This window comes from Eumetopias jubatus, unplaced genomic scaffold (assembly GCF_037043125.1).
Source record: "Eumetopias jubatus isolate StellerSeaLion01/CBP00866 unplaced genomic scaffold, mEumJub1_p1.0 scaffold_1, whole genome shotgun sequence".
NCBI lineage: Eukaryota > Metazoa > Chordata > Mammalia > Carnivora > Otariidae > Eumetopias > Eumetopias jubatus.
Window position 1 is genome coordinate 47,462,129 of NW_028274807.1, and position 144,179 is coordinate 47,606,307.

The window sequence follows — 144,179 nt, forward strand, 5'->3', positions numbered from 1 at the left end:
TGTCCTTCAGCCTCTGTGGGAGGATAGAATCCTAACTTCAAAAATTGCCAGCTAGCAGACACAGCTGGCCTAATCACACACTGGCTAACCCTTTGTAATTTTTCACTGCTCTGACTCTAATGAGCCCCCACTCTCCCTACTCCCTCATTCTCCCTTTAAAACCTCTAATCACCTCTGCACCAATTGGAACGGAGCTCAGCTCTTTCCCGTACTGTCAGTAGTTTCTGAATAAAATCTGTTTTCACTGCTTTAACTAATGTCTGGCTGTATGAGAAATGCCATTCCAGTTTTTCTATCCTTCCCCTTCATTTTTAAAAGCACATATGCATCTATTCATAAACAGTATATTGTTTTGCCTATTTTTAACACCAAATATAAATGACACCGTACCTTACCTAAACTTCTGCAATCTGTTTTGTCCATTCAACATTATATTTTTCCGATTTATTCATATTGCTACATGCATCTCTACTTCATCGGTGTTGGTTTCAAGGCTTGGAAAAGCATTTCCCTAGGTCCATCCTCCTGAGCTTGTGCCCACCCGGAATGGTAAGGGGAGACAAGAGGCTGCTCCTTTTATGGTGGTGGTGTGGACCTAGTTTGGACGTGGAGGCCAAGGTGCCCACACTTGTGGAGTGAACTGGAAAGGAAGTACGGCGGGAAGAGAAGAAATGTGGCAGCTCTATTTGGGACTCCAGGAGTTCTAGATATCTGAATTTGGATTTGACCTTCCAGGTTATTAGGTTGGACCTATTTCCTTTATTTTTAGCGCTTGTTTTCAAACAACTTCTAAGTATTCAGGCAGAAAGTATGTGGCCTCCATTTGTACTTTTGACCGCGCCCCACAAATAGGGGTGGGCGTGACCTTTCTTACACCCAACCGAGTTGTTACAGCAGGAAATGACTAGTGTGGCTATCCTCCTACCTTCACCTTCCCTGTGGAATTCTCCCCCCTCCTACTCTCTCCACTAGTTAGGACTCCCAATTCTGATTTTGTTAAGAAGGACGCCAAGACGTAATGAAGAAGCCAAAGGGACGCTAAAAAGCGACGCTCACAAGGCCTTTCACCAGGTCACGCTCCCTCATCAAGGTCCGCCCACTCTCCCTACTCCCTCATTCCGTCCGGGTCCCCGGGGCATCCTGGGACATGTAGTCTTTGAAAGGGCACAACAGCTTTGACTAAGTCTCCTCCCCCAAGCTGCCTTTCGCCGTGGGGATGTCGTGACGTTGCGTTCCTCCCGTCTCTTGCCTCCTTCCTCTTTCTTTTCCTCTCCAGAAGCTCAGTCCCAGACTGCCGAGAATCTTTTACGACATTGGGTCTCCGAGTCGGTCCCGGCGCCGGGTCCACTTTTCGGCAAAGAGACGTGGACGTCAACAGCAATGGCGGAAGGAGAAGAGGTCCTGTTAGGGCCAACGTCAAGCATTGACGGCTGGTGAGTGAAAGCCCAGGGCTGATTCTTATTGCCCCTCTATTCTTCCTTCTCACCATCCTGCCCGTCCTGGAGGCACCGGCAGGCGCCAGCGTGGAACGGGAAGACCCGTCCTGGACAAAGTCCACTGCCCTGCCCCGCCCCCTCTGCCGGCTGGGTCTTTTCAGCCAATTCCGTCAAGCCAGAGGGGCTGAGGCCCGACTCCAAGGGAGAGGGGTGTCGCCCAGGTACTGGGCCTCAGTTCGGTCACCCTGTTTCGTTCACCGGTCCAAAACGTGCTGGAGAGGGTGGCTTCAGGGGTGGGTTTGGCCGGAATATGTGGCCCTGGGAGTTAGAGTATGTTGGTTCGGAAGGAAGTTGCGCCGATATAGATCTGAGGCTCTAGAATACCATTTGAAGACACTTGAAATTACCACCGCTACCTTTGCCTGAGAGGTTGAGAGATACACCCAGGGAGGATCCCTCCCACAGAGTTCAGATGTTTTTTATTCTAGTTTTTATTGTTTTGCATTTCAACAGTTTCCACTATTCGTCTCACACAAGTCGTCTTTTTTTCTTACGACCACTTGCCTCACAGCTCAGTCTTTACAGCTTTGGATGCTTTCTGGACATTGCTCTTGCTGCTCCCAAGCCTTTGCGTGCTTACCTGACTTATACTCAGGGTTGTGGGGAGGAGGGACCTCCAATAATTTTCGGTGGACTTTAGTCATCCAGTGTCGTTAATCTTTGGGAAAGGCTCCTACTTTTGAAATAGTTTATCTTTAAAATATATTTTTAGGGACGATATCATAAAAAAATATGAAACCCTTAGAGGCTTTTTGAATTTTTCTATTTAAGTATATTGACCACATGTATTAGATAGTTTTAGATTTGCTCTTTCATCACATGACGTGTATACAGCTCATGTAATAAAGCTGTTTGCCCAAAATTATACAGGACATTTTAGACATGGACTTTAATCCTTGAGAAAGAAATGGAAATCATTGAAAGGGTTAGATAATATAGTAACTGAGAAACTCAACTCTCAGTTAGCAGACATCCAGTATCACCTTAGTGCATGCATGTACTCTCCAAGGTGTAAGAGGAAAACTTAACCGGTGACCTACATGTAGTTTCTTTTCTCAGTTTGCTTATATTGGAGCTGTGACAGTTACACTCAGTAACAAGGTAAAATTGATCCAGCTCTTTGGGAATGTGAGTGAAAGTGTTATGGGATTTCGGGGGGGGGGCGCAGAAGCCACTTCATTTGCAGTTATTGGAGAAAGCTTCATGGAAGCAAAGGTGTTTGAATTAGGCCTTGAAGAATCAACAGGATTCAGACTAGTGTTGTCCAATAGAAGTATAATGTGGGCCACATATGTAATTTAAAATTTTCTTTTTAAGATTTATTATTATTATTTTTTTAATTTTTAAGTAATCTCTACACCCAACCTGGGGCTCAAACACACAACCTGAAATCAAAAGTCACATGTTATCTCAACTGAGCCAGCCAGGTGCCCCTATAATTTAAAATTTTCTAATAGCCACATTAGAAATTAAAACAAAAAACAAAAAGCAGTTGAAATTAATTATATCCAAAATATTATTTCAATCATTGTCAAAAGAAACCAATTAGATAATTTTACATCTTTTTTGGTAACAAGCCTTCAAAATTCAACATGTATTTTACCTTTACCCAACATCTCAATTGGATCTAGCCACATTTCAAATGTTAAATAGCCACACATGGCTAGTGGCTAACATTGGATAGTGCATTCAGATTAACAGATGGGAAAGGCCTCTGAATGGAGTACTAGTATGAGTATGGACATAGGCAAGAAAACTAATGATTATTTGGAGAGTGAGGACTAGAACTTCATGAAATTTGCTGTCTTGGAAGTGTGAATTTTTGTATCATAAACCTTCTCTGTTCAGCCTATTGGAGGCCATGAGAAATGTTTCTAGAGTTAAAGCATCTTTGAGAAGTTCTTAGGAGGATTGTGAATATGAGCCTGATTCACAGAGGCAAGGAACATGGAGCTAGTGACTTTCAATTTTTGTTGTTTATATTTTCATGAATGGAGGAACCCTGAGTCGTTCCGTGATTTCTGCTCTCCTTTCATTCTCATGTAATCTTCTTTTTCTCTGCTTACTCCACTCCGGGGTGTCCCCTAGGAGTGAGTTTGAGTACAATCAGAGAAGACATTTGGATTTGGAGCCATAGATTTGGTAAAGCCTCTGTTCTTAGACTAGTGAATGGATTGTTATGGAATGGGCAGGGTTTACTCTATCCAAAAAAAGTCACTTTTTTTTTTTTTTTTTTTTTTTTTTTGTAGAGAGAGTGTATGTGGTGGTGGTGGTGGTGGTGGAGGGGCAGAGGGAGAGGGAGAGAGAGAATCTTAAGCAGGCTCCATGCTGGGCTTGATCTTTCGACCCTGAGATAATGACCTGAGCTGAAATCAAGTGTCAGATGCTTAACCGACTGAGCTACCCAGGTGCCCCAAGTCACATTTTTATTGTAACTCTTTCTGAAATGTGTTATATATCTCATTGCCTAACTGGAACTTAGCTCAGTGACTTAGGGTCATTCAGTTTACAGATGTAAGTGTGTAAGAATAAAACTAGGTTCCTGTCCTCAAGGAATTTGTGGTCTAGTTAGAGGAGGCACATTTAAGAATATCAATTACTATTACACTTCAGTATTACAGTGAGACCTATCTAGGCAGAAAGGGTGGATTGTTGCTATGTTAAATGGCCGCATACAGCCATCTCTTTTTGAGATTGCTTTTTGTTAGTTTTTTTCTGTTTTCTTTCTTTGTTAGTGATATTTCCCAGTTTGTTTTCTTAATCTGTGAAACTGGGTAGCTGACCATGTTAAAATTGTGTATACATTTGTAAAAATGGCTAAGGATGGGGCCCAAAGATCTTAAAAGTACAAGATGACACTTGCGTATTTTCAGTTATGTTCCAGGCCAATGCTTCTCAAAATTTAAATGTGCATTAGAATTACCTGGGGGGCGCCTGGGTGGCTCAGATAGTTAAACATCTGCCTTCCGCTCAGGTCATGATCCCAGGGTCCTGGGATTGAGTCCCGCATCGGGCTCCCTGCTCCTTGGGAGCCTGCCTCTCCCTCATGAATAAATAAATAAAATCTTTTTTTTAAAAAAGCCTGGGGATCTTGTTAAAATGTAGATTCACTAGATTTGCTTGGGACCTGAGATTTCTGACTGACTAGCTTCTAGGTGATGGCAATTCTGCTGCTTCATGGACCATACTCTTTAGCAAGGTTCTAGATGATGTATAGCTCAAAATCAATTGGCCAGAGGAATTTATCTCTATATGTTACCTGCTATATTTTTTCCCCTAACACATTATGCTGTAATTTATCTGATTATATGATTTGTCATTGCTGTTTACATAGTGAACTCCTCAAGGGCAGTGGCTGATAGCAGGTGGCTAAGTAGATGTTTATTGTCTAAATGACTTTTGTAAAATCATGTGCAATAACATACCAACCTGTCATTTCATATACATTTTCTGACTCCATTGTTTTTGTGAACTGTGTAATCGTCTGCTTGTATGCTCACCTTTTCAGAAAATAGCTCTCTAACTTTCTGAAACTGCGGCCAGGTAAGCTCAGAAGGTGTGGACAAATCCTTTAAAAATGTTTATAGCGAGTTTGAAATTATTATTAAAAAAAATTTTTTTTTCTATTAAGTAAACTACTCCCAATATGGGTCTTGAGTTCATGACCCTGAGATGAAGAGTCTCATGTGCTACTGACTGAGCCAGCCAGGTGCCCGCGAGTTTGAAATTATTTAAATTTAAACAAGCTATTGGTTTGTAAAAGTCAAACAAATGTTAAATTTTTACAGTTCAGAGATTGATAATTACTCTTCTCGGTATTGAAGCAGTCCGCCTTGGATTTGGAACAAAAGTTTCTCATTTTCTGAGGCGTTCTTCCTGACATAAGGCCTAAACATGTAAAGTCATAATTTAAAAAATATATTTTATATACATATTAATTTTACAACTGTTGGTATCCTGAGTTTAGTTTAAAATTTTTGTACAATATTCACTTTAAAATCATGATTATATTTATTGCTAAACTTTTCATAAAATTGTAAAAGTAGCAGTTCATAAAGAAGCTTTTATTTTTCATTTGAAATGTGAATAGAATTGTTTGGGAATAATACGGTCTTTTTCAAAGTTCTGTGCACTTTGTAAATAGTGTTCTCAGTGCTTCCCATTTCATAAGCATTGAAATAGGAGAGATTTAAGGAGTAGGTGATTGCAATTTCAGACATGATATAATCAGTATATTTACATATAAGAAATATATTTAATATGAAAGAGAATGGAACTCGTTGTTTAAGAGGAATATTAGCAGCTTGTGGTTCTGGGCAGACTAGGTATTACCTTGAAGAAAAGGAAAAGGAAAATAAACCTTATTGTTTTGAATTAGGGGTTTTTAAGTGACAACTGTTTGATTTTGTAAACTATAAGCAGAATGCAGACAATGATTAGAAATTAAGAAGTCTTAAAAAAAGAAATTAAGATTTATTTTGTTTATACTGTTTACATTAATGTTTTTCTTATAATTCAGATTTTACTGTTTTTTTAAAGATTTTATTTATTTATTTGAAAGAGAGAGAAAGAGAGAGAGAGAGAGAGCATGAGAGGGGAGAGGGTCAGAGGGAGAAGCAGACTCCCCGCCGAGCAGGGAGCCCGATGTGGGACTCGATCCCGGGACTCCAGGATCATGACCTGAGCCAAACAGTTGCCCAACCAGCTGAGCCACCCATGTGCCCCTGTTTTTAAAGCTAATTCCTAAATAATAATTCAGTTCTAGGATTTTGCTCCTGTGGATGTTAGTAATTGGTTTTTGCGTGCCAAAAAAAGTATTCAGTTAATTTATTTTCCTTTATTTGTACTTAAGGTAAAGAGTACAGGGTGCATTCCCTATCTTAGAGACAAGTCAGGTAATTCTGGAGCACCCTGTTAAGTGTGCTGCAATACACAGCCAACTTATGAGTAGGTGTCTTCTGAACAGAATTGATAAACTCTTGTGTGGCAAATCATTTCTTCTGCTTATGCTACAATGTGGATTCTACTTGGTATAAACTAAAAACAGTGGTTTCCCTCATGTCTCAAAAAGCAAAACAGAGTTTAGCAAAGCATTCAGCAGACATTAACTAAATACTGGTTATATTCAAGCTTCTGTGTGGTGTTTTAGAAAAAATTTGAGACAGATTTAAAACCAGAAGCCAGAAGTTGCATTGTTCTGACTTGCTTGAATAGGATTATATAGCTTGAAAGGGGACAGTGCTTGAAGTAACTTATTTAGATATTGAGAATTATGAATGGAAAATCAGTCCCATGTTAGGCTTACAAGAACAAATTGTTTCTTGTGGAAATGCAAGAGCAGTAAGTTAAGAACCAATTTTAAAAAAAGCCTATTTCCTGAAATTTCATGTATATTTGTTTTTAAGAGTCTGTCTAACCTCTGACCTGAGCTGAAAAAATGATCAGCAATTAAATCATTAAATCATTTGTTTCAAGTTTCCTCTCTCTTTCTTGAGAGTTAAAGGAGTTTTTTCTTATCCTTAAGCTAACATAGCATTTCATAGTTGGGTGGGAATACTGTAGTGTGTGCTTTTCTTGCTTTAAAGCAGTGGTTACATAAAATTAGTTGCTATGGTGATATTTAATAATTTTAGCAGGATATAAGAAAAATACTATATGTTTGCATAGGGCTTTATCTCTTATGTAATGCTCATTTATACTATCTCATTTGGCTTTTACAACAATTCTATGAGAAGGGGAAGTTATGAATTATTGTAGTTTTCTGGTTAGAGATGAGAAGACAGGCTTAGGACTGTCAGATGACAAACCCAGTTAGTGGAAAATCTGGGACTTAAACTTCTGTCTCTTTCAGCCCTGTGTTCTTTCTAAAGTTGATTGCATATATTATGTATTTCACGTATACTTGAACTTGACACCCAGAGAGAACCCAATTAAAAATATGTTAGTCCTGGGGCACCTGGGTGGCTCAGTCAGTTAGGCGTCTGACTCTTGATATCAGCTCAGGTCTTCATCTCAGGGTTGTGAGTTCAAGCCCTGTGTTGGGCTCTATGCTGAGTGTGGTGCCTACTTAAAAAAGCTAAAAATAAATAAAAATTAAAATGTGCTAGTCTATGCTCAATCTTGTGTTTTTGAAAGTGTGTTTTGAAAGGCACAATATTCTAAGATATGCATTGTTGAACATATGTATCTGTGGCACCTATAAAGCTGTAAGGATATGCATAAGCTGTGTACCACATTGTCTGTCTTATATACACAAAAAGGGACAATTCATGATTGATATGGTGGGATATGATATAGAGCATTATATACTATAGCTTTGAAGCTCTTTAGTTTTCCTAATGTATTCTTATACCCTTGCCAAAAATAAATAGATTAGTTTTTGATCTTGAGATATTATGCTTATATATTCACATTTAGATAATATGTACATATCTGATGTTATATATTTAAATGTATTTGTATAATTATGTTAAATACATTATGTAAGTAATATAATTATATTACATGTACCTATATCATATAAAATAAAATTATTATATACAGTCTTTGAGAACATAGTGATATTTAATTAGAAAATAGAAGTAATTATACAGTTTAATAACTTTATCAGCTCAGTAATTTTTCTGTTGTTTTATTCAGGATATTGGAGAAACAAGAAACTTTTTTTTTTTCTTTTTAAAGATTTTATTTAATTATTTGAGAGAGAGAGGGAGCACACAAGGGGATGGTTAGGAGCAGAGGGAGAGGGAGAAGCAGATGGCCTCCCTCCCCTACTGAGCAGGAAGCCTGACACAGGGCTTGATCCCAGGACACTGGGATCAGTATCTGAGCTGAAGGCAGATGCTCAACCAACTGAGCCACCCAGGTGCCCCAAGAAACTTGGTTTTAAAATAGCTCTCTTGTGGTTACTTTCCCCTTTCAGGAGTTTCTAAACTTTGTTTTGAGTATAAAAGTGACCCATAGAAGAATGTATTTATCTCATATAGCTGTGCAGTTAAATACTAGCAATTCTTGAGCTTTATTTTGTAGATTCTATTTAGGTTTAACCACTGACACAAAGGTAAATGAGATTCTCTTTAATCAAATTATCATTGATGATTGCACTTGATCTTAGCCAAAAGGCCGAGAAGCGATATCATTGATGATTGCAATGCAAGTTAAAAAAAAAAATCTATTGTGTATTTCTTTGCCAAACTAATCTCCATTGGTAAAGTACCCTTGGAAAGACGTGCAGTGTTGTCACCTCATTTGTAGTAGTGTTCCTTTATTTTCTAAAATGATGGTTTCAAGGAAAGGAATATTGGTAGTGTTTCTTTTCTCATTACATTTTGGATAAATTTGACACTTATGATAGAAATAAGTAATGTGCTGTTTTATGTTGACTTGTGTTTTTATCCCATTCATTCTCCTGGGCAAAGGACATACTCTCTTTTCCAAATAAACTACTGCTTTGATGGGGTGGGGGAAACCTGGTGCATTTCTTTGTGCAGTGAAAGTGCTGGAAAGTCGGGGTGCCTGGGTGGCTCAGTTGTTGAGCGCCTGGCTCTTGATTTCAGCTCAGGTCATGATCTCAGGTTTCTGAGATGGAGCCCCACGTCCCTTGAGTTCTGGGCTCAGCAGTGAGTCTGTTTCTCCCCCGCCCCCGCATACACCTGCACTCTCTCTCTCTCTCTCTCTCTCTCTCTCTCTCAAAAATAAATAAATAAATATTTTAAAAAAAGGAGCGCTGGAAAGTCACCTCTTATGTATAGAAAAGAACAGTATATTAGGGATTTTTTATTTTGAGGAAGCGTGAAAGAGGAAAGGCTTTGGAGCACTCTCTAAAGTCAACTTCCCATTAGTAAAGAAAATATTCTTCCATTTTGCAAGCAAAGGCTTACAGCAAATGCATTGCAACATTATACATAGAGTAAAAGTTATGAGAAGCTGCTTAAGCTGTTTTTTTTTATTCTTTTGCTTAGGCAAAAATTCCTGAGTTTTTTCTTAGCAGAAGGGGCACACCGCATTGGTATCATTGGTGCAATTTGATCTACATGGATTATGGATCAAAAATAAGTCTGAAGATTTAAAGCATCTGTTCCATTTGTAGTTAATTTTAGTAGTTTACAGAGCAGCATTCTATGATCTCTGTCTCCTTTGCCTTTTGCACAGTGCTGAAATACTGTAGATACCATGTTTGGCTTGTCAAGCATAGAGGACTAGATTTACACCTTCTTGGCACAAGATCCTGCTTAAATATAAATTCTGGAGAGGGTTAGATTATTTGGGAAGGGAATCTACCAAAGCTGCTTTTGTGGATCTGATCCTGATACAAAATTTCACTAATTTTTTTCTAAACCCGGTGAATGGGATTTTTTTTTCTCTTGGCGTTCAAATATACAACTTATTAAAATGCTGTAATAAGTGTGTCTGCTTCTGACAAAAATCCAGATAACATCAAGATTTCATAATTACCATATTTTGTTCTCATAAACTGTAAGGTATCATGGTCATTTCTTAATATGTCTCATACTGTTTGCTGTTAGAAAGTTTTGATGGAGGCGCCTGGGTGGCTCAGTCATTAAGCGTCTGCCGTTGACTCAGGTCATGATCCCAGGGTCCTGGGATCGAGCCCCGCATCGGGCTCCCTGCTTGGCAGGGAGCCTCCTTCTCCCTCTCTCACTCCCCCTGCTTGTGTTCCCTCTCTCATTGTCTCTCTTTCTCTGTCAAATAAATTTAAAAAGTCTTAAAAAAAAAAAAGAAAGTTTTGATGGCTTGAAGGGCTTAGTTGGGTAAGTGTCTGATGCTTGATTTTGGCTTAGGTTGTGATCTCAGGTTTGTGAGATGGAACCCCACGTCAGGCTCCATGTTGGGTGTGGAGTCTGCTTGAGATTCTCGCCCTCCCTCTGTCTCCCCCACCCCACTCTCCAGCTTGCTCACTCTCTTGCTCTCAAAATAAATAAATATAATTAAAAAACTTTCTTAAAAAAAAGTTTTGATGGTTTGAGATTGGTATTTAAAAATAAGTTATGCATGGGTGCCTGGGTGGCTCAGTTGGTAGAGAATGAGACTCTTGATCTTGGGGTCATGAGTTCAAGCCCCGCATAGAGCTTACTTAAAAAATATATAAATAAATAAAATAAAAATGTTATACATTACGTATAATGGTCGTTGAACTTCATCCATATCTACTGTAGGAGTAAATGTGTAACAAAGTTGTTTTATTTTCATTTCTACCAAATACCACACAAAATATTCAGGAACTAATTAAGGAGTATTGGTGTGGTAGTAATTTGTAACCAGTTTGCTAACAATAGTAGCAAAATAAGTTCAGACAAAGCTTTTGATGCTGATGTGTAGGGACTTAGGCATTAAGAAATAACCGGAAATAAGGTGGCACAAAGTAAGTCATGGAACCACAACTTTACATGTGCAACTTGACACTGTTACACAATCTGGGGCTGGTGCTTAGAACTAGTTAGCTGGTCATTTTTGAGTTTTAAGTAATTGATCAGAGGCTTGTGCATGGATGTAATATATATGTAGGCAAGCTGGCCTGTTGTGGTTTAATCTGTGCTCATAGTGATATACATTCCAGACAAATCCAAACAGACTGCACTTCAGAAGGAGCTGTTCCCAACTTTTTTGAGTGGGTTTCAGATAATAGGACTTAAGATAAAACTTGGAACCGCCAGCTAGATCTCCAGTACCTCGCACAGTGGCTAGTAGGTAGTTGTGCTCAATATATATTTATTGAAAGTTTGAATAAAAGAGTACTTTTAGCAGGGAAACAAAATTCAGAGCAAGGGTTAGAGAGAGGTATAGGAAAGTAATGGAAACTTGAGTGTTTTAAGAAGAGAATCTAACTTTGCAGAGTATGTAAAGAGGACAAGGACTGAGATAGATGATTTTTTAAAATATTTTACTTATTTATTTATTTGAGCACCCTGAGATAGATGATTAATGACTTTTTGGAGCAGTTTCAGTAAAAGGATGGAGGGTTTGAGTGAATGAGGAGAGAGTAAGTAGAGATGAGTGGTGATTACTGTTTGCAAGGAGTTGAACTGGAAAAGGAGGGGGAGAGAGTACTTTGAAAGGGAGTAGGTCATGTAGGACCTATTTAAATAAGCAAATGTGAAAATATTTGAGGAAACAGTCATCATAGGCTATTTTGTTCTTTATATTTTTGAATGCTGTAAGTTCTGAGTCCATTCTGTCTCTTGGCTCTCTTTAATACTCCTGGCAGACTCAGAATTTTGAGTAATATCCTATACAGTAAAAATAACATGTTTAAGATGTTTACATAGCAGGGGTATTTTATTGGGCTTTTATTGATTTCCTTAATAGTGCAGCTTTTAAATTTTTATTTTTATCAAACAATAATATATCTTAGACCCCAATCACTTTAAGATACAAAATTAATTTTTAAAAATTGGAAAAAAATTGGTAATTGGTTTTTGTCTATAGTTTCTCTGTACTCTTTGAAGTTTAGGTGATTAACGTATATTCTAGGTCCCATGTGGTCTTTTTTTTTTTTTTTGTAGTGGATTAGATTTTTTTTTTTTATTTAAATTCAACTAGCCAACAATAGTACATCATTAGTTTCAGATCTAGTGTTCAGGGATTCATCAGTTGCGTATAACACCCAGGGCTCATCATATCACGTGCCTTCCTTAATGCCCATCACCCAATTACCCCATCCCCCGACCCACCACCACTCCAGCAACCCTCAGTTTGTTTCCTGTAGAGTCACTCATGGTTTTTCTCCCTCTCTGATTTCTTCCCATTCAGTTTTCCCTCCCCCTGTGATCCTCTGTACTGTTTCTTATATTCCACATATGAGTGAAACCATATGTTAATTGTCTTTCTCTGATTGACTTATTTCGCTCAGCAAAATACTCTCTGGTTCCATCCATGTCGATGTAAATGCTAAGTATCCATCCTTCCTGATGGCTGAGTAATATTCCATTGTGTATATATATATATATACATATATATGTGTGTGTGTGTGTATATATATATGTATATATATATATACATATATATATATACCACATCTTCTTTATCTGTTCATCTGTTGATGGACATCGCCGCTCTTTCTACAGTCTGGCTATTGTGGACATTGCTGCTGTGAACATTGGGGTGCAGGTGCCCCTTTGGATCACTACATTTGTATCTTTGGGGTAAATACCTAGTAGTGTAATTGCTGGGTCATAGGGTAGCTCTATTTTTAACTTCTTGAGGAACCTCCATACTGTTTTACAGAATGGCTGCACCAGCTTGCATTCCCACCAACAGTGTAGGAGGGTTCCTCTTTCTCCGCATCCTCGCCAACATCTGTCGTTTCTTTAGTGGTTAATTTTAGCCATTCTGACTGGTGTGAGGTGGTATCTCATTGTGGTTTTGATTTGTATTTCCTTGATGCCAAGTGATGTAGAGTATTTCTTTATGTGTCTGTGGGCCATTTGTAATGTCTTCTTTGGAGAAATGTCTGTTGGTGTCTTCTGCCTATTTCTTTCTTTTTTTTTTTAAGATTTTATTTATTTGACAGAGAGAGACACAGCGAGAGAGGGAACACAAGCAGGGGAAGTGGGAGAGGGAGAAGCAGGCTTCCTGTGGAGCAGGGAGCCTGATGCGGGGCTCCATCCCAGGACTCTGGGATCACAACCCGAGCCTAAGGCAGGCACTTAACGACTGAGCCACCCAGATGCCCCATCTTCTGCCTATTTCTTGAATGGATTCCTTGTTTTTGGGGTGTTGAGTTTGATAAGTTCTTTATAGATTTTGGATACTAGCCTTTTATCTGAAATACTATTTGCAAATATCTTCTCCCATTCTGTAGGTTGCCTTTTAGTTTTGTTGACTGTTTCCTTTGTTGTGCAAAGCTTTTTATCTTGATGAAGTCCCAATAGTTCATTTTTGCTTTTGTTTCCCTTGGCTTTGGAGACGTGTCTAGGAAGCAGTTGCTGTGGCCGAGGTGGAAGAGATTGCCGCCTGCGTTCTCCTCTAGGATTTTGATGGACTCCTGTCTCACATTTAGGTCTTTCAAAAAGGATTAGAATTTAAGAATTTGGTTTGATTTGGTTTACTCGGTAGACTGAAAGGCTTCATGAATTTAAAAAATTTTTTCCATTCGGAGGACATCCTGTCTAAAGTTAGAAATTTATCTCAATATGCTGAGGTGACAAGAGTGTTATTCTGAAGTTGAATAGACTATGAGAAATCATACAGACTAATAAGTTGCTAGGAATGATTACTAATTGCTTAATTCTAGGGCTGTTTCATTATTTTGTATGAATGCTTTCTATTTCTTTAAAAAACATATATTGAGTGCTAATTTTGCCTTTAAATATTTATTCTTAACTAAATGAAAAGTGACTTAGTGTTCCCACATATGTGTTTTCTCTTTTCCATGTTTTATTATTGTCTCGTTTGTCTCAGGATTTCTGTTATGTGTACCCATAAATGGTTCATGTGAACAACTTACTGTCTGACAACTACAGTGAAGGCTTCATTGCCTATGGAGTCTATCCAGAAAGAGAGTTGAAAAGGACAGATTCAGGCAAGCTGTAGGCATTAAGATGGAATGGAAAGAGGAGTGGGAGGGATACTCTGGTGGAACAGAAAATAATTCATATGCTGTATGAATACTTCTCACTTCTTGATTCATGGTACTGGTACTATCCAGTACTATCCCCATTTTATAGGTGAAGAATAAGTTTGTATTCTAGGTCATGCAGCTGTTAAGTGTATAGAGTCTGATGTCACATTTTCTGATTTTAAACTTTATAGTATTTTCTCTGTAATATGTTGCCTCAAAGCCTTTATATCCTCAGTTCCTTGGTGGTCTTGCTATTGAGCTGCCATGTCAATAGTGTAGGAGTTTGTTCCTTTTCCACAATGGTAGTTAAATGAACTGGTATTAGCTCGAGGAATTAAAGAGGCAAGGCAAGCTCTTACCCCTTAACCTAAGGTGTGGCTTGAACCCTTCATGTGATACACTCCTTCATTGAAATGGTAAATGAGAGTTTGACACAGTAGATTCATTTGAAAGCCCTAAATTAAACTATTCCTAAACCTTTTCTGATACAGTTACTTCTTTTATAACATTTTTATTGACATATAATTTATGTACCATAAAATTCACCCATTTGAAGTATGCATACAGTTCATTGGTTTCACTATATTCAAAGTGTCAGGCAGTCATCACCATGATTTAAGTTTAGACTTTTTATTACCCCCAAAAGAAACCCCCTACCCATTAGCAGTCACTCTCATTCCTTGTCACTCCAGACCCCTGACAACCACTGATTCTATCTCTGTACATTTGTCTGCTTTAGACATTTCATGTGGGTGGAATCATACAATATGTGGCCTTTGTGTCTGGTTTCTTTCACTTAGCATACTGTTTTCAGGGTTTATCAACGTGTTACATGTATCAATACTTTATTCCTTTTTATTGCTGAGTAATACTCCATTGTATGAATACGTCACATTTTATTTATTCATCAGGTGATGGACTTTTGGATTCCTTCTACTTTTTAGCTATTATAAATAATACCATCATAAGCGCTGATGTACAAGTTTTTTGTTGTCTTTTTTATGAGGTAAAATATATATAACATTAAGTTTTACCATTTTAACATGTATGATTTGGTGACATTAAGTACATTCACAGTTATGTCCAACCATCACTCACCACTATCCATTTCCAGAATTTTTCATCATCCCAAACAGATGCTTTATAACTAATAAATGATAACTTCCCATTCACCTTTTACCTGTAGCCCCTGGTAACTTCTATTTTCTATCTCTATCATACAGTATTTACTCATTTGTGGCTGGTTTATTTCACTTATCACTTGTCTTCAGAGTTCATCCATGTTGTACCATCTGTCAGAATTTCCTTCCTTTTTAAGGCTGATATTTCATTGTATGTATATACTGCATTTTGTTTACCCATTCATTGATGGATATTTGAGTTGTTTCCACTTTTTGGCTCTTGTGAATAATGCTGCTATGAATGTGGATGTAGAAATAACTGTTTGAGTCCTTGTTTTTAGTTCTTTTGGATATATACCCAGAAGTGGAATTGCTAGATTATATGGTAATTCTCTATAACTTTTAAGTAACTGCCAAACTTTTCCACAGTGGCTATACCATTTTACATTCCCACCAGCAGTGCACAAGGATTGTAATTTCTCCACATTCTTGTCCTTTTTTTGATACTGGCCATCTTAATGGGTATGAAATTTAGTGTGTCTTTTTGATATTAGCCATTCTTGTGAAAATGGTATCTCATTGTGGTTTTGATTTAAAATTCCCTAATGGCTAATGATGTTGAATGTCTTTTCATGACTTACTGGTCATTTGTATATCTTTTTTGAAGAAAGAAGAGTTGTCAGATGCCTTGGAAAGGTTAAATTAAGGTAAAGATTTGGATATTAGGCAGGAAGTGGGGAGCATAGGGAGAGTGGCCCTATGGAGTGGTAGGGGTGAAAGAGGGAGGAGAAATGACACCGGGGGAGTAGAAGAGGGAATTGAGGAGAAGATGAGGGAGAAATAGTGACTTACAATGTTGAGAATTCTTTCAGAAAGCTTGCTGTGAAAGGAACAACCAAGAGTTTGGTAACTAGATGGAAGGGAAATTTTGGAGGAGCTTTTGTGGTGGTGGTGATGTTGTTTCTAATGCCAATATTGAGCTTATTGGAAAAAGAGAAAGTGGGAGATAGGAGAGAGGGGATAATTGGTGGCACATGGCCTCAGAGGAGTTCAGGGGAAGAGAGGAGACCCAGGTGAAGTTACCAGTGTTAAGGCTAGGGCAAGGATACGTAGATGTCTGTGCAGAGAGGAAAGACAGAAATGATGTCTGGAGGTGATGGTTTGTTGCTTCTGTTTGTTTTTGGAGAGGGGCTGAGATCAAAGGGAAGAGAAGCCTGCTGGCCTATGTTTTTTCTTTCAAGTCAGATGAGGTAAAGTGACTGTGTAAGGTGTTCTGAAGAAAGTGGTGAATAGGAAATTTTCAGCCAGCATTGATGGCAAGCAGGTAGAGAAGATGGTGAATTTATGATAGCATCATAAAATTGTCTTACTTTATTTTCCCATAAAGTCTTTATTGAGCAGAGTATAGGAACAAAAGAAGGCAGAATTGGTTAAATTAACCAACCCAATGCTGAGAATTTGTAGCTTTCTGAATGAGGCAGGAGGACAAAGGAGTGACATTTAGGGCGTTAAGAATGTGCTTAAGGTCTTAGCCCATGGAGTTAAGACAGAGGACAAGAAGTGAAGCATCCTTCTTGTTACTTTCTTCTTGCAAATATTTGTTCATTTTAGACTACAATAATACCCCCTCCAAAAAAAAAAACAAAAAAACCACACATTAAAACTGTCCTGTAAGGGCACCTGGGTGGCTCAGTCATTAAGCGTCTGCCTTCGGCTCAGGTCATGACCCCGGGGTCCTGGAATAGGGCCCCGCCATCGGGCTCCCTGCACAGCGGGAAGCCTGCTCCTCCCTCTCCCACTCCCCCTGCTTATGTTCCCTTTCTCACTGTGTCTCTCTCTGTCAAATAAATAAAATCTTAAAAAAAAAAAAACTGTCCTGTAAGCACTCTACTTGAGTAAACATTTTTTAATAGCTTCCCAGCGTGTGTGGGAAAGAGTGGGTGGGGAGTGGGAATAGTACTATTTCTCTAACACATATATGCTGTATGTTAGTTTTAAAATTGCCCATTTTTTAAAACTTACTATATTTCATTAGTATGATAAACATTTTCTGTATCATTAATTGTCTTTCAGCATTTTAAATTGTTGCCTGGTATTCCATCTACTAATTTAAATCAGTTACTCATTTTAAGACAGCTACATTGTAGTTTTCATAGTCATAATAAGCACTACTTTGAACATGCTTTTAGCTGAATCATTTTACTCATTCTCAGTTGTTGCTGACTGAAAGGATATAAATGTTAAAAAGGAATCCATAAATACTTAAATTGTTCAAGCAGTCCATACAAATATAAGACGTAAATATACTCAAGCTTTACTGACTGATGCTATGTGCGAAGTAAATGTCCTTCTCATCTCATTTCTCTGAAGTAGCCACCTTTCACAATTTTGGGTTTTGTTCTAATGGATACTGACATACCTCTGACCCACATCCAGTCCCTGGCAACTACCATTTTCTTTCTGTCTCTGTGAATTTGACTATTCTAGGTACCTCAAGTAAGTATAGTTGTACAGTATTTGTCTTTTTGTGATTGGCTTATTTCACGTAGCATAATGTCCTCAAGATCCATTCATGTTGTAAATGTGTCAGTGCCTTTCCTTTCTAGGGCTGAATGATATTCCATTTTGTGTGTATATACCCCATTTCATTTATCCATTTATCCACTGAAGTATATTTGGGTTGCTTCCACCTTTAGCTATTGTGAATAATGCTGTTATTAACATGGGTGTACAAATATCTGTTCAATGTTCAAGTTCCTGCTTTCACTTCTTTTGGATATAGAATCAGAAGTAGAATTGCTGGATCATATGGTAATCCTGTATTTTAATTTTTTGAAGAATAGCCATACCGTTTTCCATTGTGGCTACACCATTTTACATTCTCACCAGCAGTGCACCGGGTTCCAATTTCTCCACATCCTCGCCAACACTTATTTTCTGTTTTGTTTTTTCTTTTAATAATAGCCATCCTAATAATAGGTGTGGTTTTAAAAGACTTGATTTTTAAATTCTTCCAGATCTTCTTAAGAAGAATAGTTAATAGGGTGCCTGGGTGGCTCAGTTGGTTAAGCGACTGCCTTGGGCTCAGGTCGTGATCCTGGAGTCCCTGGATCGAGTCCCGCATAGGGCTCCCTGCTCGGCGGGGAGTCTGCTTCTCCCTCTGACCCTCTTCCCTCTCATGCTCTTTATCTCTCATTCTCTCTCTCTCAAATAAATAAATAAAATCTTAAAAAAAAAAGAAGAATAGTTAATAAATAATATATATGCATCATATACTTAACCAGTTGAACTATTGATATTTATGTTTAAAATTGAGACAGTCATACAGCCAAAAAGTTAAAAACAACTCTAATGTCCATTAACTGATGAATAGATAAATAAAATGTAGTATAGGGGTGCCTGGGTGGCTCAGTCAGTTAAATGTCCAACTCTTTTTTTTTTTAAGATTTTATTTATTTATTTGAGAGACAGAGAGAATGAGAGAGAAAGCACATGAGATGGGGGGAGGGTCAGAGGGAGAAGCAGACTCCCTGCTGAGCAGGGAGCCCGATGCAGGACTCGATCCAGGGACTCCAGGATCATGACCTGAGCCGAAGGCAGTCGCTTAACCAACTGAGCCACCCAGGCGCCCTAAATGTCCAACTCTTGATTTTGGCTCAGGTCTTGATATCAGGGTCCTGAGATCAAGGCCCAAGCTAGGTGTGGAGCCTGTTTGGGATTCTCTCTCCCTCTCCTTCTGTCCTCCCCCTATGTGCGTGCTCAGGCTTGCGCGCGCTTGCGCTTTGTCTCTCTCTCTCTCAAAAAAATAATAAAATAAAATGTAATATATACATGCAGTGCAATATTGTTTAGGAGTAAAAATCATGTACTGATACATGCTACAACATAGATAGACTTTGAAAACATTATGCTGAGTGAAAGAAACCAGACACAAAGACCACATAAATAAGATTCCATATATAAGATGTCCAGAATTGGGGCACTGGCTCTCTCAATTGGGAGAGCATAGCATGCGACTCTTGATTTTGGGTTGTGAATTCGAGCCCCATGTTGGGTGTTGAGATTACTTAAAAATGAATAAACTTTAAAAAATAAAATAAAATGTCTAGAATAGGTAAATGTGTAGAGACAGAAAGTAAGTCAGTGGTTGTCAGAGGCTGGGAGCCGGGTGAGGAGGAGTGGAGAATGGTTGATGATAATGGATATGGAGTTTGAGTGCAGAAAGATGTATGTTAAAAAAAGAAGAGAGAGATGAACTAAATCTTGTTTTCATCTTGTGTTTGGAGTATATACAATTAAAGTTTCCATCAATTTTTTAAATTATAGGGAAAAGAAGTTTTTAGAACATGGTTGGGGAAAAACAATTTAGAAAATAGGGTAGGGGCACCTGGGTGGCTCAGTTAGTTAAGGGTCTGACTTCAGCTCAGGCCAAGATCTCAGGATCCTGGGATCAAGCCCTGCATCAGGCTCCCCATTAAACAGGAGCTTACTTCTCCCTCTTCCTCTGCCCCTCCCCCTGCTTGTGCTCTCTCTGTCTCTCTCACTAATAAATAAATGAAATCTTAAAAAAAGTGTAATATATAGTCCCCCCAACCCCCGTGGCAGATTTTCTATGACTTTTTAATTTTTAGGAACACAACATATACAGTCTAGTTGCTTTTAAAAACTATAATTTCAAATGGATTCATTTTATGGCTTATTCATAAAATAATTATGTACAGAATTTCAAATTGAATTTATTAATCCTAGAAGCATTTAGAAATCCATATTTAATTTGGTAGTGCTTGAAAATTCATGCCCCCCCCCCACCACCATGCCCTCTTAACTTGCATTGTGCAAATGCTTCCGTATGCTAGAAGTTACCATTTGGTTGAAGAAGAAGAATCTTACTTAGTTGCTAGCTTGAATAAGCATTAAATTAACTTAAAATGAATGTAGTTACGTTGTTTGCCTTGCTATAATTCTAAAACAACGTGGGTTACAATGCTTAGATTAGGTGATTTTGCCACAGAACATCAGGTGAGGGGATATTCTATTATGTTTTATTTAGGTTTTGAAAATATGTTATTGTTGGATCATCAGCAGTAATTTGTAGTATTATACTAATAAATATGGTTTCAGTGCCACGGAACTGGGAAGAGACGCATTTCTGTTACTATGCAACCCCAAAGCTTTGAATTTATTTTGCCATGAACCTTCTGAGCAAAGTAGACAATTATTTTTCAGACTTAACTAGGATAGATGGACAAGGCCTGTACTTTTCTATTTTAGGACCTGCCTGAGTGTGCAGTATATTTCTACCAACCTTTAGCTTGTGAGGTCAGTAAGAAGCTACCATCATCAAAGAAGATTTAAAAAATCACAAAACACCCAATCATACTCCATCAGACATGCATCTTGCTTTTGAATGTAGGTATTGCTTATTCAGAAGTAGAAGGAGTTGGTTTAGGGAAGGAAAATTCTATTTGAGAGCTAAGTGCCATAGAGTTCCTGTGTCTTGATAGAAACTTGAGCCTTACATGAATTATTTAACTTCACTATTTTCAACTCTTTTCCTACTTTTACAAGTGCATTTGTAATGTTGAAGGTCTGATAACTGAACTTTTGAATACCTTGTTCAGAAGTTAATGTTACTTTTAATTATTTAGTTTGTGAGAAATTCCTTTTAGTACTTAAGTTGGAGCATTTTCTGGTTTCTTGCTCATGGTTGTACTGCTGGAGACCACGTTTGTGGTTCCCTGGGGGCAGCATCAAAGAATCCAACAGCAGCTGTATCAACAGGGATGTGCTTGTACATTATTATGATTTAAAAAGTATGTTGAGGGTTGGGCATTTTGCCCCAAAATACTGACTTTTTTGTCTGGAATAGTAAGGGATTTGGCAAGGTTACTTCAAAAAGAAACCCAGGATATTTGCACTGAAAAATGGAAAAATTCTAGTTCATCATTTACTTGGTAGAAGAATTCCATCTTATGCAATGGTGTTTTCAGTTCATTTCCATACTTAATCATTAAAAATATGGCATTCATCAAAGATCACATTAAGTTTTGTTTCATGGTCACAAACAATCTTTCAAATTCTAACAGGTGCTCTCGTACATTTTGGCCAGAAGATAAAGATAAACCCCATTCTTTATCAATGTACAGGCCTGAACCATTTCTCAACAGAAGACTTGAAATCTCTTTCCCTCTCTTTCTCCTCCAACACTTTGGTGACCATATGGCAAAAGAACAAGATGTTTCTTGTGTGGTTACTAGTTATCTTCTTGTTCTTACGAATTTGTAGTAGCTTTGTTAAGAAATCTCTCAAATTTGATCACTACATTTGTGTTGAATATGATCCCAAGTGATTACATTTTCATTTAATTCCTTCCTCTTAAAAGGGCAACACTTTAGTAAATTTATACATTTAGGGGCGCCTGGGTGGCTCGGTCGGTTAAGCATCTGCCTTCGGCTCAGGTCATGATCCCGGGGTCCTGGGATGGAGCCCCATGTTAGGCTCCCTCCTCAGCAGGGAGCCTGCTTCTCCCTCTCCCGCTGCCTGTCGCTCCCCCTTGCTTGTGTTCCCTCTCTCTTCCAAATAAATAAAATCTTAAAAAAAATTTATACATTTAAACTGATATTTTTGGAATCCTGTCTTTAAGGGAGATTAACGTCTTATTGAGAGAATGTGGAATGGGAGTAAATTATTTTTCTCAAAACCACCTATATACACAAAAATGTGACAAAATCTTGGTTTCCTGATTGTAGTGGGAGACTGCCTTTTGGGCTGCTTTAAAGAATTTTTAGAAATTGGCTGAGTTGTGGATTTTTATTTGTATAGATTTTTTTTATGTATTGTATATTAAAATTATAAAGAGTGAAACTTCAGCTTTTGAGAATTCTGAGGGAATTAGTTATTTTAAGTGGTTATTTTGTGGCTAATCATAATATTTGTGAGAGTTTTTTTAAAATATATTCTTTTTACTATATACAAACAAAATTTATTTCGTGTTTAATTTTCTCTTTAAACATAGTAGACTGAGCATAACTGCTTGATGATTGTATTGTTTTGCTTTATAATACAGTGATGCCATTAGAGCTTTTTTGTTCCTCTAACATTAATTGGACACTGTAAGCCAGGCAGTGCTCTGGGCATGATATCTGTATAAGTTATATACTAAGTATTCCCATACTGCAGTGCTTTGAATTCTTGGCTGAATTTTATGATTTCTCCTCCTTGCCACCATTTAACGTAATATTAAGAACATAAATTCTGGAACCCAACTGTTAAGGTTTGAATCTTGGCTCTAGTACTTACTTGATAAGTGATCATAAGCTGTATAACTCCTCTTTGCCTCAACTTGTACGTATGTAAACTGGGGCCAGTGATGATTGTGGTTACTTCATAGGGTTGTGAGAATTAAAAAAACACAGGCACAGTGTTTGGAACAGTGCCTGGTACAAAGATAGTGCTATATAAAGTGTTAGTCATTACTATTACCATGAATAGTTGCTATTATTGTGACTTTTCAGTGCTGTCAGCTTGCTTGCCCTGTCTTCTCTTTTTAAATTTCTTTAATCTTAGAAAACATAACTAAGCTTATTAGAACTAAATGCAAAATAAGAGTCAATTGCATGAAACCTGAGATTCCCTTTCAAGCAAATAAAATGCCGTGTATGCCTTGGCATTACATTTTGGCTGCTGAGAACCTTCTTTTTGTAGACACAACCTTTGACAGGCCATGCTTATATAAATCAGTCTTGAATAAGAAAAAATAAGTAAAATTGATCTATTAAAGACCTGTTTTTTAGGGAAAAAGATCTTGAAGAAGCTCTGGAAGCCGGAGGTTGTGATCTTGAAACTTTGAGAAATATAATTCAAGGGAGACCACTGCCCGCTGATCTGAGGGCCAAAGTTTGGAAGGTAACTGGAAACTAAAACTTAATCACTTAAGAATAACATTTGAGGATTTTTGTGTTCAGTTGTTTAAGTTGCAGAAGACTTTATCATCTTATGAGCATGCTGCATCTAGAGAATTTATTGAACAGAGCAACTTACTGAAATGTGTGTTTCTGTCATGTTTGGTTATTTAATAATTTAGGTTTTAAAAGACTGTTTTTCTTTCGTAGTTATTAGAAATGATGTTTATGAAGATTGTTTAATGAAATGGGAAAATGCAGCCAATGAGTAAAATAAGATTTATAATCGCGGCTGGAATTACCTGAGCTATGTTAAAGACAAGGTGGGGAGGGGACGTAGGTCTCTCTGGGTATTGGAATTATAGGATGTTTTACTTTGCTTTATTTTCCTCTTCAGCTGTTCTCCAGTGCATGTGTATTATCATTTTTTTTAAATTTTAAATTAAGATTTGTTATGACTGCAAAAGGAATACTCATCTTTGTTAAAACATATAAGCATAGGATAAGATAAGAATCATCTGCTGTCTATCACTTAGGTAAAACACATAATTATGTCTTGGTATTTATCTTTTTATTTTTTCTTCTCTGCACATATATATGTTACAAATGGAATTATAACTGTATATAGAATTCTGAATGTTTTATTATAGAAATTTAAAACACAAAAGTAGAGACTTGTATAATGAACCTCCATGACCTATCACTTAGCTTTAACTGTTAACATTTGGAAAATCTTGTTTGATTAGCATCTCAATCTTGGGGCGCCTGGGTGGCTCAGTCATTAAAGCGTCTGCCTTCGGCTCAGGTCATGATTCCAGGTCCTGGGATCGAGCCCCTCAGCGGGAAGCCTGCTTCCGAACCCTCTCCCACCCCCACTGCTTGTATTCCCTCTCTCGCTGTGTTTCTCTCTGTCAAATAAATAAATAAAATCTTTCAAAAAAAAAAAAAAGATTAGCATCTCAATCTTTTCCTCCCCATTCTACCCACTGGATTATTTTAAAGTAAATCCTTGATAGCACACTAAAATACTTTACTATGAAAGTCTAAAAGATAAAGACTTTTAAAATAACCATAATACCATTAAACTGAAAAAAATAGTGAATCATTAATGTGTCCTCACATGTGTGAAGGGATAGGGGCTCCTTCTGGGGTCTCTTTTATAAGGATACTAATTCCATTATGAGGGCTCCACCCTCATGACCTAATCACCTCTCAAAGGCGTCATCTCTAAATAACATCATATTGGGGCTTAGGTTTCAGCAATGAGTTTTGTGGGGGGACACAAACATTCAGTCTATAACATTGGTGATGTTTGCTTGAAATAAATTTATATATGCTATTCAGTAGATTGATATGAAGTAGTAAAATTTAATATAGGAAGATTTAAAATAATTGTGTTCATTGTGATCTGACTTAAGAGATCAACATTTGGTGGAGCATAAGTACATTACTTTGTAATCTTAGAAGTATGCATTATTATTTCTAAATTCAGGACTTTCCATTATTACAGCGTTTTTTCCAAGAATGAGAAATGACATATGAAGCTAGTTGCTTTTATCTTTCTTCCAGATTGCTCTAAATGTTGCAGGAAAAGGCGATAGTTTGGCATCATGGGATGGTATTCTAGACTTGCCAGAACAGAATGCTATTCACAAAGATTGTCTTGAGTTTATTGGTAAGTTTAATCATTGTTTTCAAACAGTGAAAAATTCGAAAATAATATTTTGAGGTAAAGGAATTACCCTATTAGAATCATTTTGTTATATTTTGGGATATGTTGTGTTTGTGAAGGGCTGATAAATAGTTTTAGAACTTCTCTTTTGAAATTCTTATGAAGTAGTGTCTAATATTTTTAAGAAGGAGAGTCCAATTTTAGGGTCTTTTTTTTATTATATGTTCAGTTCTTCAGGTTACCTGTACAGTTTTAAAATTGTTTTTTGTGTAAAGATCTGTATGATTGTATATAGTCTCCACATTAAAGGGGTCTGTGTTCCAAAAGTTTATCTATACAACATAGGTAATGGTCTGTTATAAAAAAAACTACTGTAAGTCATGGGTGAAAGATTTCCAGTCACTCCACAAGGTCTTTTTCAAGATTAAATGAATTTAGTTTGTATTTTTAAATTCATCTACAGTCTTTGGTGTCTTTCTATTTCCCTTTCATCACATTTTAGTTAAGTTTTGATTAGATAAGCTTTTGTGTACTAACCACAACAGAAACATTATTGCTGGTGTGTGCAAAGGAAAGGGAATTTGGTAGTAGAGAATGAATCACCTTCCTTGACAAAGTTATAGTGGCAGCTGCCCATCATGGGGTAGATCATAATCTGTTGTTTAGAAAAAAACCTTTTTGCTTTCCAGGAATATGGGTTAAACCTATCTTTCCTACCTTTCTACTTCAGATTATCCATTCTTTGTTTAATGTATATATACATATATTAAATATACTTAACCTATATATATATATATGTGTATATATATAGGTCAAGTATTCTTGAGTTAGTAAATATCAAATAGCTAGTAAATATTGGATAAGTATAAGGAAACATGTGCTTTCATGTAGTTTTATTTTGTCCTTTTCATGCTCCAAATATACTAAGATAGTATCGTATGTTTGTAAACAAGTGTTATGTGCAATAATGGAGTTTCTAACAGGCCGCTGGCAACTTAATTTTGACACTTCTTTTCTAGAACAGCTTTCAGTGCCAGAAGAGAAGGCAACAGAATTACTTTTGGATATTGAATCTGTAATTACCTTTTACTGTAAATCACGTAACATTAAATACAGCACATCCCTTAGCTGGATACATCTACTGAAACCATTGGTGCATCTTCAGCTGCCACGCAGTGATTTGTACAACTGCTTTTATGCTATCATGAATAAGTACATTCCCAGGTAAAATACGATTTAGTTATTATAGTAAATGAGTAAAGGTCTAGTTTGCTTTGAGCTAAAGTTGTTAGATTTACTTTGGTGGTAAAGTAAGAGATTCAAATAATTTTTAGGGTTGTTTGAGTCTTAATGGTTATTTGACTTTATTTTTGTGGTTATAGACATTTTTTAAAGGATTCTTCAGTTAAGAATTTATGCTTATAGAGTTTATGCCAATTTTTTCATAGTATCCCTATTTTAATTTCTTTCCTTATAAAATAAAAATAACATTATAATGTCTACATGGAATGTAAAATTTTTAGAGTGCTTCCTTAAGTGAGGTGCTGGCATTACAGCTTGGAGGGTAATCTTGGATATGCAGGCATTGAACAGGTAATTAGAAGTGTGCTGAGTGTTAGGAAGATGAAATATAGAATGCTATGGGAATTATTTTATTTCGGTGGGAGGGGTAGAGGGAGAGGGAGAGAATCTTAAGCAGGTTCCATGCCCAGCATGAAGTCTGACACAGGGCTTAATCTCAACAACCCTGAGATCATGACATGAGCCTAAATCAAGAGTTGGACACTTAACTGACTGAGCCATCCAGGTGCCCCTAGAATGCTATGGGAATATTTAATGAGGGTGACCTAACTTGCCCTGGAGGTCAGAGATGGCTTTCTTGGGCAAGTGACACTTAGGCTGAGAATAGATAGGTAGATGTTTAGATAGTTGTAGTGGTGTGGGGGGGTGGTGCAGGGAGGCTGGGGAAGGGAGTACAGGGGCTGCACTCATGAGGCCAGAGAGAATTCTTGTACTTCCCAGTGCTGTGGATCAGGTAGTCAGGATTTCAGAACCAAAAGGAACTTTTGACATAACCTAGACCAGTGGTTTGGCCACACAGTGAACTGTGGATGTACACTGGAATCATTGAGGGAGCTCTGAAAAATCCTGCGGCCTCTTTGTGTACCTGATTATCAGATCTCTGAGCAGGGCACCCAGGCATCATTGTTTTTTCAGAGCTTCTTAACTGACTGCAATATGTAGCCAAAGTAGAGATCTACTATTCTGGAGCTTGGTAGTTAAATGACTACCATTTTTTACTGCTTTCTGTGATAACACATTATACTAAATGCAGGTGCTTTGTGTGTTTTCTCATTTAAACAACGGCCACTAAGGGGTAGTTATCTCTGATTTACAACTACAAAAACTGAGGCAAAGAGAGATTAAAGACCTACTCAGGATTACACTTCTGGTATATGTTTGAGTCAAGATTTGAACCTAAGTGTGGGTGGTCACCTGTGCTTTAACTAATACAGTTCTTCACCCTGGTTGCTTGTTAGAATCAACTGAAGAACTTTTTCTTTAATAGTTTAAGATATTATTTACATATAAAATGCATCCGTTTAGTTTGTACAGTTCATTGGTTTTTAGTATAGTCACAGAGTTGTGCCACCATAACCACAGTCATTTTTTAGAACATTTTCATCACTCCAGAAAGGAACCCTGTTCCCATTAGTAGTCAACTCTCCATTTTCCCCCAACACTCTTAGCCCCAGGCAGCCACTAATCTTTCTGTCTCTGTGGATTTGTTTGCATTGCATGCATGTACCACATTTTATTTACTCATTCCACAGTTAATGGACATTTGAATTATTTTCACTTTTTGGCTCTTATGAATATGCAGCCCCACAAAATGCTGCTAAAAGAACTCCATTGTCATATATCTTCTTATTACAGGTTCAATATAACTTGTGTAGAATCCCATCAAACACAGTGCCTTGCAGTAATAGTACACAGCTATTAAATAAATAGATGCTGTTTCAATGGCTGACTCCCTGAGAGGTCCTGCTAGGGACACAAACTAGGCAGCTGTTTCTACATTTTTATGTCCCTACATATCTTACTCTCTGGTTCTGTGTTTTGCCTTAGCAGTCAGTTGCCTTGCATTTATAGAATGGGGAGAGTATTCAGACAGAGGAGGAGGTAATCTTGCCAGTTTGAATCCTGTTCTGTCTCTGGGCATCTGAATTGACAACCTAGGGCTTTCTCTACAAAACGTCCCTATCATTTACAGTATCAAAAAATGGTAGATAGAGGTTCATTCCAAATCCTGTCATTCATCTCAGAACTTGGTTTTGTAGAAATTATTTTTCAGTATTCCTACCTAAATAGCATTTGCCAGCATTCTTTATCAGAGTGCTTTTATGTCAAAATTGTGACATTCATTTCATTAGCTTTTTCACATGAAGGGTTTTACTTTATTTCAGTTGCTTTACAATTTGTTTTTTTAGAGACTGTACCCATACCAAAATACCACTTGTCGAAATACCAAATTATATATAGTGAAGTGTATGTAGTATGGCATGGTAGTTTAATGCAGTTTCTGTGTAGAGGTCTTAACTGACTTCTGTGACCTTGGGTGAGCTACTTGCCCACAGCTAAGCCTCAGTTTTCTCATCTGTAAAATGAGGGAAAAAATAGTAACTATTTCATAGGGTTGCTTGTAAAGATAAAATTAGATAACTTTGTAGAGTGCCTGTTACAGTGTCGGGCACATGATATTTTCTCAATGAATACCTTTATTGAGGTGGCCTGTACTTTGAGCTGTTTATGTTTTTATTGATTCATTAGACACAAGGGAAGAAGAAAAGAAATAGTACACTTGTTCCATAAAGTGTTTTGTACCTCTTGGAATTCATTCTGAGCACTAGTACCCAGGCCACTTCAACAGCTTCTAAGGCTCTGGTACAGTATTTTGTTCACCTGTGGCCATTTCACACTTTTACCTTTGTTAAAGGACATCCCTACTTGAATATGTTAACTGTGGAGCTAACTGGAAGCCTTCCCAAGAGTTTCCTCTTATTTGGTAGGGAGGAAGGGCTGGACTTCTTTGGAACTCTATAGATATCCTTTTGGGATCCAGAATTTATCAAAATAACCTAAATGGTCCTGCTGTTTTCAGTGGTCCCTGCAGTCCTTTTGTTTGAGTGCTACCTGGGTTTACCTGGAGAGAATCTCCCTAGAGTTGGCTGTAGACCTACTGTTTCTACAAACTTTCTGTCAAGTCATGTATATTAGGTGTTCCAAACCTGATTGTATCAGATAGGCTTTGTTATGAATGCTGTGGCGTTCAGGTGTTTTGGGGGTGGGGGGAAGAAGTGGGTATTGCAGGAGGACTGGTTACTAATATGAGCATTTCTGACCCATTAATGCAAAAACCTTGCTTTTCTTTCTTTTAGGGATTGTTCTCTGAAGGGAAGACCATTTCATCTTTTCCGATTACTCATCCAGTATCACGAGCCTGAGCTCTGTTCTTTTCTTGATACGAAGAAAATTACTCCAGACTCCTATGCACTCAACTGGGTAATAAAGTGAAAGTAGGAACACTTAATGAAAAATAGCTTTCTATTAAACTATAGTTAGGTTTTTTCTTTTCCCAAGGAAGAAAAAGAAAAATACTGAATTATAGACCATTATTACTTAAACCAAAGGAGTAAAATTTTTGGCACTTCAAAAATTGGTTTTTTAGCTCTTGCCTGTGTTCGGATTATTTAAAATGAAGTTTAGCCTTTGGTTGTTTTACATATATCTCACATATATTACCTATGTATGTGCTATATATAATAATATTTGAGATAGCTGTATATAATATGTGCAAATATATGCATGTAATATATGTAAATATGTGATATGGATCAGTTCACTTTAGAACTGTGTGATTAAATTGTTGATGGTGTGTATAAAAATTGGTATCTAATCATAAGGTTGGTATCATAATCTTAAGGTTGTCAAAGGATCAGTATAAAAGAATATAAAGGACATCTCAGCTCTGTTATTCTATATTTATATTTTCAGTGGGAAATTTTATTATTCTAGGTCAGTGGTTTTCAGACCTTTTGGTGTCAGGACCTCTTATACTCAATATCTATTGAGGATCCATTATGTTGGTTAGAAATTAAGACTAAGAAAATATTCATTTAGAAGTAGTGGTAAATCTATTACATGTTAACATAAATGGCCTATTTTTCTAATGCAAAATAACTGTATTTTCCAAAAGAAAATTAGAATAGTGGCGTTTTATATTTTTGTGAATCTCAGTATTTGGCTAGATCACAGATAGGTAGATTCTCATATCTGTTTCTTTATTCAGTCTGCTTCTTTATTCAGTGTGATGATACTACAGTTCATGTAGCGTTCAGAAAAGTATTGTTCATTTGTGAGAAAATGAGTATGAAAAAGGCAATTAAAGTTTATATATCATTATGAAAATAGTTTTGACTTCATGGACTCCCCTGTAAATACTCTGGGGGACTTCTAGGGCTCCTTAGACTACACTTTGAGAACCTCTCTTCTAGATTAACTTGACGATTTTTCTAAACAGTGATTGGGTGCTGGAAGAATGTATATTCAGAAATTAAACATATTCCTTGATCGTGCCTTAACCTAACTTTTCTTCAGAAAGGATTCCTTTCTGCCACTTATTAACTATGTGGTTTAAGACACTTAGCCTCTGAGCCTCAATTTCTTTACCTGTAAAATGGGAATAATAATAATAATAGTACCTATCTTGGAGGGTGATGGGGTAAGTAAACAATCAAGAAATGGTACTTAGAGAATTCTAACTGGTTTCAACTCTGGCATATTAAATCTCAAACTGCAGCAGCTTACTCTTTAGTTCTAAGCCACAGTCTTGTTGCTTTGAGTTAAAATAATAAAATACCTATAAAATTATGGTTTCTCTGAGATACGTGTGTTGCCATTCAATGTACTTATTTGTGTTGAAGTGAAAACTATTTCTCTTAAGCATTCTGATATCTAACAGAGGTCTCTCCTGTCACTTCTGCCATTTCTGTTGCCAGGTCTCTGAATTAGTCCTCAGTGCTGGTAGCAGATTTTAACTAAGTACTAAAACAACTGTTCTGCCTTCAGTCAATGCCCCAGATAGTTTGTTCTTGCTACTAGTATCATGTCTATGGAATGGAGTCTTTTTTTTAATCATGAGATGAAACAGTTAAAACCAGTTCCTAAACCTTGAGGACCTGTAACTGTGAGCAATGCAGTGATAGCTGTAGTTTGGCTACGTGAGTTCAATGATGATCATATATTGTGATTCTGTTTGTACATATTTGGTATTTGTAATAGTCTTATTTGTAATAGTAATTTTTAAAATAACAGCATTATATATTTTAAAAACTTTGTGGTCAAGTGTAATGGCAGTTAGCTGGCTGTGGAATATCAGGTCATTTTTCTAGTGCAAACATCACCACTCACCATCTCTGTGAGCTTGGGAAGGTTATTTAATACCAGTCTATTTCCTCACCTATAAACTGGGAGAAAAATGTCAAATTTGAAGCCTTTTATGAGAATATTTAAAATAAGTGATAGCTAATAAAGGATATGTGACAGTAATTTAGTACTGAAATACGCACTAATGGGTATGTTCCCATTAGCCATTAAAAATGTTTTAAATTTAAACCTGTAGATGGAATTGTTTCTGTATCCTAATGAAAATTGAATACTTTAAAAATGTCACTGAGCTTATTTAATTTAAAACACAGGTTCTAGAGAAACTTAAACAACTCTTTTATTTGAAATAGAAAACCCCAGAGCTCCTGAAATATTGAGGGATATAAATTTGTCTCTTCTGTTTCAGATGATGAACAAGGAAGCTTTGGCAGCAGTTCACCATTATATTGTCATTAAAACTTTTCTCTATGTTCTTAAGTTACCATGTTTGAGCCTTGCAGTTACCTTATAAGTACCATAATAATTATGCTAGTTACCCTTATAGTGGTAGTTATGTTAGTTATTATGCTATGGCAGATAGGTCCTAGTTACTTTAGTTACTCTAGGTTAATTATCTCTCTCTTCCCAACAATTGTAGAAGAAGGGTAGCAGTATTCCTTCTTTTTTTTTTTTATAAGAAGTAGAAATGGAAGCTTTAGAGGTTACATGATGTGCCTTAAGTCACACAGATAATAAGTGGCTTCATTGTGCCTTGAATCCACATATTCTGCCTTTGCATTACATACAGTAAAATTAAGCTACACATTAAGTGTCAGGTGCAGATAATTTGATGTAATGTTACTTACACATATGATTTCATACTTTTCAAAGAACAGGTCATGTCCAGTGGTTTATGTCTCATTTCATTTCCTGATTACAGCTTGGAAGCCTTTTTGCATGTTACTGTTCCATTGAAGTCACTCAGGCAATATGGGATGGATATCTACAACAAGCAGATCCATTTTTTATTTATTTCTTAATGTTAATAATCCTTGTTAATGCAAAGTAAGTATCAAGTTGCTTAGATTTTTCTCCTTTCTATTCTCAGGATGCTTTGTTAATATTTAACTCAAATCCATTTGTTTCTCTTTTGCAGAGAAGTTATTTTAGCACAGGAGTCGGACAGCAAAGGAGAAGTTATCCGTAAGTATCACTTAACATAGAGAAAATATTTCAAGTCACTTTATTTTCTAAAACTCAGGTTCTTCATCTATAAATTTAAGAGATTAGTCTACAGAACTCTGAGGTTTCATTCAACTCATGCACACTGTACAGGTACAAATCTTTTTTTTGCAAATCTTAAAGACTATTTTCCTTCCATTTTGCATCCTTGTTCATTTCTTACATGTTTTTTCACTCTTTCAATTCCTTTTCATATACTGTTACTTTGGTTTCATTGTTCATATCAAATGCCCTCCTCTGCCCTCTTTCCTTCCTTCTTCCTTTTTCCTTAATTTACCTTTGCGTACTCAGATTTCATAATTATTTCCATTGTGGAAATGTGGTTCTTTTGGGTCTCCCCATTCTAGCACTCACAGAGATTAAGTTACTTCCTCTGTATATTGCCTGCCACCTTGTACTGTTTGTATTGTGGTGTTTTATCTTGCTACATTACAATGATTTTTACATTTCTCACACGAGACACAGTTCCTTAGGTCAGGAACTCCAGGGGCCCTGGCACTTAACATGTTTTTGTTAAATAAATGACAGTACTGCCATCAAAGCTAATGAGTTTGATTTGATTGCCTGAACCTATCTTACACTAACAGCAGAATTGCACTACCAGTTTCAGCTCTTTTGGGGAACTCTGCTTCTCCTCAAACAGTTTTAAAGACATCACTGTTAAGATTCCATTCATGTAGTTTTTATTATGTTGAAGATATTCTAGCTTTGATATGTAAATAATGTTCATGGTTGTATTCATCAATTTTTTAAATGTTCTCATATCTGTAATCCTTTTTCAGAGTTCTTGGAAAATACTCCATCCAGTTTGAATCTAGAAGATATAGAAGATCTTTTCTCTCTGGCTCAGTATTATTGCAGTAAAACACCAGCTTCTTTCAGGAAGGTAGAAGACAAGAAATTACCAGCTTCAGTATTTCACATTTTGTACATTGTTTTATGGTTTATGTTGTGTCTACTTAAGTTAAAATACTCTAGGTTGTCACTCTTTTCTTTCTTTTTATGTGTTGCAGTTTTATGTGATTTTTCACTGTAAATACTCTCCCTACTAGAGGAACAGAAAAATTTAAAAAGATAGTATACAGATATGCTAGGAATTACTTCATTTCTACTCTATTAGTTACTTCTGATCATGAGAAAATTGAGATACTTCTTAAGTTAGTGTTTCTTGACTTTAAAAATTTCAAAAATCTGATGGAGGTTGTATAATTATGCCTCCTTTATCTGGAGTTCTGCTTTGTGCAATTTTAGTAATGCAGAGCTGTCTCATGAACAAAAAAGGGTCCCTTAGCTGCATAGAGACTTAGAACCTTTCTCAAGTGCTTTCAAGTGAAAGGACACCAGATTAGAGACATGAGTGGTGTGAGTTCCTAGAAAGTAAAACTCCAAGAAGCAAAAGCTAATAGTAGAGGAGGCACAGAAGTACCATTTATAAAGTAAATGGGTTTTTCTGTGACCTCAAGTGCCTGTGAGAGCATTATAGTCTTTTATTTATTTATTTTTTTAGGCATTCTACCATAATGATTGCTAGTTGGTGGTCATGTCACTGAAACATCAAGATGAGGTTAAATTATGTTTAGTGTAATACGTTTCAGAAGTCAGACAAGAGAAACCTTTTAAAAACATTTCCCCTGAAACTAATTAATTAAAAAAGAGATTCGTTTCTAGGGACTAATTTCAGCTATTTTAATAATTGCCTTATGTAGACCACCTCAGTTCCTGACAATGTCAAACAAGTCAGATGATGGGGTTGTGGTTTAGGATTGCTGGATGAAAACGAAGTCTTTCAGTCTTTTAAGAGGAACAGCTTTTATTCGTCAGACATAGTAAATAATCTGCACTAGCAGTTGCTAATTAAATCAGGCTGTAGATCAGTGTATTACATAATTTTTTCCTTACTTTTGTTTTTATTATGTTAAAATATGAAAAGTAACCATTTTTAAAATTTAATATTTAACTACAGGTGATACAGAAAATAGCTGTGTAGAATGTTTTATTTTTTCGTAGTCTTTTATTTTGTGTGAACTGTGACAAGGACTTTGTATATAGCCTTTTTGTCGCCTTTGGCCTGCAGTATTTGAGATGACATAATATTAAGTTTTAAAAGTCACATGACTCAAGAGTGTTACATAATTATTTTTACCTTTCATCATGGTTTATTAAGAATGTTTTTTGAAAGAAAGATTAATTTTGTTTTTCTTCGTGATGTTTTAAAAATTTCTCTTCAAACAGGATAATCACCATCTATTTGGTAGTACTTTGTTGGGAATTAAGGATGATGATGCAGATCTGAGTCAGGCTCTTTGTCTGGCCATCTCGGTGTCAGAGATCCTTCAAGCAAATCAGCTTCAAGGGGTAAATAAAGAAAACCCACAGTTTGTCAGAGGAATGCCCCTTTTAAATGCGGGGAACCAACATTTCCTCCCTGTTTGTGAATTCCCACAAAATTAATTTACTACAACAATGTAGCTGTTGCTTTTTTGAATGATTAATGTGTTGCCAGCTTGTGTGTTATTTTAGTTGTCAATAATTATTCTTGACAATTATTTTTATAAATTGCCAAATCTTATTTCATTTTTTAACAAAGCAACTGAGTATTGTATAAAGTACTTAAAATGGTGAATTTAGCGTTTAATAGTTAAATTCTGGGTAATTATACAGCTAATTGAATTAGATGGTCTGATGCCAGAGAGCATATAACAAAGGAGAATTGAGGATATACCATAGTTTTCTGTCTACTGCTATCTTCATAAAAATCTAGTGAGCCAGTGTTTTCAGTATATGTTCTTTATTACTAGTAGTGGAACTGTTAACATGGGATGTGTATTTGGAAGGTGGGGTGTATTTCCAAGATGGAGGGAAGAAGTATGGGCATGGAAAGACAGGTGTTTTATAATATTTTTAAAACAAACATTTCACATATTTTTCTTATTAGAACTAGTTTTTTTTTTTTTAAGATTTTATTTATTTATTTGAGAGAGAGAGAGAAAGTGAGCATGAGCTGGTGAGGGACAGAGGGAGAAGCAGACTCCCTGGTGAGCAGTGAGCCCGACGTGGGGCCTGATCCCAGGACCCGGAGATCATGACCTGAGCCGAAGGCAGACGCTTAACTGACTGAGCCAGCCAGGTGCCCCTTATTAGAATTAGTATTAAAAAAGCAAATGAGGGCGCCTGGGTGGCTCAGATGGTTAGGCGTCTGCCTTCGGCTCAGGTCATGATCCCAGGGTCCTGGGATCGAGTCCCGCATCGGGCTCCCTGCTCCTTGGGAGCCTGTTTCTCCCTCTGCCTTTCTCTCTCTCTCTGTCTCTCATGAATAAATAAATAAAATCTTAAAAAAAAAAAAAAAAAAAAGCTGTAGCCCAGTTTAAAGATCCTCATGTGAATTTCTTCAGCTCAGACTGGCATTGCAGAACTTCCTCTCATCCCAAGATGTTTAGTTCTTATATGAATTGAATTGCTGGCAACTTGTGGACTTATTTGCAGAAATAGTAATTTTATCTAGATTTGTGTTTATAACTATGTAGTTTTAAAATATATTTTTAACATGATACACATTAAAATTTTAAATTCCAACATAGTTTTATAGCTCAAACTGACATTCTCCTGCTACATATTTTAAGACTTTCTAGTCAACAGTATATATAAAGTGTTTTAACTGTTGAAAATGAATATAGTTATTTAAGATCTTGAGGTTATTTTCTTGCATCTCTTCTAATTGGGTCCTCCTAATTCTGTGAGATCTGTTTTTTGTTGGTTTTTTTTGTTTTTGTTTTTAATCTGTTCCCTCTCGTTTGGCTAATTGTAACATTATATTGTGTGAAATGTGACCCTCATGGCAAATTCCAGTATCTCAGATGTTGTTTTCCTCTTAGGAAGGAGTTCGGTTCTTTGTGGTGGATTGCCGTCCTGCAGAACAGTATAATGCTGGGCATTTATCAACTGCTTTCCACTTAGATTCAGATCTGGTTAGTATAAATGCTAGTTTAAATTTTTTATAAAGTAAGAGAATAAATAGTTTTTTTTCTTTAGTTCATAAATAAATATACATGTACCAGATTGGTACATTTTCTTTCTGCTTAAGGAGGGGGTCTCTGCCCTTGTAACAAAAGTATTGTTTTCAGGTTTCCGTTTCACCAGGACACCCTTTAAGTACGATAAAGGATAGATGCAAACAGTTAATTGTGGCTTACTATTGCTTACCATTGTTATGTCAGTAAATTCTAAACTTCTTACTGTGAGTTGTCTGATGTAGCACTTAGCATAGTGCCTTGCATCTAGTAAGTACTCTATAAATATAAGCTCTTACTATAATTGGGTAATTGTTCTAAAAGTTTTTACTATAAGCCTTTTTTAAATCATGAGTACTTATGCATGTAATAAACTAATATTTAATAAGAGTAGTATCCGGCATATCGGTGCTCACTTGTTAAAATTACTATCTAAGGGCCACTTTAATTGAAAGAGTAGATGAAGTAAATAATTAAATATTGTCAAAAATACTTAGAGTGGGATAGACATCATTTAAACCATTCTGGGTTATAAGAGTCTCATGGATGGTGAAGACAGAAAGAGGTGTAACCCTTTTTGCTGACTGTGCGATCTGCCCTTCTTCCCATCTCATCTGAAAAAGGTGACGCTGAGGCCTGAGAAGGTGATAGTGAGGGGTTTAGGTGGTGTTGAGAGGAAACTTATGTAAAGTAGAGGAAAACTCAGACAGTTTGGGTGTTTTAAGTAAGGAAGGTGATCAAGCTTGTTTGCATCCTGAAAGTGAACCCTGAGCCTTTCTCATCCTTGACTTGTCTGGGGGGGGGAGGGGGTTAGATGGTCCTTCTTTTATGCTTATTTAAAAATTTGCTCAAGTGATTCATGAATATTTGATTTTTTTCTTCAAAAACTCAAAAGAATATCTCCAGAGTTATTACCAGCTGGTTTAATCTTCCGACCTTTTAATGTGTATTTATGTATTTCTTGTTTACTTTTTTCACTAAATTTTTCACTTAACAGTTCACTTGCTTTTTCAGCAAACTGTTTCTTAGAGATCTTTCCATTTAAGTACATTCTTTTTTTTAGTATCCCCACATTTTATCTATGTGTTTATTTTTACTCTTCGTCCAACATGGGGCTCAAATTCCCAACCCCACGATTAAGAGTTGCATGCTCTGACTGAGGCAGCCAGGCAATGACTGTATAGTGAACCATGGTACAGATGTACCATAATTTATTGCCCAGTTGATGTACATCTGGGTTATTTTCAGTTTTCTTGTAGTAAACAATGCTGCAGTTAGATCCTTATACAAGTTTTGTGAACTTGTGCAAATATTTCTGTAAAAGAGGCTTCTGAAAGTAGAACCGTTGGTTTGAGGGATGTGAGTATGTAAAACATTACTAGAAATGCCTTATCCTTTAAAGAGACAGAACCAGCTTACACTTTACAGCTGTAGATGAGAGTGTTTCATACTGTTGCATTATAGCACATTACCAATTATTTTTTATTTTACAAGAATGATGGGTGAAGAACAGTGGTAATTTTAAGTGATGTTGAGCATCTTTTTGTAAGTGTACTGTTTATTTGTATTTTGATTTACGAATTGCTTTTCTTTGTCCATTTTTCTGTTGGATATTCACTATGCTTTTTATGTAGCCCTATTATAAGACTTATAACAGATTTTTGTAGTTATTGGCATATGTTTCCTTGAGGGAAAGAAATTAACATTTTTCATCCTTTTATCTCTAGTACCTGGAGTAGTGCTGATAAAAATGGCTTCTCCTATTTCTGTCTTCTAAGAAATACATTGTTTGCCATATAAGTGTAAGCTAAAAAATATGCTTTGTTTTAATGTATGGTTTTTACTTATGGACCCTTCTACTCAGTGTTAAACTTTTCTTGTCATGATACCTAATGACACCATAGCTTGTTTAAGAAACAACAAAAACATTTTTTTCTTATAATATTTTCTGTGCATATTTAACCTTTCTGTGAATCTTCAACTTTTGTTCTAGTATATTATAGGTACATTTATATACATTTCTTTTCTCTTATCCCAGCAATTTTATTTAGAAGAGCCTTTATTCCTTTGTTTTTATGGTAGCTATTTAAATTTTTTTTTTCCTGGAAGAATATTTCAAATTTGGAAATGTATGTCCAGTACCATTTTGCCACATTTTTAGTTTTTAAAAAATTGTCTAGATGCTCCAGAATCCATCTGAGTTTGCACAATCAGTAAAATCTTTGCTGGAAGCACAGAAGCAGTCCATCGAGTCCGGCTCCATCGCTGGTGGGGAGCACCTCTGTTTTATGGGCAGCGGTAGAGAGGAAGAAGACATGTATATGAACATGGTCCTCGCACACTTTTTACAGGTATGCTGACAAATTTTTTCAGTTTTGCTTGGTTATTGCTATCACCTTTAAGAAGTTATAGGTAATTTTGTACTGTTATCTACATTGTCAAATGTATACGTAGTTTTTCTTTCCAGCTTATAGGTTTTGTGTCTTCCCAAGAAAGGCCTTCCCGAGAGTTTTCTTACATGCTTACATGCTTATGTGATTTATTTTTTATGTTTAGATCTTGAACCATCTGGAATTTAATTTTGTATAATAAGTGAGGTAGGAATCAAAAAAATTTTTTTTTTCCAGATAGCTACCCAGTTGTGCTATCAATTTGAAATTCCACCTTTCTAATACACTGAATTCCTCAGTGCATCAGGACTACTTCTGGATTATTCTGTTGTATTGCTCTTTATGTCTGTATTTTTTACAGGAACTACATATTTCATTTTAATCTCTTTACTTTGAAATAGAATATACGTGTATATTTATTCAATACACTTAGCCACGTTTCCTTTTTGTGTTCGGATGTTGTCTTCAGCACAGCTAATTTGTATTAGTGATATTATACAACTTGTTCCTCTATCTTCTCTACAAAGCTTCACTCAGTGATGGCTCTTTCTTACAAAAATAGTTGTTTGTTAGGTATTCTTTGATAGTTTATACATTAAAGTCTTCATTTTTTATGACCCTGAACTATGGAATCAGGAAGACCATGGGCATGGTGTTGCACTAGCCACTCAATTTGGATCCTTTTCTGTTCATGTTGTATTTTACTGGGAATTTGTTTTGAGAAAATAAGTCTAAGGGAAAGAATCCTTGAAAGACAAAATCAGAGAAGGAACCAAGGTATTTGGGGGAAGGGGATGGTAAGATAATTTTATACCTTATTAAAGGAGAGATCTTTAGAAATTTACAGAAAAACAAAAATAGCAACTCAGACTCATTTTACTTATAAATTTAATTGCCCAATTTTTAAAAATTCTCTGGTATAAACTATATATTGTAAGGCCTGTCACATGGCAAGAATTTGAAATACTGTGAACTTCTTTTTTATAACTCAAGTTCTTGATGTGGTTTTAGAAATTTTTTCCCTAACTTTTATCATGGAAAATTTCAAACAAATTCAAAAGTAGGTGGAATTGAACCCTATAAACTCTTTATGATGACATAATCACATTATCATTATTACATTTTATTATAAAAAATCTAACTATTGTTCAGGTTTCCCTGGTTTTCCCAGGACCCAAAACAAGATGTTGCACTTGGTTGACATCTTTTAAGTCTCTCTCTTTTTTTTTTTAAGATTTTATTTATTTATTTGACAGAGAGAGACACAGCGAGAGCGAGAACACAAGCAGGGGGAGTGGGAGAGGGAGCAGCAGGCTTCCCGCGGAGCAGGGAGCCCGATGTGGGGCTCGATCCCAGGACCCTGGGATCATGACCTGAGCCGAAGGCAGACGCTTAACGACTGAGCCACCCAGACGTCCCTTTAAAGTCTCTTTTAATTTATAATTTCTCTTTCCTAATTTTTTTCCTTGCTGATTAGTTAGAAAAACTGGTTACTTTGTCTTATAAAGAGTTTCCCACATTCTAGATTTTACTGATTGCATTCACATTGTGTTGTTTATCAGGTTCTGTCCCTGGTATTTCCTCTACGTTGGTAATTAGATCTAGCGACTTGGTGGGGGACAGGAAGTCCTGGGTGGTGTGAGCTTTCATCAGGAGGTACATACCCAGATCGCTCTCTCTCTTTTTTTTTTTATTTGACAGAGAGACAGCGAGAGAGGGAACACAAGCAGGGGGAGTGGGAGAGGGAGAAGCAGGCTTCCCACTGAGCAGGGAGCCTGATGCAGGCTTGATCCCAGGACCCTGGGATCACGACCCGAGCCAAAGGTGGACACTTAACGACTGAGCCCCTCTCTCTTTTTTAAGATTTTATTTATTTGAGAGAGAGAGCACAAGCAGGGAGAGGAGCAGAGGGAGAGCAAGAAGCAGACTCCCCACTGAGCAGGGAGCCTGATGTGGGGCTCTGTCCCAGGACCCTGGGATCATGACCTGGGCTGAAGGCAGACGCTTAACTGACTGAGCCACCCAGGTGCCCCGATATCTCTCTTCTTTATGTCTCATTCTTTCTTTGCCATTGTTTATTAGATCCATTAATTTTTGTAGTTTGTAAAATGGTAACATTCTGTTATTTCTTACTCAAATTAGCTCTAATATTTGTTTTTATATTTCTTTTTTATGAAGGACACAACATATTTTGAAAGCTTTTAAAAACTCTAAATTAATTATATCTAAAAATGTAATTTACTGGTTTTGGTTTGACTCCTTATTATATTGTTGGAACTATAATACAAATAAAATCATAATATTGTTAGTAGCTGTGAAGTTGTCCCCTTCTTTCCACCCAAACACAGACCTTACAATATATAAGGTAAATTTGTGTATATCTTTTTGTCAGCTTCCAAAATGTCAAAGAAAAGAAAAAGTCCAGAAATCTAATGTATAGCTTTATATTACATTTGTTAATGTTTATAGAACTATGAGAGGTTTTAATTAAATTGCATTTTGGAATAACTTAAGTTCTGTTTTTTTTTTTACAGAAAAACAAAGAATATGTGAGCATTGCCAGTGGAGGATTTATGGGTAAGATTTTAATTTATTAATCGCTTTGCCTCCACTTTTCAGAGGAAATTATATCACCAGACCTCATTTGGAGTGACCAAATTAGTTAATGGATAAACTCTCTCTTCAGTCATTCTATATTTTCAGACAAGGCAAGGCAAGCAGGACGTATAGATAACAGACAAACACAATAGACAATTGAAATGAGCAAATATTTAATGGAAGATTATTTCAGTAGATATGTTTAATGAGCTTGTATTTGTTAAAAAGCAACATCTAGTCTACATGATTTGTCTTTATGGAGAAGGTAGAAGAGATAGGACTGGGAAACAAGGGTAGAAGGAATACTTTTCATACTCTTTCCTTTTTGTTATGTTTTTATTTAATTTTTAAGCTACTTGAAAGTATTAGCTGCTAAAAAGATATGGAATGGAATGGAATAAAACAAACTGATGTTTTCAAATCTTCAGACTAATATATGGTAATCCAGGATAGTAAAATAATTGCCAAAATCTCTGCAGGCAGAGATTTGAGAATTTATGAAGGATTAGGGTCAGGGTAAAAAGATTAAAAAGAGCTTGTCTTTTTTACAAATGATGTTATTTAAGAGTACAAACTTGCGACTAGTAGAAAAATAAGTCCTGGAGAACTGTAAGTATGGTGAACATATACAACAATATTGTATTATGATAAACTTGCAAAGAGACTAAATCTTAATTATTGCCACCATAAAAAAGAAATGGTAATTATGTGATGCGATAGAGGTGCTAACTATTGCCGAAATGGAAATCATATTATAGTATATAAAGCAAACATGTTGTATACCTTAAATTTGTACACTGTTATAGGTCAAGTATATTTCAATTAAATAAAGAGCGTTTTATAGTAAAATTAATATTTGTTGAGTAGTAGAATCATAAGTTTGAATCATGAGAGTCTCATAAGGATTAAGTTCTGACCTAATATCTTGTGTTATAACTTAGAATTTTTGATAGATTAGGATCTATTTCCTTTTGGTCTTTGATATTAGCAAGGATTATGATAATCTCCTACATATCATGGCCTGATAACTAACAACCTTTGGGGCTCATACCCAGAGTGATCTGCATAAGGGGTTATTTTAATAAGTAGTGTTAAGCAAGTATTGGCCTTATGCCCAGTGTGATTTATTAGGAATTTTGACAGCATGATAGAGAATTGGTTATTAAGCTTATTAGGAATTTTGACAGCATGATACAGAATTGGTTATTAAGCTTATTATCAAAAGTATCTGAAAAGCAGTCTTTTATGGTATAGTCTAGGTTTTAGAAGCTTTTTTCTAATTATGGATTATTTCTTTTTCAAAAATAATCTCTCCAAAGCAGTTAATACCTTCTTTACTACGGGAAAGATTAATTAGATGTCTTTGGTAAAACAAAAGCCACCATAGGTTTTCTTTTAATCCTTTATGTCATAAAAATGTTGCTGAGATTATCTCTTAATACTTTAACGATTCCCTTCCAAAGAGGAAAACATCAAGTCTACATTAGTTATTGTCATCCTTAAGGTCAGTTATGAAAAATTGTAGTTGTACAGAGGGCTTTAGAAGAAGAAGGCTTTCTGTAGCTTAGAGTCCTTCATTCCTTTACAGAGGTACAGAAAAAAATACCTGTAATTATATCTTTGGATCCTCTTTCATTCAGCTATGACATGTTTATTACATTCTCTGGTAACGAATCTTTCCAAAGGGGGTTGATATGTGAGCTATTGTTTTTTTTCTTCTTGTTTATCTTAAGCACTGCAGCAGCACCTGGCGGACATAAATGTGGATGGACCAGAAAATGGATATGGCCATTGGATTGCTAGTACCTCAGGCTCAAGGAGCAGTGTCAATTCTTCTGTTGATGTAAGTGTATGTGTAGAATATGTCGCCAGATTTGGATAAATGCCCAGAAGGTGACTGTTAAACCCTCACCATAACAGAAATGGAGTCAAAATATTTCAAACATATAGAGTGATGAGTCATATTATTGCAAGGTTAATGTAATGATGGAACAGGCCTGCATATCTAAACTAGCCAGGAGTTCTGGAGATCCACCTGCTGAATTCAGATTTCTCCCTGTCCAGCTGCAGTTTGGTATCATCTAGTGACAATTTTCTGCTTCAGCTTAAATATCAATGGAGATAATACTGAGGCCTATGACTAGCTGGGACTCCCAAGTGATCTGGTTCTAGGAATCTCCCAATTAGTGTGAGCCAAAAGAATACTGAGCCTTATGGTCACATCTCCTGCAGACCATATCTGTACCCCCCCACCACAAATTTACATGATTATAACTTCAGTCCACCCATATATATATTTGAGAGAGGTAGCAGAGGGAGAGGGAGAAACAAGCTCCCCACTGAGCAGGGAGCCCAATAACGATGTCACAGGGCTCATCCCAGGACCCTGGGATCATGACCTGAGCTGAAGGCACACACTTAATGGACTGTGTCACCCAGGAGCCCCACCACTAGAATCTTACATTATACTATATGTTAACTGTAATTAAAACAAAAACTTTAAATAAAATGCCTATTTAAAAGCATTTCTTTTTTTAAAATTTGTTTAATTTTCCATCTAATAATACCTAAATCCTAGGGCACTTTCTAATTATTTCCTTCTCAAGTTCTAAAGAGTAATTAATGGGCAAAAGATGGGCACACTTTTAAACTTCTGACACCTCTTGCTACCTTGCCCTTTAGGGAGTATGGAGCAATTCCGTGAAACAGTTTAAGAATTACACTCACACCTATTACATTAGGTACATAAAAATAATTTTTCTTGAGAAATTAAAGGCCTAGGTGAAAATATTTAAACAGCAAAAATTTATAAGGAATAAATGTTTAAAAAATTTAGCCACATGAATGATATTCTGATTATACTTTTGATTATTTTTGTGGAGTAATTGAAGTTAAAAGGTCAATAACTATTTCTTATTGAATAAAGACGGTAGTTTCAGACTTTATGCATTTTTTTAAATTTTATTTTATTACATTATGTTAGTCACTATTCATTACATCATTAGTTTTTGATGTCAGACTTTATGCATTTATATATGCAACATATAGCCTCATTTTTCATTTCTAATTCCCATCCCTAAAATGGTTTTACCTAGTGTATCGGTCTGTTAGGCCTGTCATAACAAAATACAACCAAGTAGTTGGCTTAAACAAAGAAGTTAATTTTGTTTTTTTATAATGTATTATTTGTTTCAGAGGTACAGGTCTGTGATTCAACAGTCCTGCACAATTCACAGCACTCACCATATCACATACCTTCCCCAGTGTCTATCACCCAGCCACTCCATCCCTCCCACCTCCCCACCACTCCAGCAACCCTCAGTTTGTTTCCTGAGATTAAGAATTCCTCCTATCAGTGAGATCATATGATACATGTCTTTCTCTGATTGACTTATTTTGCTCAGCATAATACCCTCCAGTTCCATCCACGTTGTTGCAAATGGCAAGATTTCATTCCTTTTGATGGCTGCGTAATATTCCATTGTATATATATACCACATCTTCTTTATCCATTCATCTGTTGATGGACATCTTGGCTCTTCCCATAGTTTGGCTATTGTGGACATTGCTGCTATAAACATCGGGGTGCACATACCCCTTCGGACCCCTACATTTGTATCTTTGGGGTAAATACCCAGTAGTGCAATTGCTGGGTCATAGGGTAGCTTTATTTTCAACTTTTTGAGGAACCTCCATACTGTTTTCCAGAGTGGCTGAGAAAGGGGAACCCTCCTACACTGTTGGTGGGAATGCAAGCTGGTGCAGCTGGAAAACAGAAGTTAATTTTCTTATAGTTCTGCAGGTCTGGGATCAAAGGGTTTGCAGGTTTGATTACTCCTCAGGCATCTCTTTGGGTTGCACATAACTGCCTTCTTGTCTCTCTGGACGCACGTGGCCTTTTTTCTGTGTATGTGCATCCCTGATGTCTCCCCCTCTTCCTATAAGGACACTAGTCATATTCAATTAAGGCCCATCTGTATGACTTCATTTAACTTTAATTTACTCTTTAAAGGCCCTGTCTCTGCATACAGTCATTTCCTGAGATGTACTAGAAGAATGAACTTTTAACATATGGCCACAATTCAGTCCATAACATCTAGACAACCTTTAGCAGTAGTGTCTCTGCTAATCATTAGGAGAACAGTTAATTTATCAGTAAGTTCTTTTTTTTTTTTTTCAGGGTGAATCTTCTAATGGCTCAAATGATAGAGGAATGAAATCACTAGTAAATAAAATGACTGTTGCTTTGAAGACGAAATCTGTTAATGTCAGGGAAAAAGTTATTAGTTTTATTGAGAATACATCAACTCCTGTGGACCGGTGAGTTGCTTATATGGTATGAGTTTATGATTAGTAACTAAAGAAACGTGTCTTACAGTAAAAGCTAGTTGAATTGAATGTGTTCTAGAAGAATCATAAAGTACATTTTTTAATTAGATAATTTCAGTTTTCATTGTATTGCAGAGATGTCCTTTATTGCTATAATATTTGACTGTAATGATTTCTTTCTTCTGCTCATAATAAAACTCAAATAATGGTACTGCCCCTTTATGTGATTCATTAAAAAAATATTAAGATGCTATTCTATATATTACATTTCATATAGTAGCTGTTGCCCACATGTCAGATGGATGGGAACTATCTACCGAATGCAGTAATCTCAAAGCAGGAACCTCCTCTTCTCTAGGAATTTGTAACCTAGAAAATTTGGTCATGCTAAATAAAGCAAAAACCCATTTTCTTTTTTTTAAATTATTTTTTAAAGTACTCTCTACACCCAACATGGGGCTCAAACTCAACAGCCCCAATGTCAAGAGTCAGATGCTCCACCAGCTGAGCCAGCCAGGCACCCCAGAAACCCATTATCTCAAGTTTGAGAGTTTAGATCTTCATAGAATTATGTTCATAGAATATAAGTGACCCCTGTTTTCTCATGAATTACAAAAGAAGGGTTTAGCTAACAAATGATAAGTTTATGAATGTGGGTTTTAATGTTTCTTACTGGAACTGTAGAGTCCTCAATGTTTTTTCCTCCACATAGTAGTCTGATTGATCTTTCTTGTTCTTTCAGTTCAAAACTAACCTAATAATTCCAACACAGAATTTGTTGTTAAGCAAGCCTGATCTTGAAAGTGCATTATTTCATTTCACTCTCATGTCTTCCTTGCAGTATCCTAGGAAAGTTGAAACATTTGACTTTAAGAATTGAATGTCAGAAATTTATTGTTACTTTTTAATTAAACATATGCATACAAAAGTACATTTTTTTCCTTGTTTAGTAAAAAGCAAAGAAGAGAGTAGGTTATTTTCACAAATCCAAAAAAACTGTGCCTGTCTAAAATGGCCCACTGATAAATAATATTAAAGTGTTTTATCAAGCCTGAGGGTCTTTTTTGCTCATTAAAATTGTTCTCCAAAGCCTGTAACTTTTTTACTTTAAAGTCAGTGCATTCTGAACTAGAGTACTATTGCTAAATTTTGTAGCATGAACATTTAAAATTGTATTTTAAAATGAACTAGTGATAACTCTAACTTGAAAAGACTATTGTCTTTGTTAAAAAAAAATCCGTTGAAACTAGCTTTTCTTCATTTTTCTTTGTACTTGGGATCAAAACATTATAATATACGCTCGCTCAAGGTTAGAAAAAGTGATTATACTATATTTTTGTTTTAAAGCCGTTGTGTTTTTAATAATCATTTTGTTCTGTCCTCTGCCTCAATTTGCTATAGAATGTCTTTCAATCTTCCTTGGCCAGACAGAGCATGTACAGAGCGGTAAGCCAATGAGTAGAGCAGCTTTCTGGGACCATCGTTTTCCTTTTTTGCATGCCTCATGCTCTCTATAAGCCTCACACTGTCTTAGCTAAAATTTCATGCAGCTGTTTCAAATGCTGAACTTTTCTTATTCTGCTTTTAGGAGTGTGTGATACTGATTGAGCTGTATTTGTTTTTTGCTTGATCATTTTAATTTTTTTCCTTGCATGCTGCTTTATATATGTCATACCTCAGATAAAAATCAAGTACATTCAAATCCAAGAACTTCATAAAACCTGCAGTTTTTATTCTGAAAGAGAGGAAGATGAAACAAAGAAAATACTTAGTCTCAGAGTTGTCAGGGTGGTAGCTTTGGAGATCATTTGCTTCTATCTTCTGCTCTAACACTAGAGAATATCACTGAGAGAAGGCATAGGTCATGGTTCAAAATTGCTAATATAAGTATGTTATATAATTTTATAATCTTTTTTAAAAGATTTTTCTTAATTAGATGTATTTAGGTTGATGAGAAAACATATAAATCAGTTCCAAAGAACCATAGTTCTTTGGTTTTTCCATGAAAGAAATTAGGTCATGGGGGACATGTTAATGCATAATCCATCTCTTCTCTGTCCCAATAAGATGGGGTACTTGTCGTTAGATTCTGCAAGTCTAAGTTGGAAAATCTACTGGATCTTCAATTAGGATGCACAGAAGAACTTTACTAACTTAATACTTTTATATGGCTTTACAGTTTTTATACCCACAGAATTTTTCTGCAGTTTGAATTACAATATCAATTACAGCAATATCTATGGACATTTTAAAAGAAATTCTAGTTGTCCTTTAAGATTTATTATTTATTTATTTTAGAGCGTGCGAGTGAGGGGAAGGGGGAGAGGGAGAGAGAATTCTCAAGCAGACTGTCAGCTGAGCACAGAGCCTGACCAGGGCTCGATCCCAGGACCCTGAGACTATGACCTGAGCCTAAATCAAGAGTCGGCGGCCCAACTGACTGAGCCACCCCGGCACCCCTCAAGTTGTATTTTAAATATGTTAAGCTTTGGAATAATGGAGTTGACTTTTTTTTTTGGTCATTTCAATATTTTCAGTGACTAGAAGTAGCATTTTTAAAAGCAGTAGTTTACTCCTAACTTACTGGTAAGAGTTTTTATTTACTGTGACTATTCCTGCACAATGCCAATTATAGAGCTTCTATTACAATTTTATCTGAGACTATTTTAAAGGCAGTTGCTTCTTTTAAAATTATAATCTATTTGTGAATCTTTCTACCTTCTCTTTTTATAGGACCATCGAAATAGTCTAATTTTAACTCCCAATTTTCTCCCCAATTCTTAAGGTTTTAAAAATTTAAATGATCTTCTTTGGTCTACAGGCAAATATTTAGAAAACAGAATTTAGTGAAAAGTTAGAACCGGGTTTCCTTCTGAGCACAGTGAATAAAACCTGTTCAAACTATGTTACAGATGTTTTTGTTATTCAGCTAAAAACATATAAGTATACTGCTTTTTTAAGAATCCAGCCATTGAATTTCATTAATATTTAGCCAGTCTATTAAGAACTATTTCAATAATCTTTATAAACAAGATTATTAAATTTTTTTTTTTTCATTTTAAGTTGGCTCCATGCCCAAGGTGGGGCTTAAACTCACAACCCTGAGATCCAGTCAGATCTACTGATTGAGCCAGCCAGATCCACCCCCCCTTTTTTTTGTTTTTTGCTTTGTTTATACTTGCCTTCTGGTTCAAGCATCTACTGTAAACATCTTTGTTTCTATGTTATGTCTGTTTAATTATGCTTTACTATCAGGAGAGAACCAATAATCTCATACAGTTTTATAATCTAGATGGCACTAAAGTATTTTTAGACAAAGCTATATTATCTTTATCTTTTATAAGAAAACTCAATCTGAATTTTAGTTGTTTGAATTATTTATTTCATTTGCTCTAATGAGCATAGTTTGATAATTAAATGGATAATTTTATATTAGATATGTTTTAACATAAAATCAAATGATTTTGTGATTTAATTTAAACTGTCTACTATGTTTGATTAATTTATAATTCCCAAAGAGTGTTACACATTCAGCTCTCAATTGATTTTTCTAGTGAGGTTTCTGTTGAGGAATGTTGTTTTGGGAGAAGTAAAGATTCAAGCCTATTTCAACAAAATTGGGTCATGATAAGATTTTTATTGAAGATATGTATTAAGAAATTATTTAAAATACGGACTTGATCTCTATATTCTGGAAAAATTGAATTCTAAGATTAAGACATGTAACTTGAATTTTTTTCCATATTGGACTATCTCTTGATATATGACCCAAGAAAAGGCCAGTTTTTCTTCATTGTAGATAATCTTGATGGAACATTTATCTTACAAATAATAAATGCTTTTTCCCTAGAAACATGTATTTTGTTGAAATATTTTAATTTTTCTTCTTGGTTGGTTTGAGTTTACCTAAAAAGTACTAAGGTATACATTTTTATGTTAAAAAGAGAGAGGTCATACTTCCTGCAGAACTAATCAAGTTTTGAATTTACATGTTGTTTATGCTTCTGCCACTTGAAAAAGAAAGGCGGATTAAATTTTCATGGTTTATTTACATTTATGTAAAAGAAGTAGCATGTTTCTATTAAAACAGAAGTAACAGTAATAAAAAAATGGGAGGATTATAATGTGGTGAGCATTGGGTAATGCATAAAATTGTTGAGTCACAATGTTGTACAACTGAAACTGATAAAAAAAAAAAATGGGAGGAAAAACCTTAAGGTATTTGCTCCCATATGAGAAAGCCTTAACACTTCTCCTAGAATTTGAATATTTGGTTCCATAACCTGTTTTATCTAACAGTTGTGCATAGCACTTGCTATATGCCAGGCATTATTCTAAGAGCTTTACAAAATATTAACTGATATAATTCTCACAGTAACCTTGAAGGGTAGATATTGTTACTATTGTTTTAGAGATATGAAAACAGAATCACAGAGAGGTTAAATGACTTCCCTAAGGCTACACAGATCTAAGCACTGGTTTTAATATAAATATTAAAAGTTTTTTTTTAGTTTTTACAGATTAAAAGCATTCAGCCTATCAAGACATAATGCCACTTTTGCTAACATAATTTCCTTATCTTGTTACAGTTTCCCTAACATAACTGTCCTAAACTGGGTGTTATATGGGGGCTAGGGACAAAGAATATGTACATTTTGTTTAAATATTCATATGATACTTGGTGAAAATCTTTGGTAACTTCTTAAGTGAAGTCTAAAATTCTTTGAATATAGGCATGTGAGCAGCAGTGACAGAGTGGGCAAGCCTTACCGTGGTGTAAAGCCTGTTTTCAGCATTGGGGATGAAGAAGAATATGACACAGGTATAGTAATAACACTTGCCTGTAGATGCTTTCCTTATCTAATCAGCGTGATTAGAGAGAGCATTCTGGGATTAGCCAACGACTTTAAAAAAAAAAACAGATTCTGTAGATTGGAGAGTCTGTAGTTTTTCTACTAAGAGTTTGGTTTTAGACATCCTAAGTTATGCCTGTTAGAATTCAAGCAGAAATGCTGAGTAGGCAGAGAGAAGGTCTAATAAACTGGTGATGATCTGGGAATTATCAGTGTTGAAATAGTGTTTAGGCCCATGGGATTTGATTTAAATCCCCTTGATCCATCCACCTAGAAGATTGAGAGTTGTGAGACTATAGTCAGGGACTTCAATTGAGACATCTGGAAAGAGCCGTTTTGAATTGGAGGCAATATCCTAAAGGGCCACAAGATGGGGATATTGTGCCATGGAAATTTGTCATTCTCTGTGGTTGTCTTTATATTTTTAAAAATAATTCATTACTTTGGTTCATATTGTGGCTGCCAAGATTACTTTGGTTAAGAAATCATGATTAATACTAATACGTGTATTGGGTTAGAAAAAATAAAAGAGTAAGTATACAAAACGAGAGGAAAAAAACTCCCAAATTTCACCTTGCTTTTTCTATTTAGTAATACATGTTGCATATTTTCCATCTCAGCCCATATTCCACCATCATTCTCTTTCTATCATATAAGCATACCATAATTTATTTAATCATTTTTCTCACAATTCGCATTGATAGTTTTCCAGTTTTTTTGTCTCAAGTGATAATATTTTTATACATATATCTATGAACTTTTGTAACTATATATAGAGGGTATATTCTTAGTATAGGGAACCACATTTGACAGTTTAATAAATATTACAAAATCACCTTCCCAAAAACAATGTAACGTTGAGGTAAATGAAATTTTCTGTGTGCTATTTCTAATTGTTTCTTTTTGTCCTTGCCCCTCTCTTTTTGTTGCTATCTTCCTGTTATTTATCAGTCTCTAGCTCTCGCTGAATATTTCAACTTCTTTCATTAACAGTTTTCATTTCAACTATTTTCATTCCTCTGAGAGGCATATGGATGAATAAATTATGGTATATTTTCATGTGTCATGTATTTACGCATGTATTTATATTATGGAAAATTGCACAGTAATGAAAATGAGAAAACTAGAGCTGTGTGTATCAACATGGATAAATTTTACAGTGTTGGGAGTGACGAAGCAGTTGTGGAAGAATACAATCCAACAGTCTACTATTTATATAAATGTTACTTAAAATGCCAAAACACTACTGTATGTTGCTTAGGGATATTCACGTATGATTAAAGGAAAGGATGAACCGTAACAGATAGTCACTGTTTCTTAGTGGATAAGGGAGAGGAATTTGATTGGGGGGAGAGATACAAGGGTTCCACTTTTTATTTAGGCTGAAAGTATATAGATATATGAGATTTCCTTTTTTATTATGTCTTTATACTTTGAAGTATTTCTTAAAAAGGGAGGAATATTTGTAATTATTAACCCTAGTGACTGTAATTCCTCTTTCTTAAATTAGAAAAACAAAATAATTAGAATGTCTTAAAGTTCTCTCATGAAAAAAAACACTGAAGAGATTTTTACTTATTTATCCCAGGGTGGATTTTTTGGGTTGTTTTTCTCAAAATCAGAAACCAGCAAAAGAAAAAGAACTCTGCCATCTTTGCCCTCAAGATAGGTGCTTCTTATTGGACAATTCAGCCACCTCTGTAGAGTCTAGACATAGATTAGAGTCATGTTACATAAAGCAAAAGTTTTGAAATTCCTCAGATAGTTTAGTCTTTTAAAAATCCATTTACATTATTTTTTATTGAAGTATTTTTTATTGAAGTTGACACACAGTGTTACAAGTGTATTAGTATTTTTACCTCACTTTCTTACCATGTGGCCTAAAGTTTCATAATATTTCTATATTACGCCAGGGGCATAAGGAAATATGGTAGCAGGATTAGAATTGTTTTGTTTTTCAAACTGTATGTTTAAAATATTGAAATCTTTTTTTCAGGCTGTTAAGAAATGTCTCATTTTTAAAGTTGGTAATTCCCACTTTTAATACTTTCAATTTTTCATAGATGAAATTGATAGTTCTTCAATGTCAGATGATGACAGAAAAGAGGTTGTAAACATCCAGACTTGGATAAACAAGCCAGACGTCAAGCATCATTTTCCTTGTAAAGAAGTTAAAGAAAGTGGACACATGTTTCCTAGGTACTTTTTTAAAATGCCTTCTTCTGAAGTAAAATTAAATTAGGGACGTTAATACAAAAACTGAACTGCAGAAGAAATTTTCTTTATTCAAGTATAGTAAGATATAATTTCACTTTGTCAATTTGTATCATATGTCTTGATTTTTATTTTCTTTTTTTGAAGATTTAATTTATTTATTTTAGAAAGAGAGAGAGGGCACACAAGCAGGGGCAGAGGCAGAGGGAGAGGGAGAAGCAGGCTCTCCACCTAGCAGGGAGCCCAGCATGGGGCTTGATCCTAGGACCCCAAGATCATGACCTGAGTTGAAGGCAAACAACCAACTGAGCCACCCAGGCGCCCCTAAATGTCTTGATTTTTAAAAATATTTCTTACGTAGTAATTTTTTATTTTGAAAAATATAACCAGAAAAGTTAAAGAAACAGTACATTGAACATCTTTATAAACCTTTTAGGTTCATCGGATTTTAATTTCTTTTTGCACTGCCCCATCTCTCTATTTATATATCTATACATAGACACACATACATATACAGTTCTCTTTTGTCAAGCCATTCAGAAGAATCTTACAGATATGACACTTTACCCCTACATACTTCAGCGTAAATCACCCAAGAGTATGAGCATTCTCTTACACAACTTCAATAGCATTATCACTCTTTAAAAACCTTAAAATGAACATCATTCAACAACATATAGTTCACACTCAGATTTTTCAGAGTGCCCCAAAGTATCTTTTCTAGTCTCTTTTTTTTTTCCCTGATCCAGGATCCAGTCATGGTTCACACATTGCATGTTGCCTGTTAATCTCTTTAGTCTCACCCAGTGTCCAGCAGTACCACTGCCCTTACCAGCACCTCCCCTTTCCTCCATGATGAATGAATCCTCTGAGGCTAGGCCTTTTATTCTGCAGAATGTCCCACATTCTGGCCTTGTCTGATATTAGTCTTATTGTATTACATAAAAGTGTATAAGTATGTCCCTATATTAAGTGAGCTGAGACACAAGGAGGGAGTGTGTTAATAGTTCTGTGCCCATTCTATGTTCAAGATCCAGTTACCAAATATAAAACATGTAAGGCAGCCCAACTATTGCTTAGTGGTCTTCAATGTAAAGTATACACTATAGTATAGTGAATGAGAATAGTTTATGAATATAGACTATAACTGTGGAAAAGTTTGAAAAGTACTATATTCCATATACCATGTAGAGTAGATTCTAAAAATATTATTTTAATTTCTAACTGTATCGTACATTTTATTATATAAAATATAAAACTTGCTCTTAAACAGTTACAAGATTTTCTGTTAATAAAATATTAATCTTGCATACAATTAAAGGGAAATTAAAAACTATTGGGTAGCTTTTTTGTTTTTAGGTGATCCTTTGTCTATATTCTTTTAATTCAAAAAGTGATTTCATCTGGAGTTGAATATTTTTTATTGTTGAAGTAACAGCTGTTTTGCACATTTCTTTAAAATTCTTTTTGTTTTTTAATGTTTTTTTTTTCCCCCTCTCAAGTCATCTGTTGGTTACTGCAACACATATGTACTGTTTAAGGGAGATTCTTTCACGGAAAGGATTGGCTTATATACAGTCTCGACAAGCACTAAATTCTGTAGTTAAAATTACATCTAAAAAAAAACATCCTGAGCTAATTACCTTCAAGTATGGAAACAGCAGTGCTTCAGGAATAGAAATCTTGGCAATTGAAAGGTAAGATTTTCTTAGGATGATATTATCTGAATTATAGAATTAGTTCATTATTAAACATAGTTTGTTTCTCTATTTGGGGGAATAGACGGTGGAATAGGATACTTGAGCCACTTTTATTAGCATTCTTTGCTGATCTTTTTCTTCTGTATCGTTAGTCATATGTGGTTAATCAGCACGTGGTTCCAGTGAGTGCCATAGCTAATTTCATAAACTTTTTGACAGAAGGCTCTTTAATCTGTACCATTGCTGCACTAAATGCTGGTTTGCAATCAATAGGATGCTTGTTTCAGAATATAAGCCAGTGTTTCTATTTTCCTTCATCAAAAAAATTATTTTTTTTTTTTGTAAGCAGTATGCTGTATGCTGAGTGGTATATTTAGTTTACAATCTTACAAGCTCCTCCTTATTGTCTTATTGTGGACCAGTGACAAACAGTTCATGGACTGGCACCAAGGGCCATAGGACCACACTGATCTCAAAACTAAACCATCTTTATAATCCTATAAAAATGTGAAGCCCAGAGGAGTTGAATGACTTCCAGATCTTCACACCTAGCTTGTAATTGGACCAAATATAGCCCTCCTGACTCCTAATCTGTGGTTCATTCCATCTGGCTGTGCACTATATGAAAAATCACCTTGCTTTTACATTTAGATTTTCTTTCTTTCAAAATGTGCTTTCGAGTGTGTATTGAGATAAGTTATGGGGAGTAAATACAAGGGTGTGTGCTTGCTTTGTAGGTTACGGGAAGCTTCCCACTGGAAGTGACATCTAAGCTGAGTCCTGGAGTGAAAGCAATTTATATTAATATATATGTATATTCCCCCCCCAGGTATTTGATTCCAAATGCAGGAGATGCTACCAAAGCCATAAAACAACAGATCATGAAAGTTTTGGATGCTTTGGAAAGTTAATATAAAAGAGAATTATTTCAAAAGAAATTAAGGCAACCAAGAGAAAGAAACATGGACATATTTTCCTGATGGAATACTAACTGAGGACCTTTCATTTGCTCATGGGGGTGCTTGAATTGCAGGTCTAAGAATGTGTATTATTATAATCAATTTCTGGACAGTTAAAATTTTTCTTAAATTTTCTTTTGCATTTTTGGTTTTGTAAAATAATTTATAAAGGTCAGTTATTAAATGACTTTGAAGTAACTGACCCTATGCCCTTAGGAACTAAGGGTGCAGAATGCAGTTCTGTTTTGAAGAGCTGTGTTTTAAAAGGGAACATGCATCACTTTCAGATTTAAAAACACCCGTACACATACATACTTGCAATGTCTTCACTGAAAATTAGAGATAGAATTAGTTGCAGAGACCCCTTTAATTGCTACATTTAGTTTTATCCACTGAGCAGTATCAGAAACTGAAAGTATTACATAGATTAATAGCTTGCTGTTTCTGTTCTTAAAAAACGTGAAATCTTTTTAATGGAGTGGATGAAATTTCCAGCCAACTCAGAAATGCAGTCCAGCTAGTTGAAGCATCAGTTTCTAAATCATTTTTTGTGCCATTAGCTAATGATTGAACACTGGGTGCTTCACATACTAAACTTCATCCTAATGGTTTCTAAGGAGCACTTAAAAGCTTATAATAAGTAGGTAGGCATACTAAGATTAAAACAAACATTTTGGAGACAGAATTGTACCTGTAAAAATGTCATTGGCCTTTATTACAAGTGGAATATTTGATTTAGGATATTTCAGAACAGGTGTTACACACACATTGATTTATCCTTACTGAGATTATGGTCTGTGACCACACTAGTATCCACTTAATAAAAGCCACATACTAAGAGAACTGTATAAAGAACAGTTGTTTTATCATCTGTTTCTGAAATTTCTTTCTCTTCTTTGGTTTTTGTCTTCTCTTGCTAAAAGTTCCAGTGTTTTGAAACTATTTTTATTTTTTAATATGATAAAACTAAAAAGTGATCTTCATTTTGCAGCTTTCTCAATTTAATTTATTGAGGTCTATATTAGACACATTTGGTGGGAAGAAATCCGGGAACATGTTTGGGGCTGTGGAATGACTCCTTATAAAATCTTTTTGGGAACTAGCAAATCCTAACAATCTGCCATGTCCTAAAATGTAATGGATTATCTCTAAGGGGTTGATAGAAGAAACATTTAGATGTACCCTATTTATAACCAGTTATTTTAATTTACTTAATGGAAATCAAGTGAATTACAGGTAACATAGTTCAAGATATTTTATTCTAGTATCTAAATAAAAACCGTTTACTTGAGTGGTTGAAGACACTTGCATGAAATTGCACCTGGTGCAGTACTTGATATTTATAACTCTACCCACAGCAGTTGTATTGCATTTTTCTTTTTTTCTTTCTTTGGCGCCCCCTTTAGAAATGCCCTGAAGTCTCCATTTTTTGCCCATTTCAGTCATGGGACTTTTTTCATAATATTAATGTAAAGATGTTTGTGTTACTGTTTATAAATTACAGTTGTAAATAAACCAGTACAATTTGCTCATAACTTTGTTCATAATGACTCTCTCTCTCTCACTCTCTTTCTCCCCTGCCCCTTCCTATTTGTAAATCTCTGTTGGTAACACAATATTAGAAAATTGACGGCAACCTTTTCAGTGGAATCTAATGTTCAGGTTTTAGGATTAAAAGTATTAGATTCCTATTTCTGCTCATCTATATGGGGAGGGGGGAAGAGGTAGTTTAAAACTAATGACATTAAATTCCTCGTGTAATAAATTTCTGCCTTGACCTACTTAACTTCCCTGAACTTTAGTTTCCTCATCTGCAATAATATCACAGTTTACTAGTCGTAAATATTAAATGAAAATACATGTCACTGATTGTATTAGGTACTTATGTAGCTCATCCTTCCTTAATGGGCCCACTAAGTACAGAACTAGAATTCATTCTGGGATATCCACCTCTTATGGACTCTCAAGGATTGCAGAGTTTGCAACATTATGAGGGTGTTAATATCTTCTGTATTTCCAAGATTAGAAAACAAAGGCTGAAAGAAATTGAGTGAGTGAAAAGGGAAGGTATCCCCTCTTCCCTCCCTACTCCCTGAGAATTATTTTTGCTTTTTAAGGTAGAAAATCAATTCTCTTTACATAGATTTGATCCTAATCGCCAACCAATAATGAAACACATTTTCTAGTAGGGATGATAAATTTGTACTGATACATACTCAACCATTTTTGCTGCCAGTATGTTTCACACAGGGTCTTTAACTCCTTAGCATGATATACTAAACTAGCCAGCCATAGTTTGGCAATTCTATTTAAAAATTGACAGTTTGTCTTGGGGAAAACCCAACTCCATAGGTTGTGATGAAAGTAATGTTTCAGTTTTACCCTTAACATTTTGAATTAAAAAATTTATTGAACTATAATCCACATACCATAAAGTTCACCTTTTTGAAGGTCAAGGAAGTGGTTTTTAGTATATTCACAGACTTGGGCAACCATCACAAATATTTTATTTCAGAACATTTCAGTGCTCAAAAAAGATCCATACCTGGGGCGCCTGGGTGGCTCAGTTGGTTAAGTGGTTAAGTGTTTGCCTTAGGCTCAGGTCATGATCCCAGGGTCCTAGGATCCAGCCCGTGTTGGTTCCCTGCTCCGTGGGGTCGGGCTTTGGGGGGGAGTCTGCTTCTGTCTCTCCCTCTGTCCCTCTCCCTTGCCCTACCCCCTTGTGCTCTTTCATGCGCTCTTTCTCTCTCAGATAAATAAAATCTTTAAAAAAAAATCCATATCCATTAGCAATCACTCCCCTTTTCACTTTCTTCCTCCAGCCTTTGGCAGCTGCTAATTTCCTTTCTGTCTCTATGGATTTGCCTATTCTGGACAGTTCATGATAAAAGGAATCATACAATAAGTGTCTTTTGTGTCTGGCTTCTATCACTTAGCATATTATTTTCAAGCTTCCTCTGTGTTGTATTATGTATCAGAATTTCATTCCTTTTTATGCCTGAAGAATATTCCATTGTATGGATATATCACGTTTTATTTATCCATTCATCATTTTTTTTTCAAAAATTCATCGATTTTTTTTTTTTTTTTTTATTTGAGAGAGAGAGAGAGAAAGTGAGTATGAGCCAGGGGAGAGGCAGAGGGAAGGGAGAAGCAGACTCCCTGATGAGCAGGGAGCTCGAGTGTGGGGCTTGATCACAGGACTCCAGGATCATGACCTGAGCCGAAGGCAGACACTTAATGACTGAGCCACCCAGGTGCCCCTATCCATTTGTCACTTGATGGACATTCGTGCAAAGCTCTAAACCCAGTATGATGATTCCCAAGTTGGATCTTTTGGTTTTTTTTTGTAGTATATATTCTCCTAAGATCTCATCTGCTCTTAGAGTTCTTGTTCTTATATGGTGGAGATGATTCTAATTCTGATTTTCAGCCCTTTGTCTCTGACTGCTATTAATCATTTGTATATCTACCTCACCCCCAAAAATTGAACTTTATGTCCCCCCAGACTAACTTCCCTAATACTGTGAAGAGTGATTGGAGGATAAGATGCTGAGGGAAAGGAGACCAGTTAAATTGCCTAAAGCAATCTCCCCCAAATGAGGAAAGCCTAGCCATGAGGGGTGGTCATGGGGACAGAAAAGGAGGAAGCAATCAAGGGGTATTTTAGGAGAGTCAGAAGACCCTGTCCTTCACCAGAGGTGGATGATAAAGATACAGAAGTGATTTTGATTTTTGAGGGGAAGGCATGGGGAACTAAGAGAATTGGAAAACAGCACAAATGGTGGTGCCTCTATGTAAGAGCAAAGCTGGGAGAAGCTCTTTTGGATGGTTGAGTTTAAACTGATGTCAAGGCGGGGTGCCTGGGTGGCTCAGTCGTTAAGCGTCTGCCTTCGGCTCAGGTCGTGATCCCAGGGTCCTGGGATCGAGCCCCACATTGGGCTCCCTGCTCAGCGGGAAGCCTGCTTCTCCCTCTCCCGCTCCCCCTGCTTGTGTTCCCTCTCTCGCTGTGTCTCTCTCAAATAAATAAATAAAATCTTTAAAAATAAATAAATAAAACTGATGTCAAGGCATGTAAATAGAGATGACTTACAGGCAGCTGGAACTGCTGGGAAAGCTCCTCTGGAGTAAAAATAGAAATCTGACCAGGACCAGCCTGGAAATGGTCACTGAAGCTGTGAGACGTGACTGGCAATATCAGATTTTGGAGCTCCATTTAGTGTAGTGCTTTTAGTCTTTGGCTACTTTTCAAATGTCACATGAAAGGGAACATGGAAACATGAAGGCAGAGCTGCTGCGGTTCACAGGGAGTGAAGAGGTGACAGACGAACTCAGTCCTCCGACCTCTCCTTTTGCCTCTGAACCCTTCTGTGCTACAGATGATGAAAAGGCCCTGAGAATGAGGCGATTTGCCTTAGCATCGTATCAGTGGCAGAACCAGAACTGGAACCCAGTGACTAGCTTTTCCCTTATGGCTTAGGTTAGAACTTTAGAAAGTTCTAAAGGAAAGCTCAAAAACAGTTTTCGTATTTCTTACTGTTCCCTTTTCCAGAAGCCCAGTCAGTAGCTTCCCTGCATGCAATGTAGGGGATGTAGCGCCCACAGACTCTCGGTCTTGACGTCCCTCTCCCGGTTCTCCTACCTCTCGGGTGGCTCCTTACCAGGTTTCACAGGCTCTTCTTATGCCTGTGCTTTTCACAGTCCACTCACAAGTTGTCGTCCACACTCAGAACTTTGTCCTAGTTTAAATTGCTGGTGACTCCTAAATCAGTCTCCAGCCTGAACATCTGAGTTTGAGGCTTATGACCAACTGCTTAGTGGACATCTCCACTTGGATGTTCTAATATGTCTAGCCATGTTTGGTACCACTATTAGACACAACTTTATGCCAATGAACTTGCAAATCTAAATGAAATGGGTGACTTTTTTTTGGCCAATTATAAGTGGCCAATATTGACTCAGGAACTTTAATAGGCTAATAAACAGCAGAAATTAAAAGGTTATTATCTTCCTGCTATAAAGCCAGGTCCAGCTAGTCTGTTAAACCTTTCAAAAAACCATCATTGCAATGTATTTCCCCCTACCTTTTTATTATGAACATTTTATAATTTGAAGTTTTATAGTTTAATACTTTTAGAAAGTCTTAAAATAGTACCATGAACTTGCCACATTTGCTCTATAAGCACATATTTTCTTTTTGCCTACCATTTGCAAGTCAGACATTCTGACACTTTATGCCTAAATACTTCAGCATGCATCTTCTCAGGCTAAAGACATTGGCATAATCACAAAATTCATTAAAGCATCAAATATCCAGTTCATACTTGAATGTCTCTATTCCAAAAATGTTTTTAGAGTATCCTTTTAAAAACTAGGATCCACTTCAATAAACTACTCCAGAGCACTGAAAAGGATAGCAAGAAAAAAAAAGGATAGCAAGCTTTTATTCATTTTATGATTTTTGATCCCCAAACCTGGAAAAAAAAACCACACACATACACAAAAATCAAAAAGCAATCCGGGGCGAGTGGGTGGCTGAGTTAAGCGTCCGCCTTTGGCTCAGGTCATGATCTCAGGAATCTTGCTCAGCAAGGAGTCTGCTTCTGCCTACCCCTCTGCCCCACCCCCAACCCCCACACTCACTCTCTCAAATACATAAAATCTTCTTAAAAAATCAAAAAGCAACCCTAATAAATATAAATGCAAAAGTCCTAAGAATATCAGGGTATTTCAGTAACAGTGAGTAAGGGACAGGCGGGGCGAGGTAGGGAGAGAGAGGTAGGGGGCTATGGGATCAGGCTCACAGAAATCCCAAAAATGCTGAGGTGTAAGGAAACCAGAGATAAGGGAACAAACCAGACCACCCTGCCCTAGGCGTGTGGGGGGAGTGTCTTTTTTATAATAGTCACCTGTGACCAACAAAGAATAACCAGACCCTAACAAAGAAGCCATTAAAAATGTTAATCGCTAGTCCTTACTCAAGCCAAGACATCACAAGAATGGTAAGGCCACAAGCTGCCTGGTCAGTTCTAAATAAAATACTGTCAGTGGAGGCCCTCGTTGGCAACCCTGTCGGGACCCCTCTCACTCCTAAAAGCTTTTTTCCCGTGTCCTTGCTTAATAAACTTCTATCGCTTTACTCACTCTCCTTTGTCCGCGAGATTCATGCATTCTCCGACTGCGTGAGACAAAGAGAAACCTAGCTTTCCCGCTTCAAGTGGACTGAACTTTTGAGGATCCTGTGTTTGAACTGTTTCTCTTTTCCCCTCCCCCATGACGCAGGAGCCTTGCGGTCAGAGCCCACTAATGTCTTGAGTGATTAAACCAACCTAGGTAATTCCATCCCCGTCCCAGCGACTTGTTCAAGTAGCCCAAGGCAATCAGCAAATACGGTATTATTCCCGGCCAGAGGTGATCTAACCAGCAAGGGGTTCAGTCCTTTTGTCGAGAATCGGAGAGGCCGATTGTTAAACACTACCCCAATTTAGGTCGCCCACCTTGGTCCCTTTGCCTTTTGAGGCATTCCTTTTTCTGGATTGTGTTGTTATTCGTCGTTTCTCCTTGGTTCATCCTAGTGCAAACAGCGAGTACTAACAGGTGTTTGGAAGAGAGCAGGAAAGACTACACGCTCTGGGCGGAGCCGGGAGGCGGGGCGTGGGCGGAACCTAGGCCCCGCCCCCTCCTGCGCGCGGCTCTGCCCCGCCCCGGGCCGTGTCGCCGCGCTCAGTCCAGAGACCTCTGCTGGGGCCGCACCGCTGATGGTGCTACCTGGGAGAGCAATGGCCAGTAAGTAGCGCGGCGGCCCGAACTCAGGCATAGGACAGGGAGGCCTAGGTTGCGGAGCCGGCGGCGGGTCTCCCCGGCTCAGCCCCTCGCCTCCGCTTCGTGTCCCCGCCGCGCCCCAGGCCTTCCCCGGCCCGGCGTTCGCGGACTGGGGCCTCGGGCGTCTTGGCTGCGAAGGTGGGCAGGGCGGGCCTGCGCACTCCGGGGGGATTCCAGGCTTCCGGGAGGGCAGACGCGGCCGCGGGAGCGCGGGGCCTCCCGGCCAGAAAGGCCCGCGCCTTGCTCCTTGCTGGGCTCCTGCGTCCCACCCGGTGCTTCTTGGTGCATTCGGCCCCTCCCCCCCGCGCAAGTTCACCTGCGCCGGAAGAGGAGGGTAGACGGATGATCACTTAAAATCCAAGTTCCGCACCCCCTTTTCCCTGCCCCAACTCGAAGACTGCACTTTCAGTAAAGCCTTTCAGTGATTTTGATACTTCTGCTAGTGTGGGAACCTCTGCCTTGTGGGATTCTTGGAGGCTCTTAGGTTTTGCATTAGAAAGCGCTACTATCCAGTGGGGTCGCTTTCACTCTCTTCACAGATTGATTTTTGGACTTGGGTTTTGCAGAGGCATTAACCCTAATTATTTGTGGTTGGAACCCGGTCACGTGAAAATGAAGCATCTGTTTTCTTTCAGTTGGACTCTATGGTCAGAGGACTGGTTAACTTGCCTCATGTTGCACCCCCCCACCCCCCACCCCCCACCCCCAGTGGGGAATGCTCTCTTCTGGACAAGACAGACTTTCTGCATCTGGACATTGAGCTTTCAGGTTAGGTATTACATGTTCCTTACACATCCCTGTCCTGATTGGCCCCAGGGGCACGTTTCTAGCTATCTCTGACCCCAGGCCTCTGCCAGATTCTTTTACAGGAGGCTTTGGAGTGCTCTGGACTCATAGTCTGGAGACCTGGATTGTTACAGTTTTGCCTCAGCCCATGTCAACAAGTCATTTAATCTCTCAGAACCTCAGGTTCCTCACCTGTAAAATGGGCATAAACTGCCCCTGCTGAGTCATGGGAGGCTCCCATGAGATGGTAAGGTTTGTGGAAGTGCTGTTTTTCATCTTAACCTGACAGAGCTCAGTGCAAGTTGGTGGCAGTGCAAGTCAGTGGCAGAAGCAATGTTCAGGATCGGGGTATGGAAGTCCTTGTACACCCCTCCCTCTGCGTGTGGCCGGTATCTTTGAAGACGCAGGACATGACAGAGGCTGGTGGGGTTGAGAGCTGTGGTTCCTGGTGGGGTTGAGGGAGGTGTCTGATTTCTGTGAGGAACGTTTTCAACTTACATGACCTCCCTCCCCCCCCCAACCCAAAAATGAACAAATGAAGTTCCCATCCTGCTTTACAGTTCTAGATTTTGGCTCGGATTTGCCACTGACAAATTTGTTCACTGATCCTGTGCATCTTCCCCCCTGCAACCCCCTTGTTTCCTCATCTACCAAATGGTGTTAAGGACGCCTCACAGATGCTCATGTGCTTAAAGGGCCTGGCACATTCCTTATGCTTTTTCCCAAGTTGGTCCCTTCACTTAGATATTTTTTATCCTTTTTTTTTCTTTGGTCAGTCTTCCGTTTTTAGATTATGGTAAGTATTAGAGCAGCCAGGGACCTTAAAAGTGATTGTATTTTCATTTTACAGCCGAGGCGATGAAGTGACTAGTATTGTTTTCGGCATCAAGAAACCCCTCACTGGTGGCCTTTCCCTGCCTCAGCCCCTCAGAGGACGGGGTGATTTGCAGAATGTCAGGCAGTTACAGCCTGGATCAGGACAGCTACCTTTCTGGGTTGGATGAGGGAGAGGGGAAATGGTCAGCAGAGCCGTGGTGAATTGCATCTTTTAATCCCTCAGAAGCAGAGACAAAGCCCAGCTTCTGACAGAGTTACAGTGGTGACTTTCAGTGGGTCTGCAGGATGGTCTGGTGACCCCTAAAGGTATCTGTTTGTTCCCAAGTAATCCCAGCTTTGGTTTTTCCTGTTTCCGTTTACTTCATTTTCACTCCGATTCTGAAACTACTCAAAAAGCAGCTTCAGGGTTAAGTTGAGCTCTTCTCACTATATTTAGGACAAACCAAGGGATGGAACATCTGAGTTTTCCTACTTTTAGGGTTACCACTTAGCCAGACAGGCCTTCACAGGTAAGGGTCTGTCAGTGTTGCTTCTTCTGGGGACATTTGCACCACTGTAGGTGACACCCAGGGGGAGAACTCTCTAATGGTTTTCAGGTTCTAGAGCTTTTCAGATTTCTAGAGCAGAGGTGGGGCAGGGAAGCCCGGGAAGGCCGTTACTGATAATTCCTGAAGTTTTGCAGAGCTTCATGGGTCATCACGTGCTTTGGATCCTTTAATGTCCCCTTCCATCACACCATGAGCGAAAACTGCATCGGTTAGGGTCCAGATAGGACACAGAAACCACACCAGTCACTTGGACAGGGAAAATTTTGTATGAAGAATGATTATCCAGTAGGTGATTACTCTAAGAGCTACCAGAGAACTCTAAAGAATATAGGAGAAGCACATGTGGGGTGTAGCTATTACCCCAAGGAGGGAATAAGCCTGGAAGAGCCCTGACCTCCTTGGCTGACAACATTTCTTGTTGGCCACATAGTCGGTGGGACTCAGTCTCTGATGAAAACGTGGAGCCCCTTACCCAGGTAGCAGGGAGAAGACTGCTAGTCTTTCCTTCTACAGTCTCTCTCTCAACCACTCGTGGTGTTTTTTATTTGCTACTTACTGTTGTGCTCTTTGGGGCACAGGAATATTCATGGAGTGAGTGCAAAATCTCACAGGTGCCCAGGGGCCCTGCCCCGGGATAAGCACCGGTGCAGCTCATCGGCTGCCAAACCGCCCCCCCCACCCCTGCGAGCAGCTGGGCCTGGGACACCAGGTCCCAGCTGGTGGTGGGGGGAGCAGAGATAGGCGTCTCCCCTTCCCATGGGCCCGCTGCCCCACTTCACGGCGAGTGGCTGATTTCCGAGGGATTTCACCTGCACTGAGATGTGCTTAATACCCAGATCAGGGGTAGGTTGAGTCCCAAGATCAAACAGTAAGGGATAATTGCATGTTCAAACTCAGTCTCCTTTCAAGCCGTGTTCTCATTAGTATGTAAGACGCTGGCCCTGCCTACCCCACTGAGGCTCTCGTGCCGGTGGGAGCGTGACCCGGGGTGGCGTTCTCTTCCAGGGTTTCTCAGCCTCGGCATCAGTCACATCTCGGGTTGGATAATTCTTTATTGTGAAGGACTGTCCTATGGCCTCTGGCCTCTGGTATGCTGAGCAACGTCCCTGACTTCTGCCTGTTAGATGCTAGTAGCACCTCAATAGTTGTGACCATTAAAATGTCTCTGTTGTCACGTGTCCCTGGGGGTCAGAATTGCCCTCCGGTTGAGAATTGCTCTGATTCAGCAGTCAGATCTGACAGTTTTCTCTTCATCCTCAGCTTTCCGCTTGGCCCTCATCCAGCTTCAGGTTTCTTCCATCAAATCAGACAACCTCACTCGAGCCTGCGGCCTCATCCGGGAGGCAGCAACACAAGGAGCCAAAATCGTTTCTCTGCCAGTAAGTGGAGGCAGAGAGGGTCACCTCTTAGAACTCTTGACCGAGTAGAATACTGCCTGCATCTAGGGGTCCAGCATATTTTGGGGAATGAGAGATTTCTCAGGATCAGCATGATAGTACTGGAAGGGAGCTTAGAAACCGCTCATTTTATAGATAGGAAACATCTTCTGTGGCTTTTGAAGCTTCTGTATTTTTTTCAAGCACAGGCTTATTGCTTTTCATAGTTAAAGATGTAATTTTGAGCCCGTGGATTCATTCTAACACCCACAGTCCTGTGATTAAGCCGAGGTGTAGCAGGGCCTGGGTGCCCAAGGGTGGGAGCTCATAGTTCGCTTGCAGACAGTGAGGAAGGGGCTGATCTGCCAGGTTGACAAGGGTCTGAGAGAGCACACATGCTGTGTGTCGCCTCGCCCCACCTGAGCCAGCCCAGGTGTTCTGCTTAGGGCCACAGGCTCTCTAGCTCTGGGATACTGTTGTTTTTCTTACCGGCTGTGTTTTAGCCCTTCGAGAGCGGAGCTTACGAGAGGCAGCTGTGCCTTCTTGAAGCGGAACTTTAAAATGGGTTGGATATTTTCGTGGTTTTTTTCCCTTTTTCTCTGCCAACATTATTCTAGGAATGCTTCAATTCTCCATATGGCACGAAATATTTTCCTGAATATGCTGAGAAAATTCCTGGTGAATCCACACAGAAGCTTTCTGAAGTAGCAAAGGAGTGCGGTATATATCTCATTGGAGGTAACGTCCTACCCTCAAGGTGTAGTGGCCTAAATATTAAAAACATCTGAATAATTTCTGTTACATTTAAACCATGGAATACAAACCATGTAAATTAGGCATTGAAAAGAATGTGTTGAGGGCACCTGGGTGGCACCTTCTGATTAGGTCATGATCTCGGGGTCCAGGGATCGAGCCCCTGCATCGGGCTCTCTGCTCAGTGGGAGCCTGATTCTCCCTCTCCCTCTGTGCTCACTCACTCACCGTCTCTCAAATAAATAAATAAAAAAATCTTTAAACAACAAAAAAAGAATGAGGTGGATGTTATGTAATAATGTGGAAAAATGTTCAAGACACACTGTTACATGGAAGAAGCAAGTATAATATGACATGAACAGGTATTCCCATTCAGATTAATCCCTCACACAAAAGGTTATGTATTTTTTTATGTCTTTATATATGTAGCACATGGTAAATATTGTATAAGGACACACCAAACTGATTTTCCCTGGAGAAGCAATGGGAATACAGAGGCAGGTGGAAATGTGGAAAGAAAAACTGCATTGGATTGTCTTTCATTATACTAATACAACATTAAGAAATTTGTTTTTTCACAAAGAGGCCATATACATCAAGGTAGCTTTATAAACGTGGTTTTGAAATGTGATTTTTGAAATGCATTTAAAATTTTTTTAAATTATTTTTTAAAAAAAATTTGAGAGTGAGGGAGAGTGAGCGTACAAGGGCAGAGGGAGAAGCAGACTCTCTGCTGAGCAGGGAGCCCATTGCGGGGCTTGATCCCGGGACTCCGGGATCATCACCTGAGCCGAAGGCAGACGCTTAACTGACTGAGCCACCCAGGTGCCCCTTGAAATGCATTTTAAAATGCTCTATTTGCTTAAAGAAAAAATACAGTAAAACTGTTTAATATAGCAAAATTATTCTGTTATATTGAGAATTAGAAATGAATGAGAGGTGAAGAAAAGACCAAGCAAGAAAAGAGAGAAATGCAGGAACTACATTCAGTGATGTCAGGACTGGTTTACATTCCTATCTTGAGGCCTTTTTGGATACAGTTATGTTGCAGGTCCTGGTGAATTTAAGTTGAGCAACAGTGAATCCTCCATGTTGCTCTAGTGTTATAGATTAAGTGTAGCTCAAGATCAAAGCCGAATTCAGAAACGGTTTGGTTATTTTTGAGACCTGTCTTTGGCATTTGACTTAATTATATTTTATCTCTACTCTGAAGTTTATCTCTGAAAGATCATCCTCAAGAAGACAAAAAAAACCCATTAATAACCCTTAGAAGATAGTATACCTTATTCCTGGACCCAAGTGACAGTTTATCAAGTGTTTGTCCAGTGATCATAAAAGAATGCTTTAGGGCGCCTGGGTGGCTCAGTCATTGAGCGTCTGCCTTCGGCTCAGGTCATGATCCCAGGGGCCTGGGATCGAGTCCCGCATCGGGCTCCCTGCTCCTTGGGAGCCTGCCTCTCCCTCTGCCTCTCTCTCTCTCTCTGTCTCTCATGAATAAATAAATAAAATCTTTAAAAAAAAATAAAAAAATAAAAGAATGCTTTATTCAGAATATTTGCTTTGCCTGTGTGTTTCTCCTCTCAATGAAAGGTTCCATTCCTGAAGAGGATGCTGGGAAATTATATAATACCTGTGCCGTGTTTGGTCCTGATGGCACTTTACTGGTAAAGTACAGAAAGGTAAGCAAGGAATGTCGCAAGTCTCATTACCTCTTGAGAATTTGCTGTAATGTTCCCTAGTCTCCTCATCATATTGTACACACATGGGGCATTAGATGAATTGGTACAGTCAACTTGTCAAATCTTGGCTGTTGACATTTTGATATAAATTTTAGACTTAGCCTGTCAATTTCAGGAAAGGAAAAAATCTATGGGAATTTTGATTAGAATTGCATTGAATATAGAGAGATCACTTTGGGGAGAGTTGACATCTTTGCTGTAGTAAATGCATACACATTGAGAATTGTTAAATATTCCTGGTAAATCGATCTTTTGGCATTGTGAAATCCATTTTTTTTTTTCTCATAATACTCTTTGTCTTGAAGTTTATTTTATCTCTGATATTGCTATGGCCACTCTAGGCTTCTAATACTTAGTGTTGTATAATACATCTTTTTCTAATTCCTTATTTTCAACCTGTATGTGTCTTTATATTTAAAATGATTCTCCTATAGATAGCCTGCAGTTGGGTCTTGTTATTGTCTTCATTCTGACAACCTCTGCCTTTTAACTGGAGTGCTTACTCCACTTACATTTAATGTAATTATTGGTATGATTGGATTTAGGCATTAGACATTTTACTGTTTTTTTTCCTTTGTTCCTCTTTCTTGCATTCTTTTGGCTTAGTTAAGTATTTTTTAGAATTCCATTTTAATTTTTCTATTGGCTTTTAGCTGTATACGTCTTTGCTTTTGTTTAAGTGTTGCTCTAGGGATTACAACATGCACCCTATCTTTTTGCAGTCTCCTTAGAATTAATATTATACTGCTTCATATGAAATTTAAGAACTTCCCAATTGTATCATTTCCTTCCCCCCCATTTTCTGTTATAGTTGACGTACATGTTTCATCTACATATATTATAAATCCCACAGAACACTAAGTTTTTAAGTAATTATGTGTATTTTAAAGAAATAAAGATAAAAATATTTTGTTTACTGAAATGTTTACCTTTTTGGTACTTTTCTTTCTAAAGAGCATAGTTCTCTCTGGTATCTTTGCCTTCCAACAGAAAGACCTTTAGAATTTTTCTAGTGAGGATGTGCCAGATAGGAATTCTCTTAGTTTTTGTTTATGAATATATCTTTATTTTGTCTTCATTCTTGAAAGATACTTTTGCTGGAATAGAATTCTGGGTTGACCGTTTTGTCTCCTAGAAATTTGAGCGATGTTTTTCAGGTATCTTCTAGCCTCTTTTAAAATTTTTTCTGATAAAAAGTCAGTGGTGATTTGTATTGTTCTTTATGTAATTTATATTTTTTTCTGTCTGCCTTCAAAATTTTTTTCATAATCCTTAGTGTTCAGTGTTTTGACTCTGATGTGCCTGCCTAGATACGGTTTTCTTTATATTTGTCCTGCTTTGTGCTTCTTTAATCTGTAAATTTAACTCTTTCATTATATTGGGGGCATTATTTTGTTAAATATCTTTCTGTTCCAATCTCTTTTTATTGGACTTCAATTTTGATACTGTTCCACCAAACCAGGTCACCAAGACTCTGGTTTTTTGTTTTTCCCACCTTTTTTCTCTCTCTTCTTCAGTCTTCTTCAGTGTGGACACTTCACATTGATCTGTTTTTAAGTTCACAGAATCTTTTTTCTGTAAGCCCCAGTCTCCTGTATGCCAATCCAGTGAAATCTTTTAATATTTCACATAAACTTTTATTTTTCTACTGGTATTTCTTATATGTCCATTCATTGAGAGTGTATTTTTCTTTAGACCTTTGAGCTTAGTTTCAGTAGCTCCTTTGTGGTAATTAATCACATCTGGTCTAGCTGGGGTCTCCTTCATTAATTGCCTTCTCTTTAAAGTTGGGTAACATTGAGATGTTTATACAGCGTTCAAGAACCTGTCTTTCTACTAAAGTTGGGTAACATTTTCTTGTTTCTTTGTCTAGTAATTTTGAATTACATATTGGATATATTTTTGAGATTCTAGCTTCTATTACTCTGAAAAATGTTGTATTTTTTTTGTTTTAGTAAGTAGTTAACTTGGTTGTACTCAAACACCATACCCTTTTCCTTTGGGAGTGGGCAGCAACTTCAGCTGCTCTGTTCTAAGTTGTTTAGCTTTAGCTGGGCTGCCTGGAGTCCACCCTACATCTTTAATTCAGTACTTAGCAAGAGATTTGGACAGATATTTAGATGTAGAATTTAGGGCTCTTCCTCTTGGGCTTCCTCCTTTTCAGGATTTCTCCCTCACTTTTCCAGCTGCTGTGAAACTCTGTCCTCTGGTTCCTTGGGCCAATATGGTTGTGATTTTCACTACCACTCCTAGCAACAACTGGGATCTTACTTGCAACTAAAAGGTGTAAACAGGAAACTCACCTTGTCTTATTCCTGATCTCAGTATGAAAAAGCTTTTAATATTTCACCATTAAGTATGATGTTCCTTCCTTTTTTTTTCTTTTTTCAGATTATCAAATTAAGGGAGTTCCCTTCCTAGAAGAGTTTTTTTCTTTTGTTTTTAAAATAAGAATGTATGGAGGAGTTTACCACATGCTCACCATGCACCTCTTAAGATGATCATATGACTTTTCTCCTTTATTTTGTTAGTGTGGTAAATTACGTTGATTGATTTCCTTGAATAAATCCAATTTACTTCTGTTTGCTTTCCTTGAATAAATCCAATTTCGAAGTGATGTGTTACTCTTTTTATATATTGCTGCATTTAGTTTGGAAAATTTTACCTATTTTTAATTGCTCTCCCGCTCTCCACCTCTCCTGCCAGTTTGTCAGTTTATGAGTCTGTGAAGACTTCATTTAGCATTTATACTGAATAAAAGAATAACATGTTAATTGCTTCCCAAAAGAAACCTAGACAGTGAACTTGCACACCACCTAGGAAAGAAGTGTCATAAAGCCTACAGCATGATTTTCCCGTTTTGCATATTAGAACTCATTTTGATAAGATGTCAGCTTGTGGGGTGGGTTGTGGGCAGGTGGGGGTTGCTGTTTGTGTAGTTGATCTCAGAGCATCCCCGTTTCTGGCCATGGAAAGATGTTGGCTGTGATTGCCATGACCCTGCTAGAGAAGAGGTAACCAAATTGATTGCTTGTGGTGCAGCTCCATCTGTTTGACATTGATGTTCCTGGGAAAATTACATTTCAAGAATCTAAAACGCTGAGTCCTGGTGATAGTTTCTCCACATTTGATACTCGTAAGTACCAGACACGTTCACCTGTTTTAGTAGTATCAGTAGAAGAGGATCAGGTGTTCCCTTTTTTTTTTTTAACTCGTATGTCCCTCCCCTACTTCTTTACATACCCTGACTGCAACACCAGAAGTGAGACAGGCGAATGGTCAGAGATCTAGAAAGGGCGGGCTGAACAGAGAACAAAGGGTTTGACCTGATTTTGCTCTACCGTTTGGTCACAGCATGCTATTAGCATGATTGCTTCCAGAGTTTACCTCTTAGGTTGTGATTGAACACCTCCCACACAGATAATAAGCATTCAGTTAGTTGAATTTCTCATTTCTAATCTGAGATAAATGATGTCTTTATGAGGGAAAATCCAAGCAGGAATAAGCTTATACATTTTCTCCAGCCACGGCCCCGGGTTAATGTATTGCCATCAGTGTTTTGAGATCTTACAATGGAGGCTTTACTCTGCTGCACCGTGTTGCAAGAGGTTAACTTTTCATTTGTGCATTTTCTGTTTGGAAAACAGCTTACTGCAGAGTGGGCCTGGGCATCTGCTATGACCTGCGCTTTGCGGAGCTCGCCCAGATCTACGCCCAGAGAGGTGAGACGGCACCACGACTCTGGTGTAGGTGCTTAGAGATTTGATTCTGGCTTGGTCTTTGTGTGTCGAGGGAGCCCTTAGGCAGAAAAACTGGAGAAGGGGTCTTAATCTCTCCACCCCCATCTGATTCCTCAGACTTTTGCTGTATATGGACAATATGGTTTTTCAGAGATTGTATTTCAACACACCATGCAGCTAAGGCAGGGAAGGCAGGAACCGTGCTCCTAAATCTGCTCTATTCTTTGAGCCCTTCTTGCTACCATGTTTGGAAAGAGTCACATGGAGCCCACTAGAAATAAGGATGTGGTCTAGGGTGTCTGTCATGGATTTCACACTCAATAGTCCTAGATATTGGTTACAGTAGAAATATAGTCTGTGACCTTTTGGTCCAGAGAAGAAATACCCTACTGGCCTGGAAGAACACTGAGCCAAGTCAGAAGATCCGGGTTCTGCTTCCAGCTCTCCTCCTTAATTGACGTGATACTTCGAGTAAATTATTTAATTTTTAGAGCTCTGTGGATCTCAGGTTTTTCATAGGCATGGTGTGTGGAGATTAAGGAGGGAGAACTTAGCTCTCCGTATGGTACTCAACAAATGTGAGCATCCCTGCTAGACTGTCCAAACTACTCTGATCCGGACTTGACTTTTCCCTTAAAGTGGAGTGGGTGCAAACATTTTGATGGCCTGCTCAGCAAAAAAGGTGGACGTGCGTGGGCTCTGGGTTGGCAGACCCTGTTGAGCTCTCTCAGTAAGCATTACAGCACCTACTCTGCCCCCCATTTCACTTAAAAGCATTAACGAATGTGGTCCTTGGCCGTGTGGAGCTGACCGTATGGTGCTGAGAGAAATTTGAATGATTTTTTTTTTTTTTTAAGTGAAGTCACATACCCTGGTTTTGGTCATCAATACCACTGTATTTGTATGTGTGTGTAGCGTGTGTGTGTCTCTAAAGGAATTCAGAGCCGTAACTTAGTACTCCTGACAGTGTCCGGCTTGGCTGACATCTTTTCATGCTTGGGGAAGTTCGAGTTTGGTCCCCACTGGGTAGAGAACAGAATGGGGAGCTAGTGTGGTGGGGTGTTAACCTGGGCCCACTCTTCTCTGGCCTTTCTCTCCCAAGGCTGTCAGCTGTTGGTATATCCTGGAGCTTTTAATATGACCACTGGACCAGCCCACTGGGAGTTGCTTCAACGAGGCCGGTAAGAAAGCACCTCAGGCATACCTTCAGGTGTCTCAGTGTTGCTTTGTGAAAAGATTTCCAGTTTGGTGGAAGTACCAGCGTTCCTGACTCAGAATGCTGCCCCTGACCCAGCCTGCTTTGCCATCCAGATGCAGTCGGAAGAGAAGAATCAGCCCGTTGACTGTGCTCTGCAGATTGGGGTGCTTATCCCCCCCATCCTTTACACCATTCTGCTCTTCCTGGAATACTCTGCCAAGACACTTGTTATAAGGTCTTGGTTTTCTAATCTATAGTCCGAGGCATTGCACAGTGTCTTTGGCACGTCACAGTAGCTGTGTCCTGAGTCCCCTAGGGTTGGGGAGTGAGCAGTGAAGGGCAGCTAGCAGAGGTGGATGTAACATGGAAGGGAGGAAGAGTGTGACTGTGTGTGTCTGTGTAAAGTGTGCTGAAAACCATGAAATGGTGGTCAGAAATGCCAGTTTTCTTCATTACGGTTCTGTTACTTGAGGTATAATAAAAGAGCAGGACACCAATTTTAAGTCTGTAGGTCACTGAATTTTCTACCCGCGTATTCACCTGGGACCAAGGTCAACACAGAACACCTGCAGACCTCTAGAATGCTCCCTTCTGTTCCTCCATCAACCCTGCCCTTGTTTGCCCAGATGTAGCCGCTATTCTCACCTCTAAAAACGATGGTGATTTTTATCAGAGGAGGCAGCAGAGGTGTTTGGCTGATTGCTTGGTGGAAGATGGGGTAGGGGCATCTGATACCATGTATATTAATGAATGCAGTCTTGAAGAAAGCAGAAAAGCCTGAGAAACATTGGAATGGCCTGGCGTGGATCCGCTGATTGAGCCCAGAGAGCTCCCGGGTGAGGTGGCTTGAGGTACGCAGGCTGCCACCTGAAATTCTTATCTAATTTGAGCTGATGGGACTTCGGCCACTGGGGGCATGGAAGTCCCATGCGGCCCTGCAAGGCGTATGGCCCCAGCGAGGCTGGTCCATTCTCTCTGGCCACCTTGACTTGCTCTTCTGTAGGTTAACAGGTTGGCTCCGGCCAGGGTGTCAGCTGTGGCGGGACTGACATTTTGGACTAGGTCGTTCTTTGTTGTGGGGCTGTCCTGCGCACGGTGGGATGTTCACAGCACCCTGGTCTCCATCTACTAGGTGCCAGTAGCAACCTGCTATCACCAAAGTCAAAAAGTCAAAGTCATTGTCTTTGGACATTGGCAAATGTCCCCACTGGGCGAAATCACCCCCAGCTGAGAACTGGTTTACGCATTAAGATACTTTTTGAAGAGAGGGTTTCATGGCTTTGGGTATTTCCTTCCACGTCAGAGCCAGCCTACCCAGTCCTAGTTTTTAAAAGAAGGATCCGTACATTTGGAATAGAAAAATGTTGCCCATCTATAATGTATGAATTCTCTCTTTTTTGTTGACAACAGGGCTGTTGACAATCAGGTGTATGTGGCCACAGCATCTCCTGCCCGGGATGATCAAGCCTCATATGTTGCCTGGGGACACAGCACTATTGTGAGTCCTTGGTGAGTTGGCTAAGCAGGGACAGGCTCCCCGGGAGCTTGAGAGAGACGGCACTTGGGTGGGTGGGTTTTCTGATTCCCCACCAGCCCTGCCGCTCCCTCGAATCCCCATATCCTCACATGCCTGCCAGGTCTGCGCCTCGTCTGCGGGAGACCCTTCCACTTGAAAACCATGTGAGGAAGAAGTGGCCCTGCTGTCCTGACTGAGTATTTGGCCTTAGCCCTCTTCTGAGTTTCTGCGTGTCTCTTTTGTCAGTTGGACTTGGATCACATGGGGGAAACAAGGCAACACTGATGATTTTAGTAAAAAGGGCTCCCAGACTCTTGGCTTTTGGTTAAAATTTAAGCTGGGTGACTGGTTCTAGAACAGGAATTAGTTACAGGGTGAGGATTTTGCTCCCTGCCTAATGAATAGAGGATGGGGGAGGATGAGTTCAGTTAAGGGGAACTCTGCCCTTGACCTCTGTGACAGGGACAAGCCTTGTCCTAGTGAAGCGGCACCAAAGCCCCCCAGCGCGCAGTCACTCGTTAACCGTATGCAGCTCGTGGGCTGTAGCCGCGGGGGGTTTCGTAGCACTTCCGCACACGCGGTCTCCGTGTGAACTCAGAGACTTTTCCCAAATTGGGCTCCGTTTATAGATGGCAGAATTAAGTTCGTGGGACAAAGTGGCTAGGGCCGGTGTTTAGATTCAGGACTTTTGACTTCAGAACTTGGGGTTATTCCATACCACTTCTCACATATTTGTATGATTACACACACACTGATGTGTATTTCTATAATTGCAGGGTAAATAGACCAGTAACAAGGCTGAGAAGGGTTATTGATCACTGTGGGTCCCTGAAGTTCTTTATTTTTATAGGACCCAAAGATTAAAGTATGTGATAGGGGAAGGCCTTGGAAGATATGACCAGGGAGCCTCGTGCACGTTAGGATTTGGGAGGCATTGGCAGGCTGGAAGGATGAACTGGCTTGAAGATTTTCTCCAACTTGGTTCAAGTTCCTCTGTCCAGATGTTGGTGATAGGCTTCCTGGCCTCTTGGGCGGCTCTGCTCCCTGCTGGTTCTCCTGATGAACCTTGTTACTGGGCGAGCTGCTTCTGAGACGAAGTAGTTGTACATGATTTATCTTTGTTCCTTTTCAAAATTCTGTCTGTAGGATTTGGGGGGCCTTCTGGCTTATATTGACATCAGGATGGGTGCCTGGGGTTACCCCAGAGAGAGATCTTTGAATGCCGGGGCAAATGGGGAGGAAATAGAAAAGAATAAAAATAATTCGGTTAAATGGCATTAATGATGATGTTTGTACCTCATTGGTGCCAGAAATTTGTGGCCATCTGGGAAATGGAACCATTTACTTTGTCAGATTCTTTGTTGGGTCAGATTATTTTGTGTTTTGGAGAAATTTCATTTCGATAGATGTCTTTGAAGTCCTGCTTTGGGCCAAGAAACTCAGGACTGGAAGGTTTTCCAGGTCAGCCTTTCCCCAGATTTAGGCAGGAGGAGTGTTGCTCTTTCTAAGCTTGGAGTTCCTCTCCCGTTGGGGTGTGGTTTCCCCACCACTTCTTTCCTTCAAAAAACTAAAACCCGATAACAAGATACTAGGGGCCACAAGCATGAGACCAGAGACCCAGGCAGCGCTGGGCTCTGTTCAGGCCCAGCCTCCCTGTCCCCAGCCTTGGAAGGTGCAAAGAACCAGCCCACCCTCCCGAAAGGGTCTTACTGCCACAGTCACGAAGTGACAGGACGGAGCTTCCCGATCTTTACAGGGAGCTCTGTTCCTGGAGGTTTATAATCGTGGAATAACCACCATTTCCTAGCAGTTGGCAGTTTACAAAACCTACTGCATAATCTGCTCAGTCCTCACAGAGCTCTTATTTCCACTTTATAGGTTAGGGAACGAGATGGCAGATGACTCGCCACAAGGCCACACAGCTACTTAAATTGTGGAGCAGGAATGTATGCCCCTCCCTTCCTGTTTTCAGTCTCCGGATTCCTTCCCCTGGGGCCCTGAGGTGGGAGGAGGGCAGGGATGTTAGTACCCACTCCCTCCCTCTGGAATCTCTTTCAGGGGGGATGTCCTTGCTGAAGCCGGCACCGAGGAGACAGTCATGTGTTCAGACATAGGTAAGGTTTGCCACATAGGTAAGGTTGGCCGTTGGCACAGCTTAGGTCCGTGGTGTCCCCATCGGTCTGGGGTGATCCCGTAGCTCTGAAGCTGCTGTCCCCTGGAAGGGCTCCCTTGGGCCCCCTTCTCCTTTATCCTTAGTTCTCTGGCCAAGCCCCGGGGGGCTGTTGCTCAGCTTAAGTTTTCTTGGTTTGGTTTGAAATGCCCCCAGGGATGGTGCCAGGCCACCTGGGACTCCGGACAAGGCTGATATTACTGAGTTACTTGCTGAGATTCTAGTGGGTTTTATACTGTTTGCAGAAGAAATCCTCATTGGTTAGTGAGGAGTTAATGTCTTAGTAATGGTACACTTTCCTGTTTTTGCAGACCTGAAGAAGTTGGCTGAAATACGCCAGCAAATCCCCATTTTTAGCCAGAAGCGATCAGACCTCTATGCAGTGGAGGCGAAAAAGCCCTAAGGTTTATGTTTCTAACATGTTACAAACAGGAGGATATGTTCCTGCAACGTAATCCATTCCCTGCTGAATTCTTTAAAGAGATTTTTTTTTTTTTTTTTTTTTTTTTAATTTCAGCTTTTTTCCCCTTCCTGGGAACTTTCTAATGAGATGATGGAGCATCAGCACATGGTATTTTTCACACCATATTAAATAGTTAAAAAGGACTCAGGCTGGCATTGAGAGCAGAAGGAAGAGGGGATGACTATATACCTTCCATGCTAAGTTGCCTCATAGTAGTTGGTAAAAGTATCAGACCTTGGTATCTAGGTTGATTCACCTGCTACAAATACATTTGTGTCACACACACCTCTCATCTCATTGCTGGAGTTGGAATCCATTATGTAGAAAACTTGGTCTGGTGTTACGCTTTTTTGGAGCAGGATGTTAAAGTTACATTTTTAGTCTGTGAGCAGCTATGGGAAGCAAGGTGATGGACCCTTGGTGTTTGCTAGAGGAGATGGCAGCCCCAGTCCTTCCTAGCAGCCTGGAGGTTCTTCAGATTCAAGAAGGAGCTAATGAATCAAGCCCAGACCCTCCTGGTCTTAGGGGAAAGGCTGTGTCAACAGTGAGTCCTTTGGGAGAATGACTGGTGGCATTTGGTCAAGGCAACCAAAGATGAGTCTCTGCAAAAGATTTTCTTGATAGGATGAGTGTCTGAAAATCTTTTTCTTTTTGTTTTTCTCCCTAGTAACACTTTCTAGCTTGATAAAGGCAAATTTTTAGCCTAGTGGTTTTCAGAATCCTTTTGCACCATTAAAAATTAAGAATTCCAATGAACTTTATTTTTATGTATATGTTGGGCTGGTAAAACGTTTAACAACCAGCTGTCCCCAAAACCCTGATTTTGCAGTAGCATTTGCCAGTTTCCATGGTGTAAATACTTTCACTGTGGCCAAGGTTCAGACTGTCAGTATGACACCTCTAAACAGAGTTGGAAATAAATGCAGTTAGCACTTGTGAGCTGGTGCAGTCCTGCTCTAGCACACCACTGTTTACATATATATTTACCATCCTGGAAAATAAAACAAAATTTTAAAACAAAAGAATGCATGAGCACACATTTTATTAGCTATAAGAGTGATGACATCATCATGTCATTTAACCTTTGGAAACCATCATTGTATACTCAGAGGAATACAAGAGTGAAAAAGGTAAATGACATTTTAAAATTAAGTATACAATTTGGTAAAATTGGACACATGTATACTTCCATGAAACCACTCTAATCAAGATAATGAACAACCCTCACCTCCCGCCTCCCTGCAATTTTCTTGTGTTCTTGTATAATCCCCTCTAGCTACTCTTCTCATCCCCAGGCAGTCACTGATCAGCTTTGTCACTGTAGATAAGTTTGAATTTTCTGTAATTACCTAAAAGTGGAATCGTACTTAATGTGTATACTTTTTTGTCTTCTTTCACTCATCATGATTATTTGGGGAGACATACCTGTGTGTATCACTCATTTATTTTTTATTGCTGAGTGGTAGTCCATTATATGGATATACCATAATTTGATAGACATTTGAGTTTCCAGTTTTTGGCTATTAGAAATAAAGCTGCTAAAAACATTTTGTACAAGTTGTTCGTTTTTCTTGAGTAACTATCTAGGAGTGGAATGGCGGGGTCCTAGGTGTATTTCACTGCCAAACTGTTCTCCAAAGTGACTGTACCATTTTACTTCATCACCATCAGTCTGTCAGTGTCCCAGCTGCTCCACGTCCTCACCGATATTTGGTATGATGACTGTTTAAGTTTAGCCATTTTAATGTGTGTGTAAGGTTATTTCACTGTGGTTTTTTTACTTGTATTTCCCTAATGACTAATAATGCTGAGCATCTTTTCATGTGCTTTGCTATCTGAGTATCCCTTTTGGTGAAATGTCTGTTCATATCTTTTCCCCATATTTTTGTTGGGTTGTTTATCCTCCTGTTGATTAGTAAGAGTTCTTTCTATACTCAAGATAAAAATCCTCTGTCAGTTATTATGTTTTGCAAATATATTCTCCAAGTCTGAGAAAAAAAAAATGTCTTTTCATTTTTTTAAAAAGTATTGTTTAAAGCAGTTTTTAATTACCATGAAGGCCAGTTAATTGCTTTTTCTTCTTTTAAAAGTTTGTCTTTTTTATGTTGTATTTAAGAAATTGCCAAACCTCATGTCACTAACTTTATCCTGTGTTTTCTTTTGGAAGCTTTATAGTTTTAGCTCTTATATTGAGGTCTCAGATCCATTTTGAATGGTCAATTTTCTATATATGGTGTGAGGTAAGAGTCAAGATGCTTTTCGGGGCACCTGGGTGGTGCAGTTGATTGAGCGTCTGACTCTAGGGTTCGGCTCAGGTCATGATCTCAGGGTCCTGGGATAGAGCCCTGTGTCAGGCTCCACACACAGCATGGAGTCTACTTGAGATTCTCTCCCTCTGCAGCTCCCGCTGGTGCTGTCTCTCTCTCTCTTTCTAAAATAAATAAAATCTTAAAATGAGTCAAGATTCTTTTCTTTTCCGTTTCTTTTTTTTTTTTTTTAGCCTAAGGCTATCTGTTTGTTCTAGCACATTTGTTGAAAAGCTTACCCTATTCCCATGGAATTGCCTTGGCACCTTTATGAAAAAAAATGAATTGGCTGTATATATCTCAATCTACCTTTGTGTTCTGTTTCATCAATGTATTCATCTATTTTTACACAGTAACTTACTGTGTTGATTATTGTAGCTTTATAATATTAAAGTCTGGTGGTATTAGTCCTCCAGCTTTTTTCAAAATTGTTTTGGCTATTCTAAGTCCTTTGTATTTCCATATAAATTCTAGAATCAGGTTGTAAATTTCTACAGAAAAAAAGCCTGCTGGGATCTTGATTAGGATTGCATTGAATCTGTAGAGCAGTTTGGTGGAAAATTGACATCTTAATATCAAACCCGTGAACGTGAGATATGTCCTCAGTTATTTAGGCCTTTAATTTCTCTTAGCAATGTTTGTTTGCTTCTGTAAAGGTAATACATATCTTTTGTCAGATTTATCTGTAGAGGCTACAGATTTTTTTGATGCTGTAGTATTGTTTTGTAAACTTTAATTTCCAATTTTTCACTGCTAGTAAAAATAAAATTTCCTGTATTTTATCTTATATCTTGCAACCTCACTAAACTCACTTAGTCTAGCAGCTTTTTTGGGGTAGAGTCCATATGATTTTTTACATAGATGATTATATCTGCAAATAAAGACATTTTGTAAATAAATAGGCTTTTTCCTTTCCAATCTGGTTCCTGTTTGTTTGTTCATTCATTCATTCATTCATTCATTCATTCATTTTTGGCCTGTGGCATTGGCTAGAAGTTCCAGAACAGTGTTGAATAGAAGTAGTGAGTGGACGTAAGTTGTGTTGGTCCTGATCTTAGAGAAAAAAATTTAGCCTTTCATAGATGCCCTCTAATACATTGTGGAAATTCCTTTTTATTCCTAGTTTGATGAGAGTTTTTATCAAGATAGGATGCTGGGTTTTTTTAGATTCCTTTTCAGTCTTTATTGAGACAAACATATCTTTTTTTTCTTCTTTAGGCTGTTTATATTGTGAATTACATTGACTGATTTTGGAGTTATAAAACCAACCTTTCATTCTTGGGATAAACTTCACTTGACCATAATGAATTATTGTTGGATTTGATTTGCTAACATTTGAATTTCTGCATCTGTGTTCATAAGGGAGTTTGGTCTGTAGTTTTCTTGTAATACCTCTTTCTGGTTTAGGTACCAGGATCTGCTGCCTCCTAAAATGACTTGGGAAGTGAGGTGCCTGGGTGGCGCAGTCAGTTGGGCATCTGACTCTTGGTTTTGGCTCAGGTTGTGATCTCAGGGTCAGGAGATCGGGCCGCACATGGCCCTCTGTGTGTGCCAGGGAGAAGCTTGGGACTCTCTTTTTCCTCTCCCTCTGTCCCTTCCCCTCATAGTCTCTCTCAAATAAATAAATCTTTAGAACATTTTTGAAAAATGACTTGGAAATTATTTCCTTCTCTTCCGTGGTCTGAGAGAGTCGTGTGGTAATTTGCATCTTGTCTCTTAATTTTGATTATTCTTGTTGGAGGTTTATCAATTTTATTGAACTTTTCATAGAACCATAATTTGATTCCATTTTTTTTTTAAATCTCTTTTTTAGATTTGATTTCATTGATTTCTGCTCATTTATTTTCTTCTTACTCTGGGTTTCATTTGCTCTTATTTTTTCTAGTTTCTTAAAGTGTGTACTGAGTATCTTTGGAGACTTTTCCTTCTTTCCAGTATAGGCATTTCATGGTATAAATGGCACAGGATTGCTTTAATTGCATCCCCAACCTTTGATATGTTGTTTTCATTGTCATTCAATTTAAAATCCTAACTTCTCTTTGTCATCTTCTGTGATCCAAGAGTTATGTTATTTAGTTTCTAAATATTTGGAGATTTTCCAAATCTTTCTGTTACTGATTTCTAATTTGATTCCACTGTGGCCAAATATCATACTTGTATAATTTGAATCGTATTAAATTTATTGAGACTGTTTATGGGCCAGAGTATGCTCTATCTTAGTAAATGTTCCATGTGCAGGTGGGAAGAATGTGTATTTTGCTGTTTAGGTATTCTATAAATGTCAGGTCACATTGGATGATAATGTTTTCAGTGTTTTATATCTGTACTGATTTTCTAATTTTTCGATCAGTTAACAGGGGTGTTGATATCTCTGATTATAATTGTGGATTTGTTTATCATTATACTTCTATCAGTTTTTGAAGCTCTCTTATTAGGTGCATCAATATTTAGGGCTGTTACATCATCTTGCTGAATAGACCCTTTTTCCATTATGAAGCAGGTATCTCTTTTTTTGCCCTAAAGTGACTTTGTCTGATATTAATAATGCCAGTCTTTCTTTTGATTAGTATTAACATGATTTATCTTTTTCCATTTTTCCTTTTAATTTTAACCTCTTTGTGTCTTCAGCTTTGTTGGTTTATTTATTTTAGAGAAAAAGAGCGAATGGGGTGGGGGAGGGGCAGAGGGAGAGGGAGAAAGAGAATCTCAAGCAGGCTCCACACACAGCACAGAGCCCAATGTGGGGTTTGATCCCATGACCCTGAGATTATGACCTGAGCTGAAATAAAAGAGTCGGATGCTTAACCAACTGAGCCACCCAGGTGCCCCATGTATCTTCATGTTTAAAGTGGGTTTCTGTTAAGCAGCATATAGCTAGGTCATGCATTTTTATCTAGTTTGACAATTTCTTAATTGGGGTGTTTAGGCCATTTATGGTCATTGTGATTACTGATATGGCTGGACTTAAATCTACCATCTTTTTATTTTGTATTGATCCCATTTGTTCTATGTTTCCTTTTTCTTCCTATTCTTTCTCTTGGATTAAATACTGTTCTGTGGTATACTTTATCTCCTTTGTTGGATTAAAAATCATAATTTTTTATTGTGTTATTTTACTTGTTGCTTTATGGTTTATAGTATATATTCTTAACGTCACAGTCAACCTTCAAGTATTATGCCAGTTGACATGTAAGAATCTTAAAGTAGTATACTTCATTTTACTCCTTTCTTTGTATTGTCATACAGTGTACTTCAGCATATGTATGAACCCCACAATATATTGCTATTTTTGTTTTAAACACCCAGTAATCTTTTAAAGATACTTAAAAAACAAGTAAAAAAAAAAAAGCAAGTAAACATCTTTTGTAGCCAACATATTTACCATCTCTGGTACTCTTCATTAGAGTGGATCCTTTGTTTTTCTGTTTGAAGCACTTCCTTTAACATTTTAGGTAGCGTAGGTCTGCTGGTGATTTATTCTTTCAGCTTTTGTATATCTGAAAAGTTTTTTTATGCTTTCATTTTCTAAAATATATTTTTACTGGTTATAGAATTCACCTCTTCTTTCCTTTGAATACTTTAAATATGCTGCCACACTGTATTCTGGCTTGTATCTAGAGGCAAAGTGTACTGTCATTATTGTCCTTTGTCCCTCTCTGTAATGTCTTTTTCTCCTCTGTGCTTTTAAGATTTTTCTCTTCATCATTGATTTTATAGAACTTGATTATGATGTGCTTTAATGCAGTTTTTTTTTTCATGTGTCTTGTGCTTAGGAGTTCTTTGTGATTTCTGCATCCTTGGTTTTATAATTTTCATCAAATTTAGAACAGTATCAGCTAGGATTTCTTGAAGTGTTATGAACCCTTCCCTAATTACATGTACATCAGGTTGCTTGAAATCGTCCCAACAATGATACTATTTTTGTCCTCCCTCCTACACACCGCCCTGGTATATTTTCTGTGTATTTCCTTTTTGCTAGTTTCTGTGTTCCGGTGTATTTTTTTATCATTGTCTGATACATCGGTGGCTATCTTTTCTTTGTCACTGTCAGGTGGTTCCTGCCCATGCTTTAGGTAGTTTCCTTATATCCATATGCTTCAGTACTCAGCTGAAGATGTGAGCACACCCCTTTGCAGATCTCTTGAGCTTCCTCTGTATGCAACTCTCTCCTCTCCCATACCTCTGCCCGGTGAACTCTTATCATCTTGGCTTCCCAGGGTTTCTAACAGCCTCCTCAATTCAGGGAGACTGTTAACCTCCAGCTGTGTTCTCACTCCCTTGCTGCAAACTGGAAACTCAAGCCAGAGCAATTAGAGGATTCGCCTCTTTTGTTTACCGTCTCTTGGATCGCTGTCCTGAGGACTGATATCTGAAAAATAGTTTCGTGTGTGTGTGTGTGTGTGTGTGTTTAGTTATTTCAGATGGGAGGGTAAATCTGATCCCTATAACTCCATCTTGGCCACAACTAGAAGTTCCCAAATAACTTCTTAGTATTTTGGGTGGCTCAGTTGGTTAGGCGACTGCCTTCGGCTCAGGTCATGATCCTGGAGTCCCGCATCGGGCTCCCTGCTCAGCGGGGAGTCTGCTTCTTCCTCTGACCCTCCCCCCTCTCATGCTCATTCTATCTCATTCCCTCTCTCAAATAAATAAATAAAATCTTAAAAAAAAATACTTTAAACCCCACAGATCCTTTTAAATGATGGAAGAACTTTCAGGTAACCATGGACTATATTTTGAGAATCATTGCTCTGTATCCTAATAGGCCCACAGACAAATATTTAAACTTCATAATTTTAGTGTGAAACTATTTTTTGATAGATAATCTTGCAGTAAACCCTATATCTGAATGATCTGACTGATGTGGGTGTGGCGAGCCTAGGAGCCCTCTGACTTGGATTCCCTCTTAGTCCCCAGATAACACTTTATGGTATTTCCTTCAAAGAACAGCTCAGAATAGTTTGAAAACTAGTGGATAAGCCATCCTAGCTATAGAAGGAAAGATACTTTACCTTTATGTAGCATTCCTATAACAGATAAAGCACATAGATGCTAGAACTTGTTTTTGTATTTAATTAAATGCATGTTGTCCTTTTGGTGTTGAATTGGGTGAGCTTGCCTTCTGGTGCATTCGAAGACTATAAAATGAGTGAATGAAGTAGGCATCTACATTAGCATGTAACATTTTATTCTCATACAGTATGTGGTAACATGCCCCCTGATTCCACTTTTAAGAAAGTGATACCTGATCAAAATGAACCCTGGATTTGGTCCACTTGAAACAGTAGAATACTGCGTTCAAGGCCATGAAAATGTTTTGGTCAAAGGTCATTCCTCTGTAATCCCTCACTTTTTGTTGAGTTAGGCAGTGATACTTTTTTGCATAATACTTTCAAGTTTGCTATTACATGTTGCAGTCTTTCTCCTGCCGTTCAAATAAGGCAGCACATTTAACTAATTGAAGTGACTCCCATACAGTGATGATGTCCTTTATTGAAATAAGTCAGGATATGCAGGTAGTTATGAAAGTATCACTCAACATTGGCCTAGCTATTTAAAGTTGAGAGCTAACAGATAATGGGTTTTGCATTGGTTGCAAATGAGTAAATTACTAACATTACAGGGTTTAAAGTGACTGTTAGATTGTGACATCAAGTGGGTGTTTAGGGAAGGACTTCTTGCTGCCACCAAGTTAGGTCTGTGCAAAGTCTACTAAATGAAAAAGGGTTTAGACAAGAGTTTAGGTTCCAGATCAATGTTCTGCTCTACTAGCAGTAGTTTTAAGTCTTTTATTACCTCCTTAGCGCTGTGGGGTGTGTTTTGATGGTGAACGGGTCTGATGAAGCCAGGAAAAGCTGTGTGTTCTGTGATGTATGCACTGGCCAAACATTGCCAGTGCAGCAGGTTTCATATGGGCTTTTCTCCGTTATGCCTTAGAACCACTTTTGTGTTGTAGTTACGTATTTCTTGGTAAATTATTATCTTCATTCGGCTCTATTTCTTCTTGAGCGAAGATTGAAGAATAAATAAAAGCTAGTTATTGGAAGAGAGAATGCACTTTAGGATAAAGAGGTTTGTTAAAATCAAGAATTAAAAAGTTAAGCTCTGGGGGCACCTGGCTGGCTTGGTCAGTGAAATGTGTGACTCTTGATCTTGGACTTCAAGCCCCACCTTGGCTGTAGAGATTACTTAAAACAACAACAAACAACTTAAGCTCCAGATCTACCATCAAATAACCAAACTCAAACAGGTGAGGACATTACTTGTTCAGTAATTTCTTCATAGCTGGTTCATAATTCACTAAAGTGAACAAGAATCTGGAAGAATGGAGCATGGTGGGCAAGGTATAGTAATATTCTAAGTGTTGTGATTCCTAGCTCTTCCTGAAATATTTAAAACCCTACAAATGTGTTCCTTTGTGCTCGTGTTATTTCTATTGTGTCTGTAGAGTGATTCTCAAAGTTTCTCCCTTAAAACCATACCATCCTGTAAAATGTTCCTATTTTTTTACCACATTACATTACATTATTACATTACAACTAATGTAATATTGAGATATTACATTAGTTCAAGTGTACAACATTGTGTATTTCCTTTTTGCTAGTTTCTGTGTTCCGGTGTATTTTTTTATCATTGTCTGATACATCGGTGGCTATCTTTTCTTTGTCACTGTCAGGTGGTTCCTGCCCATGCTTTGGGTAGTTTCCTTATATCCATATGCTTCAGTACTCAGCTGAAGATATCTCAATATTACATTAGTTCAAGTATACAACATAGTGATTCACTATGCTGTGCTCACCACAAGTGTGGCAATCATCTGTCGCCATACGATGCTGATATAATATCAATGACTATATGCCCTACACTGTACATTTCATCCTCATGACTTACTCATTCCATAAGTGGAAGTCTGTATCTCCTATGCTTTCACCCATTTTGCTCTCCAAACCCCCACAACCATCAGTTCTCTGTATTTATGGGTTTCTTTCTGCTTTTTCTTTATCTGTTCATTTGTTTTTTAGGCTCAACATATAAGTAAAATCAAGGCAAATACCTTTCTCTGATTTATTTAGCATGATACCCTCTAGGTCCATCCATTGTTGTCACAAATGGTAAGCTCTCATCCATTTTATGGCTGACTAATATTCCATTGTATACATAGCTCACATCTTTATGCATTGCTCTATGGATGAACACTTGGGTTGTTTCCATTTTTTTGGTTATTGTAAATGCTGCAATAAACATGGAAGTGCATGTAACTTTGAATTCATGTTTCCATGGTTTTTTTTTTTTGCGGGGTGGGGGTAAGTACCCAATAATGGAATTACTGGATTATAAGGGCTTTCTATTTTTAATTTTTTTGAGGAAACTCCATACCATTTTTCACAGTGGCTGCACTAATTTGCATTCCCACCAATAGCACACAAGTGTCCCTTTTTCTCCACATCTTCACCACAGTTGTTATTTCTTGTCTTCTTGATTCTACCAATCTGACAGGTATAAGATGATATCTCATTGTGGTTTCAGTCTACATTTTCCTGATGATTAGTGATTTTGAACATGTTTTCATGTTGGCCATCTGTATGTCTTTGGAAAAATGTATCTTCAGGTCCTTTGCCCATTTTTTAATTGGGTTATTGTTTTGTGGGGGTTGAGTTGTATAAGTTCTTTATATATTTTGGATATTACCCCTTATCAGATACATCATTTGTGAATATCTTCTCCCATTCGGCAGGTTGCCTTTTTGTTTTGTTGGTGGTATCCTTCACTGTGCAAAAGCTTTTTATTTTGATGTAGTCTCAGTAGTTTAATTTTGCTTTTGTTTCCCTTGACTGAGGAGACAGATCTAGGAAAATGTTGCTATGGCTGATGTCAGAAATTACTGCCAGTGTTTTCTTCTAGGACTTCGTGGTTTCAGGTCTCACATTTAGGTCTTTAATCCATTTTGAGTTTTATTTTTGTGTATGGTGTAAGAAAGTGGTCCAGTTTCATTCTTTTGCATGTAGCTGTCCAGTTTTCCCAGCACCATTTATTTAAGAGACTATCTTTTCCTCAGTGTATGTTCTTGCTTTTTTTGTCATAGATTAATTGACCGTATAAGCATGGTTTTATTTCTGGGATGTTTATTCTGTTCCATTGATTAATGGTGCCAGTACCAAATTGTTTTGATTACTGCAGCTTTGTAATACATCTTGAGATATGGGACTGTGATACCTTCAGCTTTGTTCAAGGTTGCTTTGGCTATTCAAGGTCTTTTGTGGTTCCATACAAATTGTAGTATTCTAGTTCTGTGAAAAATGCTGTTGGTATTTTAGTAGGGATTGCACTGAATCTGTAGATTGCTTTGGGTAGTATGGACATTTTAACACGATTGGTTCTTCCAGTCATGAGCATGGAATGTCTTTGCATTTGTGTCATTTTCAGTTTCTTTCATCAGTTTTTACAGTTTTCAGAGTACCCGTCTTTCACCTCCTTGGTTAAATTTATTCCTAGGTATTTTATTCTTTTTGATGCAATTGTAAATGGTATTGTTTTCATAATTTCTCTTTCTGCTACTTCATTATTAGTGTATAGACATGCAGCTGATTTCTGTATAACTTTTGTATTCATTATTTCTAATGGTTTTTTTTTTTTTTTGGTGGAGTCTTTAGGGTTTCCAGTGCATAGTATGTCATCTGCAAATAGTGACATTTTAACTTCTTTACCAATTTGGATGTCTTTTATTCCTTTTTCTTGTCTGATTGCTGTGGCTAGGACTTCTAGTACTATGTTGAATAAAAGCAGTGAGAATATGGGATATCTTTGTCTTGTTCCTGATCTTAGAGGAAAAGGTTTTTTCACCATTGAATAAGATGTCAGGTGTAGGGTTTTGTTTTTTCCCCACAAATGGCCTTTATTATGTTGAGATATGTTCCCTGAAAACCCACTTTGCTGAGAGTTTGTATCATGAATGGTGTTTAATTTTGTCAGATGCTTTTTCTGTATCTGATATGATCATATTCTTATCCTTCATTTTGTTCATGTGGCGTATCATGTTGATTGATTTTCAAATAGGGAACCATCCTTGCATCCCTGGAGCAAATCCCACTTGATTGCAATGAATGATCCTTTTAATGTATTGTTGAATACAGTTTGCTAATATTTTGTTGAGGACTTTTGCATCTATGTTCATCAGAGATACTGGCCTGTAATTTTCTTTCTTAGTAGTGTCTTTGTCTAGTTTTGTTACCAAGGCAATGCTGGCCTTGTAGAATGTTTGGAAGCTTTCCTTCTTCTAATATTTTTGGAATAGTTTGAGAGAATAGGTTTTTGTTTTTGTTTTTTTTTTAAGATTTTATTTATTTGTCAGAGAGCGAGAGAGCACACAAGCAGGGGGAGCGGCAGGCAGAGGGAGAAGCAGGCCCTCTGCTGTGCAAGGATCCTGATGCGGGACTTGATCCCAGAACTCTGGGATCATGACCTGAGCTAAATGAAGGCAGACGCTTAACCGACTGAGCCACCCAGGTGTCCCAAGAGAATAGGTATTATCTCTTCTTTAAATATTTGGTAGAATTCACCTGTGAATCCTTCTGGTATTACCAATTCAGTTTCATTACTAGTAATTGGTCTGTTCAGATTTTCTGTTTCTTTCTGATTCTTTTTGAATCAGGTCTGTTTCTTTTTGAAGACTATATGTTTCTAGGAATTTACCCATTTCTTCTAGGTTGTCCAGTTTGTGGGCATATAATATTTTGTAGCATTGTAGTCCTTTATATTTTTGTGGTGTTGACTGTTACTTCTCTTTCATTTCCAATTTTATTTTTGTCTTCTCTTTTTTTGAGTCTGGTTGGTTGAAGGTTTAGTAGTTTTATTTTTTCAAAGAACTGACTTGATTTCTTGGATTTTTTTTTTCAGTCTATTTCATTTGTTTCTGCTCTGATCTGTATTATTTCCTTCCTCTACTAATCTTGGGTTTTGATTTTCTAGTTCTTTTAAGTATAAGTTTAGATTGTTAATTTGAGATTTTTCTTACTCCTTGAGGTAAGCCTGTATTGCTATAAATTTCTTTCTTAGAACTGCCTTTGCTACATCCCAAAGATTTTGTACTGTATGTTCATTTTCATTTGTCTATATGTAGTTTTTTGATTTCCTCTTTCTTTGTAACCCATTGGCTGTTTAGTGGCATGTTGTTTGGCTTCCATGTTTGTATTTTTTTCAGTTTTTTTCTTGTGATTGTTTTCTGGTTTCATACTGTTGTGTTTGGAAACGATGTATGATATGCCTTTGTCTTCTTAAATTTATTGAGATTTGTTTTGTGGCCTAACATGATCTGTCCTGGAGAATGTTCCAGGTGCACTTGAAAGAATGTGTAATCTGTTGTTTTGGGGAGGGGTGTTCTGTGTATATCTGTTAAGTCCATCTGGTTTAATGTGTCACTGAAAGACACAGTTTCCTTATTGATTTTCTGCTTGGATGATGTATCCATTGATGCAGGTAGGGTGTTAAAGTCCCCTATTGTTATTGTATTACTATCATTTTTTTCCTTTATATCTTTTAATATTTGCTTTATGTATTTAGGTACTCCAGTGTTGGGTGCATACATTATTTACAATTGTTATGTCCTCTTGTTGGATTGATCACTTTTTCATTATGTAGTGGGCTTCTTGGTCTCTGGTTATAGTCTTTGTTTTATTTTTATTTTTTAAAGATTTTATTTATGAGAGAGTATGCATGCACAAGCAGGGGGAAGGGCAGGGGGACAGAGGGAGAGGGAGGAGCAGGCTCCCTGCTAGCAGGGAGCCCGCCAAGGGGCTCAGTCACAGGACCTAGTATCATGATTTGAGCCAAAGACAGATGCTTAGCCAGCTGAGCCACCCAGACGCCCCTCTTGTTATAGTCTTTGTTTTAGTCTATTTTGTCTAACTATTGCTACTCTGGCTTTCTTTTTTTCACTTCTGTTTGCATGGTATATCTTTTTCTATCCTTTCATTTTCAGTCTGTATGTGTCTTTAGGTCTGAAGTGTCTTTTGTAGACAGCATATAGATGGGTTTTATTTTCTCCATCCATTCTCCCACCCTGTGTCTTTTGATTGGAGCATTTAGACCATTTACATTTAAAGTATTCATTGATAGGTATGTACTTGTTGCCATTTTGTTGTTTCTGGTTGTTTTTGTAGTTCTTTGTTTCTTTTCTTGCTCTCTTGTGATTGATGACTTTCTGTACTGTTAGGCTTGGCTTACTTTCTCTTTATTTTTGTGCATATTACAGGTTTTGAGTTAGTGGTTACCATGAAGTTCATATATAGGATCCTAAGTATATAACAAACTAACATTAAGTTGGTCATTTAAGTTTGAACACATTCTTTTTTACTCCCTCCTCCACATTTTATGTGTATGTTGTCATATTTTACATCTTTTTATTCATAATTTTCTTACTTTTCTATCTGTGCTCCCCCCCCCCCCCCAACTTAAGTCCCTTTAACATTTCTTGTAAGGCCAGTTTGGTAGTGCTGAACTCCTTTTACTTTTGCTTAGGAAACTCTTTATCTCTCCTTCAATACTGAATGATAACCTAGCCTAGCGGAGTATTCTTGGTTGTAGGTTTTTCCCTTTAGCTCTTTGAATATATCATACTACTCCCTTCTGGTCTAAGTTTCTGCTGAAAAATCAGTTGATAGCCTTATGGGCTTTCCCTTATATCTAAGTTTTGCTTCTCTTTTACTGCTTCTAAAATTTTTTTTATCTTTAACCTTTGCCATTTTATTTTTTAAAGATTTTATTTATTTATTTAACAGAGAGAGCACAAACAGGGGGAGTGGCAAACAGAGGAAGAGGGAGAAAGAAGCAGGCTCCCAGCTGAGCAAGGAGCCCAATCAGGGCTCAATCCCAGGACCCTGGGATCGTTACCTAAGCTGAAGGCAGATACTTAACCGACTGAGCCACCCAGGTGCCCCTAACCTTTGCCATTTTAATTATGTCTTGGTATGGACCTCCTTGGATTCACGTTTAGAACTTTTTTCACCCCATTTCTTAAAGGAGTTATTTCTGCTCACTAGTCCATTCTTGTCTTTCAGTTACTTTTCAGAGCCTGGTAGCCAGAATCTGCCCTCGCCATTCCAATGACACTTCTTTGGAAAAGATTACTGATAATCTATTTGTAGACCTGTCCATTTGACCTCTCTGAAACCTAACACCATCATTGTGACCTTGGTCTTACTGTGGTCAGTGGTTTGACAACTTTTCATTGCCACCTTTGTTTGTCCCTTAGATGTTTCCCAAAGTTTTATTTTTAGCCCTTTTTATTTTCTCCTGAATTACCTCATCTATATGCAGTGTTAAATATATGCTGATAGTGCTCAAACATGCAGCTACACTATTGGGATCTTCTCACCAGTTAAAATAAAAACAGCTTCATCTTGCTGGAATCAACTTGGATGGCTTATTTTCAGCTCATACTCATAATGTGTTTTCACTTAGGTTTTATTTTTAAATTCTGGTGGTTTTTCCCATTTTCTAGAAAGCTCTTTCCCTAAATCAGTTTATCCCTCAAGTCCTAGCAGAATTCATTACTGTCGTGTGTGTTTCCATACCACATTGTATAGAGCTTTATGACACCAATTTTGTCATCTTAGTTTTGGAGCTCCTCAAAGCCTTTATGTTCATCTTTCTGTGGCTAGTCCTCACCGTGATGGGTGCTCAGTAAAAACATGCTGAATTGGAGTGACTTTATTCCTACAGACTGCACTAATATATGTACAAGTTTTCTGGCTAAATGACTTCCACATTTTCTTCAATCTTTTCTTTACCCTAAGGGATTCTAACTGGGTAAGATCTGGAACATGGTGTAGCTTCACATAATTTAGAGCTGGATGGGACAATTATTTACTTAAAATCACACAGGCAGTGGAAAGCATTGTTAGTTAGAACTTAGGTCACTTCATGCTGAGGCCGGTAATACTTTTCCCTGAACCATGCTATTGTCCAAGACACATTGTAATTGGTGAAAGATTAAACTTGAGATGAATAAAAGGTAAAAACATGTACGGATGGGTAGTCATTTCTTGATGAGTCTCTTAAGTTTATGCCTGTGCTAGGAACAGAGGTATTGATAGCTTTTCTTCCAGACTGTCCTTTCAGAAAAGTTTGTAGAGTGAACGATTTGGGAAGATAGAGACTGTCTCTTTCTGGAAAATAGGACAGGCTTGTTCACAAACCAGTATAATAAAAAATGTTTTCCTCTGATGCCAAAGTCAGGCATGTTTGCTTGCAGTCAGCCCGTTAAGATCTGGTTTCTTAAGCTCAGTTTTTCATCTGTGACACAATCCCACTGCCCGTGCAGCATCCATCTAGATACTTCAGGTCATCTCCATAGTATTTGGGGTACAAGGGAAGCAAAGCAAACATGAAGCTCATGTTAAGTAATTAGGGCCATTGTCTCTGACCTAGGATCTCAAGTCTTTTGCCATCATTTGTGAAACTATAAGAATGGCAAATAGTTTGCAAGAATGGTAAAATCTTAGATCCTTCACAGTTCTTGACATAAAGCAGACATTCTGAGATAAAATTGGGTACAACTGTTTAATAAAGCAGTTCATTGATAATTTAGATGATGGGCCATCTCTGCAGAGAATCTCACCTGTTCTCTCTGGTCCCCTTTACTTTAAACTTTCCATCCTCCAAAATGATGTCCAGGAGTCTGTTTTAGTCGTGGTCTTCTTCCCCCACATTTGCTCTGTGAGCCTTCTCTGTTGAGCCCTCCCATGGCCTCTAAGACAACGCTTGCACAGAGTCCTGTTTTCTTCCAGTGCCAACAAAAGGACTGGAGAAATTAAGCTGTCTGAGCTCTGAAAGGCAGTTGTCATGTTGGTCCTTAGCCTGTTCCCACTTTTAACTCCCTCCCCTCCTTTGGTTAGGGCCAGGCAACACAGCCATTTCTGTCCCAGTGATCAGCAGGTCCTTGAATAAACTCTAGCATGAAGACCATCTAGAATGGTCTAAGAATACTAGCTTTCAACCCCCAATAGAATTTGTGCAGTGTCACCTTAATATAAACCAGAGTGTAGTTATTTTCATATTGCCTAATTTTAACACTTTTAAAAATGTTTGGAAATAGTATAATACCCTCTAGTTCCATCCACGTCGTTGCAAATGGCAAGATTTCATGGGGTTTTTTTTGATGGCTGCATAATATTCCACTGTCTACATATACCACATCTTCTTTACCCATTCATCTGTTGATGGACATCTTGGCTTTTTCCATAGTTTGGCTATTGTGGACATTGCTGCTATAAATATCAGGGGGGTGCATGTACCCCTTCAGATCACTACATTTGTATCTTTGGGGTAAATACCCAGTAATGCAATTGCTGGGTCATAGGGTAGCTCTATTTTCAACTTTTTGAGGAATCTCCATACTGTTTTCCAGAGTGGCTGCACCAGCTTGCATTCCCACCAACCGTGTAGGAGGGTTCCCCTTTCTCCACATCCCCGCCAACATCTGTCGTTTCCTGACTTGTTAATTTTAGCCATTCTGACTGGTCTGAGGTGGTATCTCATTGAGGTTTTGATTTGGATTTCCCTGATGTTGAGCACTTTTTCATGTGTCTGTTGGCCATTTGGATGTCTTCTTTGGAAAATGTCTGTTCATGTCTTCTGCCCATTTCTTGATTGGATCATTTGTTCTTTGGGTGTTTGAGTTTGATAAGTTCTTTATAGATTTTGGATACTAGCCCTTTATCTGATACGTCATTTGCAAATATCTTCTAACATTCTGTCGGTTGTCTTTTGGTTTTGTTGACTGTTTCTTTTGCTGTACAAAAGCTTTTTATCTTAACGAAGTACCAATAGTTCATTTTTGCTCTTGCTTCCCTTGCCTTTGGTGATGTTTCTAGGAAGAAGTTGCTGCGGCTGAGGTGGAAGAGGTTGCTGCCTGTGTTCTCTAGGATTTTTTGATGGACTATTCCTGTCTCACATTTAGGTCTTTCATCCATTTTGAGTCTATTTTTGTGTGTGGTATAAGGAAATGGTCCAGTTTCATTCTTCTGCATGTGGCTGTCCAATTTTCCCAACACCATTTGTTGAAGAGACTTTTTTCCATTGGACATTCTTTCCTGCTTTGTCAAAGATTAGTTGACCATAGAGTTGAGGGTCCATTTCTGGGCTCTCTATTCTGTTCCATTGATCTATGTGTCTGTTTTTGTGCCAGTACCATACTGTCTTGATGATGACAGCTTTGTAATAGAGCTGGAAGTCCGGAATTGTGATGCCACCAGCTTTGCTTCTCTCTTTGAACATTCCTCTGGCTATTCGGGGTCTTTTCTGGTTCCATACAAATTTTAGGGTTATTTGTTCCATTTCTTTGAAAAAAGTTGGTGGTATTTTCATAGGGATTGCATTAAATATGTACATTGCTCTGGGTAGCATTGACATCTTCACAATATTTGTAAGTGAAATAATCAGAGAAAGACATGATCTCACTGATATGAGGAATTCTTAATCTCAGGAAACAAACTGAGGGTTGCAGGAGTGGTGGGGGGTGGGAGGGATGGGGTGGCTGGGTGATAGACAATGGGGAGGGTATGTGCCATGGTGAGCGCTGTGAATTGTGTAAGACTGATGAATCACAGACTTGTACCTCTGAAACAAATAATACATTATTTGTTTAAAAAAAAAAAAGGAAGGAAAAAATGACGGGGGAAATCGGAAGGGGAGACAAACCATTAGAGACTATGGACTCTGAGAAACAAACTGGGGATTCTAGAGGGGAGGGGGGTGAGGGGATGGGTTAGCCTGGTGATGGGTATTAAAGAGGGCACATATTGAATGGAGCACTGGGTGTTATACACAATGAATCATGGAACACTACATCAAAAACTAATGATGTATGGTGATTAACATAAAAAATCTTTGGAAATAGTGTCTTCCTTTTGATGTTATTGGCAGAAGCATCTCAACTTTTTCTTTAACACTAACATAGTGTTATATTAATGTTTCAGATGGCAATGTGGTGATTCGGCAGTTTTATACATTTGTCAGTACTCATTGAGCTAAATGTAGTCTTAATCCCTTTTATTTCACTCATCCCATTACCCAGCTCCTCTCTGGAAATCATGTTTGTTTTCTCTAAGAATTTTTTTTTTTTATTAATCTCTTATCTTTTGAGAAATCATGCTATTTGTGTTTCTTATTTCACTTAGCATTATATCCTCTAGGTCTATCCATATTGTTGCAAATATCAAGATTTCATTTTTTTATGGCTGAATGATATTCCATTGTGTGGAATTACATACATACACGTCCATACACACATATATACACTGCATCTTTTTTTTTTTTAAATTCCAATATAGTTAACATACAGTGTTACTTTCAGGTGTAAAAATATAGTGATTCAACAATTCTCTACTCAGTGCTCATCATGATAAGTATACTTTTTTTTTTTAAAGATTTTTATTTATTTATTTGAGAGAATGAGAGATAGAGAGCACGAGAAGGAAGAGGGTCAGAGGGAGAAGCAGACTCTTAATCCCCTTCACCTATTTCTCCCATCTTTTCCCCCCTCCGCCTCCCAAATCCCACCTTCCCCTTGGTAACTATTTCTCTTTAGTTAAGAGTCTGCTTTTTGGTTTGTCTGTTTTCTTTGTTGTTCCTCTAGATCTATCCATGTTGTTGCAAATGGCATGCTTTCATTCTTTTATGGCTCAGTAATATTCCACTGTATATATATACATTTTCTTTATTCATTTATCAATGAATAAATTATGCTTCCATAATTTGGATATTGTAAATAATGCTTCAGTAAGCATAGAGTGCATGTATCTTTTCAAATTAATGTTTTTGTATTCTTTGGTAAATACCCAGTAGTGGAGTTACTGTATCATGGTAATTCTAATTTGAGAAAAACTCCATACTGTTTTCCACAGTGGCTACACCAGTTTGCATTCCCAACAGGGCAGGACAACTCCTTCTTCTCCACATCCTTGGCAACACTTTTGATTTCCTCTTTTTGATTTTAGCCATTCTGACAGGTGTGAGGTGGTAGCTCATTGTGGTTTTGATTTGCATTTCCCTGATGATTAGTGATGTTGAGATCTTTCCATGAGTTTGTTGGCTATCTGTATGTTGTCTTTGGAAAATTGTCTATTCGGGTCTTTTGCCCATTTTTAAGTGGATTATTTGTTTTTGAGGGGGTTGAGTTGTATAAGTCTATTTTTGGACATTAACCATTGGATATATCATTTGTGAATTTCTTCTCCTACTTAGGTTGCCTTTTTGTTTTGTAGATGGTTTTCTTCACTGTGCAAAAGCTTTTTATTTTGATGTAGTCCCAATAGTTTAATTTTGCTTTCCCTTGACTGAAGAGACAGATCTAGAAAAATGTGATTGCCAATGTCCAAGAAATTACTGCCTGTTTTCTTCTGTGAGTTTTACGGTTTCAGGTCTCACATTCAGGTCTCATCTTTAATCCATTTTGAGTTTCTTTTCGTGTATGGTGTAAGAAAGTAGTCCAGTTTCATTCTTTTGCATGTAGCTGTCCATTTTCCTCAGCACCATTTATTGAAGAGACTATTTTTTCCGTGTTGTATACTCTCGCCTCCTTCATCGTAGATTAATTGGCCATATAAGGGTGGATTTATTTCTGGGTTGTCTATTCTGTTCCATTGATCTATGTGACTGTTTTTGTGCCAGTACCATCCTGTTTTGATTACTACAGCTGTGTAGTATAATTTGAAATCTGGGATTGTGATACATCTCCAGTTTTGTTCTTACGATTGCTCTGGCTATTCAGTCTTTTTGGGTTCCATACAAATTTTACAATTATTTGTTCTACTTCTGTGAAAAATGTTGGTACTTTGATAGGCATTGCATTTAACGTGTAGACTGCCCTGGGTAGTATGCACATTTTAACAAGATTGGTTCTTCCATTCCATGAACATGGAGTACCTATTTCTGCCATTTTGTTTCATTTTATAGTTTTCAGAGTACATGTCTTTCACCTACTTGGTTAAGGTTAATCCTAGCTATTTTATTCTCTTTGATGCAATTGTAAATGGGACTGTTTTCTTAATTTCTTTCTGCTACTTCATTATTAGTGTATAGAAATGCAACATTTCTGTATGTTGATCTTGTATCCCACAATTTTATTGAATTCACTTATCAGTTCTAGTCGTTTTTCAGTGGAGTCTTCAGGGTTTTCTGTATATAGTATGGTGCCATCCACAAAAAGGTGACGTTTTACTTCTTTCCAATTTAGATGTCTTTTCTTTTTGCTGTGGCTAGGGCTCCAGTACTGTGCTGGACACTCAGAAGTATTGAGTGGATATCCTTGTCTTGTTCTTGATCTTTGAGGAAAAGCTCTGAGTTCTTCATCATTGAATGTTAGCTGTAGGTTTTCTCATAAATTGCTTTTATTATGTTGAGGTATGTTCCCTCTAAACCTACTTTGTTGAGAGTTTTTGTCATGAATGGATGTTGTACTTTGTCATGTTTTCTGGTGGCTGCCAGCATTCCTTGGCTTGTGGCTGTTATCACTCCAATCTCTCCCTGTGATCACATCCTCTTCTATGATTTCTCTTACAGGCACACTTGGGATTACATTTGGGGCTCACTCAGATAATCCAGCATAATCTTCCCATGTCAAGATCATTAATTGAATCAAATGTTCAAAGTTCATTTTTGCCATGTAAATTAACATTCACAGGTTCCAGGGATCAAGATGTGGGCATCTATCTTTCATGGGACCAATATCATTCTATCACAGTATGTTAAGGCTTGAAAATAGATCATTATTAAAGTTCTGTCACTTTATTCACAAATCAGTTTTACAGAGGACTGAGGTTAGGATTAATTGCTCCCCCTTCTATGTTATTTCCTTATAAATATAGCAAAGAACCCAGTGTACCCAGGACAGTCTTAATTATTACTTTTATACTCAAAAGTTTCTTGTTTTGTTAAACTATACGGTCCTCATGTTTGTAAACAGCCTTAAGATGATGACAGTTAGCTGAGATGTACTGGGACACTTTAAACTACAATTTGAGTTTCCAGAGGCCTAAAATTCTGTCTGAACTGTTTTAAAAGCAAAGCTGCTGCTTGTTGTTTTGGGATGTATTCCCTATTTATACCTCAATTAATAAAGGGTAGATAACTTCAGGCATCCCTTCTGAAACACTACAGAGTGGTTGCAAACTGTGATCAAAACTCATTGGTGAAACCAGTTTGAAGATCATGTTAGTCTCAAGGCTCAGGTCTGGTTGGCAAACTTCTAGGCTGCCGTGCAAGCATGGGTAAGGCAAGTATAGGTAGAAATAAAGGAAGCTGGTTCTGCTAGCTCTTCTTAGAGCTTTGTTTCACCAGTAGGAAGGACAAATATTCTCAGGGAACTCCACCATTCACACCAAAAACTTACTCTGCTTCATATACTAAACATGACCTATTTTCAGTTAGTTTGAGCCCACAAGAGAATGATTATGGTTTTACTCTGTACTATGACAAATGAATAAACTACCTATCTTATTTAAAGAACAGATAGAAAAGCTTGAATGTGATATTTATTTGGTGAATTTACATGTGAGGTCATTTACAAAAGAAAAGATACAGACAGATGCAGCTTTCAGTGCAGTTTCAAATATTTTTCAGAACAAGCAATAGTCCATGAGGATTTGGAATGATAGTATTGAATGGCACATGCTTCAGTTTCCTTCGTGTTTTTCTACCCAACCCCAAAGGGTAGAAGGGAGAACAGTAGAAGAAAATACCAGTGTTAATACAGCCATGCAAATAAAAACTTTAAGTCAGAGGTTATTCAGAGATGTAGAACATTTCTGTATTCAGGGGTTATGATAGTTGGTACATAATTTAAGAACTAAAATGGAGAGTTCTCAAACTTTTCCGTTATCCAAGCCATCTTAAATTGTCCCCGCTAGAGGCCTCCTCAATATTTTCCAAACTCTGACTTTGGAAGGGGTCATTTCTTACAGTTTCTAAGAAGATCGATAGCACTTGCAGACAAAAACCTTTTTGACTTCACTAGGATAAAGCACCCTCTTACAGAGGGGTACAATGTTCCTTTACTCCCCCCAAATGCAAACTCTTAGATCTCATTTCCAGAAGTGTAACTGAAGGCTTGCTTGCTCTTTTATTATACTCAAGACTTAAATAAACCCTTCCTAGCCCCAAATATCTCAAAACAAGAGATACCTTAAGAACACAACCCCTCTCCCACCAGAAAAATCCAGCATATAAACAAAAGGATGGTCTATAAAAGTGACAATTGGAAAAACAAACAAAAAAATCCCAAGTGATTTCTAAGTAAAAAGGTAAAGTAAGGAAAAAAAATCTGTTAGTATTCCTAAGTAAAGACCTGGACATGGGCAGTCAGGCCCTAGAGAACAAGGTTAGTTCAAAACTAAAAAGCATTCCACATTTCCTCAGCACCTTTGAAAATACTCGTTTAATATTCTTTAAGCACATGTAGCCATAGTTAAAGCACTAAACTTAACCACTTCAGGAAATACTATGCTTCTGGCTCCAAGACTTACATCCTTTTGGAACCTTTAATCACATTTTCTTCACTACAAATTTTAAGCTAATTAAACATTCCCACACATCACACTTCATCTTTATACACACAATCAACCTGAATTTTCTTTCAAAAATACACTATTAAATAGTGTACCTAATAGAGAAAATAGCCACAGGCAATTTACAAACCCATTCCTATTTCATCTTACCTCTTGCCTGGTTACTCTCCTATTAATTTTCAGTCTTCCAGCATATATACCAGAGTATTTTGCTTCGGTGTGATTTACTGTATGAAAGCCAGCTGCTGTGGACTTTTAAGAACAATGTACATTATCCACTGGAGTTGAATGGGGTCAAAAAGCTTAAGTTCCCACTGAATCTAACCTTCTGCAGAATCAGAGGCATTGTGCATGCTGACAGTGGTTTAAAGGGTCTGTTTTGCTGCCTTTAAAACAAAATCCCCATTTAAGTTTTGTTTTCTTAAAAAAAAAAACCCCAAAAAACTAAAAGGGATTAACTGAATCCAAAAGAAACCTATTTTACAGCACTTACTATGTTAATTTAAAAACCCACATGCTGTAAAATACATTACACACACACACACACACACACACACACAATCACACAATCATCCAGAACATAACCCACCAACCTCCAAAAAAAAAAGTCAAATCAACAAATCAAAGTTTTTATTTGCATGGCCAATTATCATCTGTACTCTTTGCAACTTTAATATCCCTTTAACAGGTTCTAAGCTTTTGTTGCACAGGGAATAAAAGCTGCAACACCGCAAACTTCCTTCAACAGCCACTCCCACAACACCTAAACATGAAACATGTAACGAATGACAACAGCACAAATACTAAGTTCCACCATTCAACACAGTTCATGACAGTGTCTTTAGGGTTCAGTTGAAAAGGGAGTAAACTTCTAAAAAGAGGGTCATTCTCCTCCCTGCCCCCCCCCCATTTTATAACGTTGGTGGTTTTAATCCATATTTCTTTGCAACTTCTGTCTGGGCATGGGCAGCATCACAGAGTGAGTACAGATGAGCCATCTCCATTTCCGATTTGGCCAGGTTAATAGCTTTGTTGAACATGTCAATGGCTTTCTCCATGTTTCCTCTAAAAGAACAATTTTAAATGTTTCACAACCAATAAGCATTTCACAGAATACAATGATGTTTCTGGCAGGCGAGAATTCTACCACTGAACCACCCATGCTACAATGACGTTTCTGACCACCCAGTTTTATGATTCTAAAAAAATGCTTCTGTATAAGAAACAAAATAGTGCCTAGCACATAGGAAGCACTCAATGAATATTAGCTACTATTATAAATACTGTGTACTTACACCTTTTGTAGTCTTTGTTTACAGATTAGAACAGTGAGACTAGAGAAATTAAATGACTTATTTAAAATTATAATCCTGTCTGGTTCCTAAATTCTGTGTTTCTATACTACATCATAAGGCTCCTTTAGAAAGCAGTGACATAACCTCAGAGAACATTACCGGTATTCAGGGGCCTTACCTTCACATCTGTGTGAACTCCGCTTCTTTCCCCTCATCTCTTACCACCATACTCCCGCCCCATGCACCTCTGCTCCAGTTACACAGGTTCCCCGGGGCCCCTGGCTCTCCTACCTACATATAATGCTCAGATGATTTATGGCATCTCTGCCTGACTCTATAATCAAACCCTCACTGTTCTAAGCCTCAGTTCAAATACAATATCCTCATGAAAAGTATCTTCCCCTTCTGTCCCCAGTCTTCCCATAGACATATTGTCATTCTGTACAAGTCAGATGAATATATATTCATATTCTTACTACATCCTTAATAGACACTTCTCCATTCCCAGATCCTAGTACAATGCCTGGTAATTAGTATCTGTTTTTTGAGTAAATAGATGAATATGCTTGGTCAAAAAAAATAAATTTACCTCTCACAGTCTAGATGTGGTTAGGGTTTACATATTTGCCAAGAAGCAAGAGCTGTTTTAAGTTGTCTTACCCATGTATATATGCAGACCTGCCTGTAATCTTACAATAAATACTTATAAAGTTCCTACTATATGTATGCAGTTAAACTCAAGAAATACAACGGACCTCTGGGGTGACTGTACTTAACCTCCTACCACAATATATGGCTACATGAAAGACTTGTTTTTTAAAAAAAAACTTTTAAGAGTTCATGTTTGGGGGGCACCTGGGTGGCTCAGTTGGTTAAGCAGCTGCCTTCGGCTCAGGTCATGATCCCAGGATCCTGGGATCAAGCCCCGCATCGGGCTCCTTGCTCAGCAGAGAGCCTGCTTCTCCCTCTCCCTGCCTGCCGCTTCCCCTGCTTGTGCTATCTCTATCTCTTTCTCTGTGTCAAATAAATAAATAAAATCTTAAAAAAAAAAAAGTTCATGTTTGGTTATTAGGTAGACAGTAGACTGGCTAAATCCTAGGATAATGAGCAATTTTATTTATTCATTTACATTCATTCATTTATTTGTAAGGCAGGATTTAGAATGGATTCCTTAAAGTATAATTAATATACCAAGAAAACCCATCAAAATGCATATCAGCGTTCTTAACCCAGGCTCTACAAATAACTATAGCTTTCCTCAAAAAAGAACCAGTATCCCATCCTATCCTAGTGCAAGAATATTCACATTAACTGGCAAATAAATAATATTTACATGTAATTGTCACAAATTTCATCAGCCTATATATATATATTCTGCCCACTATGGAGCAAAGAGAGGACCCAGGAGGGGCTGAATGACAGGGAGTTAAGACAATCCCTATTGATTCCTAACAAGATCAGTTAACTTGGCAACAGTGAAATATAGGGGCTAATATCCTATTCCTACTACTGGATCGTCATGTAACTTTGTTAACCAGTTTGGGCATCAGTTTCTACATTCTTCAGTTAAACTAAAGATCATATAATCCCTACCTTTATAAGGACTGGGGTAAAGATCATTTGAAATAAAATTTGGAAAAATACCCAAAGTTCAGTACCTGGCCTAGAGTACTCAAATGGACAGCAATGCGAGTATTAAGATGGTATACGACACTAAATTCTATGGCATAAACAGTAGTCCTGTTAATGGCGGCTCCCAAGTGCAACTCTGGATAAATATTTTCACAAAACAAGAGGTTATGAGCAGTAAAAGTTGCAAAAAATCTTATCTAGCTCCCTGACTTTTAAGAAAACTCATGGGCTCAGGGATGATGTTTCAACGTGTCCAGTTACTTGGCTGGTTGCTTATTTGTAGCAGGATCTAGATCTTCCCGTATTCTGGCAGGAATCCTTATGGTGCACTGCACTGCCTAAGTACACTGCAGGTATTTTTTCCTCCAACAGAAATAATATAGGTGAAAAGAGGAAAGAACACACAAGAGGTATTAGAGAAAGATCAAATTTTCTTTTCTAATGCAAAAGGAAAAAATGAAATAAGGCAAATCAAAGTTGTATAGTTTTGAGGGAAGCTTCCTTCAAAAGGCATGACATATTAAGAATTTAGTGGATACTGACAACATATTTTGTAATGAGAAGAATGAAAAGATAAGTATCTATGGAGCTGCCTTAAATTTCCTTAGAACAGACTATAGAAGTTACCTTTGCACTTCAATAGTTCCCATGGTTTCATATGCAAAATCACATTTATTGTCAATTTCAATAGCCTTGCTGATGAGCTCCAAACCTCTATCCAGATCTTGCTTCCACTGAAGCTGAAGTAAACTGCAAATGCAACAAGGCAGGCAGATGTAACTATGGCATAGTATCAATAGGAATACAAGCACACTTTCTGCCCTCAATGAATTTACAAGGAAAAACAATCTAAAACAGTACATAATCAGATTACCATTTTTTTCAATTATGTATTGGTTTTATAGTCCAAATTCCTTATTATGAAAAAAGTGTCCAAAGGTCTAGACTCTATTACTAACTTACCTTGCAAAGCTGACTTTTTTACTTTGTATAAAGTTTTTTTAAAATGAGAAGTACATAAGGACTGGAAAAACTAATTTTGATATAGCTAACATTTGACAGGATGTTCAGAACTGAAATCTTTAAAAGTAGAGTGAAAACAGTATATTTACCAACTGCTGTATAAGAATGAAACATAAAATTTTAAATATTAACAATGAAGCATCTACAGCATTAAGAAATTTGTCACTTAACTCACTGATACTTTCTATTACAGTCCCCCCTTCCTTTCTTAATGACCAGAAGAAGTCCATCTTATTACATGCAAGATACACAGTTTCTTACAGAAACGGAGAACCATAAATATACATACCCTTTATGAACATATGTTGTGGCATTATCTGGTTCCAAATCAATACATTTATCATACATATCATCAGCTTTACCAAACTGTTGTTGATCTGTTAATGCCTATGTGAGGAGATACTTCAGTTATTATATTAAGGTAACTGTCAACCTAAGCAATTAAAAGTATATTGTTTACTAATTAAAATTGACCTAACTTATCCATTATTACCAAGTTTAAATGTTACATCTTAATTATTATTATTATTTTTTTACAAAGCATTGTTATAAATATGAAATCTTAACTGTTCTTTCTTTTTGTCAGATGGTTACATACAACAGCAGATGATCTGGTATGGTGTAGACCAGAGAAAGTCCCACTCTTGGTGCCAGTTCTAATATCAGTTTCTCACAGGTACACTCATGTCACTTATTCATAATTTATCATACTATGTCATAAGGGACTTATTCTAAAGACAATACTCATTTGGAAGAATAAATTCAGTTATGTGTTAACTGTTATCAGAGTCATTCCTTAAAAATGTTGATAGGAGAAAAAAAAAAGCAGCTACTGTCAACTATTTTAGGGCAAATCCCATGGCAGAAATGGAACACTTGTTTATATGGATACCAGTTCACACTGAACCTAACTTTGAGACTTGGCCAGCATCTAAGCTCAAGCTTGAGAGTTACACTTGGGATGCCTGTGTGGCTCAGTCTGTTAACCGTCTGCCTTCTACTCAGGTCATGATCCCAGGGTCCTGGGATCGAGCCCCGCATTGGGCTCCTTGCTCAGCGGGGAGCCTGCTTCTCCCTCTCCCTCTGCCTGCCACTCCCCCTGTTGTGCTCTTTCTCTCTCTCTCAAATAAATAGAATCTTAAAAAAAAAGTTACACTATATCTAACTATTTGTGTATATATAAAGTAACATACAGAAGTAAAAATCAAAAGAGGGGTCAAAGGATAGAAATTTTAGACTAGTAACATTAGTGCTGATAAGATGATAGCTCAAGTAAGCCATAGCTATTCTGAAGGCAGCATAGTGACAGGGAAAAATGCAATGAGAAAAGCTCTTAAGAGGTTGTACCTAGTATTAGTTTAAAAGCTATGCAGTGGCCTTTGCTCTTTTAGCTGCTTACACAGCAATCTGTGCCCCAAAAAAACCCTTCTGAATTTCATTTCAGTGATGAGGATGGTGCTGTCACTTTCTGGTTTGTTCCTAATCAGACATAATGCATAAACCCAAGTGTACTTATTCAATAAAAATGTCCTACAATTATAATGTGTGTCCTATTTTAACTCCTATGCATTCTGTAAAATTTTACATCACACATGCTTTCACAATTAGTGTGTGGTCAGCCACCAGTGTTTCATTTTTTTATTATCACCATTCTGTCTAGAAATTTTAAAACAAATATATCATTTCAAACTCAATTTAAAGAAGTTTTGGGTTGTACTTCATACCCTAGAATCTCGATTCTTAACAATGCAGTGATATTAAGACATTTTTTCTTAAGAAAAAAAGATTTTAGAGAGAAAGAGAAAGCACGAGCAGGGGGAGGGGCAGAGGGAGAGAGAAAATCTCAAGCAAACTCCACGCTGAGTGTGGAGCTCAACACAGGACCTGATCTCATAACCTGAGCCAAAATCAAGAGTCAGACGCTCAACTGACTGAGCCCCCCCAGGTGACCTGATATTAGGACTTCTAAAGAACAGATCCAACATAAGCCAATCTTATCATATCCCGCTCAAAAAAAAGTTATACCCTGTGGTACTTATAACTCGACCAAAGAATGCATGGAAGAAATTAAAAACAAAACAACTTTCAGAAAGGTTTGGAGGTAGGTGTCTACCCCAGATGGTCATTTTATTTATTTTTTTAAAATTTTATTTGTCAGAGAGAAAGAGAGTAGGAGTGGGGGAGTGGCAGGCAGAGGGAGAAGCAGGCTCCCCACTGAGTAAGAAGCCTGACGCGGAACTCGATCCCAGGACCCTGAGATCATGACCTGAGCCGAAGGCAGATGCTTAACCAACTGAGCCACCCAGGCGCCCCAGATGGTCATTTTTAAATGTTTCCTATTTCTGTGATGTTTGGGGTAGGGGGAAAACATTTCTTTGGAATAAAAAAGAGTAAGAGAAGATATTATACAGCATACTGAGATACCTGGTTTATGAATATACCAAAAGCAACTTTCTCAAAGACTAAGAGAGAAAACAGTCATTCCGAGATCATTTACTTAGAGAAAAAAGTCTGTGGCTATAAGAAGCTAACCATTTTCATTTAAATGGATGACTTAAAATTAGTAAGTTTTCAAAGACTTTAGACTACAATTAAAAAGTGAAAATAAGTGTACATTCTACTTTCCACACCTTCAATCCTAAAGCAAGGAAAGGTTCAGGATTTGGCAAACCAGAGAAATTAAAATGAGCCTGTCAAAAGGACAGTGATCTAAACAGGAAGAAAAACCTTTCCATGACATTCTTCCCACCAATTGCACAGAGTAAATTTTCCTAAGGTAATTAACTTCTGCAAATCCAATCCAAATGAACGCTTGAGGGAAATGCTTGACTTTAGCTTCCCCACGTTGAGTTTAGGGCCAGGGTTTCAAACTGTATTAACATAGGAGTCACTCCTAAGGTGATTCAAAACACCATTTTGGAGGCAGGAGAATTGTAATCGGAACAAAACCATTTGTGTTCACAGAAGCTGCAACCAGAGAAGCACTGTTTTCTAATTTCCATACTGAAATTCAGCATACAAATGCAGTTCTTTAAAAGGACTGGAAACTGGGGCCCTGGCTGGCTCATTCAGTGGAGCACACAACTCTTGATCTTGGGGCTGAGTTTGAGCCCCATGTTGGGTGTAGAGATTACTTCAAAATGAAATCTTTAAGGGGTGCCTGTGTGGCTCAGACGGCGAAGCATCCAACTCTTGATTTTGGCTCAGGTCATGATCTCAGGGTTGTGAGATCAAGCCCGTATCGGGCTCTCCTGGGCATAGAGCCTGCTTGAGATTCTCTCTCTCCTCCCTCTCCCTCTGCTCCTCCCCCACCTCTAAAAAATAAAATACAATCTTAAGAAAAAAAAAAGGACTGCCAACTGAAAAATTAGGAAAAATCACATTTACCTGAGCATACAGTGCATAGCCTTCAGCACACCTTGGAAATTTCTTTATGACCTCTTCAAAACCTTTCATAGCTGCTTGGATTTGTGAAGAATTGTTTCCTGTATATGCCTGGCGATACTGTTTAAAAAAAATCAACACAGTCCTGTCAAATCAAGAACTCAAAACCTCATGGAATTTAACATATTACAAAAGTCACACAAAATAACATAAATATTTCCAGAAAAGCAGGTGATTTGTTAACCTAATTTGCTGCATCTAAAAGGGTTCCAAGGAAATATCTCCAGAGCAGGGATCCATAGGCTATGTACAACTATGACTTCATTGCCATTATACAATTTCAAGATGTTCAATAGTCTAGAAGAAGGCATACTAACTTGTAAGAAGTTAACTTTGCATATAAATGCATATTAAATCTAATATAATTTATTACTTTACCAAAGTTACTATTAAGCTTCACCTAGTAACATTTTTTATCCATAATATAAATGTGCTCGTGACCAATTTCTTTAAAAAGTCTTTTAGGACTCAGGCTATAGGGTTAACTGGAAGTACCTCATTTCACTAAAAATGAATTTATTTTACCTGATTTTCAGCTTTGTGTTTCTGAATATTAATAGGGTGAGATGAGAGAGCAGTTATGTGGTATGACTGAAGAGTATTTCCTCAAAATGCTTTTGTTTTTTTGTGCTAGCTTATGGTAGAAAAGCAGGGAGAACAGTGCTGTTTAGGGGAGCATGAAATCAGGGAGAAACATCTATCAAGATGAACTCAAATAAAACATCCAGAGGAATACAGAAGCAATTCCTCATTTAGCAAATACACTTCTATTACCCTAAACACATTTTTCCCTTGTAGTCATCCTTTGGGGGAAAAAGAGATGATGGTTTTGTAGACAATGAGATACTTATTTTTGTTAACAATAGGAAATAGAAATGATGTTTAGGAAAACACAAAATAAAGTAGAACCTACCAATGCAAAACATTTCTGAGCTTGTGCCAGAGCTGACTCAGGTCTTAATCTAATACATTCATCAAAATCTGCCACTGCTTCTTCAACTTGATCAAGCAGTATTTTCAGCTAAGAAGAAAAAAACAAAAACACACACACACACACACACACACACACAGACAAATATACACAATTCAAAATAATAGGTGCACCGGTTAAGTACAGTGTCTCTTACCACAGTTTAGCATCATGCTATGCATGTAGTATTCAATATAGAATTACTTTCTAGAAACAGTGAACTAGAAAATCTTATCATTTAAAGGAAAGATTCTAGGGGCGCCTGGGTGGCTCAGTTGGTAAGCGGCTGCCTTCAGCTCAGGTTATGATCCTGGGGTCCTGGGATCCAGCGTCCAGCTCCCTGCTCGGCGGAGAGCCTGCTTCTCCCTCTCCCTCTGCCTACCACTCTGCGTACTTGTGCTCGCTCGCTCTCTGTCAAATGAGTAAATAAAAATCTTTAAAAATAAAATAAAATAAAATAAAATAAGGATTCTAAAACTATTAACCAATTTTTTCTAAAGCACTATTAGAGGGCAACCTTCTTGGGTCCCCTCCCTCCTCGGGAGCTTTGTAGGATCACTTTGCTATCGCTCAATAAACCTCACTTTGCTGTCTACCAAAAAAACCAAAAACTCCCATTAGAAACCCACCATTTTTGTATTGCAGTTTTGGTCACTCTTAAGCAAGAAACCTGTTCTGGAAAACTGAACATCTCTGTACTTTAAAAATTTCAAAGCGGATCAAACATCAGTAATTACCTTTCTTTCTTTCTTTTTTTTAGAGATTTTTTTATTTGAGAGACACAGGGAACATGAGTGGGGGGAGGGGCAGAGGAAGAAACAGACTCCCCACTGAGCAGGGAGCCTGATATGGGACTCGATCCCAGGATCCTGGGATCATGACCTGAGCCGAAGGCAGCTGCTTTTCTGTTATTCTATGGATAGCCTATACATTCCACCCTAATGCATTTCAAGAAGCCATCCATGTTCAACAGATAATAAAGCCATGTGTTCCCCAGATGAGGCTGATATGGAATGGCTTTCATCACTACATCTCTTTACTAAAAATCAAATATGCATATTAGAAAACTCCATTCAGAAGAGATTTTTTTGGTACTATTTAGATAGTCCAGGACAAAATTTCATTACACCAAGAAGCCCACAGAAATCACCCTGTTGATTCTAGCATTAACTTAAAATGTCCAATATATGTTTCAATGTCACTGAAAACCTAGGAGCCAGAAACACCTGAAAACCAAACTTGAACAGGCAGGCCAACATTTGTAGGCTTCTTTCTCCTTTTTTTTTTAATCAGCAAATACCAAAACTCAAAGGACAAATATTTAAGATGGGACTGAATAAATGCCAACCAAACTATAAAACTATACTTTGTTCACAGTTATCAGAAGTGATACAAAGAAACCTGTGACAACATTCTCAAAAATGGTACCATATTCCTCAATCCAAAGGTCAGAACTCTTGATAAGAAAATAAATTTACCTGTCCTCGGTGGTGATAAACATCTGCATTCTGAGGGTCAATGTCGGCAGCCATGTTAAAATCCTGAGTAGACAGCAGAGGCTGCTGCTGCTGCATGTACATACTGCCTCTTTTGATGAGAGCATTTGCTCGAAGCTACAGAACCAAAATGAGAAAAGGTTTGTCATGACTAGAATTGTTTTTTTTAAAAAAATAACAGCTTTATTGAAGTCTAATTCACACACCAAAAGCTCATCCTTTAAAAGTGTACAAGTCATTTTTAATATATTCACAGAACTGTGCAACCATCACCACTAATTCTAAACATTTCCATCACCCCCAAAGGAAACCTCATACACATTAGCAGTCATTTCCCATTTCCTCCCTAATCCAGGCCCTGGAAACCATCAATCTACTTTCTATTTCTACAGATTTGTATGTTCTGAACTTTTCACAGAAATGGAACTGGACATGTGGCCTTTTTGTGTCTAGCTTCATTTAACATAAGGTTTTCAAGGTTCATCTATGTCATACCATGTGTCAATAATTCATTCTTCACTATGGCTGAATAATCATTCTATTGTACAGATATACCACAATTTATCTGTTCATCAGTTGAGGAACATCTGAGTTGCTTCCACTTTTTGGCTATTATGAATAACACTGCTATGAACATTCATGTACAAGTTTTTGTACTGATATATATATTCAGTTCTCTTGGGTATATACTTTATATACTTTAGAGGGGAACTGCTGGGTCATAGGGTAACTCAATATATTTAACTTTCTGAGGAACTCCCAAACTAACTTCCAAAGGGACTTTATCATTTTACATTTCTACCAGTAATATGTGAGAGTTCCAATTTCTCCATATCCTCACCAATACTTTTAATTGTCCATCTTTATGATTATAGCCATCTTGGTGGGTATAAAGTGATACCTCATTGTGATTTTGGTTTTCATTTCCCTACGGTTAATGATGCTGAACATCTTTTCATATTCTTATTGGCCATTTGTATATATTCTTCGGAGAAAGTCTATTCAGATTTTTGACCTATTTTTAAATTGGGTTCTATTGTTGAGTTCTGTATATATCCTGGATAAAAGCACCTTATCGGATACATGATTTGTGAATATCTTCTCCCATTCTGTAGAGTGTGGCTTCTCTTTCTTGATGGTGTCCTTTTAATTACAAACGTTTTTAGTTTTGATGATTTTCGTACTGTTGCCATATCTAAAGTATCATTGCCTAATCCAAGGTAAAGAAGATTTCCTTCTAGGTTTTCTTCCAAGAGTTTTATAGTTGGAACTCTTACATTTAGGTTTCTAATCCATTTTGAGTTAATTTTTGTACAGGGCATATGACAGTCATCATTATTACTTGCCATTAAAACAAAAAGTCATGGTCATGAAAACAAGAAATAGGTTTCTTCTCCAAAAAATTTTTTGAGCAAAAGTACACATAAATTTTCTTTCAATGAAACAAGTAAGAATGCCCCCACAATTATAAAAACAGAACATATTTGTAATTAGTAGGAAATAAAATTAAAAATCGTATTACGAGTATATCTTCAATTTGAAAACCATTTTGAAAGGAACTTTTAACGAACAGTCGTAACGCCTTTTGTTTACAAGAGGTTAAGGTAGTTTATTAACAAATACTTAGGCCTTGAAAACAACTTTTCCACAAAATACATGAATGATTCATTTGGAGGTGAAATAAGCCGGAATTCACTTAATTCAGTGAGGAAACAGGCCACAGAGATATTAACTAGTAAGGCATACAAATCATCTATCCGATAAGGTGCTTTTATCCAGGATATATACAGAACTCAACAAGAGAACCCAATTTAAAAATAGGTCAAAGATCTGAATAGACTTTCTCCGAAAAATATATACAAATGGCCAATAAGAATATGAAAAGATGTTCAGCATCATTAGCCATAGGGAAACGAAAACCAAAATCACAATGTTAACTAGTAAGTTAATTGGTAGCTAAGCTCTGTCTTATTAAAACACTGAGTAGAAGGCGCATATAATTCAGATCCCCCTAAATCTTAATTATGAAAATAATTATGTACACCTAAAAAGCTGTTCCACCCACACAACTATAGAAACTTTTGGTATATTTCAGTATATCTCTATATCATATTTTTAGAACCCATCTTTTTAATTCATGTAACATAGAATCTTTCAGATTATTAAATGTGTTTATTTTATTAAATGTATTTTATCTACTACCTATTGCATGTTATTTACAGTACTACCTATAGCATTGCTGTATCACCCTTCCCCCGATCTAAATATAGTCTAATACAGTAGGCAGTGGCTTTAAAAGGAAGCTGAAGTTACCAGATGCCATAGAAAAAAGACAAAAATTCCTTTTCTGCCTAAAGATAAACATCACTGATATTTACATTTTTCACTGCACCAAATCATCATTAGGTGTAGTTGCTTCCAAAATAAAAACAGCCTTTTGGAAAATGGCAGCTGCAATGTGAAAAACTTGGCAAAACCTGTAATACAAGCCCCATTTTTTTAATTAATTCTTCACACACACACACACACACACACACACACACACACGCACACACTTTATTTTTTTATTTTTTTAAAGATTTTATTTATTTGAGAGAGAGAACGAGATAGAGAGAGCACGAGAGGGGGGAGGGCCAGAGGGAGAAGCAGAATCCCCGCTGACCAGGGAGCCCGATGCGGGACTCGATCCCCGGACTCCAGGATCATGACTTGAGCCGAAGGCAGTCGCTTAACCAACTGAGCCACCCAGGTGCCCCCCACACACACATTTTAAAATGTACCTTCACATTAGCTTCTTTCAAACTGATGACCTTATCTAAATCTGGTTTGGCCGCAGTGGCATTGCCAATAAGCAGGTAAAAGGTGGCTCGTAGTAATAATGCTTCTGCCATGTATTTGCCTTGAGCATCTATTTCTTTTGAGCATTCACTTATTATTTTATCATAGTTTTCTTCTTCCATATACTGTTTGGCCCTTAAATATCCAGAACTGAAAATAAAAATGAACATAGGAAATTATTTACTATGAAAGGATCAAATGCTGAAACTTGCCACACTTAGTATTACTAGAGTTAAGCAACTGTCCACTTCCCCTTAACATTCCAGTGTAGGACTGGAATTTTTCTTGATGTCTTAGAAAAAGGTTAACAGAGTCAACAGCAGAAACCTAGGGTTACTGCCCAGGCTTTGGCATTTATATGTGATAAAAGATGAGCTAATGACTGACTGATCTGCAACATGGACAAGGATCTGGTCTTATTCACCTTCATACATATGGCACACTGATGTCACTCAATAGTTATTTTATGATCAACAGGAAGAGAAGAGATAATTAAGTTTAGGTGACAGAAGCCAAGGGAAGAGACATGACCCAATCTGTACTTGGTAAAGAACACTCTCTGTTGTGGAAAACGCACTATAGAAGAGCAAGACTGGAGGCACAGAATTATCTGAAGGGCTCTCATCCAGAAGCTGTTGTTTCACCTAAATAAACAGACCTAGAATGAAGAGGTGGAAATATCAAAGAAGCAAATTTAAAGGAAGATTCTTCTATTAAGAGGGGGCATTAAAAAAACACACCCTTTCCTACTTTTTAAAATACAGTGGCCACAACATCATTATTCTTATAAGATGGTAACTTTTATTGAGGATGCTTGTAGAAGGGATTTTTTTTGACCTGAAAAGGAAATTTATACTAGCTAACCTCTAAGGGGTCTTACAAATATAAGGCTGCATAAGTTAGAATATATTTTCTCATTTCATTTGTTATATATCCTGAGTACAGAAAACTGGCAAGTAACTTAGGCTATATCAGTCAAAATCTTATGAACTCTCTTAATTTATCTTAATTAATAATTACATTCTAATATTCCCTGCATTTTAACTTCATTGTAGTTTTTCTAGCAAGGACTATTCCCTAACCTGAAGAGGAAATTATTGGCATTATCTTAAACATTTACTTCTCAACTACATTTTCTGAAAAGACTGTGTATCAACTAACTAAAATTTGAATATGTTGGTACAATTATGGCATAGTATCTTCCCTTAAAAGGTGGCCAACAATGGTTGAAAAATTAGGAGATACAAATCAAAAGCAGTGTTTCCTCAAACTTTCCAATATGCTATAGATGCAAATCTATGCTTTGCTACAGGAACAATACTCCCATTTTTCCAGAACTCATTAAAAGATGGCATGTTGGTAGTAATAGTGAACCTTCTCTTAGAAAGGAGAGCTAGTTTTAATACCAAAACACAATATAAATGGATAAGCAGACTAGGTGACTTATATACCACATCACATCACTTGATCTCCAGTTGTAAACACAGCATTTTGTACTTTGGTTTCAATTCTCTATAGGAGCAAACACAAGAAGCCCAAAGAATGGGTGGGCAAGCAGAAAACAAAGAAAAAACTCTGAAGAAAGTCACTCTTGAGGGCACTCCTAAGCACCTCATAGTTTATAAACCTCCCTGCACTAAAACATTTGGATGTTGAGCTACATGATACTTTTCAAGTTAGTGCCCCTGTTCCAATATAGTCAACCACTCTACTCACTGGGAATCCTCTTGAGAATATCATGTAGGACTATATAGATACTATGCTTGATACACTTACTTTTCTTTAACTTCTGAAGCCTCTCCTTCTTTGTCTTTATCTTCATCAGACTTCTCTCCTTTAAGCATGGGCTGAGAAATTATATCATCCGTGAAAGAGCTGAAGTAAGATTTGATAAACTGTGGAGATGGCATCAGAGGTTCACGATTCTGAAATTTAATCATGTTTAAATATATCAAAATGAGAAAACACTGACCAAAGAAGCAGGTACATTAGTACAACAGTGAGAATGACTGCTGTAAAAACTGGAATCTCATTCTCAAACTTAACTGAAGAATATTAGGCTCCAAACCACAGGACAGGACAAGAGATTGTGGAATAGGTAGAGTTACCCATCCCAGCTGTTCAAAGCAGGCTTTAAATGACACCTCCCTGGGAATCCTGGGTAGTGCAGTTGGCTAGGCATCTGACTCTTGGTTTTGGCTCAGGTCATAATCGCAGGGTCATGAGATCGAGCCCCACATCGGGCTCTGGGCTGAGCGTAGAGTCTGCTTAAGACTCTCTTTCCTTCTCCCTCTGCCCGCCCCCCCCAACACACACACACACACACGTGCACTCAAGCTCTCAAATAAATAAATAAATAAATAAATATTAAACGACACTTCCCCTCTCCAAAGATGTAACGTATCAAGAACCCCTAGGACTACTCACTAAAAGTTAAAAAGGTGAAATGTGTAACACAGGAGGCAAATAGCTGATGAGTTAAAAATTATCTCCTTCTGGTGCGCCTGGCTGGCTCAGTCAGTACAGTGTGTAACTCTTGGTCTTGGGGTTATAAGTTTGAGTTCCACACTGGGTGCAGAGATTACTTAAAAATCAGATCTTAAAAATAAAAATGTAATAAAAAAATAAAAATTATCTCCTGCTGGTCTCTGTCCTAGAAGATCAGCATCTTAATTAACCATTCAAGACCACATCTTACACAGGTGCTGTAATGTTAAGTCCATTTACCACGGGCTTTCATCTGTCCTCTAATGGTACTGCATCTGAAGATCTCCATGATAGTAAGTGCCACTGAAAGTCTGAATGAAATCACATTTCTTATTTAAATTACCACTTTTGACATGGCAACCTGATTCATAATTATAGAAGTATTTTATTTCTCCTTTTAGTCTGATTAGGATAAAGTTTTAAAGAAGGTAGAGGGAATAACACGGCCATAAGGCTCTTACCATATATTTTGGATCCTTTAGCTTAAAAATTTAACCAAAAGATTTTTAAATTGAAATATGATATTTTAGATTGTATGCACAACAAATACCATTTCTGTTATTTTGATAGATTTAATGCCTTTGTATTTGAAGGAGGGGGGGAAAAAGGGAATTTGGCTTTGTAAGTAAATGACCTAATCTAGGATAGATGAGATTGGGAAAGAAGACAACAACAGGAAATCTAAGGGGAAACCTGTATTTTTTTGGAAGAGATTCAGTGTATTAATTTAGGATTATACAAGTTAATATTTTAAATCAAATGGTCACCCATCAAGTGAAAAGTCTGCTTAACTTCAGCATTTCACTGAAGACTCTGCATAGGAATATACAGTGGCAATCATTTGCCACTTTAAATAGCAGTCACTGAAGGCTAAGTAAATCATTAATGTCTTTTAGTTTACTATTTCAGCTTCGAAAAGGCACCTCCCAGCCTTCCACAAAGAATTACAAATTTAAAATGAAAACAATGTAAGTAATGGACTTAAGTATCAAAGGAACAAGACACAAATTCTAGCTCTGCCATTTATTAGCCATGTGACCTTGTACACGTCATTTTCCATTTTCTCATCTCCGAAATGGCAATAAAAATACTTGCCTTATTTATCTTAGAGGGTTGTTGTAAAAATAAAAACAATAATGTAAAAAAGTCTTTTGTGATTTTGTGCCACAAAGGTGGCATACAAACAGATTAGAAAATATAAGAGGAGGGGCATGTGGCTGGCTCAGTTGGAAGAGCATGTGACTCCTGATTGGGGTTGTGAGTTCGAGCCCCATGTTGGGTGGAGAGATTACTTAAACAAATAAAAACTTAAAAAAAAAAAAGAAAATATAAGTGGAAACTGATTTGGAACCTATGTAAATGTAGGTTATCTTATATTTTTCTTACGACCCCAGAAGTCCAACCAGTATAATCACTCAACAATAACATTATATAAATATACACAAGGAAACGAGGCTCCTTTGAGGTTGTGAGACTATTACATGGTACTTACAGTGTTTTGAGGAACCCCTGTTCTAGGAAATGATCAAGGGAAAAAAGGGTTCCAGAGTTTAAAGAGACTGAGAACAACTACAGCTACATTCCTCTTGGAGATTCACAATATATCCTAGTACATCAAAGTCCTGCAGTGAAGAAACCCGTTTTAACTGTTTAACTCAGTGAATATTCAGGAGTGCAAAATTAAAAAAACATACAGCTTATTAAAATCAATTTAAGAGAAAAGTTATTCTTAAAGAAAAAAGGAACAATTAACTCGACATTACTGAAGTTTAGCAAAAAATCTCCAGTGAAATTTAATGATGCCTGTGGTAGTCCCATGGCATCTACTATATCCCTCCATGACACTTCACCATATCATGACTTTTACACTTATTAATGGTCTCTCTCACTAAATTGTAATTCTGTAAAGGCAAGGACCATATCTACCCACCCTTCTAAAATTGCTTTGTTCAATAAATGTTTCTTGAATTAAGTCATCTGTTACAGACTGCCTAAAACCAGTGCCAATTTATATATTATATCTTTAAAAACTTTAATGATATAGACAGGAGTTGGCAAATTTTTCCTGTAAAAGACCAGAAAGTAAGTATTTTAGGCTTTGCAGGCCATACAGTCCCTGTCACAACCACTCCACTCTGCTGTTTTAGCTTAAAAAGCAGCCTTTTTAAAAACAATGTCTGAGGGCAGTGTTCCAGTAAAACATTACTTAAACAAACAGGTGGCAGACTGGATGTGGCCCATAGGCCTTGTTTGGTGACCCCTAATATAGATGAATTCTTTCAGTATCCTCCAGATACCATACTGGATATAGCCTACATTCTTATTTTGAAAAGATAAGCCACAAAAGCCCGAGATCACAGGAAAAGAATATAATCCAGATCTAATTTCAGTTACCATTACTATCATATCCAAGTTTAAGCAGTGTAAATTAAAAATGACCCTTCATAATGTATACTCCCTCTATCGACCAACTCAGACTTACCTTGTATTTTTCTTTGGCTTTCTCTTTTCCAAGAAGTTTAAGAACCTTATCAGCTAACAGCATGCTTTGTTGATTTTGGAACCCTTCTAGTATACACACAGCAGTGACATCTAGAAATGATGGAAAAAATAAAAGTATAAAATTATTGCAAAGATGATCAGCAGCATCAAATGGGCACAATGTTACCATAGAAAGCCAAACCAAACTGATAGCCTGATGTAGCTATCAATTTTATTTCTAATAAATTGATTCTGTTCAACATTTAGTTTTATATACTCTATAACCAAACTCAAAGCTCAGAAATTCCACTTCTCTGGTTATTCACTTTCCTCACCTGTGAAATCCAAGGGACTATACTGCATGGTTTGTGATGTTTCTCACCACTCTCACATTCTACATAGTAAATAAACAAGGAATCCAGGAAGATTCTCTTCTGGCCAGTACCTAGAGGCCAAATCAGTGAAATGTGGCTCTCTCATGTCTGATTCTTTTTATAGGCCTCAGAGTTATTCCTTGTGTCCAAAGCCATCTGACCAAGAGTTCTCAATTAAATCTGCTGCAAAATACCATTTTCATCTGGTTATGCCACAGCTCAAGATAAGGTGGTTTCACATTTAAAAGATCAGTGGTTCCTTAAACTCTCAACCTTTCAGAATACTCAAACACTAGCTGTTCCCACTCTTTCTGAATTCAGTTTCTGAAAATTCCAAATCCTCCAAACAAGTCAATTGGCTGTGTGTTCCTCTGATAACCTGGCTAATGCCAATATCAATGTCTTTTCCCCATCCCATTCCTCCTATCTAAAATCCACTTAACCTCCTTTCTACCAATTATTACTGTTAGTAACTTCAAGGGCTGGCTGAAAACTCAGAATTCTCTTTTCCAAAGCAACCATCCTTCCGCCCACAACCAAAGTACACGACACCACAAAACTTCAAATTTTTCTAAAACATTCTCTAAACCATCCTCACTTGGTAGTCCAGATTTTAAAAATAAAATGGTTTTTTCCTTTTAAATAATGTTACTTAAAAAAATAATTATGGCAAAATCTGACTATTGATTTTAGCAGAATTAGCTTGTCTAAATCACACTTTGGTTTAGCCCCATGTCACCTACAAAAACGTACTTTAAAAGCCAGTGGCCTATATATTCTAATTGAAGTTTTGGAAGCAAATATGGCCAATTAGAGACCGCAGAATATTTGCAGTATTTACTGAGAATGGCAAATTCACTTGATGCTTTGTACCAACTACTACACAATTTCCAATCGGGTATAAAATCATGTTTGAAAATATCAAGAGCAAAAACCAAATGTTTTCTTTAATAATTCATCTCAAAATTATTTCATATTTATTTAGGATAATCATTGAAAATATGTAGATTCTTAGCAACACTATCACTTACCTAAAACCTATTTTCTGGTATCTTATTCATGGAATTACACTGAGGCTCATTAATTGCCAAGTTAAAAATGTATGGGATGTAAACTTCAAATCTTAATACTAACTTAATTCCATAACTGAGAAGAGAGACAATACTCAAGTATCAGCAATCTCAATTTACACTAGAAAACAAATTCTCAGGTGGGGAAGAATCTAACTTTTAAATACAAGTGATTTCTCTACTCACAAGCAGAGTTTCATATAAATTTACCAATGACTACAAAGCCTTTAGTAATTTTCACATGTAAACACAAAAATACCCTCACCTTCTAAACATTCCTTCTTATTGTCTAGCTTCTCGTGGGCTTTTGCACGTCTAAAGAGAGCTTTCACATATTTGGGATTAAGTTCAACAGCCTTTGTACAATCTTGTGCCACCTCTTTCCATTTTTGCTGTAATTGAAAGTATTAAAAAAAGTCACACTAAAGGAAGCACTGTTCAAGAGAAATCAATTTTGGAAACTTAAGAGGCTGAGTATTAAGAGTCCCATAACACACAAAAATATTCCCAATACATAAAGAGTTAATATCCACAATATATTATAACAGCTGATATAAATACCTGTAATAAAGAAAAGCAACCTGATTTTCAAAAACAGGCAAAGTACCTACTTAGGTGATCTTTCTACCACAAAATCTACAAACCTACCTGCATCTCTGTGCTCATATCATTTCCTTCTCTGCTGTTAAAAATGAGGAAGTGCCCCTCTTCATCAAAGGCTACCCCTCTACTTATGATCTGGATCCATACTGTCCCCACTTCAAGGACTTCACTCTTAGCTATTTCTCCTCTGCATCAATCTACATCTCTACTGAAGCATTCCCATGAGCATAAAAACACTCATTCTAGTTAATTTTCCAACTTTTAAAAAATCCTCCTTTGATTCCATAATTCCTTGCAGCTACTACCCCATTTCTCAGCTCCTCTTTATTGTGAAACCTCCAAAGAACAGCCACTCTACTTGATTTCTGCCTACCTCAATGTGGGCTCCTTCTCAATTTCCTTTGCTTAAATTCTTCCCCTCCACCTGAGTCCTACAAGTGGAACACTCTCGGCCTCATCTCTCCTCTTTCTCCCTAGGTGATTACATCTATTGTCCTGGCATTATACAAAATCTAAAATTCGATGGCTCTCAGATTTGTCTCTTTAGCCCAAACCACTCTCCTTAAAATAGAGACATTTCTAATTCAACTTCTACTTAGCTGTCTCACTCCTTGCCCATTCTACCATTAACATTCCTGCTTTTCTTTATCCTTCACAACCAATACAACAGCAAGTTGTTGGTCTCAGCTTTCTTTCATGTTTTACCTAGGCTACTACAACAGCATCCTTATTTGGTCTCCCTGTCTCCACTCTTGCCTCTCTTTAATATATTCTTGACAGAACACTGAAAGCAATTTCAGAGGATGTTCCTGCCCTACTTAATATCCTTAAGTATTTCCCATTACATCCAGATTCAAATCCAATTTCCTTACCTTTGCAAGGCTTTGTCTCATCTGCCCTCTGCTACCTCTCCAGTTGAATCTCTATACTCCAGGATCCTTTATAATCACACCAAACTCTTTTCCTGCCTCAGATCAATTACACATACGGTTTCCTCTATTTTTAACACCATCTTCTCTACTGTTTTATGTACCAACCCCACCTCCAGTCATTCCTCTATTATAGATCAGGTTAATTCTTTAAAGCATTTATGAAAATGTCATTTAGTGGTTCATTGTTTAGTTATCCTTGAACTCTATGCATAACTTTTGCTTTTATAAACCCAGCTCGTACTATAATAACCTTCTGTATAGGAGATGGTCCATAAAATTTGAATAAATGCGGAGAATTGCCCGATAACCACAGAAAAGGATGGTCAACTTTAGCAACATCTTAAGTGTAAATTAAAACGAGAGACAGTATTTTTCTCCTACCAGAATGGCAAATATTATTAAGACTGATAATGTAAGTCAGTGAGAACGAAAGAAAACAAACATGTTCATATATTATTGTTTGGAGTAGGTATTGATACAATTTCTTTATATTTCCATTTCTTGAATTTTATCCTCCCAAAAGTATGCAAAAAAATACTTATGAAAACATTTACTCAAACATTGAATGCAATAGGTAAAATAGAAAACAATCCAAATGTTCATCAATAGGAAGATGTTCTCAGTATCCCACTATACAACAGCTACTATATATAGCATTTCAAAGAATGACAAATCTGCATGTGCGAATAAAAACTGCACAAGATACAGTGGCAACTGAAAGAATATGTTACAATATGTGGTCTCCCCCTCACCCCACATATGGAGACAAAAAGTTGAATAGCCTCAAACTGTTGAGAAGGATGGGTTCACCAGAAACTGTAGCTTCCTGTATTATCTAATTTTATAAAATCTGATATATAGTTATATTTGTAACAAGCAAAACTAAAATCTGTTAAGAAAGTTATGTAAAGGATATGAAAACAAAAAGTCTGTAATTTCAAAACAATTGAAATTGTTCAGAAAATTAATTAGATTTGGGTGGTATTAACTGAAACACTATGCAAATAGAAAAAACAAAAAGAAGAAAAAAAACACCTAAGATACATACCAACTGTTCAAAGGCAGCAGCTCTGTTTTGATAAAATGTGGAAAGGTCAGCATTCTTCTCTATAGGGCACAAACTGATCGCCTCAGTATAGCACTGAATAGCTTGTTCATATTTTCCTGCTTTAAAGTATTTGTTGCCTTTGTTCTTGGCTGCTTGGGCTCTATCAAGAGAGTTCTAAAATGAGAGGAAATAACACTTACCAATACTCAGGAATAGATTCAGATCAGTGATTAAACAGTGATAAACTGACAGAAGAAAAATGGGGAGGTAGAGTGGCTGTTTATAGTGTAAGTCGCTTCATAGAAGTATCTTCATGGGATGAAGTCTCAGTAGTAGGATTGCTAAGCCAAAGGTTTATGTATTTTTTTTCATATTTCAAGTTTTTATTTTAGTTAACATACAGTGCAACTGGTTTTTGGAGAATTCAGTGATTCAACACTTACATACACTATCCAGTGCTCATCACAAGAGCCCTCCTTAATACCCATCACCCGTTTAGCCTATCATCCCAACGTCTCTCCATCAACCCTGTTTGTTCTCTATCGTTAAGAATCTCTTATGGCTTGTTTCCCTCTCTTCTTTTTTTTTCCCCCTCCCATTTGTTCATCTGTGTTCTTTCTTAAATTCCACAATTTATGTATTTTTTATTTCAAAAAAATTGCTATAGTACTTTAAATGTAAAGATCCACTTTCCTGCCATTCCTGCCAGCAAGAGTTGTGATAGCTAATTTCTGCCAGTCTAATGGGTTCTCAATCAGGGGTGATTTTACTGGTTAGGACACATTTCACAATGTCTGGAGACATTTCTGATCATCCAACCGTAGGAGGCAGGGGTGAGTAGCTGCTATTGTTAACCTGGTGGGTAGACACCAGGGATGCTGCTAAACATTCTGCAATGCACAGAACAGCCCCCAACACAAAGAATTATCAGATCCAAAATGTCAGTAGTGCCCAAGTTCCTTGAAAAACCATGATCTAAACTACTATTTCAGTATTATTTTGATTTGCATTTTCCTCATTAATGAATCTGAAAATCTTTTCATGTTTATTGACCGTGCGGCTTTCTTATTCTGAAAACCATTTATTCATGTGTGTTGCTATTTTTCTTTTTAAATTTTTTTAATTAACATATAATGTATTACTTGTTTCAGGGGTACAGGTCTGTGATTCATCAGTCTTACACAATTCACAGCGCTCACCATAGTACCTACCCTCCCCAATGTCCATCCCTCCCACCCCCCCTCCACTCCAGCAACCCTCAGTTTGTTTCCTGAGATTAAGAGTCTCTTATGGTTTGTCTCCCCCTCCAGTTTTGTTTCCCCCTCTGGTTTTGTCTTGTTTCATTTTTCCCTCCCTTCCCCTATGGTCCTCTGTCTTGTTTCTCAAATTCCTCGTATCAGTGAGATCATATGATACTTGTCTTTCTCTGATTGACTTATTTTGCTTAGCATAATACCCTCTAGTTCCATCCATGTCGTTGCAAATGGCAAGATTTCATTTTTTGATGGCTGCATAATATTCCATTGTATATATATATCACATCTTCTTTATCCATTTATCTGTTCATGGACATCTAGGCTCTTTCCACAGTTTGGTTATTGTGGATATTGCTGCTACAAACATTGGGGTGCATGTGCCCCTTCGGATCACTATATTTCTATCTTTGGGGTAAATACCCAGTAATTGTGTTGCTATTTTTCTTTTAGGCTGTTTGTCAACAGTGTAGAACAGATCCTGGAAAATCTTTGCTAGTGTTTTAATTATAATTATTATACCAAATCTGTTGTTTGTTCATCAGTAAATTTTTTGTACTCCCATCTTTGTCTCAGAATCTTCCTGGGGGACCCAACGCACATCCTTCATGTGTACAATATGGAAGAGTTGGTGGTTACCACTGAAGAAAGCTGTGAATACCTCAGTCAACATTTGGGAAGCATTCTGGAGACAATTCCAGTTATCCAGGTTCCAGCTACTAAGTCCAAGAGCTTTGTGGCACGTCTTTACCCAAAACTTTGCTTGTCAGCATCATCCAACTTTAACAAACATGTGATTACGAAAGAATCTATAGGTCTTCAACAAGTAAGCACTGACAAAGCAAAAGCAAAAGTAGCTGCCCTTATAAATAACTTAATAGGAACTGTGAAAGCCAAGTTGGTTAGGGCCGAGGGCATCTCATTCACAAACAGAAAATGAAATAGCAACCTTTTTTTCTATCTGCTCTTTTATCCCTTACTCTGGCTTCATTTTTCTTTGCTGCTTTTCCCCTCTATTTACCCTTTGTTCCCCTTCTCCTTTAGTCTAAGTACGACTATAGTTATTTTTTTTTTTAAGATTTTATTTATTTATTTGACAGAGGGAGACACAGCGAGAGAGGGAACACAAGCAGGGGGAGTGGGAGAGGGAGAAGCAGGCTTCCCGCAGAGCAGGGAGCCCAATGTCGGGCTCGATCCCAGGACCCCAGGATCATGACCGGAGCCGAGGGCAGACACTTAAGGACTGAGCCACCCAGGTGCCCCTATAGTTATTTTTTAAAAGTACAGTGTGCAAAGATTTGTTGGAAACTGCATTTATCTAAGTTCAGATATATTTTTTTTATTTTTTTTTAAGATTTTATTTATTTATTTGACAGAGAGAGACACAGCCAGAGAGGGAACACAAGCAGGGGGAGTGCGAGAGGGAGAAGCAGGCTTCCTGCGGAGCAGGGAGCCCGATGCAGGGCTCGATCCCAGGACCCTGGGATCATGACCTGAGCGGAAGGCACACACTTAACGACTGAGCCACCCACGTGCCCCTAAGTCCAGATATATTAATACATTTTTTAAAAGTAGGCTCCACACCCAACATGGGGCTTGAATTCATGACCCCTGAGATCAAGAGCCACATGCTCTACAGACTAAGCCAGCCAGGCACCTCCTAAGTTTAGAATATTAAACAGTTTAAGCCAGCTAGTGTCAATAAGGAACATATTTTAAAACTAGGATGTAGGAGGATGAAAAGAACCAAATAAACTACAAATAATTAAAAGATGAATATAAATTCTTCAATTTGTCCAAAGCCTTAATCATCTTCCAAAAACCTTGACAATGAAAATTCTTGGCACAAAACATCCATAGTAGACAACCAGGAATCTCTTATGTGGCTGTGGACTATACAAGGGCAACTATCAAGTTGATTGCTGGCAAACTGCATTTGAGGCAACCTCAACAGTCCTCCCACTCCACTGAGAGAAGCAGAAGTCACATTGGAGTAGGGCTCTGTCATCCAGAAGGAGTGAAGATCAACTAAACCCAAGAGACAAGTGACAGGTATACCTGGTCTTTCAAGAAACCACACTGCCGAGTACTGCTAACATGAGAGAGAGGCACCCAACTCAAATAGAAACTAGTATTTGAGAAAAGCAGGATAAACCAAGCGAACAGAAACTTTAACATCAGTGGAATAAGAGGCTATCACATTTAAAAAAGAGGCTGCTTTTGAGGTGCCTGGGTGGCTCAGTCAGTTAAGTGTCTGACTCTTGCTTTCGGCTCAGGTCATGATCTCAGGGTAGTGAGATCAAGCCCCAAGTTGGGCTCTGTGCTGGGTGTGGAGCCTGCTTAAGACTCTTTCTCCCTCTCCCTCTAAAAATAAAATAAAAAAAGAAAGAGACGGCTTTTACAGAGTACCAATTAGACATCTTGAAAGTTAAAAAGGATTATTACAATAAACTCAATAAATGGCCTGGGATTGCATATTAGAATGGGCATAACTGAGGAGCAAATTAACAAGCAGAAGGTAGAGCCAAGGATATCTGCCAGAATGCAGTGAAAACAGAGGACAGGGAGGTGAAAAGTCTGGAGGAAAAGTTAAATGACATGGAGTATAAATCCAGATGTTCCAACATCTATCTATCTGGAGTTTAGAAAGCGAGGCACAGAAAGGTGTATTTAAGAAAATATTAGAAAAATTCCTGGAGCTGAAATGACACATTTTCAGACACATCACAGTGAAATCTCCCAACAAAAATCCTGAAAGGTTTTAGGTTGAAAGAACAGAGGATCCACAAAGGAAAAAGAACCAAACTGGTGTTAGGATGTCACAGACAAGAGGTACTTAAAAAAAAAAAACAAAAAAAACAAAAAAAACAATGAAGTAACAACTTAAAGTTCTGATGAAGATTATCTTGAATTTAAATCTCACACCTAGCCAAACTAGCTTTTAAGGTTGAACACAAGAACAGAAATAGAGGTGGTACAACTTCCTTACCACTAAAAATAAACACCAAAGTGGGGCAAATGATCAATACAAGTAGGAAGGAGGGGATAAAGAAACAAAAAAGCAGCTTACATATAGCAGGATCATTAAACATGTTAATAACAATAATGTTAAAAGGTTAAATCTGCATATTAAAAAACTATGCTGCCTATTAGGCATGACCTAAAACAAAGTGACAGGTCAAAAAGAATGTAAAAAAAGTTACAGAAGGCAAATACCAGGAAAAAGGAAAAAGAAAGCAGTATCAGACAAATAACCATTAAAAAGCCTCAGATGGAACAAAGGACGACAGTTATATTGATAAAAGGAACAATCTGCCAAGAACACTGGGCACACTTTATGTGCCTAATAAAACTTCAAAATAATGAAACTCAGTTACTTCTGACATTATATATCAAGAAAAACATTCTTCCAATTTCTGGCAAAAAGTTTACAATGTTTCTAAGTCATTTGGAACATGGCTAATACACATCCTTAAACACAAGGGACTGTTTATGTAGAAAACAATTGTGGCATATTAAAAGCATGTGAGAAGTATATCTGACTACAGACCTACTAAAGATTTATTTAGTATTTTAAAGAAAATTTGCAGATTAAATAAAAAACATTTCTGGACAGAGTGATGACCTTGTTTTTGTTTTTTTAAATTTTATTATGTTACGTTAATCACCATACATTACATCATTAGTTTTTGATGTAGTGATCCACGCTTCACTGTTTTCGCTTCACTGTTTTCGTTAACACCCAGTGCTCCATGCAGTACGTGCCCTCTTTAATACCCAGCACCAGGGTAACCCATCCCCCCACACCCCTCCCCTCTAGAACCCTCAGTTTGTTTCACAGAGTCCATAGTCTCTCATGGTTCATCTCCCCCTCCGATTCCCCCCCCTTCGTTTTTCCCTTCCTACTATCTTATTTTTTTCTTTTTAACATATAATGTATTATTTGTTTCAGAGGTACTGACCTTGTTTCATTAGCAGAAACAGCAGTGAGCTCTTTCCTGTCTAGAAGTTTAAGGCTAAATAATATCATACAGAATACCAGAAAAAGCATTCATAGCAAGGGCTGACAAGTTAAAAGAACAGAGAAATGAGTACAGAAGGCTTCCTTCTTCTACTTAGGATAGACACTTCTTACTTTCATTCAGCAAAGTCTAAATCAACTTAAAACCAATCAGGTGAATCTTTCAATTAGCTATTTTCCTCCACTTGGTCAAGTTTTATAATAGCTCCTTTTAAAATTATTAAAAATTCTTTTACTCCAGGGTGCTTAGCTGGCTCAGTCATTAGAGCATGCGGCTCTTGATCTTGGGGTTCTGATTTCGAGCCCCACAGTGGGTACAGAGATTACTTAAAAATAAAATTAAAAAAAAATTCTTTAACTCTTAAAGCCAAAATCAGAGTCTGATTAATTTCCTTTCCTTATTCCCGTAAAAAACAAAACAAAAACAACCAAACAAAAAAAAAAACCCACAACACGCCCCCAAACAACAATAAAAACCCACAAAACCAAAAACAACCCCCACAATGGCCTGAATGACACTGTGGAAAAGGATCAAATTACATAAACAAATCACCAAGTTGCAACTTTCCTCCAGTGCTCCTCCACTGCCACTCCAGAAAGCAACCAAACTACATTTGCAGAGAGCACAATCTTGGTTAACATCCCTATCACCCTAAGCTCACTGCCTGCCCCATTACTTTCTGTCCAAGTATTTCCCTTCATTAATAAAAATGCAGAGAAAGAATAGCATTACAACAAGGACAGTACAGAAAAACCAATTATTTTGGCCTACTGATAAAATTTAGGACAAAAAGCTGGTTAACATAATGCCAACCTTCTCCTGTGTCAGGAACTAAACCCATTTTCATAAGCTTTGAGGCGAAAACCAGGAAGAAATGAAAATATATGCACTGGACAAAAAAGTTTATATTAGAAAACACACAACTAACAATTCTTTATGAGGGATTTTTAATCCATCCTACAGGAATCCTTTGTACTACTACTTTTCAGTCACTCCCCACCCGCTGCCACCAGTCTACATTCTCAAGATATAATAATAATAACTTTCAGAATTAAAGATTGAAGTTAGAAAATAAGCCCAGGGCGCCTGGGTGGCTCAGTTGGTTGGGCAACTGACTTCAGCTCAGGTCATGATCCTGGAGTCCAGGGATCGGGTCCCACATGGAGTCCGCATCAGGCTCCCTGCTTGGGGGAGAGTTGGCTTCCCCCTCTGACCCTCCCCCCTCTCATGCTCTCATTCTCTTTCAAATAAATAAGTAAAAAATCTTAAAAAAAAAAGAAAGAAAATAAGCCCAAAGACAATTTTGAAAGCATATTTTATAAACGAGAAATGAAGATCTGCAGATCTAAAACATAATGGGAACATCTCGAAATGCTAGTATCTTTCATATGGTCTATTTGCATATCTAAAAGCTACTAGGGAGATTTAAAAGACTATAAAGCCATTTATCTTACTGGAAATCACTTTTGGTTTGGATAGTCTTTTTAAAGTTCTGAATATTCCGTAATATTTTACACTAAAATTCTGTGGAAATGCATCTCTCTGCATTTATTACAACAAATTATTTTCTAATTGATCTGAAAATTCTTTTTAACATGTAAATTGTATCATGTCATTCCCTGCTCAAAACCCTCCAATAACTTTCCACTACTATTACCTACATACAAGACGCTAAACTTTACTTCAGCCATATACTAAATTTCCACACATGGGCATAAATTCAAACTCTGTGAATACTGGTCAGAATACAGATGAATTATGAAAAAGATATTTACATCTGCCTAGTATGTCACATAAAGTATAATTTAAAATGGTCTACTAGAAACTTAGTTTTTTCCATCCACACTTTAAGTTTCATCTCTTCATAATAACTGTCCAGCAGTTAATTAACTCCATGATTTGATATGATTCTGCTAAATGAATTCAACAAATATTTGGCACCAAATGTTATAGGGAATCCTGAAGTTAATGCATTAAGCAAAAATCAACTGTCAAAATTACTTTTGAAGAATCTTTAACAGAGTACTCCACTGGGGACTCAGGGTAGGTGCTATTACTATCCTCATTTTACATATAAAGCAACTGAAGGCCAGAGAGACTAATTTGCTTAAGGCAGGTTTCAAATTCAAGCAATACTTCTGTACTGCATGGATCATCATCCATGTTTTATGAAGAATATCATTAGAGTCACACTCAGATTCACATTCTGGAACTAAATCAAAGAAAACAGATTCAGATATCATATCTTGCTCAGTACTGACTCTAGGGCAAAAGGTCTTTATATGAAAAGACAATCATCAGCACAATCAGATCTTTTTCTTTAAGCCAAGCAATTATAACTGAGTTCATTTTAGTTAAAAGCACATTTTTTTAGTAATTCCTTTTTTTTTTTTTTTTTAAGATTTTATCCATTTATTTGACAGAGAGGGACACAGCGAGAGAAGGAACACAAGCAGGGGGAGTGGGAGAGGGAGAAGCAGGCTTCCCGCCGAGCAGGGAGCCCGATGCGGGGCTCGATCCCAGGACCCTGGGACCATGACTTGAGCCGAAGGCAGACGCTTAACCAGCTGAGCCACCCAGGCGCTGTAGTTAAAAAGCACATTTGATGTTAACTCCACTGTACAACAACCAACAGGATAGTCTTTATCCTGAAGGAATACTAGGGCCAGTGTAAGAAACAAACAGACTGGCAGCTTCTCTACAGAATTACTACTGATTTAAAAAACTGAAACCCCAATTCACATCAGGAAAATGTACATTAGGTGATTAGTAAGTTGTCTAATAACCAGAAAATTATTAGGCCCAAAGTAGCAACTACACACACACACACACACACACACACACACACACAGCCCTAAAACTATTTGGGTAAGACACAAGAATTAAAAACAAATAACTCAGGTAACAAATCTAAAAGGAAACAATGAGAAAAGTAAATATTTATGTCTCCTCTCTTCAACAAACACTGTGCTAGAACTTGTCAAACAAAAGGGAAAACCTAGGAATCTGCCCCACACCTTTGCAGAGACATAATCTACTCTGGAAAACAATTAACATTTATAGACAAAAGCGACAGATATTGAAGTATAATACCAGTAAATTTAGTGGAATACAAAGTTAAAAAAAAAAATCAAGGTTTGACAGTCAGTGAAGGTTACTTACAGGAATTGCTCTGGAACAAAAATGACTGACAAAGGACAGTTGGCAAAATACTCCAAGAAAGAATACCCTAACAGGCTTATTTAGCACGCATGTGTGAAAAAGAGTCCTCTGAAAACAAGTCCTGCAATGGTAGCATTGACTACATTACAAAAAACTTTCAAAGATTTACATTTGGCAATAAGAACTCACTGTAAATTTTTAGCAAGTATTTATAAAATATTATTCTGATGATCACATAGAGTCACTGTGAAAAGAAATGAATTGGAATCTATGCATAAGAAAATAAAATGAGTATTCCCATAATTACACATTTATATCCAGTTAAAATATACGTAAGGTGGTTTGATAGTGTTTCTTTTCAATGGTTTCAGTCCCTTAAATTTACCAAATCCCAAAAGCATATTTTTAAAATTTGAATTTCAGCTTAAAAGAAGTAGCAATCAACCGTGGAAAACTTGAAGCATGAGAAACAATCTTTTAAAATACTTTATCGACCAACTGTTACTTTTGTATGAATAAAAGCTAAGATAACAAGAAAATACCTGAGATAATAATAATAAAGTCCTTTCCTATATTATGTTTTTAAAAACCTACAACCAACCCCACCTACTAAATCGTAGTACAGAGCACTCTTTACCTAAGAACCCACTTGTAAAAACACTGCTTCTGCAAGATTATGGTAGTAGTTCATCCAAAATCAGGTGATTTATAAAAAGAATGCCTAGGAGGCGCCTGGGTGGCTCAGTCGTTAAGCGTCTGCCTTCGGCTCAGGTCATGATCTCAGAATCCTGGGATCGAGCCCCGCATCGGGCTCCCTGCTTCTCCCTTTCCCACTCCCCGCTTGTGTTCCCTCTCTCGCTGTGTCTCTTGCTGTCAAATAAATAAATAAAATCTTTAAAAAAAATAAAAATAAGAAGAATGCCTAAATAAGGTTTAAGACTGTTATACCAACTTCTAGGATTGATTGGTAGAATAAAAATAAAAAGCTGGAAGTCTGAAAAAAAAAAACTCAACTTGTGGAATTATGTGTGTGTATATACACACACTATGTATATATATGTATACATACACACACACATATATATGTAGACAGATATATATACATCTACAAAGAATGAAGCTTCACTGGCACATTTACTCAACCTCTGCTTTGTACCAAACATTGTATTATGTTCTGAGAATACAACAGTAAGACAGAGCCAGTCCTAGCCTTCACATATTCCAGAGTACAGTAGGAAAGACATGAATAAGTAACTCTAGTACCATGTGGTAAGTGCTATGAAGGGAAAAGTTCAGGGTGTTATGTAATCACATAGTGGTATGCCCAGGTAAAGGGTTTCAGAAAAGGTTAAAATACCTACATGTTGTGATTTGAAGGATGAGAAGGTAGGAGTATTGGACAGTGTTCATAGAAGAGCCAAAGGCGAAAAACATGAGGAAGTGTCAAGAGATAAAGTTGAAGAGGTAAGCAGGATCAAGATCACTGAGGGTCTTAAATGACGATGGGTTTCAACTTTATGTTGTAGGAAATGAACTAAACACCATTTAAGGATTTTAAGCCTGGAGCTGTCAGGATTTATTCTAGCAGTGACAAAATGGATTAGAGGAAGACAATGAGAAGAGCAGTTATTTGGTTGAGAAATAATGGCAGTGGGAATGTAGTAGCAGTCAAGACTTAAGAATTTTCTAGATGTTTTCCTGGATTGGATGTGGAAAACACACAAGGGGCAGAAAGTTAAGATGATAGCCAAGTCTCTGGCTTGGGAAACTAGTTAGATGAGGCACACTGAAAAGGGGTACTCTTCAGGAAGAACAGGAGTTTGGATGTGAAATATTTGTGGAGTAATGAAGTAAAAATTCCCCTTAAATTTGGGCCTCTTGAGAGGTCTAGGCTATAGACAAGAAATTAGGGAGCTATCAGTATATGAGATAAATAAAACTCCCATACAGCAAGCAAGCATCTAGTGAAGGTGTGGAAGGTAAGAATGCTTATGATAGAACCATGAAGATCACCAAAAGGAAGAGGCAGAGAAAAGAGCCTGGAAAGGAGACTGAGAACAATCAGCAAGGGAGGTATCAAGAAATTTTTAAAAAGCAAAGAAAATCAGAATATAGTATATCAGAAGCCACAGGAAAAGTGATGAAATTAAGACAAGACAATGTGAAATATTGCCAAGGATCAAGTGAGATAAAGACTGAAAGGTGTTCACTGGACTTAGTTATATAGGAATATCATTGGTGAACCCGATTTTTAAAAAATGACTAGAAGCTCGTTTAAGGGGAGAGAATTACTTCACTTCAAAAATGACTGAAAACAGCAGGTTACTCAGTCTGTGATCCCCTAATTAAAATGTTTAAGTACATTTCTCCCTTCCCATTCTAGAGTGCTTAGATTAGTGGTTCCTAACCATTTCATGTGGGATAACTCCCGTGTAACATTAAAAAAACTTGAATACCAGAATAACTATATTTTATCATCAGATTAAAAAACCGGATAAAAAGCTACTATACTCAACGAAGTTTTAAATAAATGCATATTTCAAAAAAATCCCAAGTTTGAAAAAAGAAATGCCTAAGACATCTATCTATGTAGCCAGAATACCATTACTTGGTGTATATGTGGGTTTGGTAGTCCCTTGCTATAACTCAGGGCCAGAGACTGAGAAGCCCTATGGATAAGGTGCTCTTCAAAGAATCTTTCCAACTTTGGAAACCTGTAATTCTTCAAATTAAAATGGCACATCATGGTAGGTTTTTCAATGGGCCAAAAAGGAATATGATTTAATACTTTAAGTACCTCAATCTCAGATGCTATCAACTGCAATCTGATGCCTTTCTTTAGTGAAATCCTAAAATCTCCATTACTTAAAGAGAAATATGAATTTCTGCTTTTGCTTTCAAGTGTTTATCCCAGAAAAAAAGACAAATGGATAGTCTACACTGCACACGAAAATCACAAGCCAGATAATTGTATTGGTTCATTTTACATAAGGCAAACATCGGCAACAGACAAAAACCACTGAATTTTATTCACTTAACTCTGAAAAGACACTATTTGTCCATTCCTTCATTCCCTTAAAAATTATGGCTATTGCTCAGGTGGGCAAAGAACAGTTAAGGCATCAGGATTCTGCCAGTTTTTCCATCAGATGAAACAAATGATTTCCTTATTTACCAAACCCACTAAAGTTGCCAAATGAAAGGTGCTATTCAAATATAAAGCAATTTCTCCAGCCACAGATAATAAATAAATAACCGGTGGTCAGTTATATATAGATAGTCTAATAATAACTTTAAGGACCAGACTATAAAAAAGACAGAAAAATAGTCTTTCAGTATTTATTAGTCACCATCAGTTAAAACACAAATTTCCTTTAGAAAAATGGCAAAGACACCTCTAACTGTTGCTTTACTGAAGAATAATTTGGTAATTCAAAGCAAGAATATAAGCCCACAAATTCCAGAAGGTGAACAACCCTAAGTGTGTTTTGCTCAGTTTTATTTTGGGTCAAAAATAATAAATCATTTTAAAGCAGTTCAACTTATACAAGTCAATCATAAAATCTAATTTTTAACAGCAGCGACTTAAAAAAATTGTTCTGATAAAACTACAAAACACCCTCAAATTTAAAAATCATCACTTTTGACCCAGACAATGTTGAAAAACTAAAAACGGGATTTAAGAAAATCTAAAATCTGAAAGACAGTTTGCTGAATTCTATACCAATGGCATACTAAATTCAAATACCAAATGGGTGAGATGGGGCAGTATTTGAAACTGCAAAAAAAAAAAAAGTCAAAAAGTTTCATGTATAAAAATTGTTTTTATTTTTAGTGATTATAGAACTAAAAGCTTTTATATATTTCTCATTCATTCTTCTTCTGTGATTAAAATTAAGCTAAAAAATGAAATAGGAAATGACCAGAGAATTTCAGACATATGAAAATGATATCAGACAAGTGTGAATTCAAAGAATCCCCCGATTATCACTCTCATTAGCAGCACTCACAGGCAACAATTTTTAGAGCTGGAAAAGATATGAGAGACCTAAAATATTGTAATCCTCTTATAGTATGGGGATGAGAGTAAACCAGAAGTAAAATGACTTTCCCAAGGTAACTATGCTGGAGAGTCCACTACAACTGTGCACATCTCCTAGTTCTCACAGTCCATGGGCTCTTCCAGCATACCATACTGCATCTTTTCTATATTAAAAAAAAAAAGGCTATGTTTTACTCTCCCATTACAAAGACTATCTGGCTCTCTCACAGCCTAGCACAACGCCTGACATATAGTGGGCATTAAATTATGGTAGTTCACTCCCACATCAAAACTTCCTTCAAAGCTAGTTTGACTACTTAGTAAAATCATGTCTTTAACCTGAATAATATAATGTGGAAATGACTTGCAAACGTATTTGACTGGGAGTTATTTAACCAAAGGCTTCTCTGAACTCTGATTTACTCTGAACTACCACTGTACAATCCGAGAGGCAAATAAAATCTTCCACCCCACCCCATCCCAGTATTGTTAAATGCAGCCAGGCTTATTCCCCACAGCTGTCAGATACCAAAAGGATTTAACAGTCGGTTCAACAAAACCATGCAAAGCGGTTCACCAGATACTCTGACGCTTGGCCTAACATCAAAGAATCTTTATCACGCATGTCAGGCTTGATCATGTAAATTTTCAGGTAAAACTAAAAAATGAATTTAAGACGCTTCTACCAAAAAAGTTTAAGAATTCACTTCCACAGATAAAAAAACAAATGCTACTCAACATCATTTCACTCTGCCAACCAACAGTCACTGTATTTACCTATCCCCTACCCTAACAGACTTCAAAAAACGGGGGTGGCTCGCTATTAAAAGGTTATTACGAGTCAAGTTCTAGGCCTTGGAAATCACAATTCCTATCAACCACAATGTACTAATCATAAATGGAAGTTGGCTTCCTTCACTAAATACAATCTTCACATGTGCAAATGTCCCCCGTACCCAAAACGCCAGAGATAAATGCTGTGTCACTGAGAAAAAAAGACAAGTATTTTTCTGAAACCAAAAGGAAACTATCAAAGATGAACGCTAACTTGTGCTCTCGGGCTATTCCAATCCCTACAAAGGCAGCCAGAAATGTGCTAAATCCGTGTGCTGCCAGGCAGCTTCCGTCTGATGGGAAGCCCCCTGACCCGCACAGCTAGCCAAGGAAAGGCTGCACCCGCTGGGTTCCACCTCCATAGCCCAGGGCTGCTTCTCACCATTTCCAGGTGAGCACCGGGGCCATCGGGATGTCCGCTGCCCGGGGCCGGGCTGGCCCTGCCCTCTGGGGTCTTCCGTTCGCTGTTGCGCTTTAAACCGCCGGCGTCGCCTCGGCCCCCAGCCTCCCGGCGCCGCCTCTGCCGGCTCCACAGGTACATGGCACCTGCGCCTAGCAGCAGGGGCGCCCCGACCGCCAGCGCCAGCTGCCATCGCGGTAGGCCCCCAGTGCCGGGGCCCGCAGTCGCGCCGCCGCCGCCCATCCCACTCCCGGAGCTGGGCGCAGCCGCCGCGACCACCGCCGCCTCCACAGGCTTAGAGGCGGCCATGACAAGCGTCCTCCGCCACAGCCTCCCTACTGGTCGCGGGCGCCTCAGTCACCAGGTAGCGTGCGAAGGAAGACCGGAGGGAGGTAAGGAGGCAGTGGGCGAGGGAGCACGCTAGGCAGCGAGAGCGGACGACAGAAAAGGGCCAGAGGTCACCGGAAGCCTAAGGCATGCCGGGCCAGACCCGGCCGTCCTTTTCCTCCCTTCTCAACCGTAGGGAGGGAGGGGGCGGAGAGAAGAGGGGAAAATTACTTCCGGGTCAGGGGGAACAGGGCGGGAGGGGGGCTTCGTGAGTGGCCCTTTCTCTATCGTTTCGCGCCGCTGCTGTTAGACTAGCTTCTAGGGCTTTGGGTCTCCGGTGGTAGCCAGTGTCGTTCTCTCCGCCTTCCGAGGGCCGTCTTATCTGGGGAAGTGGAGGAGGGACGCTTATACAACGGATCTATGCTGCGCAGGCGAACGGCGGAGGCTCTGCAGCGGTCCTAAGAACGGGCGGGAGTGGTGGAAGAGTTGTGAATGTTATTGGTTGGCAGGAGTGGTGGGCGGGGCGTAGCCTGAGTAGCCCGGTTTATTGGTGGAGTTTGGGCTCCGTTCTCCCATTACCGCCACGTAGCTTCTTAGACCTTTGAGGCCAGTAGTTTGGTTATCCATCTGGACGTGCGGGAAACCAACGGATTAGTAAAGGTGTGTGAAGGAAGAACTCAAAGCTAGAGCTAGCCTGTTGTATCACTAATTCTCTTATTCCTACCGTGGCCAGATTTTAGTTTGAAGGAATTTGAGATTATTGGGGGAAACAGCAGATAGCAGAAATCAGACTGGGTGGAAACGGGCAAATCTAAATTGGCTTTCGCCAAAACGGCTTGAACGGAGTCCCTGCGGTTCACCGTCTGCACCAGTTACGAAAGCGATGACGTCTGTGTGTTGTTAATGAAGTTCTTTAACTGAGTGGGTAGAAATGGATGACCCAGAGTTCCCACCTGCCTGCAGCTTTCCTATACGTGTTTGTGCCTTGTGCTGGATTTCTCCTGACATCCCAGCCCACGTTGCGATCCCTGGAGCCCCCGCGCCCGCCGCAGTGCTCTGATCCGCCCACTGCCTTGCGAGTTTTGCACTAGCTTTGTCAGCCTTCTTGCTTCATTTCCAAACCGAAATTTCAATTCATAGCTTTCATGTATCGAATAGCTTTGTCAAGTCCTTTCCCCCTGCTCTGCACCAGACATCTTAAAATACAAGAATTTCCCTTGCAAGGAATTGCTGGAATTCATAGTATTTTCAGTAAGAAAAGACAAGTATAAATAGAGAATGAATCCAGAACTATGGCTCCCATTTCAAGTATACTGGTCTGCAGCCCCTTATATTAACAATTTACAAAGGGTCATTTTGCTTTTGGGCACAAAGGATTTTCAACATCACAGTAGAGCTTCATAAAGATCGAAAGATAATTTATTACGTGGCACAAAAATAGATGGATTAAATTAGAATGGCCTAATTCAAAGGTTTCAGGATCGTTGCTTTGCTCCTGCTTCATGTAGGTTCCTATTAGTAAATTGCTTTCAGGTAATAGGGTTCCTCAGCAACAGACTAAAAAGATGAGCTAAAAATAATAGCAATAGAACTGAGTTGATCAAATAGTTACCGTTGCAGGCAATCATCTTTTCTTCCTTCCTGATTCCCAGCCCCCAGAGGAAAGTCTTCTGGCCCTTAATCCAATTTCTCCCTTGCCATTTCAGAATAGAGTTAGCATTTTTCTTTACTGAAATTTCCATTTTTCTGCATCCTCGGGGGGATTGTAGAATGCTAGTAATTACTATTGGTAGGAACTAAGTCCTTTGAAGTTTTTTTTTTTTAACGTATTTATTGGAATAGGTAACATTGTTATGGTTGCAATCCAAAAGTTATAAAGGGGTTACTGTGAAAGGTCACCCAGTTCCCCTCTTCAAAGGTGATCAGTGTTAGAGTTTCTTGAAACACGTTTCAAGAATTCAAGATAAATATTAATCTAAAAGGCTGCTTTTATTGGTTTTATTTTTAAGATCGGCATCAGTAAATGATTTTGTTCCTGTTACTTTTATTTTTTGAACAGACCATTTTCATTTCCTAGCCTGTTCATCTATTTTCTCCCATTTTATCCATCATTTCCTAATTGATTATAGTGTAGAACTGAGTAAGAATGATCTTACTGACCTGATGCATAAATTTCTGAGCTGTGAAATAGTGAAAACATACCTCTCACATCTATATGTGAAAGATTTAGATAACATTTAATTTCTTTTTAGTATATTGTTTGTTACAAAATAGCAGACATTCCTGCTTAGTTTTCTATTTTTCTGAATTTTAAAGGAGAGAAGTAAAATTGTCTCTAAGAAAACTGAAATTTTGGGGACACCTGGGTGGCTCAGTCGGTTAGGCATCTGCCTTCGGCTCAGGTCATGATCCCAGGGTCCTGGGATCAAGTCCCACATCGGGTTCCTTGCTGAGCAAGGAGCCTGCTTCTCCCGCTGCCTGCCTCTGTCTCTCTTTCTCTGATAAATAAAGAAAATCTTTAAAAAAAAAAAAAAAAGAAAACTGAAATTTTGTATATGTGAACATAGAGATTTTCTTTTTCCTGCTGCATTAATGGAACTCAATAGATTTCTTCACTTCTTCTCTGGTCTATCTTGGGAGTCAGTTGAAGTGAGGTAGAACAGCTAATGGACTGGGATGCAGGAGACCTGAGGTTTTTTTTTTTTTTTTTAAGATTTTATTTATTTATTTGACAGAGAGAGACAGCAAGAGAGGGAACACAAGCAGGGGGAGTGGGAGAGGGAGAAGCAGGCTTCCCGCCAAGCAGGAGACCGATGCAGGGCTCTATCCTAGGACCCTGGGATCATGACCTAAGCAGAAGGCAGACGCTTAACGACTGAGTCACCCAGGCACCTGAGACCTGATTGTTATTCTAGATTTTAATACTAAGGAGCTATGTGTGTGACTGTGGGCACCAATGTGACCAGTGGATTAGACGATTTCTAAGTCTCCTCCTAGCTTTAAAATTGTATGATTATATCCCCTCAATTGTCATTGCTACATGAAAGGTTTTCTTATTGGTAGAGCTGGTAGATAGCTGCTTGATTGGTGTTCAAGCCTTCCAGTGAGTCCACAGACATATTAAGCACATACATACACAGTTGGATTCTCTCTCAACTTTTCCTTAGGTTTCCATTCTCTGTTTTCCCTCACTGCAAAATTACCGGAAAGAATTGTTTATGCTTGTTATCTCTACTTATTTATCATCCATTTCATCCAAAATCTCTTATAATCTGGTTTCTAACTTTATTACTAGTCTGAAACTACCTTAAAGGTCACTTAATTCATTGTTTGTTTTTGGCCTTCACATGCTTTTACTGAAGCACATGATACCATTGGTTTTTCCCTTCTTGAAACGTTGTTTTCCCTGGCTTGCAGGAGACTAAATTCTCCTGGTTCTACTCTCTGACCAATTTCTAGATAAATGCTGTCCAATAGAACTTTCTGTGATGTTGGAAGTGTTTTATATCTGTGACATCCAATATGATTTGTATCTATTGATGCCTAATAGCCATGTGTGGCTACTGAGCACTTGGAGATATAGCCAGTGTGACTAAATTTTTCGTTTTCATTTAAATAGACATAGCCCTTTTTACCTTGTTTTATAGAATTATACTTGTCCTGCCTCATCTATTAGACTATAAGCATCCCAAATCAGAAGCTATATCTGATACTTATCTTTTTATCTTTTGTGATGCCTAACATAGTGTCTCCAATAAAGCTATATGTCAGAGCAAAGGACTATGTTTTTTCTTTTTCCATTGGACCTATACAACAATATAATTTTTTTCCTCACAACTCCCACATTACCACAATTATTTGTTCTCATGTGCCACCCATACTCAGTTCTGAGTCCTTGAGGGGTGAGGATCATGTTCTAGTCGTCTTTGTGCTACCGCATCTATTACATGGCTGGGCACACAATAATTATTTATCCATGCAACATAATACCTGAAATTTGGTCAGTGCTGAATAGAGAGTTGATGAAGTGTTTGTTGAACAATTCCCTGACTGCTGCTTCATTTCCATTACTGTTGCCAACATGAATGATCTGGAGCCACCATTGCTGTCCAACCACTGGTATCAGCTAAGAAACCAACTCAATTGCTGCCACTGCTGCCATCACCAGGAATAGTCTGCTTCCATTACCACCATCATCCTGTCTACTGGTTTCCAGTCCCAAGCATGCTGTAGTCAGTTACCATCTGCAAAACTGCCGCTGCTTCCCCTGGGATCTGATTGGTTTGTCCTTCATACTCCACTTATGATATATAGAAGTCTGGGTTTCCTCTGAGCCCTCATGCTGTTAATTTTTCCCCAGTTTTTCTCCTGATGGTTTCTGCCTTATTCAACTTCCATCAAAGCATCAGTTGAGTGGGTGGTACTTCTTTGTTTCTCAGGGGGAATGTCACTTGATAATTCAGTCAAGTGGCTGTTCTTTTTGCTGTCAGAAGGAGCCTCTGCATTTATCTTCAGGGAACAATCTACAGTCACCCTAGCTCCCTCTCCTTAGCTGTGACTGATGGCGCATACGTGTATTTTATGCACTCATTTGTCACCTTTCCACCCACTCACCGATTTGTAAGATCTATCTCATCAATCCTCGTCAACTTAGTTCATCACCACCCACAAGAATTTGTGTCATTTGCAAATGTAGAAATGTTGCCTTGCTTATACTTCTAAAGATATTACATATAGATTACATGAATTGTGCCCTGCACAAGGATGCTAGAGCAAGTGGGGGCTGAGGTCTGGCCTGCACTTTTTTCCTCACAGTCTGGTATCCGGCTGTGTCTGCCTGGAGAAAAGTGCTCCATTTTCTGAATAGCATGAAGATACTGGTCCACCACTAAGTGATGGGCCTGCAGTGGAGTATCCATCAATAAGGGTACCATTGTCTAATTCATTTCTATTAGACTAGTAACCTTGGTTATGCAGACTTGATCTTGGCATTGATCTAGCACTGAACCTGAAGTCCTCTAGGCTATTCTTCCCTATCTTTATCTTTTGTTGTTTTTCCAAACCAGTGGAAACTAGCCTCAAATCCAACAATGAGGAGGAGACTTAATTTTGTTAAATTATGAAAAAATGTAAAACCATAAAAAATAGTTTCTCTGCCTAGGTTCTGGTTATCTATTGCTGCTTAACAAACTATCCCAAGTGGCATGGCTTAAAGCAACTTAGTGGCTTGAAACAATGATTTTATTACATCTTAAAGTTTTATTGCTCAGGAATTTGGACAAGTCTTGATTGACTCTTCTCTTGGTGTCAACAGTTTATTCTTCTGGCAGATGGACTGGTCTGGTGGGCCCAAGACAGCTTCACTCAGTGTCTCACACCTTGGTGCAAATGGCTCGAAGACTAGAGTGATTTTAGACTATGTAGGGGGGCCACCTTCTTGTAGCCTTTCCAGCATGGCCATCAGGGCAGTCAGACTCATGTGGCAGCTAAGGGTTCTTAGAGAGAATGTCCCAGGAGCCCTAGGCAGAAGCTGCATAACTTTCTAAAACATCACTCTGCCACCTTCTGTGGACCAGGCATGTTACTAAGGCCTGCACAGATTCATGGGGAGGTGAATTAGACTCCAACTCTCAATGGGAGAAGTAGCAAAAAAGTTGCAATTCTTTTTAATCTACCACAATCTTCCACTAAGATTTAACCAATGTTACAATCTTGCCATATTTGCCTGTGACGCAGAAAAACATTTTTATTATAGAACCTTGATAAAGATGACCTGGAAGTCTAAATAAATGATCATACCTAATAGTGAAATGTTAGTACTTTTCTCTTTGAGGTCAAGAACCAGTTGGGGATTCCAGGTTCTATTACATAGTACTGAAGATGTTAGCCAAAATAATAAGACAAAAAAAGGAAATAAAAGGAGATTGGAAAGAAGTAACTTTTCATTATTTATAGACAATATGGTTGTCTCCATAGAAAATCCAAAAAAAGTATAATTTACTAGAATTAATAGTTTAGCAATGTTGCTGGATAAAAGATTAATGCTATTCTCAAATTGGTCCCTTATGTTTTCCAAACTATTGGCTATTTTTTTAAAAGATTTTATTTATTTATTTGACAGAGAGAGACAAAGCGAGAGAAGGAACACAAGCAGGGGGAGTGGGAGAGGGAGAAGCAGGTTTCCTGCTGAGCAGGGAGCCCAATGCGGGGCTTGATCCCAGGATTCTGAGATCATGACCTGAAGGCAGATGCTTAACAACTGAGCCACCCAGGTGCCCCCAAACTATTGGCTATTTTGTGGTTCTCCTGTTCTCAGGTCTGGCAGTTGTCCTGTTGCTTTCTTTTCCTCCTTCATGGACAACTATCCCAGGTCTTAGCTGTTGGTGGTTTGACCCCACACTGTCCACTTGGGAGTGGAGTACATCTTGTCACCAGTATTTGCTGTAGGGTTGTCCATGGATATTTTCCTTTCCAATTGCTCTGTTGGTTTTTATGTGGGGATTCAGAGAGGTTGAAAAGCTATGCTATCTTCATTATTATTTTCCCGGAATACCTCTAGCTCAATAGCATTTTGATCTTGTCGCTACTCATTTAGAGAAGTTTCTTTTTCTTGTTACTAGGCATTTTTCTTTTTACCTTTATTATGACATAATTATGGTTTCACAGGAAATTGCACATGGAAGTCCCATGTACCTTTCATGCCACTTTTCCCAATATTGACAACTTGCATAACTATAGGACAATATTAAAAATAGGAAATTGACATTGATACAATCCAAAAAATTTATTCAGATTTCACCAGCTATACACGCACTCACTGTATGAGTTACAGTTCTGGGCAGTTTTAACACGTTTCATGTAACTACCACTGCAACCAAAATATAGAACTGTTCCATCATCACAAAGCTCCCTCATGCTGAACTTTTATAGCCAAAACCCCCTGCTCCCAATCCTTAACCCTTGGCAATCACTAATCTGTTCTTCATCTCTGTGACTGTGTTATTTCAAGTATGCTATTTAAAAAAATTATATAGTATGCATTCTCTTGAGACCGAAATTTTTCACTCAGCATAATTCTCTTAAGGGCAATCTAAATTGTTGTGTATATCAAATCATTCATGTGTAGGTTTTTGCATGAACATAGGTTTTATTTTCTCTAGGGTAAATACCCAAGAGTGCAATTGCTGGATCATATAGTAGTTGCATTTTTAGTTTTAAAATGAACTGGTAAACTATTTTCCAAAGTGACTGTACCATTTTTAAGTCCCATCAGCACCATAAGAAGGATTTAACTTCTCTGCTTCTTCTCCAGCATTTGGTGTTGACACTATTTTAAAAAATTTTATCCATTTTGATAGGTACTTATAGTGATATCTGATTTTGGTTTTAATTTTCATTGACCTGAGGGGTAATAATATTGACATCTTTCAATGTGTTTATTTGCTATCTATCTTTTTCAATGAAAGGTCTTTTGCTCGTTTCCTAATTGGATTGTTCTTTTAATGTCAAAGTTTGAAAGCTATTTATATATTCTAGAAACTGGTTGGATATGTTTGTAAATGCAAATATTTTCTCCCAGTCTTCAGCTTGTTTTTTCATTTTCTTAACAGGGTCATTTACAGAACAAAAGATTTGAAAATGATGAGATCTAGTTAAAGTTTTTCCTTTTATGCATTATACATCTAGTGTGAAATCTAAGAACTCTTTGCTTTGTTTCTTTTTTAAAAAATTTTTAAGATTTTATTTTTAAGTAATCTCTACACCCAGTATGGGGCTTGAACTCACAATCCTGGGATCAAGAGTCACAGTCTCCACCAACTGAGCCACCCAGGCACCCCTCTTTGCCTAGTTCTTGATCTCAAACATTTTCTTCATTTTTTCCCTAAAAGCTTTATAGCTTCACAATTTATGTTTAATTCTGTGATCCATTGTGAGTTCATTTTTTTGTGTAGGGTGTGAGACATAGGTCAAGATTCATGTTTAACTTTTTTTCTTTAAAACAGGGTGAATGCAGGTCCACACGCCCTGCTGGATGGCTGCTAGAAGATTCATTTTTAAAACTGTGTATGTCCAATTGTTCCAGCACCATTTGTTGAATAGGTTTTTCCTTACTCCATTGAATTGTTTTTGCACTTTTTCAAAATTT

The 144,179-nt window shown here is 37.8% G+C and overlaps 3 protein-coding genes across 6 annotated transcripts; 2 read left to right on the top strand and 1 right to left on the bottom strand.

The window, feature by feature from the left end:
• Positions 1 to 1,200: 1,200 nt before the first annotated feature.
• Positions 1,201 to 57,023, top strand: TBC1D23 (TBC1 domain family member 23). 2 transcript variants are annotated; one of them, XM_028119164.2, is made up of 19 exons: positions 1,201 to 1,433; positions 22,991 to 23,102; positions 24,668 to 24,773; positions 25,790 to 25,994; positions 29,210 to 29,333; positions 32,137 to 32,261; positions 32,353 to 32,399; positions 33,221 to 33,324; positions 34,671 to 34,793; positions 36,311 to 36,403; positions 38,626 to 38,796; positions 41,370 to 41,412; positions 43,167 to 43,276; positions 45,614 to 45,753; positions 47,164 to 47,208; positions 50,496 to 50,584; positions 52,679 to 52,814; positions 54,332 to 54,526; positions 55,359 to 57,023. In XM_028119164.2, the coding sequence occupies exons 1-19, from the start codon at positions 1,381 to 1,383 to the stop codon at positions 55,438 to 55,440; spliced, it is 2,103 nt and encodes a 700-aa protein (XP_027974965.1). In that variant the 5' UTR covers positions 1,201 to 1,380; the 3' UTR covers positions 55,441 to 57,023. The 2 variants fall into 2 exon arrangements, with proteins under 2 accessions (XP_027974965.1, XP_027974966.1); XM_028119165.2 differs by lacking the exon at positions 47,164 to 47,208.
• Positions 57,024 to 62,190: 5,167 nt separating this feature from the next.
• Positions 62,191 to 78,983, top strand: NIT2 (nitrilase family member 2). 3 transcript variants are annotated; one of them, XM_028119214.2, is made up of 10 exons: positions 62,191 to 62,274; positions 65,742 to 65,860; positions 66,475 to 66,595; positions 68,201 to 68,289; positions 71,392 to 71,485; positions 71,997 to 72,071; positions 73,192 to 73,270; positions 74,698 to 74,796; positions 76,862 to 76,917; positions 77,285 to 78,983. In XM_028119214.2, the coding sequence occupies exons 1-10, from the start codon at positions 62,247 to 62,249 to the stop codon at positions 77,374 to 77,376; spliced, it is 852 nt and encodes a 283-aa protein (XP_027975015.1). In that variant the 5' UTR covers positions 62,191 to 62,246; the 3' UTR covers positions 77,377 to 78,983. The 3 variants fall into 3 exon arrangements, with proteins under 3 accessions (XP_027975015.1, XP_027975014.1, XP_087880449.1); XM_028119213.2 differs by lacking the exon at positions 62,191 to 62,274 and adding an exon at positions 62,940 to 63,078; XM_088024323.1 differs by lacking the exon at positions 62,191 to 62,274 and adding an exon at positions 62,940 to 63,078 and having other exon boundaries at positions 74,698 to 74,785; positions 77,285 to 77,372.
• A 21,932-nt stretch (positions 78,984 to 100,915) lies between these two features.
• TOMM70 (translocase of outer mitochondrial membrane 70) lies at positions 100,916 to 136,231 on the bottom strand. Its single transcript, XM_028119187.2, has 12 exons — positions 135,689 to 136,231; positions 121,994 to 122,167; positions 119,676 to 119,802; positions 117,968 to 118,077; positions 114,775 to 114,923; positions 112,941 to 113,148; positions 110,143 to 110,277; positions 108,608 to 108,715; positions 107,638 to 107,754; positions 104,540 to 104,637; positions 103,855 to 103,977; positions 100,916 to 101,365 (listed from the first exon to the last, which is right to left on the bottom strand). Exons 1-12 carry the CDS (start codon positions 136,013 to 136,015, stop codon positions 101,212 to 101,214), a joined length of 1,830 nt encoding a protein of 609 aa, XP_027974988.1. The 5' UTR covers positions 136,016 to 136,231; the 3' UTR covers positions 100,916 to 101,211.
• Between the last annotated feature and the right edge of the window lie 7,948 nt (positions 136,232 to 144,179).

Coding starts and splice junctions, on each gene's coding strand:
- TOMM70 (XM_028119187.2), bottom strand. CDS start 136,015: ATGGCCGCCTCTAAGCCTGTGGAGGCGGCGGTGGTCGCGGCGGCTGCG. Junction 118,078..119,675: donor TAAGAAGGAATGTTTAGAAG/GTGAGGGTATTT, acceptor CATCATTTCTAG/ATGTCACTGCTGTGTGTATA. Junction 107,755..108,607: donor CTCAGAAATGTTTTGCATTG/GTAGGTTCTACT, acceptor TTTTTTAAACAG/TATCGCCAGGCATATACAGG.
- TBC1D23 (XM_028119164.2), top strand. CDS start 1,381: ATGGCGGAAGGAGAAGAGGTCCTGTTAGGGCCAACGTCAAGCATTGAC. Junction 23,103..24,667: donor TGAGGGCCAAAGTTTGGAAG/GTAACTGGAAAC, acceptor TCTTTCTTCCAG/ATTGCTCTAAATGTTGCAGG. Junction 32,400..33,220: donor CAGCAAAGGAGAAGTTATCC/GTAAGTATCACT, acceptor ATCCTTTTTCAG/AGTTCTTGGAAAATACTCCA.
- NIT2 (XM_028119213.2), top strand. CDS start 62,955: ATGGTCAGAGGACTGGTTAACTTGCCTCATGTTGCACCCCCCCACCCC. Junction 63,079..65,741: donor TCTGGACATTGAGCTTTCAG/GTTAGGTATTAC, acceptor CTTCATCCTCAG/CTTTCCGCTTGGCCCTCATC. Junction 65,861..66,474: donor CCAAAATCGTTTCTCTGCCA/GTAAGTGGAGGC, acceptor ACATTATTCTAG/GAATGCTTCAATTCTCCATA.